The following is a 132,998-nucleotide window of genomic DNA, read 5'->3' on the forward strand; positions in this document are numbered from 1 at the left end:
AAGACGGACTTTCAAGGGGAGCGAGGGCTCCCGCGCTTTGCTCAACTTTGGGATCGGAATCGACGTCAACTCGGGAGTCAGCCGAGTCACCGAGGACCCGACCGGTGACCGCCGCCTCGTGCTTTTGGAGGATCGTCGGGCTTCCCTTTTTCAGCGGACGCCCAAGCGCTTCCATCCCGGCTTATCGACAATAAGACGGCGTCGACTTGATTCGTTATTGGACGAGCGGACATGTCGGGATGGTTCCGTTTCCATTTGGATCGGACTTTCTCAGCTCCCACGAGCCACCCGGCCGCGGGCTTCGGCTCTTGGACAACCTCCGCAGGACCGACCGTTTGGCGCTCGGAAAAGTGCTGACCCAAAACTTTGCTCGTGAATGGGCGCCGGGGTTTTGAGGCCAACAAGAATCCGAGAGTCAAATTGCTCTCATGGTTGGGAAGTTGGAGAACTCACAAACCCGAAGAAAAACCGGGCCGGGTGGCTCCCAAGCTCGCGAGTTCCTCTGGGTTTCGGATCCGTCAGAAGCGCGCGCGACGCCTCGGGCCTCAGTCGTCGTCGTGGCCGTCAGGCCGGCGCAGATGGGTACCGCCCCCCCCCCCCGGGTGGCGCGGCTAAACGGCCGTCATTAATCACCGCATCAAGTCTCCCCGGCGGGAGGTGCCCCGGGTTACGGCGCGTCAAGAAAGAAATTGGCTGAAAAATGGCTGCGGACCAACGCGCCGTCCCCCGGGAGGGGCTGCGGGCAAGAAGGGGTGGGGGCCGGCGCTCTGTCGGCCGCTTAAGTGACGATGTCGCTCTCGCCTGCCTTGACAATCGCCGACGTTTGCTTTCGGATTCGAGCGCATTCGTCTTCTTCATTTGGCCACGCCCACACCGTGAGTGTGGGCGTGGCCAAGAGCAAAGAAACAACTTAACAATTCACGGATGACATGGACCTGACGCGCCGCCCTCCCCAAATTTCACAAGCAAGCGACGTGACTCGCCACGACAGCAGCACTTGGCCCCCCCCAAGCAACGGCTGAAGCGGTGGCAACGGAGGAGACTTTCCCCACAGCCTCGTCTGGCCACCATTGTCAGGAATGCCTCTTGCCTCTCATTTCTACTGGCCATCAAAGCTGCAGACGAAGGCGACCGCCGCTTGCTGAGCCCCGCGAGCAAATCTGCAGTCGGCCTGCATTTAAAAAACTAACCATAAACGTCCGGCAGTTATTTGGAGATGGCCTGACGAAAAGAACATGGCCGTCGCATAGTCCCCAATCCGCAGCCCAACGTCGACTACGTCTCCGCATCAATGCGACGCGCCGGCAAAAGGCCAACCATGTCAGCAGGTTAAGCGCCTCCATTCTTCTTCTTCTAACACAGGCGGAATGTCGGGGGGGGGGGGGGGGCACAATGGAGGCCCTCTCTCTGATCTTTTGTGCCGGCCGCCGTTATTAATGTTGGTCTCGGAGAGGAGCCGCGAGCTGCGCCTGTGTGTCATTTTAGCCCCGGCCGGACCTCTCCCGCCTCAGACCGCCTGCGGCGCTGCTCTCGTGGCCGTCCGGCCCGCGGCGACGTCCTCGGCCCTCTTTTCGAGGGAGGCAGTTGGCTTGAGGTGCCGGCTGCAATTGGCCGTCGCCGGTAGCTCGCTTTGAAACGATGCACCCGCCGAGAACGGCGAGCGAGTGTCAGCGTTCCAGGCGCTCCTTCTGTTGATTTCACACCTTTTTGACGGGCCGCCAATAAATCCGAGCGCGGCCGCGAGCCCGAAGTTCAGGCCCCGGCCAGCCCGGCGCCCCGTCGGCCCCCCCCATGTCAGTTGGGGCCGCCGCATCAAGATGTACTTGTTGAGTGCGGCAACGCTTGAACCGTATTCAAAGCCTCGCCGCCGCCGGCATAAATTAGCTCTTCTCGGAGGTGCCGCCGGCTTTTATGGAGAGAACGTCCTTATCCGCAATTTCCCAGGAAAGAAGGCGGCTCCCCCCCCCCCCCCCCCCCCCTCCGCACCCCCCAGCTGACTTCACACAGGCGGGAGTGGTAGTGGTGGGGGCTACATATAGATACAGCATCTATCTATCTATATATTGGCCACTCTGGAATGGCAGCAGCTGCGGAGTCTCTCGAAAGCAGCGCTTCACTTCCTTTTACATTTGAATGACGGTTCAAGAGCGATTGTCCTCCCGAAGAAATCAAGTCCATTCCAGGCCACTATGAGCAGCCGGCTCAACCCGGAGCTGCTTGCCTGCGCTTCTAGAAAAATCCAAGCTCTCGCCGTCGCTTCTGGCTCATCCGGGTGATGACCATCGGCCAAAGTCCAACGCCGCCGCTTTTCAAAGGACGTCTTTTCACAAAAGCGCTCCGTCAGTCAGCGGCCAGCTTTGCGCCGGGACCGAAATCTGGAGAAAGTGCGTAGGGGGGCTGCCTACGAAAACACGTTGGACCGGTAAGGGGGGCGAGCGGCCGTCTCCGCTGCTCCTTCAAGAACCGGAGCCAAATTTTGATGGAGGGATTATGATGAGACATTTTTTTCTTATGGGAGCGGTCCTTGATGGCGGCCTCTTTTCCATCCCCGAAGTTGAGCTGCAGCAGGAGGAGCCTCCTTAAATGAAAAAGGAGGAGCCTTCATTCCGTTGCCCTTTCCCAACTTTGGCAGATTGCGGCCAGCGGCCATCAGAACGCCGCTGCCCTCCTCCCGAAAAGCGGCTCGTCCGTCAAGCCGCTCGTCACGCCCCTGCCGCCGGCGTGCAGGAATGGCATCGGATTTGTCCCGCGCCGCAGAGGAGAGTCGGCGCAACGAGGGGCGGGGCGAGCGGCCTTTTTCGGGCCCGGCGCTTTGTTGTCCTTTCTGCTAATGAAGCTGTTAGGGAGAGGGGCTGCTCCGACAGGGTCCCGCTTGGCGGGGAGGCAAAGAGTCAATGGGCCCCCGAACATTTACCAGCGTCCCCCGGAGACACCGCCCCCACCCCACCCCCGCCGAGGAGCTTTTGACGCCGTCCCCCAATGAGAAGAATGCGCGGCCCGGTGACACGCACAAAGAGGCCGTCCCGGAGCGCCGGGATTTCACGCCGCCGAGATTGCAGGGATGGGCCTGCACCTTGTCCGCATCTCTCGTCGCTTCCAAAAGCAAGACCAGCTCAATTCCCCCGCGTGCCAGACGGGGGCCGGAGGCGGTCTGCGAGCGGCCACTCGGCTGCGGCCGACCTCACCTGGGCTTCTCGCGGTTCCTCGTCGACATAGTTGGCACATGGACTCCGGCCCGACCGCTCCGCGCCTCTTCCGCCTTGAATTTGAAGGGAACGCTTCCGCCGCTTGGAGAAACCGGACACCGAGTCGGCCGCGTTCAATGACGGCGACGATCCTTGAGAGAAAGAAAAGGCCACGCGTGCGCCGATGGGCTGCACTTGCGCTGGGCACCGAAAGGGGGCCCCCGTCTCTTCAAAGACCCAAACACGGTCATTTTCGCTCAACCAAAGTCGGCCCCCTTCCCGGAAACGCCCATCCATCTGCCCGCGATGGCCGAACGGCAATTAGCATCCACGTTGTGCTCCGAGCAACAGTTCAAGCCAGTGCTACTTGCTACTCCCCCCCCCCGAAAAAAGGCGGCGCCGCACGACACGGCACAAGCGTCCCATTTTCGGCAGACCTCCGTTGCGCCTGCCGTGTTGCGGCACAACGTTACGATGCTACAATGATGACCGAAGGAAGGCAACTCTGCCTTCAGGCTTGCTTCGACGGCCCCCCACGCAACCCCTCCCCCAAAATAAAGGGCATTTTGGCCGCTCCGGTATAGAGCCGAAACTGAAGGAATCTTGGGGACGCTGCAAAAAGCCCCCATGCGTGCACGCGTGTTGTCTGCTGCGTGTGGTGGTCGTCCAAGCATCTCGGCGTGTCTTCCTTGATCGCTCCCTTCGCTCTTGCTGCCAAAAGGAATTTGTCACCCGCCGTGAGATTTTCCTTCTCCCCCCCCCGAGCCGGAATCGCCACCTGTTCGTCTCTCCTTGTTGTCACGTAAAGCGTCGACACCGTTCGAGAGCCGTTTCCGTGTTTGTCGGAGGCTTCAAACGGTCGCCGCGCAGTCGGGGCGGCCATATTGGCGAGGTCAGGCGCAACATCTGATCGGGCGTCTTTACGACGCGGCGGGGCCGTCCGTCCCTCGCTCGGATGAGGCAAGAAAGCGGCGAACCGGAGGAGGAGGGAAAAAAAAAAAGCAAGCCAAAAAAGGAGGAGGGCGGGAGGAATAATAAAACGAGGATGACAACTTTGTTCTCGCTAACGGTTTGGCCGGGCCGCCGAGGCCGGCTGCTCGGCGCGGCGCGGCAGCATGTGTTTCAGGGATTGTTCTGGAAGGGGGAGTGCGGAAACAGCAGGGAGCAGAAGACAAACGGGCAATTCGTGACTCATTAAATGCGGCGACGGCGGCCAGCGGCGGGGAGGGGCGCGAGGACCCCCGTTCCAACTGGCCGATAAAACTCCGCCCCCCCTTCCGTACCAGCTGGAGCGGGCATCTGTCGGCCGCGCGCCGCGCCGCAACAAGGCCGACCCGTGCGGACGGCGCTTTTCAATGTCGTACACCCGAGTAACGAGATGCGGGGCGTGCCGGGTCGGAGGGCTTCCGATTGCCGCTTTTGACGAGTCGGCTGAAATGGAGCCTTGGGAAGCCCGACTGTCTTTCGGGAAAGGGACCTTCGGTTGAGTTCTTGTGCCGCCGTCAGCCGCTCCGATTTTGTGTTGATGGATGCGGCTGGCACATCTTGCGCTCGCATTGAAAAGGGTGACGAGGATTGACCCCAAACGTCTTCCTGCGCGTCCTCTTCGGACCGTAAAGGGCCAGCCCATCTTGCGCTAGGTAGCGTTAGCGTGCACACCATAGACGCTAACGCTGCCGTACGTTGCCGAGAAACAACCTTGACCGGTGCCCCCCCTCCTGTGGAGGCTTTTGGTCTGTTTGGAGGCAGGAAAAGGATACCGTATCAAGGCCCAGGGAGGGGTGGGGGGGCGAGTCCTCAAGCGTCCAAAGCGTGGGCCGCGGCCGACCTAAAGTCTCTGCCCGTCTCTCGGAAAAGCTCCGCATCAGCACAAGAAGTTTTGTAACGACAGCAAAGTTTGCTCTGGGCGGACTTTAACGACAAGCTCGCGGCCTAATTAAGGGGGCGGGAGCGGACCCCGGCATGAAATATGAATAAGCCGGCGCCGCGCGGCCTCTTGCCCGTGAATGTTTAATAAGAGCGCCGCGCTCCACGCGTGAAAAACAAAGACGCGCTCCTGCCAACGGGGGTCGCGGCATCCCGGGCGAGGCGAGGCGAGGCGAGGAGCTCCTCTCCCCCCCCCCCCCCCCCCTCTTGTAATTCTGACTGGAGCCGTCGCAAAGGGCTCCCCGCGCGCGCATCCGCCGAATACGAAAACATCGGCATATGGCTGCCGACAGCACCGAGGCTAAAGATTCAATTTCCCTCAAGCAACATTGGGACGGGGTGACATTCGCAGAGTCGCAAAAGAAGCGCAGATGGCGAGCCACGCGCGGGGAATGGAAGCCGACGGGGCGCCCCCTTTCTTCTGGCGCCGGCGGGTCACGGTGTGGACGGCGAAGCCTTTCGTGCGGCGAGCGGGAAGGCAAAATCTGTCCGCCAAAAGCTTGCCGGTCCTGGGAGCGCTCTTGGCCGCCGCCGTTGTGGCGCGCCGCGCCCATGAATGGCAGCGTTTACGGCCTCGCTGAAAAGGAGCACTTTCTGGCGCGCGCGGCAGATGGGAGGCAATATGGCGCACCTCCGCCCGCACAGATGTGGCACGGCACATAACGGGAGCCGGGAGAGGACGGGGAAGCTCGCCGACATCTGGGCCCGCGCCAACCTTCTCGGCGAGCCGAGCCCGCCTTCTTCACTTCCTGCGGGGACAAGCCTTAAGGCTGACGGGAAAGTCACTTTTTCGTCAGGGACTTTCGCCTCACGGGCCGGAGCTTCGGGCTTCCCCCGCGGCCTTTCGGCGCGCACTGGGCAAGATGGACGGCCTCCCCGCCGGAAAAAAAAAATCGATCACGATATAAAGAAAAGGTTGCAAGAGTAATTGCGCCCCCCCTCAGGCGCCGCTCGGTCAATGAAAACTCCAATCCGGCGGGAGCCAAGCCATCGCCGGCCCCTTTGATGGGAGATCCCGCGGGCACTCGCTCCCTTCGCGCCGCCCCCGGCCAGACCCGTCAATCACTGGCCGGGGCCCCCGTCACGGCCGGCCGCGCGGGGGAGCCTTCCCGCCGCCCCGGCCTCGCTGTGAGAAAAGGCGGAGGTGGAGACGGGACGGCCGACTCGCAGCCTTCCGGAACGCAAAAGCTGATGTGAGCGTTGCAAACGGGAAGTCAAACGGCCCCTCCCCCTGGAAGGCTCCAAAGTCACACTTGGCGCCAGCTCAGTGACCGCAAAGAAGAGACCTTTGAGATGTGAGGGCAAAGCAAAAAAAGGATTCCATCATGGATGAAATGAGCCCACTTTTGGATTTGCGCGGCGACATTTCTGAGCGCCACTTTCAACGCAACAAGTCGTCGGCGGGGGAAGAAGAAGCGACGGCGGGTCGCCGGCGGGTGCCGATCGACCGCCGCCCACGCGCTCTTCCGACCGTCAGTGGGGGTCACGTGGGCCTTTTTGGCGGGGGGGCGGGGCAAATGGAAACTCCAGCGGCATCCCACGCTCGCGTCGGCATATCCGAGCCGCGGGGGGGGGAGTCCCCGACTCGGCGCCGGAGCCCCTTTGAATAATTTGCGATGCGTGTCAATATTGCGGGCCCGCAGTAAGCATATGGTGGGTGCGGGCAGACGGGCCATTGTCGGCAGCCGTGAAATATTGCGCGGCCCCGCCGGGGCTGGAGCCGGCGGAGGCGGGAAGCGTTGTCGGGACTGACAGCGACATTGTGCGCCTGAATGAGCCGACCCTCGGCGGCGGGCGGCGCCGCCGACCCAGACAGAAAGTCTTGACCCTGCCGAGAAAGGGCCGATTAGGCACGCTGCCGCGCGGGAGGGCGCGGCCGCGGGGGGCGCCTTGGCCTTCATCTAGCCCCGCTCACCGGCGCGCAACAAGGCCCGCTGAACTGGGCCTTTTGACGGCGCACATAAAAGCCCTCCTCATATATTCACGTCAGACGGCGCGCTTGGCGATGGGAACCGCCGCGCTCGGGAGAGGTAGCCGAGCGCAACCGCTTTGTTCCCGTCCTGAAGGGAACGGCTAGCGCTCCCCGTCTTTTTCATTTTTGCCCGCCGCCGTTTTACTCACAACTCCCGCCCGTTCGTCTTTGACGTGGAAAGCCGCAAGTCGACCGAGGGGGCCCTCCTTGCCGTTTGCTCTTCCGACCGACCCGCGTGCGGAGGAATCTCCACGCCAGGCGTCACCAGACTCGGTGGAACGGCAACGCGTGTGGCCAATATGACATCTGCGCAGGTCGGAAGGTGGCGGTGGCTAACCAGAGCGCTGAGCCTCACTTTGGCCAGTGAAAAACGGTGTCAAAGAAGAGACGTGTGGAAAAAACAGGAATGATTGCCCTCGGGCCAACACAAATACTCGACTGTATTCTGCACTTGTATCAACGTATGGAGAGGGAGTCGGCGCACTTCCCACCTCTGCGGTTGGCATGGAGCAAAGTAGATATTCCTCCCTCGCCCCGACGAGCTTGATCAAAGCTAAACGCGCTCATTAAAAGTGTGTGTCCAGCACAGATTGGAAACGAGGCTCTAACGACTCGCCGCATAATCGGACGCGCAGCCATCAGTTCAGAGGTAACGGAGGCCGGCCAACATTAGCAAGCTGCGCCGCGCCGACGATCGCCGACTCGGCAAACCTTTCCGTCCTACAGAACTCTTAAAACGCTAACTGCCGTGTTTGCGCACACTAAAAGAAAAGTTACCCGCCGTACTTCTGCGCATTGCAGCCGTTTATTTACTCAACTGCAGATGGGAGGTGGTTCTCGCTCCATTTTTTTTGCATGTTAATAAACAATAGTACCAAATATGGCCGGCCGCCCGAACCGACGGTGACTGTTCTTGCGCTAAATACTTGGACCGTTAGCGCTTAGCTTGCTTTGGGTCCTCTCCCGCCATCACAAACCAGCGGCCAATTACCTCCCCGTCAGTCTGTCACGCTTTGTAGCACAATAAAGGCGCGCTCACGCCTTGCTCCCCTTGATAAAGCGCAACGATTAAGGCTCATGGCGCACAAAAAAGGGGAGGCCAAAAGGGACGCCGGGGACGCTCGCGTTCGACGGAGAGTAGAGGACGGCCAGAAAATCGGGCAGAAATAATGACAATTGTTGATTGCGCATACGCATCACATTGCCGACGGGATGGCCAAAACGAAGAGCTGCTCAGCCGTCGTGCTGAAAAAAAAAAAGGAAAAAAAAGCAAGAGCGAGAGAAAGGGAGACAAAAAAAAGACAAGGTTGGAGTCGATTGAATTTCTTGAGACGTTGAGAGTAAGCATTGAGGTGCTAAATGCCGCTTGACCGCGTTCAATCAAAACTTTGTGTTAGCGTTGTCCCGCTTTCAGCGGACAGCGGCAAGAGGTCGCAATGTGATGAATGAAATGGACAAGCTCCAGAAAAGCCGCCGCCTCGTCCAGTCTGAGGACTTTGTCGAAAGGAGGTGTCAGGAGGGGTAGGGGGGGTGAGTGATTTTTTTTTTGTTCAACTCTGACCTCAGCTCGCAAACAAACACGCCCCTTCGTTTTGGCCGCTCATTCACAAGCCGTCCGGCCTCGATTGATGGACGGCCGTCGCCACGGCAACGGCGCGAGAGGGCGGACTCGCCGGCCAAAGCAGAAACGGAAGGTTGCGGCCTTGCGAAGAGCCGCCGGCCCGCGCGCGGGCGGCGACCAAAGCCTCCATCTGGGGAGGGAAAGCCTCCGTTTGAACAGACAAACAAGAGTCGGTCGGCGGGAGAAACGGCGACGGGAAAAGTGATTAAAATCTCGCGGCTAATTAGGCAGCAAAAGACAAAAAGAAGATGTAAAAATCCCAGCGGGACGCCGGCGACACCATGCGACGCTCTCGCTCGGCGAGATGCTTCAGCCGCGTGCCGTAAAGCGCAGAAAAGCCAACGCCTGCCATTTAGCAAACACCTGCGCCATCTAATGAGATGGGCGACAACCGCCAGATGCTCCAAACCACGTTTGCTCGTCGTCTTCAAATCAATCGGGCCAGTTGTTTTTACGCCCACGTGATATACGACGTGCGTGCCTTGACTAAAAGGTGGCGCTACCAAGACGTCAGTCACGGTTGGCTTTGATAGGTCGCCTATAGCTTCCCATATTGACAAAAAAAACAACATTTTCATGAAGAAAACAGCAGCAGACGAGCCCTCCTCGCGGCTGCGCTCCAGATGAATCCAGGGGTGAGCGCCGGTGTGTGGCATATGCAGATACCCGCGCTTCCCGGTATGCTCCGATCGCGGTCGAGACCATGAAAGACGGATCCACGCGACGGCGTCTAAGTCGAGCCTCCACAGCATCAAGAACACGGCAGAGTGGAAGTCTAGACTTTTTACACACAAACTCCACGTGTCGTGATTGGCTTTGGGACCAACACCACCGTAGGGCTCCCCCTGCAGCCGCACACCTGTTGGTCATTAGCTAATGGGTGCTTTCAAAAGACTCCCAGCCCGACCGCTCAGTGTCGGCTAATTGTTTGCTCTTCGCTACCGTCATGTTTGTTTGTTTGCTGTTCCTTTGCTGCTGTCATGTTTCTGTTCCTGTTAGTTTTTTGCCACAGTCATGGTTTTGTTTTGCTACTTTGGATTAGATTTGGTTGTTAGCACTTTGTTGGTTTTGGATTCCGTTTTCTCTGTTTTATGAAATATAATTCGTCAAGTTGACCCTGCTCCTCCTTCCCGCCTGCTTTTTGGGGTCCACCGCCACCTAGCTACGTGACACCAAGAGACTCTCTCGGTCCTTGAGTAAGTGCTGCTGTTTTGGTTAGCCGCGGTGACGATGGCGCACGGTATTTCACCCTCCGTCGGCATCCCCGTGCGTGGTCCCGCTCGCCGGGAGTGTTCAGCTACGTCGCCGCGGACGAGAAGCGCCGACGGCAGCCGTGCGGGGAGAGTATTGAGACCCGGCCCGCGAAAAGATTCAAAAGAACGAGCTGTGGTGTGTTTGCGCGATACGTAAAACGTGCGCGGCGCCATTTTTCTTCGCTGAAGTGAATGCCAACTTTATTGTCAAATACAGCACAGAGGGCATTTCTTCCCTCTCAAAATGATGCAGGTTGACTGTGAATGGGATTTTTGTTTGTATGCATTTAGTTTTTGTCAAAGATCTATTTTGAAAATACCTTATTGCGACTCTTTTAACTCTTCGAAAGAGCCAAGCTGTTGATTTGGTGACGCCGACAACTGATGAAAACATCAAATCACATGACCCGACCGCATTCATTTTGCATTTGAGCCGAGCAGGCTCAATTCCTCGCCTGTGCTGCCACCGCGCGGTCGCGTTGAAACATTGCTTGCCAGACGCTGATTTGAATGTCATCAAATCTTGGGCCGCTAGAGGGAGCCCCGCCCCCAGATGAAAATTAAGTGAAGAGATCGCAATGGGGCAATTTTCTATTCCGGGCAAAGATGCCTGCAAAAATATTGCTTTGGCTAATGTGCTCGGGCGCTTCACTTAACTTCCACTGTCCCCAAAGCCACATTTAAAAAAAAAAGCCAATGGAAAAGCATCAAACTGACTTCATCCCTGGGCAGTTGCGCTGGATGATTGTTTGTTGCGCGTTTGTCCACCTCTCGTCACGTCTTGCTCGTCTTTGCGGTGTCAATACGCCACGTTGATTTGCGTGCGCGTGCACATCTTGTGAGCATGTCTGTCAAGTGAAAATGGAGTTTGAGAATGGAAAAGGCACTGTGGCGTCCAAGGTACCGCCAGCGATTTTTTTTCTATTTATTTGATAGCGTTTTATTCGTAATAAAAAATTAACGTATCACTCAAGCGCAGAACAGGAACTTGGGGACAAAAGCCCCAGGTTTGGCATAAGGACCTATCAGGGGTTACTTCCCCCCCTCACGGACGTTGGGCCTCCGCAACCAAGGGGAACTTGTCAAAGGATTAGCAGTCCTCCGAGACATGCCGCCCTCCTATTTCTGCTCCGAGCAGATTGTCTTTCCAGGATGTCGGGAAACAGCTGAGCAAACACTTGAGGACGCACTTATTTGATCGCTTGCGCTGAAGAGCAAGTTTGATGGCTTGCTTTGGCTCGGTGTTTGGCCTCGCTGCAAGCAGGTTCGATGCCATCAAAGCCAAATGAGCGTTCAAACGGGAGTTTCTCTTCAGACTGGGCCGGTGTGTTGGGCTTCCCATCACCCCGACCCATAGCGATGGCCATTTGTATGGCCAGTCCACACCGCGCCCAGTCACCATCACACTGGTGGAGTTAGGTGTGTGTGTGAAATATATATATATATATTTTTTTAAATGGGAGGTTATGTCCCCGATTCCAGAAGTTGGGGGTTCAATTCCCGGCCATTGTGACCTTGATCAAGACACTGCACTCCCGGTGTAAAGGTAGAAAAAACGCCCAAGTCAAGTACAACTTTATTGTCAAACAACGCTTGTTTGAGAGAGCCTTGGTCACCCCATTACCCCCCCCCCCCCCCTCCCCAAACTCAGGACTCGATGCTCAGCCTGCCAAATAATTTTGAAAGCAGCAAAGCCTGTCATGGGGTTACTCGATATGAGGCGCGGCATAATAAATACAGCAATGGTGTTTCGATTGAAAGAAACGACCTCGGACTGAAGTGGATGCACGCTAGACGCTACTCTCGCCTGCCTGCCTGCCCGCGACCACCGCTCGCAGATACGCGCAGAAAGGTCTCGACATCGACGGGCCAACATTTAAGCATGGAAACAGGCGGCGCACGCCACCCTGCTGTGACGTCAGCGAGGCTGACGAGAGCTCAGACCCAAGATGGCGGAGGTGAGCGGGTTGAGGAGCAGAGCTCACTTCGAGCCCAACTATAAAAGCCCGCGAGCCGAGCAAGGTAAGGGCCTTTGTACAACGACGTGGTCGCCGCGAGCGAGTGGCCGGAAAAAATAAGAAGAAACGCGTTTGCGGCTCCTTCGGCGTTGCCTTTTATTGTCCCCTTTAGCCCGCTCGCCTGTTAGCTTCGGAAGCCGCGCGGCGTCCGCGTTTGGGCTTGTTTGGCTACGACAAATAAAACAAAACAGCCGCCCCCTAGAACCTGCCCTCGAGCGGAAATACTCTAATACGAGTCGGAACCGGACAGCCAAGCGTCTCGCGCGGGACACCTGTCACCCCCCCCCCCGGACACTGACGAGGCGAACGGCCCGGTCCCCGGTCCCCGAGCCTCCGGTCCGCACCGCCGCGCTTCCCCCGAGAAGCGGCGCCGAATTTGGTGATGACGGACGGGGTCGACGCCGTCCCTCCACCGCGAAGACGGATCGGTTTACGCGGCCTAATATTAGTCACGTTTTGTCGCTTTGCAACCGTCCGTGCCGACCCAAGGCGCTGACGGTTCTTTATCGGAGGACGCACCCGCACCGCTTGCCTTTGGCATCCAAAATGGCTAGACGGGGAGATCTATTCTGCCATCCAGCCAAAGAGCGTTTGTTTCATGGTTTGGACCGTCACCGCACACCGGCTGGCACGGAGGGCAAAACGAGCTGTCTTTAGACGTTGTGTTGTCAAATCAAAGTCATTATTGGCCCGGTCCAAGCGACGGCCCGGAGTGCTCTTCCACACCGGACGACGCCATCTAACAATATAGGAGTGCGTTGTTTTATTTTGGGCCCGGTTGCTTGAAGTGCTTGCTGTGCACTCGCTTGAATACACCACGAGCCGGCGTCACTTCATATGGCCCAAAAGCAAATCGCCGCCTTCACGTTCCGTGCTGAAATCGGGCCCAAGTGGCCGATTGCGTTTGAGGGGGCCCCATCTGACCGAGCTGGTTGAAATGACGAGCATCCCCTTATCGGGCTTCCGCCGGTGAGCTGACCGTCGGAATGGGGCGCGTTGGAGGAGGCAAACGTGTCAAACGGGCTCTCCGGGACCGGACCTCCCCGCGCCGTGTCTGTTGGCAAAAGGAGCCAAACGGCCGCACGTGCGCTCCAATGCCGATTGTGCACTTTGTCCTCCTGGTCTCTCCACAGTTGGACGTTTGCCCCGCGCGCACCCAGAGAGGCGCCACGGGTGGGGGTGTGGGGAGGGCGGGCTGACGCTTTGCCGGAAAGCCGCCGGCCGAGTCGTCCCAAAGTAGCCGAATCCGGCTTTGGCCTTCACGTAGCCATTCGGTGGCCGGCGGAAAAGGCCAGCTGGAGCGGCACCTTTTTGGGGGGGTTTGGACATGGCGGCGACTTTGAACGCCACAGCTCCTCGGTGTGGCCAGAGCACTTGACGCGAGCCCCCCACCCCGCCCCCACATGAGAGATGACAAACTTTCCGCTCGCAACTGGCCATATTGGGGGCGCGGGGAAGGAAGCGGGGGGGGGAGATTAAAGAAGCTCACCTCGGCACGGCGCGTTCTCGCCCGTTACGGTCAAATCAAGTGAGCCGTGACTCAAGCCTCATCCCCGTCCCGACGGGGTGGCCTTTTTTAGGAAAGCGGGCCCGTTCGCATGTGCTCTGGTTTTCGATGGCCCTCGCGCGCGGCGGCTCGGCTCGCCGGCGGGGAGACGGAAGCCTGGCGCATGGCTGCGGGATTTCAAATATTTAGCCAGTTGGGATGAGCGCTCTCGGTGAGCGGATGGGCCGCCGCCGCGACCTCATTTGCCGTGCCGAAGCGGGTCGAACTGGGTCGTCTGCTGCACTCGGCTCTGTTCCTTTGTTCGGGGGGGGGGGACTTTTTGTCGCGTATGCGTTTTGGATGTACCTGGCCCTGCGCGGGGCCCCCGGGAGCGCAGAGGAAAAATGGCGGCCCTCCCTTCTACTTTGTGCTCTTTCAGCGCGCGGCTATTTTGGATCCGGACCCAGATGGCCGCCTGAGACGCGTCCTGATTAATGGCGCAGATCTCACCACTTTTTTCTTTCTGCCTCCCCCCGCACCCCCGCAGAAGGCTCGAGCAGAGTCCAAGACGTGCCCGTCGTTCGACGCGGTCCCAGGCCCGCCCCGGCCAGACCGGAGGACCCAGATCACGACTCGCCTCCGGGCAAGATGAGCCGGGACGGGGCGACGGCGGGCGGGCTCGGCCCTTCGCCCGACGAAGGCCTTCCGGAATGGCAGGTCAGGCCTCGCCGTCCGCCATCCCGACCTCGCGGGCCGTATCAGGACGGCGGCGTGCGCTCTGGCCAGGACGAGGGGGAGGAGGAGGCCCGGCCGGTGCAGATCCTGCGGGCCCGGGAGGAGGGCGCCGGCTTTGAGCTGGACGCCGACGCGCTGGAGAAGATCCTGCTGCGGGAGGGCGTGCGCGACCTGGACGTGGTGGTGGTGTCGGTGGCCGGCGCCTTCCGCAAGGGCAAGTCCTTCCTGCTGGACTTTATGCTGCGCTACATGTACGATGGGGTGAGGCACCGTTGCGCTTTCCAGTCTCGGCTCCGGGCTTTTCGTCGGCTTTGCCCGCCGGCCGTTCACCCGCGGCCCCCGGCCCCCCCTCCCCCCACGCAGCAAAAGGAGCGCTGGATGGGCGGGGACGACGAGCCGCTGACCGGCTTCACCTGGCGGGGAGGCTGCGAGCGGGAGACCACGGGCATCCAAGTGTGGAGCCACGTCTTTGTGGTGGACAAGCCGGACGGCGGCCAGGTGGGAGGCGCCAGGAGGCGGGGGGAGGCGCGGCGCGCCGGCGGCGTTTGACGCTGTCCCCGTTTCAGGTGGCCGTCCTCCTGGCGGACACGCAGGGAGCCTTTGACAGCCAGTCCACCATCAAGGACTGCGCCACCGTCTTCGCCCTGAGCACCATGACCAGCTCGGTGCAGGTTGGCTTGGCAAAAACGCAAAGGGCGAGGAGCCGCCACGCTTGGCAATCACGCTTTGTGGCCTTCCTTCTCAGGTGTACAACCTCTCGCAGAACATTCAGGAAGACGACCTGCAGCACCTTCAGGTGGGTCCCGTTTTCTCGAGGCGCCGGTGTGCCCGGGCTTTGCCTGACCCCTCCCCGCTTCCGCAGCTCTTCACCGAGTACGGCCGCCTCGCCTTGGAAGAGGTCTACTTGAAGCCCTTTCAGGTGCCCCGCCCCCGCCCCGCCCTCTCATTGGCTTTGCGCGCGACAAAGCTGCACTGCTCTTGTCGTCTTCTCGTTAGTCGCTCATGTTCCTCATCCGGGATTGGAGTTTCCCCTACGAGCACGACTACGGCCCGGAGGGAGGCCGCGCTTTCCTGACCAAGCGGCTTCAGGTGAGGCTGGCTCGCCCCGTACGACTCGTGTCCAACGCGCTCCACCCTTTGAACCCATTTGTGATTTGGAGCCGAGCCCCACGCGATGCGCGTCCTTGCCGCTCAAATAGGCCGCGGGCAACTTTACTCCCACCCCCGACGATGACGAGCCGTCTTGCTTGATGGCGAGCGTGAGCGCTGAGAGAGGTGCCGCTAAATCCCCCGGAGCGAAAGGAGACGCCGTGGACCAGACTACGAGAGTAGTTGAAAAATCGATACAGCTCGATCGATTGATATTTGGACAGAGAAAGGAAAACCACACCCATGACCAGGGAGAACACGTCCGTCCGACCTCGAGCGTCGCGTCGTCTTTCCTAACTCGGCTAGGCTAGCTCAGTCCTAGATCAAAGCTCTTTGATGCGGAAGGCGCCAATTGGTCGAAGCCTAAAGACGCGCCCGGTGCGAGCGGCGGACCGTCGACGGCCGAGTCGCGCTCGGCTCGAGTGGCGTCGCTACAAGCGTGAGCGGCGAGACAGGCGGCATCCGGACCGCACGGAGCAGAAGCGTTAGCCCGTCCATCGGCCGCGTCTTGCCGGTTTTCTAACGGCGACTGACCTGTAAGACACGAGCGTCGTCGCGGCGTTTCGCTCGGCCCGCCGCGACTCGCCGTTCTCGTCCTCCCCCGACATGGCGCGATCGCCCGCCCGCCCGCCATCTCCCGGTCGAGACGAGCGAGGCTCTGCCGCCCGGGATGGCGAAATGTTCCCGACGTGACGGGCGTGCGGCCGCAGGTGAAGCAGAACCAGCACGAGGAGCTGCAGAACGTCCGCAAGCACATCCACTCGTGCTTCTCCAACATCGGCTGCTTCCTGCTGCCCCACCCGGGCCTGCGGGTGTCCACCGACCCTCACTTTGACGGACGGCTAAGAGGTAACGCGGGTCAAATGCGTCGTGCGCCGGAAAGACTCCAGCGGCAGGTTTTTGTTTTTTGGGGTGGTTTTTTTTTGCCTTTCAGACATCGACGGGGACTTTAAGCGGGAGCTGTCGCGGCTGGTGCCTCTCCTCCTGGCCCCCGAACGACTGGTGGTGAAAGAGATCGGCGGCAACAGAGTCACCTGTCGAGATCTCGTGGAGTACTTCAAGGTAGCCCAAAAGCGGAGATCCGGGCCCTCGGCCCGCTTGGACTAACGTTGAACCGTGACATCCCCAAGGCGTACATCAAGATCTACCAAGGCGAAGAGCTGCCTCACCCAAAGTCCATGTTGCAGGTGGGCCGCGCGTGGAGTTTTTTGTTTTCTTCAGCTGCCGCCCCGGAGAGATTCCCTAGCGCGCCGTTTGTTTGTTGACCGCTTCGCAGGCCACGGCGGAGGCAAACAACCTGACGGCCGTAGCCGGAGCCAAAGACATGTACAGCAAGAACATGGAGCAGGTCAGCGCCGCCACCCCGTCGGCCGGGCCGACGAGTCCTTTCCAAACGGCGGCCTTCGCCGTGCCCTTGATTTGGGGTCCGTTCCTCACTCCCTCCCCCTCCTCGGCCGTGGGATTTCAGGTGTGCGGCGGCGACAAGCCCTACATGGCCCCCGCCGACCTGGAGCGGCGCCACGACGAGTTCCGCCAGCACTCGGTGCGCTACTTCCGCTCGGTGAAGAAGATGGGCGGCGCCGAGTTCTGCCAGCGCTACCAGAGCCAGCTGGAGGCGGAGCTGGACGAGGCCTTCGGCAACTTCTGCAAGCACAACGACGGCAAGAACATCTTCTACGCCGCGCGCACGCCCGCCACGCTCTTCGCCGTCATGTTCGCCGCCTACGTGGCGTCGGGCGTGACGGGCCTGGTGGGCCTGAGCGCGCTGGCGGCGCTGGCCGACCTGCTGATGGGCCTGGCGCTCCTGGCGCTCTGCGCGTGGGCCTACGTCAAGTACTCGGGCGAGTTCCGCGAGGTGGGCGCCGTCATCGACCTGCTGGCCGAGACGCTGTGGGAACAGGTCAGTCCGCGGACGCGGGGGGGCCTTTCCCTCCCCCCGTACGCCGTCGTGCATGCGGACGCCGGCGTTGTTGTCGACGTTGGTTTCTGTCGCCATTTGGCTCGGGGCGTGCTCCCCCTAAAAAAAAGAGGAAAATGGCCACACGTGCGCTTGCGATGTGTGAAATAATGACTGCACTCCCTCCCGCGTCGCCATTCAGTCATCACGGGCCGACACGCATTTCTTGTGCAAGTCGCAATGTCGTGTCGGAGTCAAGTCGAGACCACTTCATTGTCAACCGCGGATGAAATGTGCCCCCTCAACATAAAACGAGCCGTCAAAACAACAGTTGATGCCCAAATAATCCAAGGCGACGCGTAAAAAAACGCAGACAGTCGTGCGATCGCAAGCGCTTTTCCCGCATGCGCCTTGTTTGATGCGCTTCTCCATGAAACGGGAGCGAATCACAAAACGCAACAGTCGGTCGGTGTTCACTGTGAACAATGATGAGAAACAATCGGCGTTAAAAAAGGGGTTGGGAGTACGCCCCAGAGAAGCACTTTTTAATTTGCCCCCCCCCCCCACCCCCCTTTCTGTTGCCTGTGACTTGCCATTTTCTTCCTCTTTCATTTCGTCTGATCCTTTTGGATCTCTCTTGCGCTTCTGGCGGGTAACTGCTGCTCTTCCTGCCCGCTGTGCTCCTCAGGTTTTTTCCAAACTTTGCGACCACGTGACCGGGGGCGCGGCGTGGCCCGCCGCTCTTCTGCCGTTGGCGGCGCTCTCGCCCCCCAACAACAACAACAACAACAACTACCGGCAAAGGAAGAGCCGCTAAGACCGCGCGTTGTCGCCTCCGCACTTTTAGCCGTTTGTTGACACGCTGGACTCTGTGGCCACGCCCACGACAGATCTCACGGTTGCTATTGGTCGTCGTCTTACCATGTCTTTTTTGTCAAATGCTTTATTTCTTTATTTTCTTCAGTTGGCTTCACTTTTATACTTTGGAGGTGTTTTGATGTTGTGCGTGCTCAACAACCCTTCCTTTTACTCTTCTCTTTCTAATTTTACATTTCAGCCTTTTTCCTCTTTCCCAAACCCCAATTTGACACCATATATAAATTGTGTGTGTGTGTGTGTGTGTGTGTGTGTGTGTATGTGTATGTATATATATACATATATATATGAATAGGTAAAACTGTGTCTTGGAAAAAAACAAGATGGTATAAATTAAACATAACATCTAGGTACATTCGTATTAAAAAAATCTCAATGTATTTTTTCAAATTCTATAGACATTTCAATGTTTTCGAAAATACAACAAAGGGGTGAAATTTGTATTTAAAATAGATGTTTTTCTTTAGTATGTAGTATATCATTTAAAATATCGCTTGTCCTTCACATTGTCCTTTTTAAAAGTGGATCTCAATCAGTTTTCAAGCACACCGTGTTGGCGGCAATGTTCTAAAGGTCAAATTCAATAAGCGCCACGCTGGCCGACGGGTTAGCGCATCCGTCTTAAGTGCACGTCACTTTTATATGTCGGTACAAAGTTCAAGTCTACAGCCATTCACGGCATTGAGAAGGTTTCATGATATTGGGGTCCCGCTCGCTTGCTTGATGTCGATACTTTTTCTTTGTCTGCGGACATCGCGTCTCTCCGTTTGCCCGCAAGTGTTGCTCACTGTGGGCGCTTTGGCTGTGCTTGCAGGTTCTCAAGCCGCTCAGTGAACATTACATGGAAGACGACGTGCGGCAGACGGTGGTCAACTCGCTCAGAGCCAGCCTGACCGAACCCGGCGGCGGCGGCGGCGGCGGCGGCAGCAGTGGCGGCGGCGGCGGCTCCTCTTCGCTGGCCTCCGCCTCCACCTTCCCCTCCTCGTCATCTTCGCAGCAGCAGCAGCAACAAAACGCCAAGTTAAAGAGGCACTGATGCACTTCCCTCATCACCATCACTCTTCCTCGTGTGCTTACAACTGCGAGGAGTAGATCAACACCAAAGCTTGCAGTGGCCTTTTGCCAAAAAACTAAAGAAAACAACTAATCCTGGAAAATGGACGCCAACTCATTGCCTTGAAAGCACAACTATTCCAATCAGGTCTTTTAGAAACAACATGGAAGGCAAATGCAAGCGTTGTGAGAAGCTGCTGACTACGTTAAGATGCGTCTGTAACCTCGTGCCATTGTCATCGATAGAAACTGTAAGTAAGGGCCAGTCGGCCATTGAGTTGGGTGGAGTTGAGAGCAGCCGGGCACTTTCACGTGCTTTGTGCTCCTCTTCTGCGTGGCGCTCACATGAGCCAGGGTCCAACCAAGCATCTGGACTTGTTCATGGAAACACTTTGTTTGTTCCCTGACTGACATTTTGACAATTAAGTGACATTAAGCTAGCTGAAATTGAGCAAGTTTAAGGCTTTAGATTGCAGGCTAAGTTGTATTTTTCCCCTGGCTTGAATCTGCTTACTTCCTCGTACTTTTGGTCCCTCACATATTTCACAACACAAAGCCCATAGGATCTCACGCTGACGTTTCGACGAGTTAAAGCCGTGGGCACATCAAGAGAGTTTCACGATTTCGCTTCACGGGCTTAAAAAATGCTCCAGCAAATTTGCCTTACTTTTTTTCACGGCAAACTCGAGGTTGAACATATTCACACAAATTCATGTCAAAACGATTCCAAACTTAACTACACCCTCGTTCGTTTTTTCACAAGGACTTAATTTGACACGGACGAAAAAAAAATCAAACAAAAAACGGTAAGACGCAGAAAGCAAGTGGCAAGATGTTGGTATAGCTTGCTACTCGTCTGCTTTTCGAAAGGCATGCGCCGCTCCCTCGAGAGAAAACCGCAGATGACTTGGTCAATTTTCTCCAACGATGGTTCAAACTAGAGTAGGACTCAAATGTGACCTCTGCCCTTTGACGGTCGCAATCCTTCGATTCTCAGGAGCCAACAAGCGAGTAGCAGCATCATTGAATCACCTCAAGCGCCGGGGTTTTGTTACGCTGAGATTGCATGTTAGAAATGTCATTTAAATCAACTTTGAATACGTTTTGTAGCGAATTAAGATTGTTTTGGTTTGGCTTAATTTACCGGTCCGGTGTCGTCGTTTTGCTGCTCTTCAAGTGTTTAGACGAGGACGCCGTAAAATGTGATTGATTGAAAGAGGTGGAAGTGTGATTCCTGTCCACATGAAAAACAAGACAAATCAAAGGTAATTTATTTTTGAATAAAGTGTTTACCTTGGGAAATAACCACAAGACCCGTTTCGCTTTTTTTTTTTTTTTAAATAGGGGTGCCGACTTGACGAGTTCAGCTGCGGTACCGGAAATTACCGTGTAGGGGAGCCAAAGGTTTAAAAACCTTGAATCGGCTAACGCGTGGACTCCCTTCCACCACACCGGTGCCTCCAATCTTTTTCCTTTTTATCCATGTTCTGCAACCACTGCAAAAAGGTTCTAAATGTCCTACTACTAGTAGTAGTAACAACAAGAATACGATAATAATAATGGGTGAAAATGTGAGTGTCTCAAGTCAAGAGTATTTGTGGAGCACTTTCAAACAGCCATCGCTGCGTACAAAGTGCTGTACATGGAGCAATTGAACATGCACAATAAACAGTAAGACGAATCGGTCATAAAGACGGTCGAAAGCACCAAACAGTAAAACCAAGAACAAATCTAAGTCATGCTGAGTCGAATGCCAAAGTGAGTTTTGAGGAGGGTTTTGAAGATGGGCTGCGAGGAGGCTTGCCCAATGTTCAGTGGGAGGTCATTCCAGAGAGGGGCAGCGGCAACAGAAAAGGCTCGATCCTTGACCGTGACAAATTCAAATGCCACATTGAAACAACGGAATTTTTAGTCGGCGCTCAAGAGCCCGACCTATGAGTGTTTCGCCCATTGTTCAGAGGAAGAAGCAGAAGAAGAAGTAGCAGCAGAAGAAGAAGCAATAGAAGAAGAAGAAGAAGAAAAAGAAGAAGAAGCGACAGCGGGCAACACACCGACCACTTTGTCCAGCAAGTCTCATTTTTCGTCACGCTGGTTCTTTCTCATATTTTGCATTTCAAACGAACGAGGCAACTGGAAAAAAGAAGATCAACCAGAAACATTTCTCCCACCGAGGTCGAGTTCCGGGCGTAAGGTTTGACGTCCTCGTGACGTTCGGCTCCTAGCTTAGCTCACTAGCACAAGACAGCGACGCGATGGGTCGAGGACGAAAGCCCGACCGAGACGGAGCGCCACTTCCGGGTTATTGGCAGCCGCCACACGGAGAATGGGGCCCTCCTCCTCCTCATCCAGGAGAATGGGGGCCGCCCCCGCCCGGTGGCTGGGGCCCTCCTGCCGGAGGATGGAGCCCACCGCCGCCAGGGGGCTGGGGGCCCCATCCTCCCGGAGGCTGGGGCCCTCCCCCTCCCGAGGGCTGGGGCCCACCACCACCCGAGGGCTGGGGCCCACCACCACCGGAGGGCTGGGACCCCGGCCGACCGCCGTCACCGGGCTATGGGCCTCATCCCGAATGGATGCCTCCCCCGCACTGGGACCCCGACGTGCCTCCTCCTCCTACTGGCTGGGAATATCCTGGCTGGGGCCCGTGCGGTCCGGCGCCCCCTCCCTGCCTTCCTCCACCTCCAGATGCGGGTGCGGCGGTCCCCCCTCCGGGTTGCGCGCCCCCCTTTGGCTTCCCGGGATACCCGTGCCCAGAATGGGTGAGACGCACTCGCAAACACATTTTTCTCTGTCTCAAAAATGCTGCGAGAAGTTGATCCGTAAGAGCCAGCTCTAATTTGGGGCGGCAAAATGCCACGGGACCACACGTGTGCATAAGATGCCCTCTCCGATGCCCTCGAGCAAAGCGTTCCACCCCACGGGTCACTCTGAATCTGTCCCGGCGTGCCCGTGAGCCGGCTGTCCCGCATCGGATGCCGGAGTGCGAGTGAAACTCGCCATTGGGGCAGATAGGAAAGTTAGTCGTCGCTGAACTGAAGAAGTCGTCAGGAAGTGAAACGCCGTTGCCGCTTGGCGCACGCCAATGCCGTTCACGTAAATCAAGCTGCCGTTTTGTCACCATTTCAGACACCCGCGCAGGAAGCCACTACCGATCCGCCGCCGGAGCAGCCCCAGTGGGTGAGTGGGCGGGCCAGTGCGACTTAGTCGCCGGTCGTCGGCGGCGTTGACGTCTTCCCATTTCATCCGTCAGATCAAAGCGTTGATTTCGACCACGGACAGCGCCGCGGCCGAAAGTAAGCCGGCGGCCGTCGATCCGGCGGCCCGACCGCAAACGGCGGCCGCCCCTAAAACGGCGGCGGAGCCGGCGGACCCCGCCCCCGCGGCGGAAGCCGGCGGCTCGGCCAAGGTCTTCGGACTGCTGGGAAAGCGATCGTTTGACAAGTAGGCCTACGCCGCCCTCGTCTAATCGCCGCCACCTGCGATCGGTCGCTCCATGACTCGCGTGCCGTCTTGTCGCCAGGCCGCCGGCGGGCAGATCAACGGGCATCATCTCCTTCATCGGGGTACGTTCCGCTGGTGACACATTTTGGCCCCGCGTTCACCGTGAGCGCGAATGAAGTCGCCGGCGTACGAGACGCTTTGCGTGCTCTTTTGCCTCTCCAGCCCACGTTCGGCCACATCGAGCGGGAAGATTTGGAAAAGTTCACCTTTGACTTTGGGGTCTTCTTCGGGAACCCCAAAGCCATGAAGCCCGGCGTGCGAGTGCACTTCACCGCCTGCCTCTTGAAGGTGCCACGTCGCGTTCACCCTCGCCGCCTTTGGCGACGGCCGGCCGCGGCCTCACGGAGCGTGTGGTTCGCCGACAGAACGCCCAGATCGCGACGGACGTGAAGGTGGCGCCGGGCGGCACGGAGAACGTGGAGCCGGACATCTACGAAGGCGTGGTGGGCCAGCCCATCGCGGAGGCCCAGGTGAGCCCCGTCGGGCGCCGGCCAAAGCCGAAGAGGGCGCGGCCCACGAGCTGCCGTCCGTCTTCCCGCAGGCCGGCGAGCGGCAGTTGCCCGGTCAGGTGCGCGTGGACATCGCGCCGGTGAGGACCAACCTGCCGTTCGAAAGCAGGGACAGCGCCGTCACCCTGCTCAAGAACGACCAGGTTCTGGTCAACCTGCTGCGCGACATCGTCACCGACAAGAGGCGCGCCACCAACATCCGCCCCAAGCTCCCCGAAACCTTCCAGTTTACCAAGGAGACCCGCCAGACGGTGAGGGCGCCCGTTTGACTCGGGCACGTGGGACGCGACATCCCTCGGTGTCGGCCGGCGGCGACGCGTGCCTCCTCCCGCTCACGGTCTCCCGTCCGGCCCCCTGGCAGGGCACCATCCTCAGCTTGGGCGACAGCGAAGGCGTCATCAGGTCAGACGCGCACGGCGAGCTTCCCTTCCACGTCAAAGAGAACTTGAGTGACGTGGACTTCACCCCCGAGGACGTCAACGAAGAAGTGGAGTTCACCCTCCACAAGGTAAGAGCTCGCCACCGACCCGCCGAGCGACCGTTGGACCGACCGCCGTCTGTCCCTGCCATCAGCTGCGAGCGGGCGAGCGGGCCATTCGCCTCCGACGGGTGAAGGAGTCTCTCCTGCTCACCCTCTGCAGCTCCGTCTCAAAGGCGGAGCCCGCGCCGCCGGCCGAGGTCCCCGAGCTGTACGAGGGCGTGGTCAGCCAGCCCGTCGTCGAGGCCGCGGTGAGCGTCGGGCCGCGCCGCGTCCCGAGCCGGCGCGCCGGCCTCTGACTTTGTTTGGCCCGCAGGCCCTTAAGCCGGGCTACCCGGGGCAGATCTTCGCCAACATCGGGCCGCTGCACACCAACGTGACCTTTGATCGGGGAGACTGCGGCGTCACGCTGCTGAAGGACGACCGCGTGCTCCTCAGCCTGCTGGTGGACGCCAAGACGCAGAAGAAGCGCGCCGCCAACGTTCGCCCCAAGATCCCCTTCACCTTCGTCCATACGAAGGAGAAGCGAGAACTGGTAGGAGGGCCCGCCGACGCCGCGTCTGCCGTTCGCTCCTCGTTTGGTTTTTTCAAGGGCGACGGGAGGCGCTTCTTTTCTTTCCCTTTTCCAGCTGTAAATATGCTGGACACGGCGAGGCGCAAATCGGAGAGCCGTACGGAGACGCGTTCTAACCCGGATGATCATTTTGAAAAACCGCGCCCTGTCCACGTTGCGAACGGTCACGGAATGCATTTTGCAGAAATGAAAGGTGTCCAAATCGATCCGCTCGCTGGAGGAAAACGGGCGGCGCATCCAAATGCGTTTTGGTCCGAGCCAACTCGTGATTGCCGCCTTTCTGTCAGCCGTCACGCGCAAGACGTCCTTGCGTCCTCTTCGGCCCGCCGGAAGCACGCTGGCGAGCCATTTCTTTCTTTCTTTCTTCTTTTGAACGGCGCTTGCACGTTGAGATGCTCGCGCCGATGGCACTTTGGAGCCGCTCCTCCGACGTCGTCCGGGCGACTTCAGAGCGCAATCGCCGTTTTGTGACGCCGGCGCGTCGGCTTCCAGGGCGTCATCAGGAGCCTGACGCGGTCCGAGGGCGTCCTGGCCTCCGAGGAGCACGGGGATCTGCCCTTCCGCCTCTGCGAGAACTTCAGCGACACGGAGTTTGACGCCCAGGACGTCAACAAGGAGGTGGAATTCACCCTGTCCCAGGTGAGCGCCCCCCCCGGCCTCAACTCCACTGTACCGTATTTCCAGAGCGCTTTAAAACAACCGCCGGTGTACACGCAGCAAATAGGATCCTCGCGACAACAAACGACCGGCAGAAAGAGTCCAACTAAAAATCAAAAGCCAAAGGACACAATGTTGTCTTTAAAGCTGGGCAGCGAGGGGCGCCGGTTCCAAAAAAGAGAGGGAGCGGTGACCAGTCTGGCCCTTGTCCTCGGCGCCTCTCATCGATTGAGCTTCCGGAAAGGTTGCGAGCTGACCTCCGCGGCTTTGTGCCCTCCAAGGTGGCGGACGAGAAGAGAGCCATCAGACTTCGTCGGACCAAGATGGTGGAGGACCGAATTCTGACGGAGAAGAAGCGACGGCAAGAGCAGGAGAAGGAGGAGGACGTGAAGAAGGAGGACGAGGAGGAGCAAAAAGATAAGAAGCGCAAGGAGGCGGCGTCTGCGGCGCTCGCCGCCGCCAAGGACAAGGTGAGTTTTGCAAACGGCCCTGGCGCCAGTCTGCCGCCTTGCGCTTGTTGACTGGGCGTGGGCGCGCTCCCCACAGTGGACTCCGCTGGGCTTCAGCGTGCCCCTTCCCGACAGCCGGCTGGAAATCAGCAAGGAACGCTTCGACGGCACCGTCCTTAAAGCGGTCGCAAGACGGCGCGGCAAAAAGGAGCCCCCGGACCAACAGGCGCGAACACTTTTTTTTTACCACGGCGGCGCGGGCGGGCGTGCGGGATGCGCCGGCGCATCGTCCTGACGACGGCGCGTGTTGTTGTCTTGCAGGTGAAAACCGAGGCGGAGGAATTGAAGATCAAGCAGGAAGAGCAGGCACGTGCTCTTCTCTTCCTCACGTCGTCTTTTGAATGGCTTTTATTTTTTTTGCATGTGCGGCATCACACTCGCGTTGCCAAAGTCGCAGCGCACATTTGGCCGCATAGTGGAAAGCTTGAAAGCTGGTAAAATGCTTTCAAACACCCGCATTTTGCCCATGTCGCTGTTTAAACAAAAAGCTTGGGGGCGGGGGGCGCTGTCACGGGACCGGCCCCGAACGCGAGCTCGTCGTTGTCACGGCTGAAGCTCACCCGCCCAAAGGTAACGGGCGGCGCCACCTGGTCTTGTAGGGGACGACTGCGGAGGAGGACGTGAAGGTCAAGGAGGAGCAAGCCAACGGCCAGGCAAAGACGGAAGAGATCGAAGGCGGCCCCGAAGAGGCGGGGCTTCTGGTGATGACCGTCGACGGTCGCCAGAAGCAACTTCCTTTCGGCCCCGCCGACCTGCTCTCCGCCGCCACCATGTTGACCGGCGACAAGGTGAGCCCCCCCGACGCCGGTGAGCGAGCGCAAGCCCACGCCGAGCGAGGCTTCTCACGGAGGCGCGCGGGCGGCCTTTCCAGGTGCGCTTCAACGTGGCGACCCATCGGGAGAGCAAAGAAGAGCGGGCCGCTTTTGTGGAGATCCTTTCCGCCACCTTCGAAGAGTCCACGGAGCAACGGCGCCACGTAAGACGCCCGAAGCCGTTTTCCTCCGCCGGCGGCGAGCTCGCTCGGCGCCTCACGCCTGCGCCGGCGCCCCTTCGCAGGGCATCGTCATCGAGTTCTCCGAGGATCACGGCCTGATCAAGTGCGCGCAGAACCCTCAGCTCTTCTTCCGCCTGTCGGAAGTGATTGGAAAAAAGAAGCTGCAGCTGAACGAGAAGGTGGAGTTCAGCGTGGTCCCGGTAAGCGCAAGGAAGGGCTCCCGCGGCCGTCGCCGCCTCCCCGCTCACGTGCGCTTCCCGTTCCAGCACGACCGAGCGGCGGGCGGCCACCAGGCCATCAGGATCAGACATTGCGCCGAGAGCGTTTTCCTACCGGCCAGAAAACTCAACCCTGTCGCCGCTGGCAAAGGGAAGGTGAGCGTTTCCAAAGTCCTCCTTCGCTCCGCGGTGTAGCCCCGTCTTTTTTTTTCCACCCGGATTTTACATTCGAGGCGGGCCACTGAACAAAAAGAGGTTTTGCTCCATCGCTCGAGGGCTTTGTTTTGTTGCGCGAGGAAGCTACAAATACGCCGCCTCCCGCCGGGTGGAGTGGAGTAGGGAGGGAAAAAAAAATAGATGGCCGCCGGGGAAGCGCTATGGCCTCCTGGCTTCAGAATCACGTTGATGGGCCAAGCGCGTAAAAACACAAGAGGGAATCGCTTTCCGCTCGTTTGAGCCCCGCTCGTATGACGCCGACTTTGAGGAGTCACGCGTGCCTCCCGTTCGTATCGGAGGAACAAACGAGGAAAGTCGAGCCGGCTCGAGTGCGGTCGCGACTCGACGACGGAGCGAGATGAAGATGCTCCGTTTCACCGGTGTCCAAGTCTTAAGAGCGCCGTTAAGGCTTTCTTCTCCCTCCTCAGATGACCATCAAGCTCGCCAAAGCTTCAGAAGACTCCGAGTAAGTCATTTCCTTCCGCCCTGAAAGCTTTGTTGAACCATTAGCAACGATGTCCTCTCCCTATAAAGGCGGAAGGTGCCCAACGCGGAGCGGCTGAAGACGGTGGTGAAACAGTTGCGAGCCCCGGTCAAGCCGAGCGCCGGCGCGGGCCGCGGCCGGAGCCGCAGTCCGCCCACGGACAAATTTGGAAGGGAAATCAAAAGGAGGCGCAGCTCCAGTCGAGAACGTCGGCGCAGCTCCAGTCGAGAACGTCGGCGCAAAAGCAGCCGGCGGAGACGAAGCGCCAGTCGGGAAAGGTCCCGCCGACGTAGCCCGAGTCGCAGTCGCAGCAGGAGCCCGAGCAGAGAAAGCTCCGCAAAGAGAAGAAGCAAAGCGGGCGGAGACCGAGGAGGGGGGCACAAGAGGAGGAGGGAGCGCAGCCCCCCTCCCAGGGCTCGCGGCGCCGCCGTGGACGACGAGCTGGCCAGGAAGAAGCGAGAATTGGAGGAGCTCAACGAGATGATCGCCTTCAAGAAGTCGCTGATGGACGCCCGGGGCCCCGAGCCCGCGCAGCCGACGTGCATCGACTACGACCACGGCCGCATCGCAAAGCCTTTGGCCGAGTTCACGCCGGCGCGTTCCATTTTGAAGAAACGAGCCGAGGACCCCGACTACGCCCGCCATCTTCCCCCGACGTACGACGAGCCTTACTACGACGGGCCGCGCCCGCGCTCGGGCGAGCGCTACTCCGACGGCTACGCTGGCGCCTTTGCCGGCCGGCCGTACGGCGAGCGAGCGTACGACGGCGGGCCGGCGTACGATGGCGTGACCGCGTACGAAAGCTCCTCCTCCTCCGCCGGCCGGCGCTACGCCAACCGCTACGACGTTTACGAGCAGCTCTGTGACGATCCGCGCAGCGAGCCCTCGTATGCGGGCGGCCCCCCTCGCGGCCGCTACGCTCCGGAAGCGTCGCCGCCGCCGTCGTTGGCCTCCGTCCCTTCGTCTTTGGCCACGACCTTTGGGCCGCCCTCTCCCTCTCCGCCGCCGTCCAAAAGCCCCTCGCCGGGCCGTGCGGCCGCGACGCCGCCCGCGGTCCCGAAGCCCCCGCTGGATCGCTTCCTCGATATGCTTCAAAAGAAGGCGATTCCGGAAGCGGTTGCCGCCAACGACGAACTTCTGCCGCACGAGCGGGCGCTGGAAGACGGCAAAGGCTTCTCTCGGATTGTGGGTCTAGCCGGAGACTCGACGGGCGGCCGCTTCGGCGCGGAGGATCGGAACCAATCGAGCGAGTCCGCCTCTTACAGCCAGATCCAGACTTTGTTGCGGAGCATCGGCCTGAAGCTGACGGCGGCGGACGTGGCGCAGCTGGCCAACGGTGCCTCCGAGGCCTCGTCCGGCGCCGGAGACGGGCGGGAGCGACCCCTTAGACTTCGGGCAGACCCCATGCCTTCCCCCTCCCCCGCCCGATGGTGCGACGCGGGGGCCCCCGCGCGCGTCTCCGAGTATGAAGAATTCCTCGATCAACAAGAGTTGGAGATGCTGGAAAAGGCCCGAGAGCTGCAGGATCTGACCAAGACCATGGCGAGCGCGTCGTCTACACCCGGGCCCCCTCCAGGACCTCCGCCCGAACGCTACCGCCACCCGTCCCCTCCGGTCAACTGGCCCCTGGATATTTCCCCCAAAGCTTCTCCCCTGGCCGCCGTCGGCCGCCTTCCGCCGGGGCCTCCTCCCGGACCGCCTCCCCGACGCCCACCCGGACGGCCGCCTTTCGCGGCGGCGCCCTCCCAGGACGCAGAGCTGCCAGCGGCCGGGGCCCTCCGCTCCCTCGGAGCCGGCGCCCGAGGGGCGTCGCCGTCGGTGACTGCCGGCGAGGAGCGGCCCGACATCTCCGCGACGGTGGCCAAATGCCTGAAGGTCATTGAAAGCGTCAAGTCTTTGACTGCGACGGCAGCGGCGAAAGCGCTCAAATCGGTGCAGTTCAGTTTGCCGCCGGGGTCGGCGATGACCCCCGGTCCCGCCGGCTCTCCGGAGCGAGTCGGCGACGTGAAAAGCGGGCGGACGGAGAAGGTAGAGTCTGCGGCGGCGGCGGCGTTGGCCTGCCGGAACTTTCCCAGCCTTGCCCACGTGTCTTTGGTTGTGTTGCAGCCGGATTTGTACAAGCAGAAGATGGCGGAGCCGCAGGAACAGCGCCCCGGGGACGCTCGAGCGCACAAAAGACAAGGCGACGGCGCCGCCATTGCCCCAGGTATCCCAGACATTTTCACTGCACTGATGATGACCCGCCAGAACGTGAGTCTCAAAACGTTTCCTCGCTCCCCGATTTGCGCACGAGCGTCGATATCGCTCGCGGTGCCGAGGAACTCTGTCCGTACGGCAGGTTTCAACAACATGCTTCCACCGCGAAAGAAAGAGCTAAGCTAAGAGCTAAGCGCAGTCGTGTCGCTCACCGGCGACGGGCGGGGTTCTCTGCCAAAGTTGAGTGGAGGCAACCGGGCTCTCGTTGAAAGCGTTTCGCCTTGAATGTCATTTGAAGCGGATGCGAGTCATCCGCTCATCCCCAAAGATCGTCTCACTCGGTGGCAAAAGTTGATTTGCCCCAAGGCCGGCGGCGTACGACCGGAGCCGACCGCCTTCCACCTTAAATAACGACACACCGTCGCATCGCTAGAGAGCCACGATCCGAGCGGCTCATCCTCGGGAGCTTTTGGTACTTTGGAGAGTTAAGACCCCTAACGCGCTCGCACTCTCGATGGCAACAAGAGTGGAATTGGGGCCATCCCGATATTTGCGTTCGCACGCTTTAGCTCGCGCCTCGTTTCCCCGCTGCCGACTGTGAGCGGCGCTCGCTAAAGGGCCCCGAACTTATTGGCGGAGATCCACCTACCAGCGGACGTTTACGACGTCGTATCATAGCTTAAGTGGTGGCTCGGGTAGCTAGCTAGCTCGACATGTCCCTTATTGCTTCCAAACAGAGTCCTGCTTTCCAGGTGAGTCCAACGTAGTTTTTTCTTTTTTTTTTGGGGTCACAGTCTGCTGGATCTTCATGTGCAGGAACTTTGACTAGCAAGCGTCTTCATGCTAAACTCCCCTTTTGTGTGTGTGTGTGTTTTGAACGACGAAGCCCCACGAGCGCCGGTGGTTTGCTACAAAACGGCTTTCCGGGACATAGCTTGACGTGACTCGGGGAGCGCGAATGTGCAAAATGTTTTTATCTCTGCTAAAGTTGACTCGCTGTTATTTTAGTCCACGCTTAGTCACGGTTTCAAGAATGAATGTTCTTTCCCGGCCGTTAGCATCTCGGCTCGCTCGGCGGGAGCGTTGCCGTAGAATCAAACGCGTAGACGTTAGCTCTGGAGATCCGGCCAATGTCGAGTGTGACTACGCGAATCCTGGGGTTTGACCGGAGCCGCTGACGTTAAGCAATGTTCCGAAAGCTTTCGCGCACGAAAACCGTTCTGCATCAAGACGTCACTTGGGACGGACCGCCGCGCACGTTGAGACAAGATGTTAGCCGTAGTTGGTTGTCAAAGGCTGCTTTTTTGGTTGTTGTTTTTTTACGGCTGTGGTAAGTCTCGGTTGACGGTCAGGGTAAGTAAAGTCAACACCTTTTTGGTATTCTGACATTTTCAACTTTGACAGCGGGCGATTGACCGCAGCGTTATGTTAAGGCTTCCCAGCTAAAAGTAGCGACGTCGTGTCCAATGAGTTTTGAGCCATTTCCTCCAAATGGTTCTAGAAGTTGCCGAAACATCACATCTGTGTGGCTGTAAGCAATCCGACGTGCACTAGAGAGCAGAATGTTTAGCTTATGAACAGCAGTTAGCGCTTTAGGGATGCGGACTCCGGGACCAAGCTAGCCACCATAGCTAGAGATGTCGGAATGTTTGACAGTAAGCCTGCCGCCACGTTAGCCCCTCCTCTTGGGAATTGAGCATCTTCTTGCTAGCTAGCCCTAACAACGTGGCACTTTGCCGTCGGTCTTTGTCGGTCGCTTCTTGTCCACCCAACGGGAGTCCGCCACGCAGCAAGAACGCAAGTCCGATATGAGCGCAACTTCATTTCTGACGGTGGCCGACATCTGCTCGTAAGACGTTTTGAAAGGCTGCGGAAGCTAAGCTCATGAACGACCACGATCCTGTGATTGCCAACCTTTACTCGGCCAAGCTCACTTTTACAATACGGCGAATCGAATGCGCGCGTTCTCAATGTGACGTTGTTTGATTGCAGTTTCTTTGCGGTCACAATTGGTGACTGCGTGCACGGTTGGCGAGTAGACGACCGGGATCTCGCTGGAACTGACGCATTTTATTTATAGCTAATTGGTAGTGCTCTTAAATAGCATAGCGTGAACAGTTTTTTTTCACTCACTGTCTTTCTTTACAGGTGTACGTGGGGCAAAACTAATATGAACAAATGATAAAATACAGGAGGAACCCCCCCCCCCCCCTCCTACCTTCAATTGCCAGATAGACGCATAGCAAACAACGGTACGCTCTACAAGACGTAACAGCTTGAATTGAAGCATTCTGGCACTTTCAACATTCCCGTCTGAGGCACACGCAGACAAACAACCGTCTGCGCTCACGCTCGCACCTTTTTCACAATTTGGAGTGTTCAGTAAGCCTGCCAAGGCTAAAGACTCATTTTTCACAGAAAAGTAATGACGTAATTTCCTATGGACAACCCGCACCCGATTAAAAGCCGCAAGAACTCCATGTCCTCATAAAAGCTGACCCGCGCCTACATTCGCCGAGCCCACGGCTTGACGCTCTCCCAAAAACAACAACATACGATTCATGAAAAAGTTTGAGCGTTTTCAACAGCGCTTTGTTCCAGCTGCAGCTGTTGTGACGGCGCCATATAAGTCAGCCATACAACACTCCCCACGCCACGCCACGCCACCAAAAGAAACGGCCCCCAACCGCACGCGTTTGCCGTCCCAAGTCGGCCCCAAATGGACTTTGGTGTGAAAGCCGAGCCTATTAAGACGTACATATTCTCCTGCTGTCGGGTGGGAGAGGGGGGCGGGCGGCTTTTATGATGATGATATTATTCTTATTTTTTTGCTCGTCACGACACGTCCCTGGCAAAGCGGGATCGATCGGGTGAATCCAATCGTTTACCGGGGCGCACCTTCGGACCTTCGCTCGCGGCACAGTGTTTGGGAATCGATCGCCGGTCCGATTGTTGGAGCTTTTGCTCATTCGCTGCGGAATGAATGCAAACGGCCAAGGTAAGCAGGCGACCCTTGTGGTTTTTCAATCACCATGAGCCGCGGACGCCGGCGAGCGAACCTCGGATGCCGACGCCAGCCGCCGAGAGGAACTTGCCAAACAGCTTGTCGGTTTTTCCTCATGTCCGCAGGAAAGCCACTGGGCGGCGGCGGGCCCCGCAACGTTTGGATTTGCGGCCACTCGCTGGTGTACTGGGCGGAGTCGCGGGCCAAGTCTGCGCAGGTCGGCGCCCAGCTGGGCGTGGACCCCGACAAGCTGATCCTGTGGTGGAAGGGGGTCCGGGGCATGACCTGGCCCCAGCTGCTGCCCCTGCTCCGGCAGCTCCGGGTCAGCTGGCCCCATCCTCAGGCGCTTATCATCCACCTGGGCGGCAACGACTTGAACACGGAAACGCCCAGCGACCTGCTGGCGTCGGTCAGGAAAGACGTGACTTCCCTGAGGGCCGCCTTCCCCCGCTGCGTCCTGGTTTGGTCCCACATCCTCCCCCGCCGGGCGTGGCTCCACTCGCCGGACGCCCACGAAGTGGATCTGGTCCGAAGCACGGTCAATCGGCGAATCCGCAACATTTTCGCCGAGCTGGGTGGCGTCTCGCTGACCCACGACAACATCCGCTGCGGGACCAACACGGGCCTGTACCAAGCCGACGGAGTCCATTTGTCACCCAAAGGAATGGACGTGTTCAACGGGAACCTGCGCGACTTTCTGGAGAAGTGGGCCGAGGAAGTCGCCGCCGCCGCCCCGCAGTGACGCCGCGCGCTGACAAACGCAGCCTTTACTCCCGATCGTCTTTTGTTCGTTTGAATAAATGCCATTTGACCGGCGCCGCTGACGTTTGCGCTTTATTGCGATGGACGTCGACGCGACGCCGAGGCGTGAAGGCACGGATCCATTTTCAACAAGCCTGGCATCCTAACCCGCGTCAGGTGAGTGAACCGCTCTCCCGTTGGCTTCGACGCAAACGGTCACCGCGAAGGTCCACGGGAGAGATCTAGAACATCGTATCTCCGGGGAGGGATGTGGGCTGGCCCGCACGGTTGTGCTGCGCTTCTCTTGGCCAACGGTAAGCGAGCTCAAGGCTTTGCCATGTTTAAAATGACAACGTTTCATTCGGTCCGCCCCGTACGTTTCGTGGCGCTGTATTTCTGCCGTCAAGCGCCGAATGGCAGTCTCGCTTTTAGTGAAATGCCTCATCGATAGATTTTTTTTGTCAGAAAGCACCGTGAAAATATGACGCGGGCTACAACAACTCACTCCGTCTGTCGTCACGTGTCGTGGCCATCGTATATTTCATTTGCAACTCTCCCGAACATTGCAGCATGACATCTTTGATTCGCTCCTCTTTTATCGATAATTGCTTCAGACAATAAAGCGTTATGCAGGAAAGTGGTTAAGAGTGCACGATTGTCTGCGTCTCATATGTTGTCTTGTATTTGTTGGTTAACTTTTCTTTTGATGGCGGCGCGGACACCCGCAGCGGCTCCTCTTGTTTTATGTTGACAGGGAAGACATTTCATCTGTGCTGTATCACATTTGACAATAAAGTTGTATTCAATTCAATGAATTGACTTCATTCGGATCGTGGGGCGAACAGGCAAGCGGATTTTGCGCTACATTAGTTAACACGAGTTCACCACGAGTCCGTCCGCACTTCTTGTGTAATTAGACGAATAACGACAGTTTGCGGCCACTGCGACAACTTCACGCGCGTCAGTGGTGGTCCGTGACGGTACGCCGTCCAATCAGAGTTGAGCTAAAAATGAGGTTCATCACCAACATGGCAGCCGCCGCGAGTCGGCGAATGATCAAAGAGCGAACATGATAGCAAAGGAAATGATGAAGTGGAAGAAATGGGAGTTATTTTTGAAGGGCAGCAGTGGGCTGCATCAATCATCTGTTCCAAATGACTTCGTTCATGATGTTGTTGACTTATATCCGTGGTTAAAATATCAAGTTGAATTCATCGGTGAGAAAAAAAACGTTTTTTGCTTATTTTTTAACTTCACACTTTCTCGTAAAGTTAAAAACTAAAGGACACAGTACAGTTCAGCAATAAATGGCTGTACCTGTCATTTCAATTCATACCTGTATCGAGTACAGGTCTTGACTGCGCACCACTAACGTGTACTATACTTTTATTTGAAAACTGGGAGAATCTCTCAGGTAAGCGAAGTCATGAAAATTGATTTTTGTTTTCTTTCTTTGTCCGATTTGCTCCTGGATGAGGAGTCGCGCTGCCTTGTAATTCCTATGCCGTCCTCTAGGTGGCGGTAACGCACCTCAATGCTGAGGCCAACCTCCGTTCGAACGGAAAAAAAGAAGAAGGAGCCAAGCAGCCACTGCGTAAACGAAGCTTGAGCTTTAGCTTTTTAGCTTTAGCTCCCGGCCGCGTTTCAGTTCAATACGACGCCGCGCGCAAGCACCGGCGCCGTCTGTCGCTTTCATCTCGATCGTTGTTCGGTCTCGGCGAAACATGTTCCGCGGTCGGCCTCCGCCGCGGGGCTCTTACCGGCCGCCTTTCGACGGCCGCGGCCCGCCGCCGCCGCCGCGGCCGTACCATCACCAAAGAGCGGACGACAGGAACCGGGCCAGATCACCGTACCACTCGGATTATCACCGCCACGGACACCCCGACTACCATCACTTCCCGCCGCACCGCGGCTACTATCCTCCACCCTCAGCGGGACACCGAGGCGGCCAGCACCGGTTCGGTACTCCGCCCCGTGAGGTCAGACCGTCCGAACGCCCACGCGCGCAACTTTCGGCCTTTTGCACACGAGTGGCTCGCTCCGGATTTGTGCTTGATGGCGGGAGGGGGCCGGGACATCAAAGTAGTCTTGAAATTGCCGGATGTGAGAGCAGCGCTTGTTTGTTTGTTTGTTTGTTTTCAGAGATCGCCCTCTCCTCGCCGTCGTCTTCCCATCGACCACAAACTCGTCATCACGGTGGGCAACGAGTTGACCGGCTCCGCAAGTCCGCGTCGGCACAGCAGGTCAAAACTTGTTCAAAACGCTCACCGTCGCGGCACGCTGAACACTTTTCATAAAAGGCAGGCAGGAACGGCCACTTGCACTTGGTAGTTCCCATTCCAAATCCCCCTCAGTGACGGGGGGGGGGGGGGAGAGGGATAAGGAGCGAGTGGGAACGCACGGCACCATCAATCGGATCCGATTCTGAGCATTTGGACTGATGCTCAGAATTGGATCGGATTGGATACAACTTTCTTGTCAAATGTACTGTGTGTGTAACATGTAACATTCAGCACAGATGAAATGTCTTCCCTCTCAACATAAAACGGGAGGAGCCGCTGCGTGCGTGGCCTCACTCTTCCGCGTTCATTCCAAGCCTAGATCGGTGCTTGCCAACCTTTTTGGAGCTGATGACGACATTTTGATTTGTGCAAAGGGCTGCCGGGTTGATGCGCACTTCTGAAATAACACGTTTGCTCAAATGATCTTTAGTCTTGCTGTTCTTGTTGTTAGTTAAGCCATGTTTACCAGGTACGTCGTGTCGCAGAGGCTTCGCTCGTGATGCTATTCAAGTGGCAATAACCAGACTAGTGTCGGTAGATGCCGGGCCACTTTTGTTAGCTGTCCGGTTTTGTTGCTATCGGATGGACGGATGTGAAATGTTGCCACAATATGTCTGCTATTTGGAGTGCATGTCTACCAAACGGCACAAATGGAGCAACAGTAGAATAACTCGTCAGTCTTTGGTCTTTTTGTTCTGGAGCACGTGTGTCAAGCCGCGGTCCTGGAGGGCCAATAATTGCGCATCGTTTCCAGAGAGCTTGTTGATGAGCTACGGTGGGGAGAGATGGCAAAACGGGCCGGGCGTGCCTCTTCAGGAGGATTTGGAAGGCATTTCGAGTGCTCATTTCCTGTTTTTAAGGAAATTCCATGGCGATGCCAGACGCTCGTCACGTTGCTACTCGGTCCGCTCGGTAACTGCGGGAATGCAGGACGTCAACGTTGGCTATGTGTGTCGCCACAGAGACCGAAGCACGGACATTGGTCGCGGCCGCAGCAGAAGTCGGGCGAGGAGCAAGAGCAAGAGCCGTCATTGCAGCCGGGGTCGCAGCAGGTCCGGGTCCAGGTCCAGGTCCAGGTCCAGGTCCAGGTCCAGGGGGCGGAATCGAGGGCGGGCTTCCAGTAGAGCGCCAAGCAGGAGGCGCAGCAGCTCCAGCAGCAGCAGCAGCAGCAGCATCAACGAGCGCTACCGCTACACGAAGGCGTTTCCCGAACTGGAAGAGGCTCGTCGCAGGAAGGAGCTGGAGGACTTGTTGTGTCTGCCCACCAAGTCCATCCTCAAGAAACGCTCCGATTACAACTGCTCGCCTACGGTCAGGGTGCGTTTGCCCGCCCGCCGCCCCTCACGCACGCGCGCACAAATGCATCCAATGTCTTTTATGAAGGACCCCAAAGTCAGACTCGGGTCCGAGTACAAGTCACCGTGACGCCAGGCAAATTGGCTTGGAGCTGGTCGCTCGCCTCGTGGTCCAAATCTTCAAACTATGTGACGTCAAATGGACTCCCGTTCAAATATGCTTGCGTTTAAATGTACTCGAGTAAGAGGCCTGCCTGAAAGCGGGAGCGCTTCCCCTTTTGATTGCGATCATGTTCATTGTCGTCGACTTGGGCGCTCCGTTTCAAGACCAGCGTGTCGGAACCTGAGCGGCCATAGCGAGCAAGAACATTTGGAATCGGCCAAATCGGAATTGGGAGGGGGGGGGTTGTAATGACGCTCACAGCTGCGGGAGGCGCTTGAGAAAGAGGTTTCCAGATAAGAATGCCAGAGGCGGCTTTTTGTTTTTGTGGCCTCGGGTCAGTCGGCGAGTGAACTTCAATGGCGCTTGTTGTCGCTCGAGCCGCCCTGGTCCCCGGCCGAGGTGACGTTCCGCGTGCCTCTGTGTCCTTCAGAGCTCCGACTCGGCCCTCTCCGACGTGGCGCAGGAGCTGCTGCGGGCCGTCAAAGGGATGGAGCCGGCCGCCATGGCGTCCGTGTTGAGCGAGCTGCGGTCCGACCCGCAGACGTGGCGGCGGGCCGATCGCGACCCAGAAATCAAGGAGATCCTCCATTTGCTGGACCCGGTGGCGGCCCAAGGAGCAAAGAGTCCGGCGGACGACATGGACGACGAGGAGAAGTTCCTGTACGGAGACTCGGAGGACCCCGAGATAGTCGTCCCGTCGCAGCCGCTCCAGACCCACGCGTTCGATCCGTACGGGGACGTGACGGAGGACGTCCTCTATGAAGACTTGCCCCGTGCCGCCGTCCTTCCGGCGGTCTCGCCCGTAGCCAGCGGAGAGGCCTTTACGGAGCGGCCCCCCTCAGTTTCCCACGCCGCCGTGCGGGCGTCCATTCCCGGACCGCCGCCGGAAGAGGAGAACCATCAGCAGGCGCAGGCGCAGGAAGACTACCGGAAGCTCCAGGACCTGCTGAAGACGATCGGCTTGGATCTGGGTGTGACGGAGCTCAGCAAACTGGCCGCCAGGACCAAGGAGCGCCTGCATGGGAATAAAGCCGCAAAAGCTCCCAAGACGCCAAAGCGACGCCCGCGTTACTCGTCTGACAGCTCGGACGACGGCCGCAGCCGGCGCAGCCTCAGCCGGCGCAGCCTCAGCCGCAGTTCAAGCGACGACGACAAAGCGGGCCCCGGCGCCGGGCGGGCCCGCGGCCGGAACGCGGACGTCAAACGATCGGACGGCCGCGGTGTCGACGCGGCTCCCGATGAGGCGCCGGGGCAAACGGTGTCGCTTGACGCCGCGCCGCCCATCCCGTCGGCCGTGCCCGTCCCCCCCTCCTACCGAGCCTCTCCTGCGTCCGGCGCCGTGGCGCCCAGCTACCCTCCGCCGGCCTACGCTCAGTACGGCGGCTTTCTGCCTTACGCGCACCCGCAGTGGCCGCCGCCCATGTACCCGCCCCCGAGCTTGCAGGCGCCCGCTGCCAACAGCTTTCCAACAGCAAGCGCTCTGCCGTACCACCAGCCCGACACCCAGCGGCTGCCGGAGCCTCAGGTCAAAGGTCAGTGGCTTATCCGAGGGCCGACTCGTCATCCGTTTAATTGGGAGAAAAGAAAATCCAACAGGAAAAAAAGGCAAAGAGCGATTTTTTTTCCTTCTGGAAGCGAAGGGACGTGTGGTTGGGGGATATGGGCGGGTGGGGGGGCAGGCTTTGGGCATCCGATTTTTGCAGAGATGCGATTTCATCCGGGGCCGAATATTGTAGGTCGAGCTCGGCCCGTGACCTTTGAAGCGATGACCTGAGTTTGTCGTTCAGGGGTCGTCAAGTCTCCTTGGGTGGCCGGGACGGGCCCGAGTCAGGTGTCGGAGCAGGAGAACAACGAAAGCCAGAAGCAGAAGGTCAGCGCCGCTCGTTCCTCTTTTTGGCGCAAAGAGGCTTCCCGGTGACCTTTGACCCGACGGCTGACCCCTGTTCAGGTTCTGGAGGAGCGGGAGAACTTGAGACAGGAGCGAGAGCAGCGCATGAAGAAGAAGGAGTACCTCATGAAGGAACTGGAGCGGCTCCGGAAGCAGCAAGGTATCGCGCGCCGACGCCAGCGCTCTGCTTTCTGGCCGGACCAAAGCGCTCCGTAAATGCAGACGTGTTGGATGGTGGTGATGGGATCTTCCTCCTCCCCCTTTTTGGGGCGGGTGGCAAATTGCAAATCGGTGCATTCCCATCCCCCTTTGTGAAATGCAGCGTGTGCGGCGATATTCAACAATTTGTCGGGTGAGCGTGTGGCGTTGGCCCTCCGCCGTCATCCACGAGAACGTCCCGCGCTGGCTACGCCAGCGGCCGCCTCGTTCAGCCGCTTCTTCCTCGCTCCGGCTCGCGCATCGCGGGACCGGCGTATCCGTCGTGACCGTGCTCGGGCTTCCGAAGCATTGTCACTTTGGATTCCTTCGGCAAATAGACGGAATACAGAAAGGTTTGCGCGCTTGAAACCAGGGAGCTAACCAGTTATTTGGCCAATTCAATCGTTTCACCCAAACCGTTTTTGAGCGTTTCTCAAAGGGCTACTTTTAACTTGAACCCGTCGGCTCAACCTTGGCCCCTTTTCCCGCTCTACTGAACCGATTTTGACCGGTGAGGGATCGGACCTCGAGTGAGGCGGCCCGGGATTTTCTTCACCTATCCAGTGTGCAGGAAAATAGCTACTAATAACCACTTCGAGTGGGATGTTACATTTGAACATTTTTGTCTGATTTTGTTCAAAAACGGCCGCCGAAGAAAAAGCAAATCGCAGGGCCACATAGGGATCGGCCATTTGGGACTTGGCCCAAATTTCACCGCGGCCACCGCGCCTCTGCGGTGTGACAATCCATCGCAGTCGATGGCAACCCGTCCTCCGCGGTTGACCTTCACCCCCCCCCCCTCCGCCCCACCTGTGCTGACAGTGCGGCGGCCTTGTTTTTTGTGCTTTCAGGCGAGCTGCTGAGGAAGAAACGTCGCGAGAAGGACGGCCACAAAGACCCGCTCCTGCAGGAGATCAGCCTCCTGCAGGAGGACATCATGATGCAGATCTCCGACCTGCGCAGGGAGCACGAGGGCGCCGAGAAGAAGCGCAGCGAGATCGATAAGGTGGCGCTCATCCTGGGGCTCGGACCCTCCGACCGCCCCCGCCCGACGCCCCGTGCGACGCAGGCGGCTCACGCGGTCAACAGCCCTGGCAAAAGTAGGCCGTGCACGGAGCACGGTCAGGAGGGCCAACGCGATGGCGGCGGCGGCGGCGGCGCGTCCCCCAAGGTACAAACAAACCAACGAAAAACGTTTGCGCTCGGCGTCGTCTCGGCTCAACTCAACTTTACGGGGCACTTCAAAAACAAGCGTCCACGCGTACAAAGTGGTGGACGCCGAGTCGAAAATAACCCAATTCATAGAACGTAACGGCAATGAAATAAGAAAAATATGCCGAGTAGAAAAGCCAAAGAATAAAAATGTGTTTGAAGATGGGGGGGGGGCTTGCCTCGCGCATGGCAGGAGGTTGTTCCAAAGAGAGGCAGCGGCGTTGGAGAAAGCTCCGTCCGTCCCTTCTGAGGCTTGGCTATGTCCGAGGAGCGGCGCCCTGCCCCGCCTGAACGAGGCTTACGATTGCCTGTCGCTGCCACACGATGGCAGCAAAAGCACAGCTAGTTTTTGGGGGGGGTCCTCCGCCCCCCCTCTCTCGAAATGAAACCCCCCCAACTCGCTTCCTTGGCGTCAACGCCAAAGTGTTGCTATCGTGGTCCAAAAACAAATGGCTAGGTTTGCCGGCAAATAACGGAAGAGAGTTTGCCCCCGGCCCCCCTCGCCAAAATCGGCCAAAGTTTGCCAATGCTGAAGCGGGAGCGTTGCGGGCTCGACTGCGCGCTGCTGTTGGTTCCTGGTTTTGCTCAAAGCGCATCCTGAGGAGATCGAGTTGCCAGTGTTGAAAGAGCCGCTGCCCTAAACTTGCACCGGTGAGCCGAAAGGCCAAAAATGCGAAGCGCATCCAAGGCCCCCCCACCCCCCACCCCGAGCTGTCCACATGCGGGTAAAGAAAGCGCCGCCTGCGACCAATGGGAAATGCTTAGCGTGCCCATTTGGTGGTCTGGTCGCGTCTGGCGGTAGCGCTCGGCCCCTCGAAGTGGCCAGAGTGGAGACGTTGTTGCGGCAAGCCGTTGCTTGATTTTGTCACGCCGCCACTGAACTAAAACTCGCAGTGAGGAGTAGCGATTGGTTTTGGCGTTGGAAAAGAAGGAGAAAAAAAAACCTTGACATGGGTAAGCGCGGCCTAAACTTTGTCAACCAACTTGCTCGGGTCTCATCGATGCTAACCCCCTTGCCATCTTTTTTTTTTTTCCCTAGCAGAACACGTCGGAAGCGAGCCCCCTCCCGGAGCCCTTTGAATACTACGACGCCGGAAACCATTGGTGCAAAAGCTGCAACCTCACCTCGGGCTCCATGTTTGATTTTTTTAATCACTTGCACAGCAAAACCCACCGAAAGGTTTGTCCTCTTTTTTTTTTTTTCCTTTTTCTTTCCTTGGGTGAACTCGGCCGGATGTCAGACATGTCGACGTGCCAATTCGTTCTGTCCGATCTGCGGATGTCGTTGGTCGGCCCCGTTTTTGAAGGCCTGGTTTTACGCCGCGCTTGGTGTCGTTGCGTTTGCCGCTTTGCATCTCTGCGCGCCCTCAACGTCTTGCGGATGGACTGGCTCCTTTCGGCCGCTCGGGAGGCGTTTGCTGATGACGTCTCCCGCTCCCTTGCAGACTCTGGACCCTTACGAGCGTCCGTGGGCCGCGCCGCCCACCCAAATGGGGAAAAAAGCGCAGACGGAAGACAAGCAAATGAAACCGGCCAAAGGTACCTCCAGCTTGTCCTCGGCTCTCTGGTGCGTCCGTGTCCGTTTGGGCCGTCTTGCGCTTCGCATGATGGAAACCTTGCGTCTCCTCTCTCCTTTGCGGGCCAAAGGTCACGCGCTCTCCGAACGGCGCGCGGGCGCCGCTCGGGTTTGCCGACCGGTTCGAAAGCCGTCGCCGACGCGCCGCCTCCCGCCTTCTTGTGGATTTAAAATGTGCGGCGTGTGTTGCAGGCTCAGAGTTCTTACTTCCCGTGCGAGGATTTTTCTGCGTGCTGTGCGAAAAGTTCTTCGGAGACGCAATCTGCGCCGAGGAGCACGTCACCTCTCATTGCCACAACGACAAGTACAAGGTAGCGCACGCCCGCCGTCGCCTCCCGTGGCGCGGCGCTCGTTGGCTCGCGCGGATTAGCCAGGGAATGACATGGCCAGTTAGCTTAAAGCAGAAGCGCGGGCGTCCAGTCTTTCGTCCTCTCTCGCGACACGCTTTCCAAAGCGCCACGTAAGCGCCGCAAATCCAACCGGGAGTCCCAGCGGGACCGTTTGTCTTTCTCACTGTCGCGATTCCTCTCTTGCGTGCGTTGAATTCATAACGTTGCAATTGCAAATATTCGACAGTCCCGGCGAGAGGCGCTAGACATCTGTGTTCTGCCATTTTTTTGTCTTTTCTCACTCTCCTCCCTCTCACTTCTGCAGAAAAGAATGTACAAGAATCCGCTCTATGAGCAGAGAAGGAATCTGGAGCGCCAAGCCGGGCTGGACTCCAACTCGACGGGGAAAAAACGTAAACCGGAAGAAGGCGTGGCCGACAAAAGCAAAAGCAAAAAGGAGAGAAAAGGCGAAAAGGAGTTTGGGACGGAGGACGCCCCGTCGATGGCCGTCGAGGAGGAGAAGAAGCCCAAAGTGCCGAAGAAAGAAGAGGAGCTTAAAACTCCCAAGACCAAGACTTTTTATGACGGGAAGGAAGAGGACGAGGACGAGGTGAAATCCAGGAAGAAAAGCGACAAGTACCATTGGAGCGCGGAGGAAGACGAGAGGGCCGGCTGGAGGAGAGACGAGGACGAGGACGAGGAAGAGCCCCGCAAAGCGAGCCGAGGAGGACGTCATTATCGGCACCGCGGACGCCAAGAGGACCCGTACGAGCGCCGGCCGCCGCCGCCGCGCGAGGACCCGCGCCAACGGGAAGACGCGGACGCAGGCAAAGAGAAGAAGGCGCCGGCCGCGGTCAAGCCCCACTACGAGCCGCCCAAAATCATCTGCGGACCCAGTCCGGCCATGCGGGCCAAGCTCCTCAAACAGTGCCCGGACGCCGCCAAGCTGCCGCCCACCTTCGGGAGGTTCACCTGGAGGAAACGGGAGAACCAGCTGGCCAAAGATGCCCAGAAGGCAGCCGCCGAGTTCATCAAGGATGACGAACGAGCCGCCAAAGAGGCCCGCGTCCCCGACGACGACTCCTTCGCAAAGTCCGTGGCCTTTGCCAAAGAGATTGCTCAGAAGCTGTTGGCCGCCGGCGGCTCCCCCGCGCCGCCGCCGTCCATCCCCGGCGCGGCGCGGGGGAGAAACCACAGCGGGGGAAAACCCCCGCCTCCGAACGCCGTCCCCTCCGTAGCCCCTCGGGGCCCGGGTGCACCGCTGCCGCCGGCCCAAGACGGACCCATTTTTCCTCCTCTCGAGAGACTCCCGGAAACCAAGCGGGACCATACTAAGCCGACGTCTCGCGAGTCCGAGATCCGACCCGCGTCTCTGTCCGCTCCTCCCCCGTCGGTCCCCAAATTACCGGTGTCGAGTGTCAGGCCAGCTCCACCGATCTTCCGTTCTGTCCCGTCGGGCCCCGAACCCGCATCGACTCCGACGCCGCCGAGGTCAAGTCCCGCCGTGACCGCCGTGACCGCGGTCGGACCGGCTCACCCGACGGTCCGCTCCGGATCGACTTCACCCGCGTCAAGCGCCGCCTCGTCGGTTAGTAGTGCGACTGCTCCGCCGCCTCCCTTGCCGTCGGGTCGCGCTCCAGGGCCTTCAAGGCTCCAGGTGAACGCCCCCGCCCCGCCGTCCAGGCCGGAGCTTAACCCGACCGCTCCGACGCCATCGAGGCTGGAGATTAACCCGGCTCCGGAAGTGTCGCCGCCCGTCCGGTCCGAGCTGGAAACGGAAACGGCGGACACGGAGCCGGACGTGGCGGCTCCCGGGGTTCCGGAGAGCGAGCAGACTCACGCCGTGTTTGTGAAGCCTCCCCCGCTCTTCTGCACGCTGGATGGAGGCCAGAGGTCCGACAAACCCAAAAGTAACCTGGCTGCCGCTAAAGCCCAGGATTTATTTGGCATCTTCTACAGCTCCGAGGACAAGACGGGGCCATTATCCTTGATCAGGTCGAGCGCGGCGGACGTAAGCGGGACCCTGAAAAGTCCCCTTGCCGCTCAAACCGTACCGCACGCCGCGGCCCGACCTTCAAACCCATCGCCGCGGACGGATCCCGGCCCGTCGTGGAACGCCGGGTCGGAGCTCCGCATTGAATCCATTTGGTCTCTGCAGACCGACCCCGAGCGAGCGCCCCCGGGAGTTCTCCTCGACGGTTTGGTTGCTGAAAGTGCACAGGCAGAGCATCCGGAAAGCACGCCGGCGCAAACTCTGCGGCAGGTCAAAACCGGTGAGCCCGAACCAGATGCCGAAAAGCCTCCGTTGACGCTTCCCGAACCGCTCCCAGAAACGCCTCCGTCCCCCAAAGCCAAATCCGCTCCGGGTGCGAGGGCGCGAGGGAAAAATGCAAAAAAGAGAACGACTCCCTCCTCCGGCGTTCCCGTCCGACAAACCCGATCCCAAACCCGATCCCAGACCGGGCTGCGGTCAGAGCAGACCGTAGGAGATGCTGACCAGAAGCCCTCGGAGTCTCCAGGAGACGCCGATCCAAAGCTCTCAGAGTCTGCGGGAGACCTTGACCAGGAGCACTCGGAGTCTACGGCAGACGCTGACCAGGAGCTCCCAGAGTCGTCGGATTGCCGCTCTGGGACTCGACATGATGGATCGACATCATTAACACCTGACAATGTCCACTCTTCTGCAATCATGGCTGATTTGAATTTAGCGTAGCAGGAGACGCCAGGAAGACGCCCGTTTGAAGGTTATACAACTCGTATCAATGGCAGATTTGGCTTTGTTCTTCAACATTTAGTTTTTCATCTGAGATTCCATGAAAGACTTGAATAACATGTTCTTCTCTGTTGCACAGGGATCGGCCCAGCACCCGCAGAGACCCCAATCGCAGTTTCCTCCACATAAAAAAAAAAAGTCATTCCAAGATGACAAGCAAAAGGATTGTTTTCTCATTTGTTTTCCCGGCTGAACATTGGTGAGGTAATGTACGCTTGAATTTTTATTTTTTCTACGGCACTCGCTGGGTTCCTTTGTCATGCTGCAAGCAGCTTTGCCGAGACTAGATTCCTCCCGGTGGTCTTCCTCTTTGGAGAATGGCGAGCGACGGACTGGCCCTGGCACACTTTGTCCAGTAAATCCAATTGGGAGTTTGTTTCCCTCTGCTTGTCTTGTGCACCACATTTTAATAAAATGTACTTTGAGACCAACGCTTTTTCTCCTGTCTTTTTTAAAAACCGCTGACAGTTAAGCCATAGGCCATATCATCCACTTTTTTTAAAATGAACGCATCCTTTTTGCTGTATGTCGTCGTCATTGTATCTCCCGCACGGAAGATGACGAACGTTGTCCGTCATTTCTTATTTTTTGACTCGACGTCGGCGCAATGACGTCAGTTGAGTTGTCCGGAATCCGGTGCTGACGTCATGGCCGCGTCGTTTCCTCGGTTGAGTTTGCGCCGCTGCCAATCTTCAGGTGGAAGCCGCGTCGCCGGGAGGAGGCCTCGTCGTCGCCCAGAGGTGGACGTCGACGGCCGATGACGGGACGGCGCCGAGCGGAGCGCGAGCGAGTGACGTCGACGCGGCGCCCGTCGGAAGAGCCGGCAAAACGAGCAGAATGCCCGACAAAATGGACAAAGACGAGGTGAGCCTCTTCAGCGCCGCGCTGAATATTTTGTGTTTGGCAGCAGTAACGATCCGGCCCGGCCCGGCCGCCCGTCCCTTGGTCGTCGCTGTCCTTCAGACAGTTTCCTGATCCGCTTTATCCTCACGAGGGTGGCGGGGCGCGCCGCAGCCCACGCCGGCCGTCTCGGGGCCGTCGGCGGGGTCGAGCCGCACCGCCTGCCACATTTGGTTGGTTGACTCCATTTTGAAGGTATTTTTGGACGGCGTTTTCTCGAGGCCACAATGTGTCGTCCAGTTTTCAAAATTCTTTTGGACGGGCTGCCTCTCATCACCTTATGGATTGGAGTGATTGGGAACTCGGGAAGGAGCGATGTCACGCGGTTGGCATTCCTGACTCCCAAATCGCTCCAAAGGGATTTGGAGCCCACATTTTTGCGTTCAACGTTTTGCGGCAAGTCTTGTCATGTCGCACGACTTGAGGGAAATTGACGGCATTGCTCGTGCTGCTGCCTTTTCATCGTGTGTGTGTGTGTGTGTGTGTCCAGTGTGCTGGAGAACGAAACAACAGTGTTGAAAGAACCCGTCTCTCCTGGAAATCTGTTTGGGAAGACGGTGCGGTCCCGGAGCGAGTCTGTGTCACAATCGCTCCACATCGCTGAGACGTCCTCGGTGTCCTTGACGGTCACAACCGCAGCCGCCCTCATTATTGACATCGATACACATTTGAACATCTTTGTCATTTTGTAAGCTCGCATAGCACCACTCTTGTCTTCACCTCCTTTGTCTTGTTCACAACGTCTTTGGCATTAGACTCAGCTTTGTTCTTGGTTTTGCTGTTCGGTGCTTTCTACCACGCCCGATTCAAACCGTCGGCTCATCACATCTTCGAGCTCCAGAAAAACCCAATCGCGATTCTGATTTGGTTGGAATCAGCTGTGTTACAAGAGGTCACTTGTAAAACAAGCAGGACCGGAGTCGCCTAACCCTGGTTTAGTGGAAGTTGCCTGACTTTTTTTTCCCTTGCTGTCGTTTTTGGAATTGAGGCGAGCAATAACTGCAGCAATTCTTGCGTTTGTATCTGCAATTATTTCTCCTCCCCCCCCCCCCCCCCCGTGCCTCATTCCTCTGTTTGCAGCGTTAGGCCCTTTGCGGCATTTCTGACATGTTTGTTTTTGAAACTCTGCCGTGTATCTTTTCCCTTTTTTATGTACTCAACACGAGGCCGTCGTCTTCGGCCCCGCCGCAGCGGACGATAAAAGGAAATGTTCAACATTGAGCGTCTCTGGAAGTTGACTCGCTGTCATTTTGGACTTTGAGCACCTGCCCCCTCAGTCCAAAGCGCTCTCCGCGTGCCCGGTTTCCGTGGTGAATGAAGTCACTCGATGATTAGGACCAACCAACAAATTCGGGTTTTCTTTCGCCCGTTCGGGCAGGGGGTTCGGATTGTGAACGATACAAAGAAGAAGATTTGAAGCTTCTTTCCCAACGTATCGTCGGCGATGTGTGTGTATGACGTCACAAGAAAGAGCACGCCGGGAGGGGGCGCGCGCGCGCGCGCGCGGGGGATCCCGGGGAGGATTACCCGTCATGCCCCGCGGGCGAAGATGGCGACAGCTCAAGCTAAGAGCCGCTCAACTTTGTCCGAGTGATTTTCCGCACTCTGCTCGAAGGCCGCCGGGCGGCTCTTTGTCCTCGCGCCGAGGCCGCTCGACGCGACCGCATGCGAGGCGGAGGAAGGACGCTCGCTCCAGGCTCGGGATAGCTCCGGAGCCCGCCGCGCCGGAGAACGCGGCTTCGGCTCAACTTTCCGCCCCTCGCCGCCGAGCGGCGGGCCGACTGATCCGACGCCGAGGAGGTGAGTCGCGTCGCGTCGCGTCGCGTCGCGTGTAGACGCCACTCGCTCGATCGCTCGCTCGGACCCGGCGCGGCCGCTTGATCCGCTTTGGCGTCGCGCTCGCCGTTAGGCCGTGTCGCACGTCCGCGGCGCCGCCTGCTTCCGCTGGCTTCGTCCCCTGCGTGGCGTGCGAGCAAGGGAGAACGACTGAAGGTGGCGCTCAAACTTTCAAGATGAACAAACAATCCAGGACTGTACCGTCGTTACCTTTCTGTTGTCCTGGCACAGTGTGACGCTCCACGCACACCGCAGTCTTCCCCTCTGCGCTTTGTGAATGTCGGCTTGAGGCTCGTCCCAAAAAGTGGACCTGAATTGTCGGACTTTGCCGCCCACGGCTTACTCGCACGCGGCAACCGCGCTGCGTCCTGTGAGAATCCAGCAACGTCTTTCTGGCGTTCTTCTTGTTCTTCCTCTCCCGCTTCAACGTCTTCCGAGCACACCGCGTATGCTCGGGTCAAGTTGGATTTGTCTCATGGTCAAGAACGCTTTGGACCGAGCGACTAATGATTCCAATCAACTCCCCGTCCGCGTTTCCGCCGTTGATTTCCCAATGAAAAAGTCTTGTTGGAAAGGCAATCCCGCAACAATTGCAATCATTTCCATATTTCCCAAATGTTAGATTCTGTTCCTGAACGTGACCTTGTGACCTTTCAATTTTCTCCAAAACTGATGAGAGCTTGGCAGTTGTCACGCTTTGCGAGGACTCGAGGTATCGCTCCACATTCACCAAATCGCGCGTGAATCGTCAACTCATCGCGAGTAGTCACTGAACATCTGCGGCTCTGCGAGATGTGAACCGGGCGGTCCGCGCGCAGTCCCATCATCGTCATCGTTGCCGCCTGACGGGGCGCTCGATGGCATCCCGGGTCGTTACTCGATAGAAACGGACGGCGCGCTCCAACGAGCAGAGGACAAAAGCTCCACGTTGACGCGATGGTCAAGCCCGCGGTGGGTGAGGACCGACGGCGCGCCGGTTGGCCACCCGATTGCTTCGGCGCTCCGGGAGCAGATGGAAAAGAGCCGCGGGGGCTTTTCGCGGGCCTCCGCTTTTTGCGCTTCTTCTAAGCAAAGGACACAAAAGGCTCCCAACTGTCGCGCTCGTCCTTTAGTTCAAATAAGAAAGATGGCATTTGACCTCATGCGTGTCCATCGGCGTCCGTTGACCAGCGCGTGCGCCGTCGCTCTCTGTCCGATCGATGCGGCCCCGCTCGCTGTTCCGGGAACATGCCCGGATCAATGCGCAGGCACACGTTGGACACTGATGAGCCGTGACGGCCTTCGACCTGCAGCGAGCGAGCGAGCGAGCCGGCCGCACTGGCGTTCGACGCGGCCTTTCTGACTTTCTCACGACCGGTTTTGTGCGACGGCGCCGGCAGGAAGGACGGACGGCGAGCGGCCCAAGATGAGCAGCGCGGCGCCGTCCGGGAAGCCCTACCGTAAAGCCCCGCCGCAGCATCGGGAAGCGCGTCGCGGCCCCGCCGCCGCGCCTGCGCCGACGTCGCCCCCTCGGACGCCGGATGACGGTCAGGTAAAGCGGCCAGCGTTCAACGCGCCTCCCCTTCTGCCGCTTTCCGTCGGCCGTAAAAGGCGGCGCCGCGTCCCCCGCGCGCCGGACGCCTCCGGCCCGTCCTTCGTGGAATTTGGCGCCGCCGCCCCCCGCCCGCTAAGAGATCCTTCGGGCCGGCGCAGTGCCGCCGTACGTCACGCGGAGACGTGGGACCAAAGAAGGGCCGTCCCCCTCCCCGAGAGCATCCTGAAGAAAGCCGCGGCGGCGTCCCCGGCCCCGGGGCCCTTTGAGGTCGTGGGGAAGTCCGGCTCCACGGAGCCGTCGGGCGGCGCCTCTTACTTAGCCCCGCCCTCTTTCGAGCGGGAGCCGTCCGCAGGCCGCGAGAGCGCCGCGCGGACGCGGCTCCCGCGGGAAAAAGTCCGCTTCTCCGATTTTCTGGATGAAATGGCCCGCCGCGTCCTAAGCCCCGCCCACCCCGTGCTCCTGGGCGGGGAGGCCTCCCGCCGAAGCCCCGCCCCTCGCCATCCCGGGAAGCGGACGCCGGACGGCGAGCGCGCTGAGCGCAGGCGCCGTTGGGACGCGCGGGTGGCGGCGCTGCGGCGCTCCCAGATGGCTGGGGGGGCCGCTCTTGTCGAGGAAGCCTTGAGGGTAAACGCAGGAGGCAAATGGCGCCCGACTAAACGGGACGTTGTGTCGCACGTCAAGGTAGGTTTGATATTTGGCCCCCCCCCCCACGACGCAAATGCGTTTGCGCTTTCGGCCTATCCGAATCGACCTGTTAGGCGTGCCGCAGCTTCACGCTCACGTCGCCCCGGGGGCTAACTTGTACCCGCCGCCACCCTTTTTCTCTCCAGGGCCAATGCATGTTAAAAGAGCAAAAAAAAAAAAAAAAGCATCCCGGTTTTCCCGAATCTTCTTTAGATTAGAGTATGCGGAAGACGCAAGGACTTTGTCTCCGGTAGAAGACGCCGCATTAGGAGAGCTCATTGGGGGGGGGGGGGGGGTGCCGCCGTTGGTCAAGTTTTTCCAAAGCACGCCTCCAACTGCTAACTGGCCCGTGGCCAGTTGACACTCAATTCAGCCGGCAGCCATCCCATTTTGGCTCCCGCAACCGGCGGACGCTCGCTCGCTCCCCAAAGACTTTGCACGGGCCACTCGAGACTCGATTTGCCGCAACGCGCCGACCAAGGCCACGCGTGACGCATTTGGCCCGCAAAGAAGATTGGCTCGTTTGTTTGCACGTTGCCGATGCCATCGTCTCTGAATTGTCTTTTTGGTCTTCCAGGAGGTTTTGTCCGACTCGGAGCGGATCAGGTAAGACGAGGCGTTACAAAGCGGGCCGGAAAAGAACGACGACAGTCGCCGGCTCGCCCAAACGGAGGATTCCTGCTTCCCCAGAATCCTTCGGCAGCAGAATGAGGATCTGCGAGGACGCCTGACCTTGTCCACCCGCAAGATGGAGGCGGCGGAGGCGGAGTTTGACGGGAGCCGCCATTACATGGAGGCGGAGCTGAGCCGCACCAGAGACGACCTTGAGAAGATGAGGGACAAGTTTCGCCGGTGAGCCCTTTGCGTGTTCTTTCCGTCACGGCGAAAGGCGAGCGGGCCCAGTCGAAGCTTCCGCGGTTGGCCGTCGCGCAGACCTGCAAAGGAATTCGGCTTTTTGGGGGGCAATTGTCCAATTTGAAAAAAGCTGACTTGACCTTCTTGAAAGCATACGCGTCTCGATAGCGGACGATCGGTGGAACGATCCGGTTGGACGTTCCACGAAGGGGCGCGGCTTCGGTCGCGGCGATGAATGCGTCCGAAGAAGCCCCATTGGAGTCCATTCAATTCCGAGAAACGATGGACGGAAGCCACGTCATTGCCGGCACGCGTCTCTCGCCAAAGCCGCCGGGAGGCGCCTCCCCGCACGTGGCCGCCGTGCCATTCCAGGATTTTCCAATTGACGTAACGAGAGCGCGGCCTTTCCCTCCGCAGACTCCAGAACAGCTACACGGCATCTCAGAGGGCCAACCAGGACTTGGAAGAGAAGCTTCACGCTCTGGTAACCGCCTTTGAACCTTTCGGGAGGGAGGGAGGGAGGGCGGGCGGGCGGGGGCGTTGAAAGATTTGAAAACAAATACAGTACGCGTCTCTGCGAATGGGAGGGGGGGGGGGGGGGTTGCGTGCTCCCGCTTAGGAGCTCCGGTTAGCCATTATCTGGTTGGAATTGCAAGGGGAAAAAAACCAACCCCCTAATCACGTGTTTCCTGCCGGCGCTCCCCCCCGCCCCTTCCGTCTTCTTTCCCGCTGCGCTGTCATGGAATCTGCATCTTCATCATCATCATCGTCGTCGCCGTCATCGTCAGGCTGCCGTCAGTCAGACCTGGGTCCACGCAGTAGGGTTTCATCTTCATCCCGCTCCTCCATAAGACTGGCCCTCGTGTTTGTCGCCCTCCTCTTCCTCGTCTCTCCTTCCTCGTCCGACCGGTCCGAAGGGCTTTCTCCCGACGGGCCTCCGCCTAACTCGCCGTCCTTGCCGTTCCCTCAGCTGCGGACGGTGGAGCGAGACAAGAAGACCGTGGACCAGGAGATGGTGAAGCTGACCGACAAGCTCCTGGAGGCCAAGAATACCATCGACCGCCTGGAGGAGCTGAACGTGAGCCTTCCCTGGCGCGCCTCGCGCCCCCCCCATGTATCGCTCGCGTCCGACTCGAGTAAGCCAAGGGGCGGCGAGGTGCTCGTTTCCGCACAAGACATTTTTCAGTTGAGCGGGCGCACGTAGTAAAGCGCCGCCCCCTGCCGGCTGCCGCCCCCTGCCGGCTGCCGCCCCCTGCCGGCTGCCGCCCCCTGCCGGCTGCCGCCCGTTAGCTCGGCGCTAGCGTAGCGACCGTCCGACAAGGTTGGCTTACGCCGTGTGTGCGTGTGTGTCTCAGGAGCGGTATCGGCTGGACTGCAACCTGGCCGTGCAGCTGCTCAAATGCAACAAGTCGCATTTCAGGAACCACAAGTTTGCTGACGTGAGTACAATGCCGCCGCGCCCCCGCCCCGCCCATTGTTTTGCCGTCTACGGCGGTCCCTTTCCTTTCCTTTGCTCTCCCACCGGAAGTAGTCGCAAGGAAGGTCGCCGGTGTTTGGCGAAGGCGCCCGCGTGCACTCGGCTTTCGGCCGCTCGTCCTTTCCCAAAGGAAAGACGAGATTTTACCCGCCATCCTCGAGGGCGGCCGTCTTGCAAGCGGCGTAGCGCCGACAACGGCCACTCGAGAGTCTCGCGCCAGACTTTGAAAAGAAGCGTGAAATAAAATACACAACGGTATTTGGCAGCGTCAACAATTGCCACTCGTAAAACGCAGCCAAGGAATGACGAGCTGGGGAAATGAGAGTTTTTGCCCCCCCCCCCCCCCCCCCCCCCAACCCCCCACTGAGCCCGCTTTGCCGTCTTGCAGCTGCCGTGCGAACTTCAGGACATGTTGAAGAAGCACATGAAGAGCAGCAGCCTGCCCGAGCCCAGCCCCGCCCCCCGCAGCCGGGACCCGGACACGCTGAGTCTGACGCCGTCCGACGTGGTCCCGACCTCGGTGATCGCTCGGGTCCTGGAGAAACCCGAACCGCTGCTCCTCAACTCGGCGCAGTCCAGCAGCCGCGGCTGGCCGGCCGCCGAGGACGTCTTTGTGCGCGTGGACATGACGGCCGGGGGGCGGGAGGACGAGGCGCCGCCCGCCGGCGCGCGCCGCAGCCCCGGCGGGCCCGAGGCCGGCGAGGAGGCGGGCGCCGCGCCCTCCTTCGACAAGTTGAATCCGTACCCGCCGCCGCCGCCCGCTCTGCTGTGCCCCGGCCGAAAGGTCATCGAGTTTTCCTCGGACGACAAAGTGAAGATTCCCAAGAAGGGTCCGCTTCCCAACTGCACGTACGCCACGCGACAGGCCATCTCGCTGGGCCTGCACGGCGAGCAGCGGCCGCCCAGCCCCGCCCCCTGCCGTGACGCCGCCGACACGCCCTCCAGCCAGTCCAGCCCCTTCAGCAGCCCGCCGCAGGTGAGCGCGTGCCAAACGCGTGCCGTTAGCGCCGATACGATACGGACGCGCTGACCGCCCCGTTTGCGCAGGGGCCCAGCGCGGGGGCCAGTTCCGCCAGCTCTTCCGAGGACCTCCTGGCCAACTGGCAGCGGGCGTTTGTCGACGAGGTGACGCCCTCCGCGGTGGGCGGGGCCCCGCCCAGGGCCGAGTACTCGGACGGCGAGGAGGGCTCCACCCCGAGCCGCGCCTCCAGCCCGGACGCCGGGGGCCCCTACGGCGGCGGGGAGCGCCTCCTGATCGACCCGGACCGAGACGGCGGGAGCGGCCGCGCGGCGCTCCATCTGATGACGCTGCCGCGCCGCCACGACGACGACGAGGAGGAGGCCGCGGAGCCGGGTCACCTCGTCCGGGACTTGCCCGTCATTTCGCCCCGGCTGGTGGACTCGGACCCCGCCTTTGCGGCAGCCGCGCTGCCGCGACCTCGCAGGAGCCCCAAGAGAATGGGGGTGCACCACCTGCACAGACAACAACAATAACACACGAGACCAATGCCCCCGCCCCCACCCCCCAGCAGGATACAGCCATCATCTTGTGTATTTGGACGTGCGCGTGCCGTCTTTTTGGAAGAAAAGCAAAATGCCATCGGGAACACGCGAGGGGACTTTGATGTCCGAGGAAGTGGCCTGGTCTTTGCTTGGGCGTCGCCACCATGGCCACGCTGACCAACGCGCGTTCCACATGCGCCCCAAAGCGCGGCGTGTCGGCAAATCGCCGAGGAGCGTTCCTTTGCTTTACGCCTTGTCATGATTGTGTTTGTGACCAGCAGGTGGCACCGTAGGGCTGCCCCTGCAGCCGCACACCTGTTGGTCGTTAGCTAATGAGTGCTTTAAAGGGACTCCCGGCCCGAGCGCTCGTTGTCGGCTCAGCGTTTGCTCTTTGCTACCGTCGCGGTCGTTTGTTTGCCGTCCCTTTGCCGCTGTCGGCTTTTTGTTTCGGTCACGGTTCCGTTGTAGCTTTAGTCATGATTTTTCTTTGCTATTTTGGACTAGCATTGTTTTTGGAGTTCTTCAAGTCCACTGTGCTCCTCCCTGCTTTTCGGGCTCCACCAGCACCACACGCAACGTGACGCACGTAAGCCACGCCGAGCCCTTCGAATGTCGGCGCCGACTGTTTTCTTCAAGACCGCAGATTGTCGCTCGTGTCCCAACACCTTTTTGTTTTGCGCTTTCTTTTTTGGAGACGTCGCCGATTGTGACCGGTGTAGTCAAAGGTTTTGCTCACTCTTCAATTTGTGAAATAAAAAGAGGAGAAACTCGCTTTGAGCTTACCTGAGACGCAAGGGACACTCGTCGCCCTTTTGTTCCCTTCCGACGACTCGTCACCGTCGGTGAATCGTTTCCGCGCTCGTCGGGACGACTTTGAGTTGGACGAAATGTCAGCGGCTCGCCTCCTCGTCAACTGCTTCTCGCGGTCTGACCTTTGACGACGCTCAAGTACTTCAAGGCTCCCCCAACACTTTGATTTGTAAACGGATGCATATTTTCAAGTTACAGATGAAAGAGGAGACGATCAAAGTGGCTCAGAGACGTCGTGCTGAAAACGTGCAAAGTTTTGAAAGCAAGCGCGAAGCCGTAGCGTCCGTTGACGAAAAGGGATGAGTTTGTTTCCGCTTGTGTGTTTGCGGCAGGTTGCGCACTCCAAAGCCCCCAGATTCCTTGTGGACGGATCACGTGCAGAACGCCAAGCGCGACGAGAATATTCACCGTTGCCTGGATGACCAAATATTTGGTAAGTTCTCCCCCCCCCCCCCCCCCCGTCCCCAAGTGTTTCCATGGGCTCTGCACAACCTACGTATTATTGTCAATGCCGCGGTTTTGGAAGGCTTGGCTGGAAGTAAACGTGACACAAACGCGCACACGCGGCTTTGCCTGGAGGAACGTGGCGGCGTCCGCTTTTAATGCGAGTGACAATTCAGTGAGGCTTTGCCAGGAAGAAGCGCTCCAGGATGGCGTCCACATCGTCCCGGCCGGCGTAGTCCGTCACCAACATCCGCTCGCCGTCCGCCGCCCCTCGGATCATGGCCGACAACTCTGCGACGGAAGGAAGGGAGCCGTGCCTCGTGGTTCTTATTCTCGCTCGCGAACGGACATTGAGAAAAGTCGAGCGCTCACCGCGTCCGGATGACGGTCGAAAAAGGCACAAGGTCCTCTTCTTCATCAGGTAGGCGTGGCCCAGCTCATAGCCCACGCCCAGCGACGGTTGCGTCACCTCGGCGACGACGGCTGCGGCGGGCAAGCGTGTTGACGTCAAGTCGGCGATCGCGCGACGTCGAAAGACGGCCGCTTCTCACCGTCGGCTTGCCGCAGCCAGTCCAAGTCCCGGTCGTGAATGGCTCCGTCGCCCGACTCCTCTCCTGGAAACGGGAACGGCGCCGAGGTCACGCTTGGTCGGCGACTCGTTTGTTCAGAGACCTTTTGGATTTTCAAAGTCCTCCAATGGAGAATATTTTTCCAGCCTTCCATCTGAGCCGATGGATACGGTATTTATTGTCTTTGTGTTGAATCGAGATGAGGCATTTGCAGACATGTGCTTTCGTTGGGGAAGCATTTGAATTATTTTTTAGCGCTACCGTACAGAGAATGAACGGATCCGAATCCCAATCCTCTTTATTGGCCAACTAAGTCATGGAACGCGCTGCATTGGTCTCATCATAAACAAGGACGTGACAAATAACCAGCCAGCGACAACTGGGAGACAACGTGCACAGTCTCAAGCAGCGCTAGAATACGAGACTGGAACAGTCGGACACCAGTCGCAGTATTTGTGGTACAGGAAGTGTGCAATTGTCCTTGAGCGCTGGCTGGCTGTTTGTTGCATCCACTAGCAACCGGGTCCAAGCTGGCTAGCTAACAAACAAAGCCAAAGAAGGAATTGTTTTCACTTGTCCCGATAGGTGACCGAGCCCGTCTTCTGCTTAGCGGCCTTCCGATTGGACTTGGAAGTTCGACGCGATCGTGAGGGCGCGTGGCTAAAACGAGCCGTCGAGCGGTGCTCCGAAAGGACCGAATTTCAAGTGAAACGGTACTGTCGAGGTCGTTCGGGGCTTTTCCTCAATTCCGTCCATCCCGCGTCCAAGATGGCAGCCGCCCGTTCGCGTGAACTCTGACCTGTATGGCTGAGCCGACTGTCGCCCACGTGCTCCGTCAGAACCTTCCCGAACTTTCCGAGCGTCTTGACGATGTGCTCGTACAGGTGCGCGTCGGCCCTGCCGCCGCGAATACTTGCGCAGAAATAAATCTTCATCTTTCATCGACAGGAAGCGCACAGGCGACGCGTCACAGGCACAGCCTTCGGCCACGGGGGGGGGGGTCTGGTGTGTCGTCACATCCGGCGTGACGCTGGAGGTAAGAGCTTTGTCCAAATGTACACGCTGGCTCCTCTTTTCTTTTCGTTAAATACACGAATGTGTGTTTACAGCGCTTACATCTGATCCGACTGGAAGTGCGCTTTCCCGTGTGCGGCTTTTCTCCGGGCGCCCCGTTTTCATCCCGCATTCCAAAAACACGCATGGCGGGCGGCTAAACGGAACACTCCAAATTGTCCGGAAGTGTGAGCGCGTTCTGTTGGTTCGTTTCCCCTCACACGCCCGCTGCCCTCCGCAGGAGCAGGCGGTTCACATGATGAGCGGATGAATTGAGCAAACGAGGCCATCTTCTGCTGTTCGTCGTAACTGCACGTACGACGCTCGCAAAGGATTGTGGGAATGAATGCCCATCGCCGTGGCGGATTCGTCGATTCAAGTGGAGCCAGCCTCGCTGAGTCGTCTTGTGAGTGTTGTCGAGTAAAGTCGCTGCCTTTTTAATAAGTCCAATGAATGTTTTATGCCTCCCGTTTCCGCGTTGCCGTCTTTTTCCAGAGAAAGAACGCCATTTGCTCACGTAGATGAAGCAACTGCTGTCACTATCGCCTTGGGCAGCTCCTGCGATTTGATTTCTTTGAAGACATCGCCGAGGTCACGCGCGGCAGGTTCATGGACCACTCCCAAGCGTCCCTCAGTCCGAGGGCCAGTGTTTGTCTGTGCCCTGGGGATTGGAGGGCAACCAGTTCGGGGTGGCAAGATGGCTGGGATGGGCCCCCGCGCCCCCCATGAGGAGAAAGCGCTTTGGATAATGGATGGTAGAATACGCTCTTCTTGTTAGGCACAAGTCTGTTTATGTGTGCCGTTTGATTTTATTTTTTGAATGAATAAGTGCTTTTTGTATTACTATTAGAAGGTGTATGGGGGGGGGGGCAGTAATTGGGTTGCTATTATCTCAAATGCATTTGGCACACTGAAACAGTTTTTGCTATTTTATATTGCAAAGTACCGACTTTTCCGTTTTCAGTTTTGCTGTACTGTCCCACAGATAATGTGCTTCAAATCCAGTGTGGGTGAATCATGGTCATCATTTTGCGGTGTTGGGAGCAGTCACAAGACCCCCCCCCCCTTACCCTAACACACGCGCACACAAGTGTCGGGGGGCAAAATGATATATTTTGGTCCCAAGGAGAGCACCAACTAGCCTATTTCCAACGCACAAAGACAAGCGTAACCACAAAGAAAAGAGGAGCCGACGGGTGGGTGACGTGCGCGGGTCACAGGGCGAGGGCAGCGGTGGCGTTGATGCTCACTCGCTCCACGTCTCTGGCCACCCGCGGCATGGCGGCGAGCTCGGATCCTTCCAGGGAGTCCAGAAGGCCTGAACGTGGACACATGGGACGGCGTTACGGTGGGTGAGAGATTTGGCGTTTGCATCAGAAGATCTACAAGTATCCCAATCTGTGAATTTTGGTCCTCCCCCCCGTCTGACACCATGTTGACCTTCCCCGCGTGAGCGAGCGCCTTCACTTTGGTCAATTTTTGCCTCGAAGGTTTGACGCGCGAAAGCCTACCTTCCACCATCTTGTGGTAAGCAAAGTGAAGGTAGAGCAGGAAGAGCATGTGCAGCGCCGACACGGTCGTGCACAGCAGCAGGCGAGGAGTCGCGCCCACCGTGCGAGACAGCAGAGCCGACACCTGAAAGACAAAAAGGCGCTCAGGCCGCGGCGGCCGATGGAGACGCGGAAGCCGGCTCACCATGCGCAGGGTGGACAGTCCTCCCAGCGCCAGCCACAGGGTGTAGAAGAGCAGGTGGACGTGCACGTTGTAGCTCACCAGGAGAACCGCGCAGTGGCCGAACAAGCCGTAGCCCTGAGGGGACCGAAGCGGGCAAAGGCTCGACGGGGTATCGCCAGCGCGCGTGAAGAGGACGAGGCAAAAGTCGACGTACCAGCAGGGAGAGGCTTTGCAACAAGGTGATCTGAGCATTGAGCAGATACGCCAGGAAGTAGATCAAAGACGACACTCCCAGCCAGTAGCCGAAACACGTTCCGATAGCCGTTCCCATCAGAGTGCCCTCCCTCTGGAACGGGCAGGTGCGCGCGCACCCATCGTCATTATGCTGTCATTACTTTGTGTGTGTGTGCGTGTGCGTGTGCGTGTCCTCTCACGATGACGGTCCCCGATGTCTTCATGCCGTGCAACAAGATGGCAACCAGTGTGAACACCAGCATGAGCGGCCCATACAGCTCACCTGCAATCTTCTACACACGACGCGCGAGACGTGTGAGGGCCCCGAGTGCTGAAAGCCAGACGCGAAACGGGCGTACCTGAGGGAAGTTGATCACGCGGCCGGGAATCATGGACTCCATCAACCTGAAGGCACGCCACAATGGACTTGGATCGAACGGGAAGCGGCGTCGGCAGACGGGAAGCGGCGGCGGCGGCGCTTACCTGGCGCGCACCTGCGCGGGCTCCACGTCGAAGTAGGGCCTGAGGATGTCGATGTTGGCGTACAGGTTGAAGGCTCGAGACGCCTGGCGCTTTCCCACCTGCCACACCTGATGAGCACACAAGCGACGCTGCCACTCGGATCCGCTCGCGGGAGTCCCAGAAGGCGCAAAGAAGAAAAGGGCGACGTCGACTCACTTCGTCCGCCACCTGCCTGCCCAGCTGGCCCTTGAAGCCCTTCATGCCCAAAAAGTCTCCGTCTTGGTCATCGGCGTCCGCCGCCTCCGCCGCCACTTCCTCCTCTTCTTTCATCCGCTGATGCATCTCTCCCATGTCCTCGAAACTGGAGCCTGACGTGTCGTCCATGTTTTCCATGTCGATGACCGCCGAACCTCCGCCGCCGCCCTGCGTTCAATGCCGCGTACGTGTCACTCCGCGCGCGCGACGACGGAGAGAGCGAAGGCGACCTTTCCGTCCGGCGGCTAACGACGCTGGCCCCGAAGCTTACCTGGACGACGGGCTCGTCGAAGCTCCCCCACGGTTCGGCGCTGGCGCGCCGGGGGCCCGCAGACATGTTGTGCCGAGGCCGTCTCGGACTTCTCGAGCGACTCGTGTCCGAGTGGCCGCCGGCGCCGTCTCGAGGGCTCCTCGGCGCTCGGGATCTAACGGAAAGCCCTCAAACGTTCCCCGATCGGGCTCTGATTATTGGCCCAGAAGTGCGCACCGTAAAACATCCGCTCGGGTTTTCCACACGGCAGAAGGAAGGAAACGAGCGCCCGACTCCGCCCACGCGGAGGCGTGAGCGATCGACGTCATGACGTCGCGCGTCCATCAAGAGGGGCGACTGCGTTTATGGCGTTTTGCGTCTTCTCTCTTTGGTGGAGCACCGCGAGCCCTGGCCTCGCGCAAGCCCCCTTCCAAATCCATCCCGATGGCAACTTATTCCCAGTCAGCCTTCTGAAAAGTGACGCCATCTCCCGTCTTTCTTCGGTCTCCGGGGGGAGACCGCCTGCGGGATTCTGCTGAAAAACATTGCAATTTCCTCAGAATGGACGGATGATGCACGAGTGGTTGAAAGTGGCAGCGAATGATCCAAGTCGGGTGTCGGTCGTTTTTCTCTCCTGATTATTGTGGGAAATGATATGATCGGTGACTAGTTTTTTAATGACGACATCAGAGTGACCTTTCCATCCCTTGTGGTTTGTTTCTGACTTCCGGGTTGAGTGAACGCTGGCGCGCTTTGGCTGCCGCTGCTCAACCCGTATTGTTTTGTATTTTTTGTTATTGTAAAGTGTCCTTGGGTGTCTTGAAAGGCGATTATAAATAAAATGTATTATTATTATTAATCATCATTCGGAAATGTCGTATAAATAAAGGGAGTGGTTTCAAAGATGTGTGTTGCCTGTTCCAGATTCCTCGTTCACGCCCCCCCCCCCCCTTATCAATTTCAGCGTTGGCTTCCATCCCGTGCCCCAACCTTGACACCTCGCTAATATCGTTTCCTCTACCCAAAACCCCAAGTCTCAAACAACCCTTGGCTCCCCGTGTCAGCTCCCCCACCAGGTTAGGCAGCGATTTCATTTTGACAAACGCACTCCCCTATCGTATTGGATCTGGTTTCTTTTTCATTTCTTTTTTCGTTCATGCGCGAGTCCATGATGCGCGTCGTGAGTCTCATCAAGGGGTCGAACGTTGGCTGCTTGAAAAGCGGATCTCGGGGAGCCCCGTACCGTGACCCACCCACTTGAGCACAGTAGAGGGCGGCAATGCGCGCGAAGCCCTCGCTGCGACCCGAGGGAAAAGAAGAAGAAGAAGAAGCGGCGGCCCAGCCCACTAACACAGCTGCCGAAGGACCTCCCTCGGTCCCTCTTCCTCGTCGTCATCCTCGCACAAGCTGGCGATTCGGCCGAGGGCCAAGCTAAACGGCGAGCTCCGGAGCGATCCCCACCTGACGGAAAATAGTCATCCCGGCAGTTTGGCGCATTTGAGACACCGAGGTCGAGCGTCCACAGCAGAATCGTCAGGTGAGTCGGGCTGTGTCGCGAATGGCAATTGCTTCTAAAACGGTGCCCTCGTCGACCTCCTCCGCCCCTTTGAGCTTCCACGACGCCGACCTCAGTCCTCGCGTGGACGTTCGGGGGTGACGGCGCTCGGAACCGCTCGCCTAGATCTTCTCTCGGGACCGCAACGACTCAAATGTTCGTGGGCCGGGTGACGTCACGTCAAGGCCGCGCGGACGTGCGGGCCCGCACGCGCTGATGGCGGCGGATCGATGTCGTCGATGCGGATGTTATGTTCGATCCGCGCCGACGCGTTACTCGCCGAAAGAAGGCCTCGTAATCAACGACGTGCACGAACGACACTCGATGTCCTCGGCGGGGTAATGGCCCCTCATCGAGCGACGCGTTGTCGGCCCACAGGAAACGCGCCGCCATGGATCGAAGCGGAAGGTCGTCCGTGTGGAAAAACAACAACAAAGCACCAATCACGTGTACATTGGCCAAGGCCATGCTTGTAAACACGAAGGTGAAAGTCGCGAGGGTGTTTTGAGCGAAGAGCCTTATCAGCTGTGTGTGAGCAGATGATAAGAAATGGCCGTCGCCCTCTGGGCCACGCTCGACTCAAACGCCCGCAATGGCTTCTTGTCGCCTACTCGGACAAGACAAGCCCATAGCCTCGCTCGCTTATCAAATTGACGGACAGCTATCTGGAGCTTCCGTTTATATTTCATCGATGAGGCGCTTTTTCCACTGGCAATTCTCCCAACTACTGGTAACAATGGTTAAAAAAAAGGTCGCATTTCTCCAGGCTTTCCTACAGGCGCTTCGTGAGTGAGATCACTCGCCGATTTCGACAGCGATTAGCTACACATTTCTCCTTTTCCGACCTGCTCGCCAATTATTATTTGAATACTTGATCAATCGGGAATTATTTTTGGATTACAGTAAGTAGTGAATCAGATGAAAAAGAACATCCGATCCAAACGCCCTTCCCTTTGTTCTCCAAAACTGGACATTATTTAAAAATGACGCAAACATATTGCACCTCGTTCACTGCTCTGCTCCGTAAAGATGTGCGCGTCCAACTTTGGTTAGCTTCCGTGTTGAATTCATGTAGAAATTTGAAAGAACTGGTCGAAGAGGAATGGAAAGAAGCAAGCGGCGCTCGCTCGATGCCCATTTGGTCCGGCCGTGAAGTGAGCGAGCGCCTTGTTTTTCTGCTTGCCGACCAGGATGCCGGCGGCGGGCAGCAAGCTTAAGCAGTGCCGGCTGGCTCAGGATCAGCTCGGGAAGGCGATCGATGGCGTGCTGAAGACGCAGCGGCTGCTGGGGGACAACGCCAGAGAGGTAAGACGTCACCTTTCGGATGGCCCCGGCAAGATAACGAACGGCGTCGCCAAAATCCAATATGAAGAAGAAACAAAAAGCTCGTTTGCCTGTTTGCGTTGCGATAAAGGCCAACCTTAGCGGTCTTCGGCCTCGGCTTTTGCTGACGTTTGGGGTTTCTGACATTTGCTTTACATCTGGGCATACCAAACGCTTGTTTTTTTTTTTGTTTGTTGGGGCGAGTGGCGCGGCTCCCAAAAGGAACGACGTGGAGTCGGCGAACCACAAATGACAGCACGTGACAGTCCAACCAGCAAACTTGGCCAAGCGATGACTTGACAAAAGTTGCCGCTGCCTTTGCGTCCTGCAGGTGCGCTGGCAGCTGCAGAGCTGCGTGAGTCGCCAGCAGGAGGCGCTGCGCTGCAGGGAGTTGTGGCTCCTGGGCCAGATCGAGCTGCTGGAACACGTCAAGGCGGAAACGCTCCAGCAGCAGCTACATCAACTCCATCGGGTGGGTGCCCCCCCCCCCCCACCCCCTCTTCTTGAAAACCCGCCTCTAAACTTTGGGGCCTCGTCGGGATAGCGTTGGGCCGCAATTTGAGATTTGACCAAAACGTTTCCATTTGGCTCCCTTTGGGCCGCGCTTTGGTCTTTGATGCTTGGCACGTGGCAATGTGCTCTTGTCTCTCGAACGTCTTTCAGATGCACGGGCAGTTGGACGCCATCTCGCAGCAGCTGCAGAGCGCCAACGACGGCGGCGGCTGCAGCGATCTCAGCAACCAACTGACCAGCTGCATGGACAAGTAAGAAAGTTAGGCCTCGACACCTTGCGGCCTTCATTTCGCCGGGGGTAACTGGCCCGCTTTCTTGCCTCGTCTCCGTCTCCCCAGGTTGGCCTCCCTGAGCCTGCTGCCGGAGGAAACGCCCGAAATGACTTTCAGTGCCGACGCGCGCTCCCTGAGGGAAGCCATCACCTCGTTTGGCAGCATCGGCGCTCAGGTCTCGCACGCGGACGGCCGGTCTAACCAGTCCGGACGGCTCTCGGTGGTTTGTAAAGCCCGCCCTCCCAAATTCCCCGCGCGTTATCGCCGCTCGTCGCTAACAAGAACCCCAAAAGTAAATGGAGCCGCGCCCACCCGTGGTGAAAATCACCTCAAGACCACCGGTGCGGAAGAACCCGAGGAAGCCGACGCCTGTCGCCGTGACTTTTTGCGCTGGTGTGTGTGCAGGAAGTCCAGAGCGGGGCTCCGGTGGAGCGGCTGCCGGAAGGCGCTCCGAGAATTGAAAACAAAGTAGGGCAGACCGTGACGCGTTTTGATCCTTGTCGCCGGTGCAACTCTTGAATGTCCCGGCGCCGCCCTCGCGCAGGCTTCCCGTCCCGCCCCGGCGTCGGTGGATTTTCTCAAGGCCTGGGGTCAGCTGCGAGACCTGGAGGCGTGGCTGCTCCATGACCAGAAGGCCGCCGCCGGCGAGCGGCGCGGCCAAAGCCAGGCTTCGTGCGCCTCCTCCGTCGAAAAGATGGACGAGTCCCACCTGCGCGCCGGCCCGCGGGACGACGACCTGAGCAAATGGCTGGCGCCCCCGCCCGCCGCCCTCCCCGCCGCCAACGGAGAGCGTCGGGGCTTGCTCTTGGAGCCCTTTTCCGAGCGCCGGCCTTGGGAAGACTGGCTGGCGGGCCCCGCCTGTTCCTCCTGCCGTCGCCAGAGCACCCGAGCGCTGGAGATCGAAAACCTGGGCCAGCTCAAGTGCCTCAAGACCCCGCCGGCTCGGACCGCGCCTCCCGCCGCGTCCGGCCTGGAGGCGTGGCTTCAACGGGCGCTGCCGCTGCCGCAGACGTGTCGCGCCAACGAACCGTGCTCCAGCTACTCTGAGTGCGTCTGCGACGAGAACTGCGGCAGAGAAGCTCTCGACGCTTGGCTGCTGCAGCACAGCGCCCGAGACAAGAACGGCGTCCCCGTTTCCCCCGCCGGCGGCGGCGACGTCGTCGTCCTGGCTGCTGCAAAGAATTTCCCCCCTCCTCTGCAGCACAGACAGCAAGAACAGAAGGTAATGAACTTACTAAGGACTCGCTTCTCTTTGCCTACGCCTCCAATTTGGGACATTTTCTGTGGTGCAGCTGCTGCTGCTGCAAAAAAAAAAGGGGGGGTGGGGACTCTCCCATCAGTGGCTGTTGAGCAAGCCCGCCATACCGACGAAGCTCATCGTGGCGATTGCTCGTGCATTTCGGGTTTCAACTACGAACGGAGCCGATGAAAAGCATCCGACCTTGAGGTGTCAAAGCGAACGTCTCCGTGGCTTTGAGACCTTGTTTGAGGGTCTTTCCATCCCGAATCACCCCCCCAAAAAGTTAACCCGGGCGGGTTTTGATTGGAATGAAACTTTCTCTACTTGTTGACTGGCAAAAGCACTAAACCTTCACTTTTGGGTGAATCGGAGCGCTCCGGCGTGCCCAATTTGAATTTGTTGGGGCTGACGGTGCTAGTGGGTGTGGTCCGCACAGGTTCAGGCCATCCTGGAGGCGTGGCTTCACCCTTGCAACCCTCCGTCGTCGGCCCGCGGCGGCCCCTCAAACTCCTTGTTCCGGAGGCCTTTCGATGCGCAGTCGTGGACGCTTCCGGAAAAGTGGACGGCTCCTCGGCAGGATGACAAAGGGCCGCTGCGGAAGACGTGTCAGGTAGCGGAAATCGCCACTCGCGCCGGCCAACTTGGGCGATGTGACGTCATCACGCGTGTGTCGATTCGCCGCAGGAACGCGTGACCTTGCCCTCGGCCCGCGACTCGTTCTCCAGCACAAAAGTGGGCGGTGACCCAGAGAAATGGCTTCACAAGCCGCCTCCTGTTCGGGTGAGTTTCATCAAATGCGACGACATCATCGGAGATCGCCACTTGGGCGCCCGTTCCAAACGGGCCCTTTGTCCCCAAATCACGCGCAGCTCGCTAGTGTGACCTGTTCGCATTGATCCTAAGCTCGCCGTTGCTTCGTTTCCTCGCAGGCTTGAGGAGGAGGATGTTGGCGGCCATCTTCGCCGTAAATCCTGTGACGCCCTTTTGATTGCAAACAGGAAGTCAATTGAATGCATCTATGGAGCTCCCAGTCGACAAGTAGCAACTCTGCCAGGCTGATGTATCCGAGCTGAAATATTTTTGATGAAACATTTATTTTTGCATTTGAGCGTTTGTTCAAATACTCCGCACCCAGGATCAGTTTGACACCATGAAATTGATTTTTTGGCTAACAAATATTTTATTGTAAATTCAACACCTAATTTTAAACTCACCCGGGATGACCTAGGCTTATTTTATTAGTGTGTGTGCACGTGCTTGTGTGATTGTCCCTACGCAAATAAAACACGCAGAAGCCCTTTGGATGGAGATCCTTGGTCACGTGCTTCTTGTTTGCCTTTGTCGTTCATGAAAGTAGCCCCGCTCGCTTTGAACGTGTGAAATTTGAGGCAGGCGATCGGCAACGTTCACAAAAACGTGCTTTTGTGAATTTGCGTTTTTGACCCTCTCAAAAGACCCCGATGTAAACGCGAACTTTGTGCGTCTGTTCGTGTCGCTGAAATTTCCATTCGGCAACTTCCAAATTTGCGTGGCTCGCCACGTGCTTGTCTCGTCACGAGACGACGGATGTTGTCCTGGGGTATTTCCTCCCGGAACTGGAGCCGGGGCATCACTGAGCTCCTGGGGGGGGGGGTCAGAGGTGCAATTTGGCAGCGGCGGAGGATGGACCGGAACCACGTACCCCACAGGTGGTCCGCGTGATTAAGGTCAGGTGACCTTGGGGCCCGGTCATTAGTACCAGTTCCCTTTCTCCCGCAGGTACCACCTGCACAACCCTGCCACGTGAGGTGTGTAGGCTTCCGGCAATGCTTATCCTGCTGCTCCTCCCGTCCTCAAGCCACTTCTGTAGGGTCCAGCTAGCGCCTCATGATATCAGCGGAAACGGTGACCCGAGCCGAATACAAAACTACAGTAGTGGAAAAGTTGAAGGGAAAAAGCGTCGGTGGCCTCGACCTGTAAACATCTTCCCGTTTCGGAGGTCATGTTGTTGCCTCTCGGGCACACCTACTTGTCTGTCTGCTTCACGGGACGCTTCGAACTGGAGCAGAATGGCAGCCGCTCCGCTGTTCTCTAAAAAGTCAAGCATTGCCATTGGCAACGCGATTGCGCCCGCCAACATGGCCGCCACGTCGCTTCGCGGGTTGCTTTAGCTCAGCAAGCTGGCCCCCAATCAAATGTGCACGATGGGTGGGGCGGGCATATCTCGCGGTGCTTCTTCCTGGTCAGCAGCCAATCATGTTGGAGCAGCTTCAGAGGCGGCGCACGCACCGTAACGGTCCGTCCGGTCCTGCCGCCCGCCCGCACTCGCAACACTTGACCGTCCATTACCGATGGAGCGCGACGCCGCTGTTCCTCCCAGATGAACCGCGAGGTTTGACGGCTGTCAAATGGAAGCCATGGACGACAGTTGCCCAAAAGTCATGTTCCTCATCGTCCCGCGATTGGTTGGAAAGCGGCGTATGTGACGTATTTACGTCGACCACGTGAGGTGGACGCGAGTGCCATCCGCTTCTCAACCAACACGAAAAAGTCCGAGCTGTTTCTCGGTTGCTGTCAGTCGACTTTGGTTTGAGGTGGGCCATTTTCAGCCAATCGGAGAGCGCGTTCCATCGTTAGTGCGGAGCCGATGATCATATGTCGTCCACTTCCGGTCACGCCAATGTTCGCTTGGCGCTCTCAGTCTGCGACCGGTCACAACGTGAACGAGTTTCTAGTCGCCTCCGCGCGTCTGTCTTATTTTCACGCATTGGTTGCGTGCGTTCTAGCTACGATGTGCACGCTTCCGACTCGAGGTGGCGCTTTTACTATGAAGGAGCGCTTCCGTTGCCGGGAACCATTTAATCGTTTCCCACAATGCTTTGTGTCCACGTCCGCTTCTTCCTGTTTATTGTGAGCGTCTCCGCCGGCAACCTCGGGCTTCTCATTTGACGTATTCCTACTCGGTGAGTTCCCAAAACGCCAAAGTTCGTCGCGGTGAACCGGCGCGCCGCTCCGGTCGTCTTTTGACGAGCCACCACGAACCAGAAATGGTGGCGGCGGCGGCGGCGGTGGTGGTGGTGGTGGTGGTGGTGGGGAGGCGGGGAGGCGGGGGGGATCCTTCCGCCGTTTTCCTCGTCGCTGCCGCCGAGCCCGGCCGAGCCCTGGAACTTCATTGAGAAAGGGGAGCATTTGCGCGCGCCTTTCGCGACGGTGACACCGCCGACGTTTGCGACGCCCGCGAACTCTCGGTAGGAATTCGAGCGCGTTTCCCGAATGTTCGGCGCTCGAGCTCGCCGCGAATAAGTTGGCAATGAGAGCAATTTGAATAATGGATGCGCCGCTCTCGCAGCCTGCCTGCTTTATGGTGACGTCACGGCGAGCAGCGATCACTTCGTCCTCGAATGCTTCTCGACGCAACTTGATGACACGCGATGTCGTTTGGCCTCCGTTTGGCCTTCACTCGCCTCGTCCGAGCGCGAAGAGCGTGACAAAGGTCTCGGGCCGGAAAGCTTTTAGAAGCCGGCGGCCCTAGAAACGAGAGCCGATTTCACGCGAAGCTCGCGAACGCCGAGGGAATGCAAACGCGATAGGGCAACCGTCGTTCGCGGGGCTGCGGCGACCACCGTCTGCTCATCGTCGGTCCGATGCGTCCGCCTTCCTTGAAATTGTGCCGTCTGGCTTGCAGCCGCTGGGATCGCCGGGATCGCCGCCTGACGATGGACGACTCCGAGGCGCAGCTGACCGTGTCGGAGGCGGACGCCCTGGGCGCCGACTTCATCACGGTGGAGTTGGACACGCAGCCCATCGAGTACGTGGTCAAGTGGGCCGAGGTGGGCTCCAAGTTCACCATCTCGTGCGTCAAGAAGGACTCGGACGACCCGTCGGAGCTGAGCGGCGAGCAGCTCAAGATTGAGACGGACGAGGCCTTCTTCGCGCCCTACGAGGAGGTGTACCCTTGCGAGGTGACCGAGCAGAGCGTGGAGATCAAGATGGAGTCGGATGACGACGACGACGACGACGACGACGACGAGCGCCACCAGATCCTGGTGGAGGTGGGCGGCCAGCCGGACGGCGAGGCCGACTCGGACCGCGGCGATCCCGAGCCCGACGAGCGGCGCTATCGCTGCGGCTACTGCGGGAAATGCTACAGCCACGCCTCCAGCCTGTACCGCCACCAGCAAACGCACGCCGCCAAGATGGCGGCCGCCCCCGCCTCGGCCGCCGCCAAACGCGCCCTGGAGCCCGCGCAGCAGGACGCGCGCTACGCCTGCCAGCACTGCGGCATGACCTTCAAGGGCAGCAGGTCGGTCGTCGCCGCTCGCCGAGTCGTCAATTCGCAATTCCTTTGGCGTCGCAGTCGATTTGCCGTTGTTTCTTTCCCGTCGATTCACGAGGAGAGTAAAGCAAAGCGACGGCGATTGAGGAGATGACGTCGCACTCTGCGACCTTTCTCAAGTTGAGCGACCGCGGAAGCGACTCATTTGACACAATTGGCCTTTTCCCTTTCTTGTGTCGAGACGAAGGCTTCGGACGCGTCGAAGAAGTTCTCCGCGGCCCGGGTTTTTCAAATCTTCCCATATTTTGATCAGTGACTAAGATTCGAAAAAAAAAACACTGCATGATGCGCTCCGACGATTTGAACAGGGAGAGCTTTCCCCCTCCCAGGCACGTCGCCGCCCGTAATCTCCGAAAGAACGATGAAGAGCAGCCCCTTCCGCACGTGCGCCGATGTTGCCCCTCCTGAGGAGGAGCGCCTCCAATTACGTATGGAGGAAAAAACAATTGAGAAGGACCGATATCGCCCGGTCGGAACGACTCGGATTGGCCGCCATTTTTTTTTCAGACCCGAGAAGGACGTTTATTGCATCTTCATTTTCCGTGGTTGCGATGGCCTCTTCTTCAAGGATCGCGATTGGACGTTAAAAGAAAAGGATCTTTGGCTTCTGCCGCTCCTCATTTGCAAAAGTTCCAAGAAATAGTTGGGGTAGATGCGTCAACACCGACACGAAGCGATGATGAAATCCGACGCCAAGCGCGTCCGTCCGTCCGTCTGTCCGTTTCAACGCCGCTTATCCTTGCGGGGGGCGGGGCTTATCCCGGCTGACTCCAGGCGAAAGGCGGATTCCGCCCCCGAAGACCGACGAGCGTTCACACCCGCGCGCTCACCGGCTGCCGGATTTGAGTGTCGTCCTCCGCAGAAGCGGTCGGCTCACGCAAAAGATGCGGCACTTTTTACTCTGGGAAAACTCCCGCTCCCCGTCCGCTCGAGACCAAACCGGGAGCTGAATGCTCATCGCTCGATTTGAGAAAACGTCCCGCTTGGGAAAGACTCGCCTGACCCCCCCCCCCACCCCGACTGGTTTGTGCTGCAGGATGCTGGGGAGTCACCTGCGGCTGCACGGCAAGAGGCGCATCCACCCGTGCAACATCTGCGGGAAGGAGTTCAACCACAGCTCCAGCCTGTCGCGACACCGCCTCATTCACAAGAAGGCCAAGGACGGCGCGCCGGGCCACGGCCACGCCCCGGCCGCGCCCGCCCGCTCGGCCCACCGCCCCTCGCTCAAGGGCAAGAAGGCCAAGCGGCGGAGGCAGCCGGGGGGCCCGCCCCACGCCGCCGATGACAAGTTCTACGCCTGCCCGCAGTGCGAGATGAGCTTCCGCACCTCCGCGGCGCTCTCCAAGCATCAGGTGAGACGCCCCCCCCGGCCTCGCGCCGTCTCTGCCGCTGGGAAACTTTCCACGGGACTCCGTGCCGCCGCATTATGCTCCGTGCCCACTTATATTTAAATGTTTAAAAAAGGCTTTTTTTCGGCTACTTCGAAATCAAAGTTGGCTCCGTTGAAGAGCAGCACCTCTTTCCCCCGAATGGCGTTAAATGACGTTTGCAAAAAAAAAAAAAAAAAAATGGAGTTCGGAGGAGAGCATTTCAAAAGAAACAAAAGTTGCAAGCGCCGGCCGGCCTTTTTGAGAGGCGGCGGCAGGAAGCTAATCTCAATCCTTCTGTACTTGCTCAAGTGCCTCCATTTGTCATTGCGACCAGTCGGACGTTTCGATGCCACTGTTCAATCTTCTTGGGAAGAAGAAGGGGATTTGCGTTGAAAGCGGCGATAATGGGGGCCCTAGAAGACGCTCCTCATCAGTTAGCGAGGGCTATTGAAGTAAGAAAGTCGAGGCCCGAGACGTCCGAAGCAAACCTTTGACGCGATGGACTTGCAGCACAAATACTTTTAGAATTGAGATTTTTTTTAGTTCGGCGGGGGCGGAGGGGGGTTCGTCACCTCCAAAACGGTCTTGGCGATAACGCGTCCGATGCGGCCCCGCTCGTCTCAACGTTTGAGGAATGACTGAACTCCAAAAGCAGCCGTCGCCGCCGTCACGCCCTTTTCATTGGACGGCGAGCGGCGAGCCGGCCGGCCCTCAAATGGACCAAAGTAGCTGCGCGTGTTCGGCGACATCCCCCGTTGAGGCCGGCGGGGCCGCAGAACAAATGAATTTTGTGTCGGAGGGGGTGAACGTCGACAGACGCACCTCACCTTTGCGTCGGTGCAAAAAGCGAGGCCGGAGCCCCGCTCGAACCTCGGAAAGAAAAGGCGGGCGCTCGCTCGAGGTGGCGCCGTACGCCACCGACTCCCCCCCCTCCGTCCCTTTTCCCGTGGAAAGTTTCCCCGGTGGCCGTCGGGCTCGGGGCCCGCCGAAGAATGGCCGTAAGTGTCGGGCGACTTTGCGACCGCGCAGGTGACGCACGTGAAGGAGCTCCTGGACAGCTACGCGCAACCCGGCAAGGAGAACATGGCCGAGAGCTCGTCGGACCTGAAGATCCGCCTCAAGCTGTGCTCGCGCGACAAGCCCAACTTCTACACGCTGTGCAAAAAGAACCGGCGCCGCCGCCGCCACGGCCGCGCCAAGCCCGTCGCCGTCGAGGACGAGGACGAAGACGAGGAGGACGCCGGCGCCCCGCGGGCCCACGGCTGCGGTCTTTGCGGAAAACGTTTCAGCCACACCTCCGGCCTGCTGCGCCATCAGCTGAGCCACCAGGCGGCGGCGGCGGACGGCGGCAAGCGAGCCAAGGCCAAGAGCAAGACCTTCACCTGCGCCGCCTGCAACAAGACCTTCATGCACTCGTCCAGTTTCTCGCGCCACAAGAAGGCGCACCTGGGCGCCGCCAAGAGGGCCGTCCTCGACGAGACGGCCCCCATCGAGTCGGACTCCGACTGAGTCCGCTCGGGCGCGACGGCAAGTGTACATAGCGGACGTGGTCAGAAGGCCGTCCGCCCGCCCGCCCGCCCGCCCGCGCCCCCTTTCCCGTCCCGGGAAGAACAGGACCTTCCGCCGGAACCTTTTTGTCTCTGCGAGATGAGCGAATTCGGGGCCGGGGAACTCGGGTTCCTCCTTTTCGCTCCCTCCCGACTCCGACGCGGCCCCCAAACCGTGGAAGCGGGCGCGTCGGGGTCGGCGGGGAGCGAAAGCGGGCGGGAGACGGCTCTCGAGGAGCCCCGCTTCCCGAGCCCCGATCTCATCGGACGGAGAACGCGACGGCTGCGGCCGCCTTTCCTCATCCGCCCGCCCGCCCGCCGCCTCCTCCTCGCTTGTTGCGTTTGTCCAGTCCCACGTCGTGGTATGCATGCAGCCGCTCGGCCGTCTTTGTAGTTTTGAACGTGGGGGCAGCGCGGGGCGGCTGGCCGGCGTCTTTGTTGACGTCAAAGCGATTTCAATGTCATTGGAGCAAGTTGAGAGCCTTCCCTTGTTGTTGCCGCAGCGGCGGCGGCAAAGGGCAAAGCTCCGCTTGCATTTCATCCTCGCGTTTGCGGAAAAGCTTTGGCTTTTTGTCGGTCCGGGGCGCGGCGTCTTGATGACATTGACAATTCCGCCGGACGTCCCGACTGAGTTTGTTTGGAAAAGAGAAAAAAACGAAATGCTTGTCATTCACCTTTAGCCTCCATGTTGTATTGCATCGGTGTCGTGTTTGCTAATTAGCACAAAGCCTTGACGTGTTCATTTTGTAATAAATCTGGAAAATGAGGCCTTACTCTTCTTAAGTATGCGTGCGTGCGTCTGCGTGTCTGTCTACGAATGATTGACGTGCGCTTCGGGCCCCAGATACAAGCGCGACAGCCTCCGATTGGCTTTCGCTGTGGCAAGTTGCAGAATCATTCCAAACCCAATAGGAGGCAGAAGATGGGGTCAGTTTAAGAGTCTTTGACTCGCGCAGTGGTAACGTGCATGGCAAAAAGTGTTGGTTTTACTCTCCCTTTAAAGTGGTTTGGGAGTAAAGTGTGTGTTCCGTGTTTGGCGTGAATTGTAAATAAAGGCAATTGGAATGACAATGCCCAGGCCCGTGCTGTACCGCCTTTCAAAAGGGATTTGAACACGAGGGCAAATATCCCAAAATTTCAAGCCACCTTTGTTTGCTAATCGCAAAGCTAGTAGCTGATAGACAAATGTGGTGACATGCAAACAATTTCTACCTCCGGTTCTTTTTGTAGAACTCTGTCCATACTCTCCCTCTCTCTCCCATATATATATATATATATATAATATATAAAATTATTTTGCTTGGTTGCCTTTTTTTTTTTTTGGTTGCCTTTTGTGGACATCGAAACAACGCACCTGCAACATCACGCCTCCGTCGACATGACTGACAGCTGCTTGTCCCGCCTCCCCGACAAACCCGCGCGGCTCGCCCGAACCTTGACGGAAGCGCGCGCCGATTGGCCAGGGTCCTGCCGGTGACGGATTGGTCGCGTGACGTCTCGCCCGGTCCAAGACCCGGAACGGTGTTCATCCGGCTTTTGCGACAGCGCGAACGACTACTCGGCGCGTCGTTTGCCGAGGCCGCGACTGGACGTGGCGCGCCAGCAGACAAAGCAAAGGTGGCCGAGGCATTTGCGTGTCAATCGTAATCTCTTTATATCTTGGGGGACTAAAATCTCTGGGAGGCAACACAACACCACAAATGTTAGAAGGAACAAAGAACCAATTGAAACTTGAAAACGTCTACACGTGAACTTGCTCGTGTGGGTATGTGTGCTGCGGAAGTTTGGAAAGGTTCCATGTCAACTGCAAGAACAACCGAGTGTAACCCAGCCTTGATAAGACTGTTATTTTATTGTTAGTTTCTGTAGGGTGATATTTGTTTTTGATACTGCTGTTTCCGAGGGACGACGAACGCAGCGCTCGGAGCGAGGACTCGTTAGCGAGAGAGACGGAACATTCTCGCACTTTCCCAGGCGGGTCGAACGAAAGAACGATAAATGAAAACTTGTCCTTGAACCTCTACCTGTGCAAGATAGTAGAGTTGTATCCTGTGGAAATCTTTCTCTTTTTTCTTTCCAAGGCAAGAGAAGGGTTTAGAAGAGATAACCTTCCTGGTGAGTGTTTTTTTGTTGAATATGTCCGATTAGCATTTCTAGCATTCAATTTGTAACATAAAAAACTGTCAGGAATGGAGTTTGTGAAAATGGAGATTGTTGTTCTGTTGATATAACTGCCGTTATAAAAGAAAGAAAAAAAGGAATACATCATTGTACCGACTGTGCGCTCCGCAGCAAGTGTATTAGCATCGAGCAAAGCTAACGTGCTCACGGCGAATAGCGCTGTGGCCTTCGTTCGGGCCAATTTGAGAAAATCGTCATTTTCCCTAGCCGATTATTGCCACGTTCAGTGAATGCCTTGCGCATTTTGTGCAGGCTGTTTTTTGGGGGGACTCCTAGACCATCAAAAGATGGGACTACGTAGTCTGGAGACTGGATGCCACGTGGGACGTTGGTGAAGGACATCTCGGACTTCAAAGCCACCCGTCCCCTTGGAGGGTGGCAGGACAGTTGAAAGGATTTCCCTCTTTTTTTTCTGACGAAACCAGCATTTTTTTGTTGAATCTGAGATCTCAGTGGTTTTTTTCATGGGTCAGATCTGATACCAAAAACGACTGATAAGAACTGCTAACAATCTAACTTCTGTTTTCTTCCTTGTTCATCTTTATGCATTCTGGTTCAGTTTCCCATCTACTCCTATTGTAAATATTTATTCAATATATATATATTTTTATAAAAAACTCAGTGTGTCTTCTTCCTGTTGGAGGTTTCCCCTTGACTCTAACGAGAGTCTGTTGTTGCCAATCTCACTGTGACCTTAAGTAGTGCACCCTAACTCGAATAGATTTGATAAATTGACACCCTTTCCCTTGACTGACAACTTCATAGAAGGGTGCCACTAGTAGCTGCACCTAGGGTGGCTACACGAACATGATTTTATGTTCGTCTATTACGTTTGTGAAGTGGTTATTTACAGAGCGTGTCTGAGAGTGAGGGGGGGGTGTATGTAGAGTGCGAGCATGTACATCTGCACGTGTGTGTGTCACTACAAAAGTAAAAATAAAAAACATGATTCTGTGTTTTATAAGAAGTGAAGATGATGTTGGGTGGCACCATGTTTGTGGTGCGTTTCTTTGCGGTGTGCGTTAGTGAGCGAGGGCGCTCGCTGCGTCTCAGGCTTGGGCTTCCTGGTCGCCCTCCTGGACGTGGTTGGACTTGCCCAGCGTCTTGATTTTGCCCAGCGTCTCCACCAGCGTCTCTTTGACACTCTTCTCCAGCAGCCAGCCTTCGCTCTCACATTCAGGATTCTCGGGGTCGCTCATGGTCTCCAGAGCGGTGCTCAGGTACTTCAGGCCCGCCATGTCTGCACACTGCATCACGTGCACACACACGGAGGGAAAGGGGAATGAAGCGTCGAGAGAACGGCACCGTATCGGACATCGGATGGGCTATGCGGTCACTGAAGGGGAGGCTTTTGTTTGCGGTGCATCCAGGCCATCGGGAAAGCTGATCTGGACACGGGAAATGGGATTAAAGCCGCCAGAATAGTCGCTGATCCTCAGCGGGGGGCCTTTTGATCCACTCGAACGTTTCCCGAACGACTTAACGACTCGGGCGCTCCGCTCGTTCGGACCGAGGCGGGCTCACCTGCAGCAGGACGGTGGCGGCGACGAGCGCGCCGGCGCCGCTCATCAGGCCGCTGAAGTAGGAGAAGAGGGCCTCGCGGCAGCCCCGCGTCCAAATGTTGAGATCCTCGGTGCGGTGGTCGTAGTCGTAGTGGGCCGAGTTGTTGGTCAGGTGGTGCTGGATGCAAGGCCGAGGCGATCCCGGATTACAGCAGCTGAACGGCACGCTGTCCATCAGGAACTTGCCTTCCACGTTGCTCAGCACGCGACTGCAACAGAAAGGCCGGCGCACGTCATCGCTCGGCGGCGTCGCCCATGCCGCCCGTTTGCTGCGCCGTGCGCGCGTGTCACTTTGGGCTTTCCCGTTCCATTTGAGGAACTTCATTTCCACCAAAATGTCCACGCCTCGGGCATCCTTCAACAAAGGCGCTCTTGGTTTCGTGACGCGCGTGCCGACCTTTGCTGGAGACGCTAAATCCGTTCTGGCGGTGGTGTGACACCGGCTCGTGTACAAGGCGGCCCTCGGCAGGTGCCGGGTGGTTGCCAATTACGCCCCCCCCCCCCCCCTCAGAGTGCCAATGTGAAACTCAAATATGGGAAAAGCTGGAGACGTGCGCGCCTCGCTACGACGCGAGCGGACATTTCCGTTTTTGGTCCGGGGGCCGCCCGACGGCGGAGCCGCGTCGACGCGAGAGCGGACGCCGGGCCCGAAGCGTGCGAGAGCGCGGCGGGACGTCATTGACCTTGCCGTGTCGGAAAAGATCGGGCAGCGGCTTAGCGAGGAACTCTCTCTCGCCCGCTAATCCGCCTTCATCCTCGGCCGACCCGCTTCTCATTAGCTCCCGGACGTCCCGCACGCGATTCGCCGGCCGACGGCGAAAGAGGAAACGGCGACGCGACGTTTGCTTTTCCGGCACTCACTCACTCTTTGACTCGGCCGTCGCTCATGTCCAGGTAGCGGTTGCTGATCCACTGGACCTCGAACCAGTCCCGAAAGTTGACGTTCCCGCAGCAGCGGAACTCGATCTGCGTCAAGTCCAGCGTGCGCTTCATGTAGCAGCGGCCCGGCGTGTCGGTGTCCTTGTAGAAGCGGATGCTGTCGTCCAGGCCCCGCGACAGCGTCAGGTAGACGGCGAACTGCAGGAGGAAGCAGAGCAGCGCCAGCAGCAGCAGCAGCGCGTTGAAGGCGCAGCACAGCAGCAGGAACCTCCTCAGGCCGGGCTTCCACTTGGAGTACTTGAGCGGGTCCAGCGAGTCGTGGCACACCTTGCCGCCGAAGGCGTTGAGCGCGCAGGCCAGCAGGCCCGCCGGGATCAGCAGGTTGGGCAGCAGGTGGCTCTCGCGCCGCTCCATCAGCTCGCTGCGCTTGCGCAGCTCCACCTTGAAGAAGACGCCCAGGCCCAGGAGCAGCGCGCCGGCCAGGACCGACAGCCAGTAGAGGATCCACAGGCCCTGGGCCAGCTTGACCCGCTTCCGCAGGTCGAACTTGACGGGCATGAAGGGCATCTTGAGCCCGGTGCTGGCGAACCCGGCTCGCTACTCGCCGCTCGCAATTTGCCGCCTGCGTCAGGCCGGGCCACGGGGGGCCGGGGGGGCTCCCATCGCGCGCCGCCGCAGCTCACGGGTCCTTGGCCGCAAAGTCTTTGGCGCGGCTGCGATCCAGGCGCAAAGTGCCCCGCGCCGGCCCCTAAGCCCCCAAGCCAATTAGCTGAGCCCATCAACGGGCTTACGCTAATTGGGGCCGGGCCGGGGCGGGGCGGGGCGTCATCACGCGCGGGAAAGCCGCCTGCCGCGGCTCTCTCCCGTCCTTCCGTCACGCTCAGCGATTGAGAGATCAATGGGGGAGGCGCGGCAAAGGATCCGATTTCACTCCGTTTGGCCGAGAAAAAGCTTTTTTTTTGTTTTCCTCCAGGCAAACGTCCCTTTGTGGGATGCAAACAAAAGCGCCCCAACAGAGGTCGGAGCAAGTTTGAAGCGTCGAGTTCCAAAGCGAGTCGCGAGTTCCTTTGGCAAAGTCCGGTCACGACTCGGTTCGGCCCCCTTCCGAGCGGGACGGATCACGCGGGTTTTGTCCCAGAGCGCTCCGCCAAAACCTGCGGAATTCCAAATCGACAACGTTCCCAAAAGCACGAGATCAAATGCTCCGTCCGCATCGATGCATTGCTTGTTTCTCTCTTTTTAACACCGTAGCATTTCCAATCGTCCTTTTGATGAACGACCTTTTTGGTCCACTTTGAGTCGTCCAAATCGGACTTCATTTACGAAGAAGGGCTCGCTCGCTTTGACGCCGACATTCGCCAACTTCCCCAAAGACTCGCGAGGCTCCGGCGCTCGGTGCCTCGCGAGCTTGCAAGAAGCCCTCCTTGTCGGGATTGATTTTTGGGGGGCCTTCGTAACTACAAAAAGGCAAATCAAGTACTTTCACGTTAATTCCTTCTTTGCTCCGCGCCGTGTTTTGCGTGCAAATGTGAGTGGCGAATTGCTTCGGTGATTTGAATGCAATCCATGTGTTGATTTGTTTTCTTTCATTGGAATACGCTGCCCACAATATTTGTTTTTTACTTCCTAGTCCCTTGAACATAATAACTGTGTTGAATGATGACTGATTTCTCTTTCCTTTTTACTTTTTACAGCATTTTCTGTCAAATTATTACAGTATATGTTTTATGTACAATAAACAAACCAAATCAAACGATACATCTTTCTCTCCATCACCCTCCGTGAGTGTGTGAAATTGTCGGCGTTGCGCGTAAACGGCGGCAGACGGTTGAGGCCTTTCCATCCATCCATCCACGCGGGGGCGCTAGTTGGCACCAAATGCCAACCGCCTTGCCTGAACCTCCAGCAAGAGCAAGAAGCCACTCGCTGCCAATTTGTTTTTTTTTTTATCCCTCTAGTTTTTGTTGAGGATGTGATCGAGAGATTTCTCGTTTGTTAACCGCCATAAGCTCGAAGAAGAAGAAGATTGATCGGGAGCGCCCGTTTGTCGCTCTCCTCGCGACTGGTGCTCGTCAAGCGCCGCTTTTCTGTTGAGCTTCTTTCGGCAACACTTCCTGCCGACGAGTTCCTCAAACTTTTCAGGAGGCGGAGGAAACTTAAAAACAATAAGTCCCCCCCCTCCAAAAAACCCCCCAAACAAACCCAGAAGACTTTCTCGCCGTCGTCTTGACAGCAGAAGCCAAAAGTCTGCACAGTTGTTACTCGGAACCGGAGGTGAGTTGGACCACCTTTTGTGCCTTTTCCTTGACGTACTTGTTCGGAGCTAGCTTGCTAAGGTTAGCTGCTTCCGGTGAGCTGCAAACAAAGTCGGCTTGATCAGAATAATTGTCGACTCATCATCATCATCATCATAAGTTGGATTTATGGTGATCGCTACACAATAGACGAGCCGCGTTTCTTCTTCATTTGAAATGGCAGTTTACGTTTTATTTCCGTTTGGTTTGGACAAATGTCACGACGACAAAACTCGTGGCCAAAAGTTGTCATCACAGAAAGAAAGAAAGAAAGAAAGAAAGAAAGGAGAGAGAGAGAGAGCGAGAGAGAACACGAGGTGACCGGCGCATTCTTGCCGCGGTTGTGTTTCGCATCTTGACACCGAGTCAAGTCAATTCGGGGCCAGACTTTGGAATCAGCAAGGTCGATGCGTCATCAAATTGAAATCCAGTTTCGTGATCTTCAAGTGTTCTCTTTCATTCTTGTTGAATAGTTACAAGCCAGGACAGAATTTGGAGAAGGTTTCCTGGTAAAGAGCAAATACTATCCACGCATTTTCTCAAGCGCTTTCTCTCCTCGCGAGGGTCGCGCTGGATGGAGCCTATCCCAGCTGGATCCTCTTCGGGGAGTTTTCCCCCAAACATTGTCATGTTCAAATGCACAACAACACCCCCCCCCCCCCCAACGCCCCCGCGTACTGTTTTCAAAATACAATCCAAAAATTCGATTTAAAAAAAGTCCCCCTTCATTGCATTCCTTTTCTGGATTTTAAACTTCAACGAGATGTTCGCTCCGCAACAAATATTCTTCAGCGCAAGCACTTCTTTGTCTCTCGCAAGATGTGTTCAGGGAATACAACGCAAAAAGAAAAGCAATTCTCCCCTTCGGTGCGCTTCTTTTCCGGTGTTAACTGAAAAATGAAGGGGGCGGGGGGCTGTGAGGGAGGTGCCATTTGCAGTTTCCGGTGAGATGGGGGGGCGGGGGGATTCAAGTCCGCTTCTGCACCAAATCTTCACCGGCAATCTTTGTCAACACTGAGTTTCTACCTTCACCAAACCTTTGGGCTCCGAATCCTTTTTTGCCGCTAAATGTTGCTCTTCACGCGCATCTTTGTATTGCAGATGTATTATTATCGCTATGACAACGCCGAGGTCAGCTGCTGCTACAAGTACCTCATGTTTACATACAACGTCACCTTTTGGGTGAGTTTCTCCTTCCTCTTCTCATGGGCGCCGCGAGTGTGGTCACGCGCATCCTGTTGGGCTTCAAGCGGTCCTGCCCACAGACATCCGTGAAAGCGCCGCACGCCAACGCCACCGCTCAAGCTAAGCGAAGCTCGCGCTGTGCGCGCGTGCGTGTGTGTGTTGCAGCTGGCCGGCGTGGTCTTCATCGCGGTGGCTTTTTGGGCGTGGAGCGAAAAGGTGAAAGGCAAAAGCCGAGCCGGCCGCCGGCCGGCCGAGCGGCGGGCGTCGCTCAGCCTTTTGTCTTTGTTCCTCAGGGGGTCCTGCTGGACCTGGCGCAGGTGACCCGTCTGCGAGGTTTGGACCCGGTGTGGTTGCTGCTGCTGGTGGGCGCCGTCACCTTCGTCCTGGGCTTCGCCGGATGCGTGGGAGCGCTCCGAGAAAACATCTGCCTGCTCAAGTTTGTACGTGCAAACGGAGTCGCGGGAAGGCCGACGCCACGTAGAACGTAGCCGCCGCCACCTTTGCGCCCTCGCGAGCGCCGGCGGCCGAACCGGGCCGACGGTGCCGGATGGGCAAATGGGCCCCCCCTCCCGGCGCCAAAGGACCGTTCGCGGCCCGGCCGCGCGTGTCGTAGTCGCTCGAGGCCGATTCCCCCCCCCCCCCCCAACGATTGATGGCGTTGTGTTTTGGGTGCCCGGCGGCCAGTTTTGCGGCGCCATCGGCGTGATCTTCCTGGCGGAGCTGGCGGTGGCCGCGCTGGCCCTGCTTTTTCAGAGCCAGGTGCGAGAATGGATCAACGGCTTCTTCCTGGCCAACGTCAAAGCGTACCGAGACGACATCGACCTGCAGAACCTGATCGACTCGCTGCAGAGGACGGTGAGCCAGCCGCCGCGCGCCGGCGACCTTCCGCCGTGCGTAAACCGCCGTCTTTGCAGAACCATTGCTGCGGCGCGCAGCGTCCCGAGGACTGGGACGTCAACGTTTACTTCAGCTGCAACGGAACGCATCGCAGCAGGGAGAAATGCGGCGTTCCGTTCTCCTGCTGCGTGGCCGACCCCGCCGTGAGTGGGCCCGCCCGCCGCCCGCCGCCCGCCGCCCGTCGCGCGGGCTCGCCTTTGACTCAAACGTGCGCGCCCGTGTGCTCTCCAGGACTCGGTGTTGAATACGCAGTGCGGCTACGACGTGAGAACGAAAGCCAAGGTGAGGCCCGCCGCGCTTCTCGCCGTCCGGAAAATCGCTTCCCGTTTTGTTGACCTTTGTGGTCGCTCTGTCAAATGTCGTGGTGGATTTCAGGCCGAGTGGCCGGATCACATTTATGTGAAAGGCTGCATTGCGGCGCTGGAAGACTGGTTACCCGCAAATCTTTACACGCTGGCCGTCGTCTTTGTCGTCATCTCGCTGCTGCAGGTGCGAGCGTCGCAAAGTCAACCTTTTGTCTGTCTGTCTGTCTGTGTTAAAACGCGCACACACACACACACACACACACACACACACACACACACACACACACACACACACACAGTGTTCGCCGCCCCCCCCCCTTTGAAAATGCACATTTTTTTCTCCATTCTTGAAGCTCATCAAACACAATCTGTCCACGCCCCCAAATCCTGTCAATAGAAGCCCCCTCTGACAAAAGGAAGAAAGAATTTGGCTCCATTTTCTCGAGATTGACCAGACCAAAGTTGGAACTTTCTGCAAGTGTCTTCTCCGAGCTGGCCTAGACGTAACACAGCGTGTCAGAAATGCCAAAGCGTGCAAATTGATGTTCACTTGAGCTGTGTGTGCATGTGTGCGTGTGGACAAAAGATTCTGAAAGTCAAAGACTCGGCCGTCACAAGAAACAAGTGAAAAATGTCTCCAAAAGTCGTCTTGAGTACGCTAAGGTGTAACGTCCGTGTGCTGTCCGTCAGATGGTGGGCATCTACCTGGCCAGGTCGCTCATCTCCGACATTCAAAAGGTGCGATCCTCTTACTGATTGAGGAGGCGGCGGCGGCGGCGGCGGCTCGTTGATGGCGATGGACGGCGATGACCGCTCGAGCCTTTTAGCGCCTTCTCGCCGCAGCCGTCGCGCTCCGCGGCGAAAGGCTGAAGTCACGTTCCCAAAAAAGCCGAGCGAGATCACTCGGCTGTGCGGCGCCCTTCCGAGCGAGGCGAAGGGCCGGCGTGACCTGACGTGACCCGTCGGTTTGACACACTGGATTCCCCAAGCTCCGCCCTGTGGCTCAATGTGAACCATTTGCGCCGATTAAAGCCACTTTTCCATGCGCTTCCTGCTTCCGAGTGAAGTCTCGTTGCCCGCAAAGCGTTGCGCCGTGATGATACGTGCGCCTCAATCGTAGAACATCTCCGTAACGGGAGTGACAAAGAAACGGGCTCGGCCAATCGTTTTATTGTCGCGCGTTTGGCGTCGTGCCGTGTTGGACGGAAGTGGGCGCCGAGTCACGTTTTGCTTTGAATGCTGAAATCTGAAGACATCGCGGCAGTTATTTCACAATTCCGTTTTGGTTCCATTCCTCGCTGCGGGAGGAGGCGGGGTTATGATCTCTTTTCCTGACGAGCGGTATTCCCCCAAATGAAAAGAGAGGGACGATTCTTCCAAAGAAATGGGATGCTCGTTCCAAGCCAGCGAGGGCAAGGATTTCTACGCCAACGGACCGCTCGAGCCAGCGGCTTTGGCGTTTTGCATGACTTTGTCCGGACAGTGGAAATCCCTCATTGTTCGTGACGTACAGTTGTTTCTCGCACCCCGCCCCCTTAAACAAACAAATAAATACAAATTCACATTCGTATTTGCCCCAATTTCACCTCCCTGGCCGGTATCACGAGGGACATTCATTCCTGGGGGAACACAACTGTCAATTTCCTTGTACAAAACGCATACGAGCTTGTCAAATGTTCCTCAACACAGTCGAATGCTTCGAACTGAATCGGAAGCTTGTGATTGATTACCGGTCACTGAACTGTCACTCAAACATTAACGACGGATTCCTCCGGAGGCCCGCCCACCCGCGAGGCTCGAATTGAACTGAATGGAATACAACTTTCTTGTCAAATGGCAAATGTACGGTATTACATAGAGCACCGATGACATTTCTTCCCTCTCGCTTGTGCCAAAAGGCTGGAAGCACAAACTCGTCGTGACACATTTCTCTCAACTTCATGACGTCTTTCTTGATCGATTGTTTGTACTGTACTTAGAACAAGCTTTTGCTCGATCCCCCCCCCCCTTTTTTGTTCGATTCTTGTTTGGCACAAATCGGATTCCGTAGCCCAGCTCCGAGAGTTTGACGGCCTGAAAAGGAGACTGTCATTTGAATTCAACCAACAGGGGGCGCCGCCGCCGAACGAGCCACGTCCGTTTTGAGGCGGAACCTCCCCCCGCCCCCCAACCTCCCTCGAAGTGCGCGGGCAGAAACGGAAGGGAGCGCGCTTTGCAGCCGTCCCTCGGTTCCGCCACTTTGGCTTGGTCGCTTCCTTGACTAACTGCCTCGCTTCTTTCCCGTCTCGGCGTCCTCAGCGGCCGTAGCGCGCGCGAGACTCCGGGAGAGACTCGTCGTGCCCCGCGTCGCGGAGAACGCAGAGGAGCGCGGCCCGCCCGCCCTGGAAACGCGAGCGGAAAGAGCCAAGCGGAAAGCGGAAGGCATCGGCGTTCGCTTTTCCCGGTCGGAACGCAGGTCCGCCGGGCCAGGCTGGGTCAGGCCGGGCCTCCCTCGGGCCTCCGACGTCGCCTGAGCGGAGATGGACGCGTTCGGCGGCGGCGGCAGTTTGGGTGAGTCCGCGGGTCAAAGGTCGCTCTCGCGTCTGGGAGTCGACGGGCCTGAGCGCGTGCGTCTTTCCACGTGTCACCGAGACTCCGCGCGGGCCTTCCCCCCCCCCTCTCGCCGCTGCCGCTGAACAAAACGAGCGCGTCTTCCGGTCGCGGGTCCTAAACGCCGTGGGTGATGACGTCACGATTAGCCTCAGCACAAACGACCTTTTGGTCGGTCGTCCGTCCGTCGAAAGCCGATGTGATGTGTACACTTGACGTCTCGTATCCAGTGGATCCGGTCGGGCGTCCCGGCGGCTCTGACGGCGGCCCCGCGAGATCTGCTAGCGTCCTCGCGTAGTCCCGTCCTTCGCGACTGTTCTGACATAAGCCGACGATACGACTGCCGTACCGTGTGTTTTTGCACGTCGCCGCCACGATTTGATTTTGTGCGGCGGGTAGCAAAAGTCTCGGTTCAAAAGGCCCGACCACCGCACAACCCAAGTGGAAAGACAAGTGGTCGTTCTTGAGAGGGGGAAGAAAAATGAACATTGCAACTCCTCTTGGCAGGTGCCTTCGATAAACACCAAGTCAAACGTCTCCGTAGTTGTATTGTCGGCGCATTCCTGACATTTAGTTTTTCGCCCCGAAGGCTGCCTACCGCTTGGAACCGCTTATCATTTCCTCCGCCCGGAGCGTGCGGTCTTGGCGCTAGATGGTGTCAGGGCAACTTTTTCAGACATTTGAATTCTGTCCGGTCCGATTCAGGCAAGATGAGAAGAGATTTGCCATCGTTTTGACGGTACTCGGGATCGATCTTGTTTCCATTCTGGCCTGACCTCACGTTGATCCTGAAATTGGACTTTCGTTTTAACAAAATATTCAAGCGCGTAAGACAAGAAGCCGACCGGAGAGCGTGTCCTCTCAAATCGGCGCTCCTTCTCATCCAATTCGTGACGCCCGGTCCCTCCACGAATCTCGTTTCATCCGTCGGGTCTCTCCACGTGCTGCAAGTCTTCAGCCATCTTTCTCTATGGTTGCACTGTCGGCGCATCGCCCTTCGGACATTTTTTTTCCTTCCTGACAGCAGGAGCGACTCGGTCAAGTCAAGCTTCCTTGTCAAATATGTCAAATATGTCAAATACGGCACAAATGAAATGACTTCCATCCGTGCCGCAGGAGGTGGCCCAAATACGGAGAGGGCTTCATAAATACGCGCGTGACTTGAAAACGTGGACTGAAATCCGACAGATGGAACTTGTAAATGATGTCATATCTCAATATTTGTACTTGAGACATCTTAATGTTTTATTTTGTTTTATTCAGCAGGGGCAGGCCAGTTCCGCCCGTTTCGACGGTTTGCCGCTCTTTTGGTCAAATATGCCGCGAATTGCGGGTGGAAGCGCAACCGAATGCCGGCATTTCGAGTAGCAGAAAGTGCGCAAACAAATGGAGCCGCTCACTTGCTGGTTTAGCCCGTAACGCCGAATAACCAGATGTGAAGTGAAAGTCAACAAATGACACGCGTGGGCTTTGGGGCTTGATTTCCAAAATCTGCCGTCGACGTCGAAGGCTTTCTTTTGACGGTCGTGCGGCCGTGCGGGGAAGGCGCGACGCGCTTCGGCCGGCTTTTTCTCGCTCTCCCGACTCATTCGGCATTTCAGCAAAGGGCGCGGCGTCTTTGTGCCGTTGGCAGACGACAGCGTGTCGGGCGCCAGTGCGTCGGACGTCAACGAGCGCCTTTGCGCGCTGGAGCTTCGCGTGCAGCAGCAAGAAGACGAAGTGACGGTGATGAAAGCGGCGCTGGCCGACGTTCTTCGACGTTTGGCGTCTTCGGAGGACGGCAAGAAACCGCGGGGAGGAAAAGGTACTTTGGCCGCCGCGCCCGCCCCAAATGGCGCGCCTTTACTTTGCCGCTTGAGCGAAGAGTTGAAGTTGTCCGCGGTGACGCTTGGCTCGCACCTCCGCTGAGCAAAGCGGAGGCAGACGAGCGAGGTTCCAGCTGAGGTGGTTGCATGTTGTTGGCTCGCCACGGGATGGCGCCAAATTCCACACAAGCTACCTCGACTTGCTCCGGGAAGAGCGCGAAAACGTTTTTGTACATTGAGGGGGGGAGGGCGGGTGGAAACCCCACAGCATTTCCGAGCATGAAGGTTGCGCTTTTGACCGCCATTTGAAGGGCGCGAATGTCACCGCGGCGGTTCCGCGCGTCTTCTTTTGCTCCCGTCCTTCAGGCGGAGCCTCTTCCAACTCGTGCATCAGCAACGGAGCGACATCTGCTCGAAAGAGAGACTCCGCCGCCATCACCAGGAAGGAAACCGTCTCCTCGGCCATGAAGAGGTAAGCCGCCGATGACCGTTGAGCGGGCTGCTCGTCGCGGAGAAGCGGCCGTCGACTCTCGCCTCCGTCGTTGGGCCGTGACTCGCTTTCATGGCCGGGATCTCTTTTGCACTCGAACCGCCGTTGGCTTGCGCCAACTCGGTTCGGGGGGGGTTGAATTGTGGGAAAGCGCGAGTCCACAATGAAGCCGCGTGCGTGTTCGCAGCGGAGCGGCGGCGGATCCCAGAAAGGAGGCGCCGGCCGTCCGTCGATGTCCCTCGGAGGAGATCCACCAACGGGAGGAAGCCGCCCCCTCCCCCGCGCACCCCCACAATCCCCCGGGTCCGCAGAGAGCCCAGCCTGGCGACGCCAGTAAAAGCCAGGCGGCCCCCAACAGGTGTGCCCCCCCCCCCCTTTTTGTCTGAGCTCAGCTGTCGCTCGGCCGGCCCGGCCCGAGAAGACCGCGCCTCTCCTAACCTTCCCGACTCCTCCCCCTCTCACCTCCTTCCCCCTGTGGCTCCTCCCCTTCCGCGCCGCCCGGGCTCCTTGCCGTCGGAGCGTAACCTCGGCCTGCTTGGGGCTCACTGACCGCATGTCCCCCCCTCCCCTCTGCCACGCTGTCTCTCCCGCTGGCTTGTGTGCGGGCACTCGTCGGTCAGTCGCTCGAGGACCCGAGTTCTCGCCGTTTTTTGCGAGTAAATCTCGCACTACGAGCGCCCATTTGATTGGCTCAGGCCAGTCAGAGGTTGCGCTTCAGCCAGCTCCGCCTTGACCCGCCGGCCAGGCCGGGGGCGCTTGCTCTCGAACCCTGACCCCGTTCTTTGTCGCCGGCGCGCTCTGCGCTTCGGCAGGCCCGGTCTGCACCTCGGGATCGAGCGCTCCTCTCGCCCCTCACCGAAAGTGCGTGTGCGTGTGTGTCAGGGCTCCGAGGCGCTCCGCCGGCGTGGAGCGTTCCCACAGCAGCACCTGGGACACGTCCGACGACAACCGCGGCAAGTTGGTCAAAGCGGCGTCGACCTCCAAACTCCTCGCCAAAGTGGCGAAAAATGCAGACAGGTACGTGCGCCGCGAGGCCGGCCGACGCTTTGTGTTTCCCCGCCCCCGACGGTCGGACGGGCGGAAAAAGAAGCGCTCGCTCTTGGAAAACGAAAACGACCGCAGGCCGGGCGTTTTGGGCGTCGGCTCCGACCGTACGCCGCTCAAGTGTCCTCGGGAACGACGCGGCGGGCCTTTGAATTGCCTCCGGGGCGCGTTTGAAATGGAGAAATGGGCGTCGGCTTGCTTGTGGGGATGTAGAGCTGTTGGGAGAGGGGGGGGGGTCCTCTTTTCGTTTGACTCAACAGCACTTTCAGGGCCATTTTCAGGTGCGAGAAGTGCTCTGGAAATGAAGTTTGAGCGATGGATTGAAAACGCCGGCCGCTTGTCCCGTTGCTCCCGCACGCACACTTTGATGCTCTTTGTTTGTTTGGCTTGCAGGCACAAAGAGGCTGCGCTGGCGAGTCAAGGTAACGGCTTGATTTTGTCCAATCCAAGTACGTACGTCGTCATCCTCGCGCTTCTCACGTCGCGTTTTGTTGGCCGTGCACGCTCGCGGCGGCGTGTCGCTCTCGGTTGCTTGTTCAGTGACGATGTCGTTGTCTCGCAGCGGCCAAAATGTCGACTCGGGAGAAAAACAGCCAGGCGGGTAAGTGCCGAGCAGCGGCGCGGCCGGCTAGCGGGCTAACCGGCCGAGCCTCCGGCATGCTAATGTTTTGCGAGGGGGGGGGGGGCAATCTGCGTCTTTGTCTCTCTGGCACTCTCTCGCCCGTCCCTCTCTGCATCCGCGCTGGGCGTCTCGCCGCCGCCACGCCCGCTCTGTGTGATGTGCCGCCGTTGTTGTGGCCGGGGCGGGCGGGCCGGCTTGAGCGAGCGCTCGCATTCCCTCCCTCTCGTCGGTTGGCACGCGCGAGCGGGTGTTTCTGCGGCTGCCTCGTCCTCACTTGGATTTGCTTGGCCTCGCTTGTCTGTCGCATTGGCGTGCAACCCGCTGATTGAAATTCATCCCATCCTTGGTTGAGTTTTGGCAGTGATGTTGCAAGGTTTGGGGGAGATTTGCGCCTCAATCTTTGACGCTCAAGCTGTCTCTGTGTGTGTGTGCTGGCGCAGAGGGAAACCACATCAAGATGTTCATGCGGGGACGCCCCATCACCATGTTTGTGCCCTCAAACGTGGAAAACTACGAGGACGTCCGCACAGAACTTCCTTCTGAGAAGCTGAAGCTGGAATGGGTGTATCCTTTGCGCGCTCGGCCACACCTGCCCGTTTCCCGAGTGCCCTCACAATCGCGCGCTGCTGACAATGTCCGCGGTTGCCGCTCCGGGTCTAGAGAAACATTTGAATCCTTGCACTTCCATTTTCAGCTTTAAAACTACCCCCCCCCCCAAAAAAAAAATGTAGTCCTTGGTATTTAGACGCGATGGCAAGCGCAAGGTCACGACGCGAGGTGCTAGCGGCCGGCGGCTCTTCCTTGACCGGCGAGCCTTCAGCTACGGGTACCGCGGGCGGGACTGCCGCGCCAACGTGTGCCTGCTTCCCACCGGAGAGATGGCGTACTTTGTCGCCTGCGTGGTGGTCCTGTTCAACTCGGCCGAACGAACCCAGAGGCACTACCTGGGACACACGGACTGCGTCAAGTGGTGAGGTGCCCGGCGCTCGTCCGGCGCTCGCCCGGCGCTCGGCCCGCTTTCATCTCAACCGTCTCCCCCCTCTCTTTGGCTCCCCGCGTCTCTCCCGCAAGTCTGGCCGTTCATCCCGACAGGATCCGCATCGCCACGGGGCAAATCGCCGGCGTGGACAAAGACGGGCGGGTGAGCCGACTCGTCGCTTCGACAACGAAAAGAGCGCCGGCCGGCCGTGTCTTCTCGCCAGAACGTCGCGCCGCCAAATGCCGCCAGCGAGAGAGTCGCACCTTAGCGAGGCGCTCCGCAATGTCCAAAGTGCCAAAAGGAAGGCGGGCCAAATCCATCTTTGTCCCACCCGGATGATTTCCTTTCCATCCAAATCTGAGTCGCGTTTTCCGAAAATCAGGAAAAGCGCCTTGGGGGGCCTTTTTGGGGGGGGAAATGCAACCTTGACTTGAGTTGGTGACAGTGAGTTGAAAGTGACACACGCTGAGCACGTTATTTTGGCATGTGCGCGTTTGTCTTCTTTTTGTCAGCTCTTGGGCGAGGTTGCAAAAGATCGGAAAGTTTTTTTTTTTTTCTTTCCTTGTCACAAAGACAAATTGGGAAGACTTTGTGACCTCGAAGGAAAAGGTCCATATCGCGCGTGGCTTGCGCCGCTGTTCGCAGCCCCGAAATGTTTTTGGGGGCCGGGCCGCGTTCTCTGGCAGAAGACGATCCCGGCCGTGGCGTTGTGTCGCCGCGGTTCTCTTCACCGAACGAATGCTTTCGCCGGGCAGGCGGTGGCGCCGCACGTGCGCGTCTGGGACAGCGTCAGCCTGGCCACGCTGCAGATCGTCGGCTTGGGGACCTTCGAGCGCGGCGTGGGCTCCTTGGCCTTCTCCAAAGCCGTGAGTGGCGAGCGCGGGACGCGGCGCCGAGCGCGGCTTCTCAGCCCTCTCTTGTCGCCTCAGGACTCGGGCCAGCATCTGAGCGTGGTGGACGACTGCAACGACCACATGTTGACCGTCTGGGACTGGCAGAAGAAGACCAAGATGGCCGAGATCAAGGTGCCCGGAGGCCGCCCCCCCCCCCCCCCCCCCCCTCCCCTGAGGCTCTTTTGCGTCCTTCCTCACCTTTGTCTCCCGCGGCGGCGCTTTGCAGACGACCACCGACGTGGTCCTGGTGGTGGACTTCCACCCCGCCGACCCCAACACCATCATCACCTGCGGGAAGTCTCACATCTTCTTCTGGGCCTGGAGCGGCACCTCGCTGGCTCGGAAGCAGGGCATCTTCGGGGTAGCTTCCTCCTCCTCCGCCGTCGAAAATTGAGCGGAAGAAACGCGGTCCTCTGCGACGCTTGCCGTTTTTGGCCCATGTGGTTGGACAGAAATATGACAAGCCCAAGTTCGTCCAGTGTCTGGCCTTCCTGAACAACGGAGACATTCTGACCGGAGACTCGGGAGGTGTCCTGCTGGTGTGGACCAGGAGCGCCGCCGAGACTTCTGGGAAAGGACCGAGAGGTGAGGGCCGAGTGCCGCCTGGCCCCGAGCTCCCGACCGGATGCCTTTTTGCTCACTTTCTTTTTACAACATGTCGAGAAGAAAAGTTGCGCCGCGCCGTTTTGCTTTTCATTTTCTTGTTTTGCGGCGCAGCCTTTCAGATCAGCCGTCAGGTGAAAGCTCACGAGGGCAGCGTCTTCTGCCTGTGCCAGATGAGAAGCGGCACCCTGCTGAGCGGAGGAGGAAAAGACCGCAAGATCATCCTGTGGGACCACCACGTCCGAGCCGAGCGAGACGTCGAGGTGGAGCGAGCGAGCGCGCGCGCACGCACGCATCGTTGTCACTCGTGACATTTCACGCCGCGTTGACGTCTGAAGGTTCCAGAGCAATACGGAAGCATCCGGGCCGTGTCCGAAGGGGAGGGGGATGAGTTTCTGGTGGGCACGTCACGCAACTTTATCCTCCGAGGGACCTTCCACGACGGCTTCACGGTGGAAGTGCAGGTAAGGGCCGCCGCCGTCGCCGCTTCCAGCGATACGGCGGAAATGCTCAAAAGCGGCGGCGAGGCACCCGGGCCATCTTTCCGCTTCCGCGCGTGACGGCCGCGGCTGTCTTCAGGGTCACACGGACGAGCTGTGGGGCTTGGCGGCGCACCCGTCCAAAGATTTGTTCCTGACGTGCGCCCAGGACCGTCTGGTGTGCCTGTGGAATTCCACCGATCACAAGCTGCGCTGGAGTCGCAGCGTGGAGGTCAGCCAGCCACCGCGCGGCGCTCTCCCCGTGACGCCGCGTCCGGCCCGGCGTCTTTGTTGTCCACTGACGGTTGCGCCCCTCCCGCAGGAACACGGCCACTGCGCCGACTTCCACCCCGCCGGACGAGTGGTGGCCATAGGAACGCATTCGGGAAAGTGAGTGTCGCGGGCGGGGGCCTGGCCGGCCCCGCGGGCGCGGCTGACGTCTGTGTCTGTGCGCCCGCGTCTCAGGTGGTTCGTGCTGGACGCCGAGACCACAGACCTGGTCGCCATCCACACGGACGGCAACGAGCAGCTGTCCGTCATGCGCTTCTCCGTAGGTGGGTGGAGTCAATTTGCTGAAATGGCCCGGTGACAACATCCGGGGGGCGGGGTCGCTGACGACCCCACTCGTTGATGGAATCGCGAATCGGGCGATAGGTTCTCTTGGCCGCGGCTGATCTGAAAGCGATACAAATGCATTGCATTCTATCGGCTCACGACATTGTTGAATCGAGATGGATTTTAGCGGCCGACTGTGATTGGCCAAGGCGCCAAGATTTGGAACTTGCATTTCAAAAGAAAAGCGCAAATGCCAGAATGGGGCGCAGGACCACCGCCGCGCCGTGAGGCGAGGCGTGCCGGCCCATGTGGGAAACGCCGCGCCTTGCGCTCGAAGTGCAGAATATGACGGCCGCGGCGTGTCCACCTGTGTGTGTGTGTGTGCACGCGCAGACGGCACTCTGCTGGCGGTGGGATCCCACGACAACTTCATTTACGTGTACAGCGTGGCCGACCAAGGACGAAAGTACAGCCGATACGGAAAGTGCTCGGTAAGTCGCGAGGCCGCCTCGCCGGGTAGCCTCGGCCACCCGCGGCTCCCAAAGCGTCTCCTGCGGCCGTTTGAAGGAACAAAGTCGCGACGCGTACTGATGAGTCGTCCTCCTTCTTTCCAGGGTCACTCCAGTTACATCACACACTTGGATTGGTCGCCCGACAACAACTTCATCATGTCCAACTCCGGCGACTACGAGATTCTCTACTGTCAGTGTGCACATGTTGCCGCGCGCGCGTCACACTTGACCACTTTTTCCTCACTGGCTTCCTCTCCTTCTCCTTCTCCTCATTCAGGGGACGTTCCGAACGGCTGCAAATACATCCGAAATCGCTCCGAGTGCAAAGACATCGACTGGGCCACGTACACGTGCGTGCTGGGATACCACGTCTTCGGTTCGTGCGCCGGGGTCCCCCGCGCGTCCCAGCGAGCCGCAGGCTTTGCGCTGAAGCTTTTTGTGCGTCAGGCGTGTGGCCGGAGGGCTCGGACGGGACCGACATCAACGCCGTGATCCGCTCGCACAACAGGAAGGTGCTGGCGCTGGCCGACGACTTCTGCAAAGTTCACCTCTTCTCGTACCCGTGCGCCACCGCCAAGGTAAGCCCCGGCGACCGCGCCCGGCCCGCCGCCGCCGTCCCGCTGACGCCGTTCTCCCCGCGCGTCGGACCGCAGGCTCCCAGCCACAAGTACAGCGCTCACAGCAGTCACGTGACCAACGTCAGCTTCCTGCACGACGACCGTCACCTGATCTCCACGGGCGGGAAGGACACCAGCATCCTACAATGGCGCCTGGTCGACAAGGCCAATCCGCCGCCGGGCGACGGGCCGCCGGATTCTTCGCCCCCGCCTCTTCTCGAGTCCGCTTCGCAAAGTCCCCGAGACGCTTTGGAGCCCGGCGACGCGGCCGCACGCGGCGACGACAACAGGGTCGCGGCCGATGACGACGGACCGCTCGCGCCCGATGCCGCGGCGGCTCCCCCTGATGACGACGCGGCGGCGCGCGGCGACCGCAACCTAGTCGATGGCGACGCGGCCGCCCCTGATGACGACGGGCCGCCGGCGTCGGATGACGGTGCGGCCGCGCCGCCGCTCACGCCTCCTTCGTAAGCCACCCGCGAGGCAAACGTCGGCGACCGTCGGGCGTCCCTGCCTCATTTCAACCGTTTTGGAACCATCCTCGGGCTCGGCTCGCCGATCAAACGCGGCCGACTCGGTGCCGGTCGAGCGGGACTGTGTCAATGGCGTTTTGCAGGCTTGCGGTTGCAAACGTCTCTCGTGCGCTTCCGTGTGGAGTTTTCACGTAGTTGGCATTAGGCGAGCAAGTTGTCATTGCGCTTCCACATTCCAAAAACCTTTGCGGCCGTCGGGCCCGGTCGACGCATAAACATTCTTTCAACCTTCCGAGATTGTCGATCTGTGACGCGGCGCGCGCGCCAAGACGGAAAGTTAAGCCGGTTTGGTGCCGCTCAATGCGGTCGCCGCGGAACACCGAAGATTCCGTTTCGGCGCCAACCTCGTCCTTTGAGGCTAAAATGACCAAGAAGAAGACCCCAACCTTGAACAGGACATACTTTGCTTTCGTTTCTGGGCGCTTCCCTGATTGGCTGCATTCCGTTAGCGTCACACTTGACCGAGTCAAATGACTTGAGGGGCTTTGGCGCGTAAATGTATTTTCGATGATTCAAGGTTGTCGGGACAAATCCACTCTGAACACACACACACACACACGCACACCTTGGACAGATTGTGCGTTCATCCCGAAGCTGAAATGTTGCGTGGGTTTGACGGCGGCATCCGAAAGGCGGCTGCTTCCGTCACGCTACGACGGGAATTGAAATGGAGGAACACTGCCAGTCACCGGACTCGGGTGGCCGGCGCTTGTGCTAAAACGTTGTCTTCTTGCTATCATGTTGAACGCCCGTGAGCCGATCCATCTGCCAATTTCCTGCCCTTCACAGACCGCAAAGGTGATTTTGCCCTAGCTTGTTCATCTGCCTCGAGGGCGCCTACCCTTTTTTTTTTTTTTGTTGGGTGGACGGTGTGCGCTGGGTTCTACAATTGCACCTTTTTGTTATTGGGCCACCACGAGCCATGTTTCGGTGGAAGTGACAAAATGTCACTTGCCCCGTTTCCCCATTTAATATGATCAGTTTTTGTTGAGTCCTTCCTTTTATTTGCATGGTATTTTTTTTTTTCTCTCAGTATAAAATCTAACTTTGACATTTTCTGGTCTTGATATATTGTTGACGCCTTTCCATACGGAAGGATTGAAGCCGACGTGCCCAATGATGGTGCCGACGTCATGCTTACCAGTGTTCAAATAGCCCGTTCAACGGTTCGCTTCAAAAAGGAGGGGCTAGGGCCGTTCATTTCAGCCCAAACCATGGAGAGGGGTGGGGGGGAGAACACACTCGAGTTGAGCAGGTTCATTCGTGTCACTCCTCTAACACAGAATAATAAGGAGCGTGACGCTTTATTGGATTGAATGGTCGATTCGTGTGTCATTTCATCGCGATGCTTTTGCCTCCACACGTTTTTGAACGACGTCGACGAGCCGGAAGAAGCTCTTACGCGTCGATCAAGAAGTGAGACGAGCGGGCGGCCTGTCGCGCTCGTTTATTGGCCGACGGGCTCACGCGTTGCACAGGGAGCCGTGGCAACACGTCCATCCGGGACGGGAGCACTTGTCCAACGTCACGCAGCCCTTCTCGCCGTTGTCTGCGCGGCAAAGCGCCAAAAGAAGCACAAAGTCAAAACGTCTGATGCGCCTTACTTTGTCGCCGGTGTGCGATGACTTCGAACCTCTGGTGTAGCACGCCTGCTGTACTTCACCCCGACACGTCAGGACGGGCGGCTGCATATTCAGCGGGTCCAAACTGAAACAGTCGATGCTAAATTCCGCTGCGGGGACGCACACAAGCGGTGGAACTCTTTGAACGGGACACGCGATAACACGTCCGAGTCCGAGAAGCGCAAAAGAAACCTGAACAGAGGGGCAGCAGCAGTAGCAGCAGCGGGAACAGGAACGGCTTCATGCTGGGTCGCTGTACACGAGCGGGAAGCTGCAAAATGGCTCAAAGGAGGCAAAGTGGAACTATTTATTCTCTGTCCCGACGCACGCGCTCACACACTCGCATCGTATAGGCTGCTCGCGGGTCAGTTACTTTATTTAACCTTTGCTCTGTTTGGTCAGTTTGATACGGTAGCCCTTCGGGGCAAATCGACACGCACACAAATTGCAAACAAGAACTCATTACGAAACACGCATGAAAATAAAAAAAAATCACAAACAAGAAAAAAAGAACGGCAAAATAAACAAGCACACAAGAAAAAGGACTCCCAAGCGCTCTCGTACGCTGCCTCCATTTCTACGACGCGCGCACTTAACCAAGGAGCGTAGGATGGAGTGTCGGAATTGGAAGTTGGTCTAAATCGGTAGTGCGGACTACAAGAACGCGTCTCATTTTGATGACGTTTAGGCCATGTCGACTCTTGGTAACCAAATAATTCTAGATAAATAAATATTGACAGCGTGTTGTGCGGGAGTTTATTTTTGTCGCCGAAAAAGAGAAAACCTTGCACTATTGAACAGCAATGAACCGCCGTTCCTGTGAAATCGTTCACCAAGCAAAAAAATAAAAATACAGGACGTTCACTTTACGCAACGAGTTCTTCAACTTTCGTTCATTGAACTCGTTCAGGCACAACACTGCCCTAACCCTATCTTCAAACTCTACTTTGAAACCCTAACACTAATTTAAAACCATCTGCTTTTCATTCCCGTCTCTGTTTACAGGACCCATTTGAAAGGCCGGCTGTGCGGATGGAAGTCTTCCCGAGCCTTTGCCTCTTTCCGTGGTTGATGGCCCGAAATCTAGTCTCGTCGACCAACAAGACCATGAAAAATGCGGTGGACGGGTGCAGTGCCGGGCACGGGTAATTCACGCGCACTCCAAATGTTGTTCGACGTCGACAAACACTGTTTTGTTTGAATGAATATTACTTTGGCAAAGGGTTGAGAGATTTTTTTTCTTCATTGCAGCAGTTCGTCGCCGTTGAGCTTTGTGACGCCGTACTCGGGCAAAGGCGGTACGGGCGCGTTGCGATGACGTAGGGGCGGGCGTCTACGTCAAAACAGTCCACGACTCCGCGCCAGTAACGCGTCTTGGCAGCTCCTCGCCCACCGACGGGACGTTTGGCAAACACGACAGGTGAGTCGAGCAAAGTTCCATTTTGCAGTCGTGTCGGCGTCACCCGGGCTACGTCGCGCGGCATGAACATCGCGGAGTCCAGGCGCCGGTTAGCACTTAGCTTCGGTGGCGCCATGCAAACAAGCAAGCTAAAGTGCACTCGTTTGGACTCCGAGGCTCTCTTCGGATTCTCCTTTCGGCTTCCCAACTTTTCTTTCGTGCGACTAGACGCGCAAATACTCGGAACATAGGTCGTTGCAACCGTACAAATGCACGTTTCGCCAAGTTCACTTCGAACATGGTCGACAAGGGGGGAAGACGCGTTACCCACACGTCTCAACGGCAAGCAATAGACCCCCGATGAACTCCACAGACGTCGCGAAGAGATTTGAGAGTTCGGCGCCAGATGCGGAGGCCTCACCGACGCGGTGTCGTCGTCGTCGCCCCCCCCCCCCTCCCCGTAGACCGCTGGCCACGCGTCGTGAACATGATCAGTGAATTCACGTGAATGATGAACCGAGGCGATGAATAATAATGACACGATTCAAGGTCATTTGAGCAGCTGCCTCCCCACAGCGGTGGCCCTCCCGCCATGGGACCAGAGCGAGTTTTCCCACCTTGCGAGGATGACGACAAGAGCCCGCATGATGGAGACGCAGTCGGAGCGGCGGCGTGGAGCGGCGGCGAGGAGGATCAGGAGGGCGAGGGACCGGCCCAAGAGGTGCCCGCAGATGAGGACGGGGGGGCGGGCTACTCCTACCAGCCCCTGAGTCAGGACGGGGACGACGCCGCGCGGGACGGGAATCTCCAGCGGAGGATGGAGGTCGGAGCCGGCCCGGAGCCGACTTTGACTTGCGAGTCTTGGTGTCATGGCATGTTTTTGTGGCGCAGGTGATGGGTTTGCACCTCCCCGAGGCCCCGTCCTCCGACAGCGACGAAGACGACCCCGACGGCACGGCCGCCGAGAGGAGCCGCGCCTCCATCCCCATGGATGCCGGTCAGTCCGCCTTTTTTATCATCGCGAGGAAGGAGGAGACGCTCTCACCCAGGCGGGAAAAGCCGCAGCCGCAAAAAAAATCGAGTTCCCCCAAATCTCCTTGCGATGATTTGGGACCGTGTGAATGAACGAATGCACTCATCCGGCGCTCTGGAGTCACTGCGCGGAAATGGCGATTTTTAGTGATTTCTAAATCGGCCGAAGCGGCTGGTGAATCTGGGCGGTTCCCCCGCCCAAAGACCCGTCGTCCCGACCGGGCCTGCGATCGGAAACGGCGCTTTGTCGGCTTGTCCCGAGGCGATCGCGTCTGCGGATTCCATCGTTGCATTTTTCTTCCTTGCTCGAGTCTCTCGGGGCCGACGACGAACGCAACCGTTCCCTCAAAGCCGACTCCGCAATGGCTACGACGCCATCCGGCTTGGCGGTGGAGATGCCAACGTGTCTTGTGTTGTTCTCCCGCAGCCCACGTGGAGCTGGTGAAGAAGACCATGGCGGCGGTGGCTCTGCCCTCGCCGGGCGTGCCGGCGTGGGCGCGGGAGATCTCCGACGACCAGTGGGAGGACGTCGTTCGGCGCACGCTGAGCGACCGTCGGGCCGCCGCCGGCCTGCGGCGCGCCGGCCTCGACGCCACCTGAGGAAGAGCCTGCCTTGTGCTCTTTGATGTTCCACCTGGCTAACGCGCACGTGACAAACATCAAGATTGACTGAGCTTCCTTTGATGAGTTAGTGTGTTTCATCCACTTGATTTTCTCTTGTCTCTGTTTGCATTTGATGCTAACATGTTGCGGCCAAACAACACACACACACACACACACACACAAAATGAACACGTGGTAAATGTCATGCGTTAACATGCTAAGATTGACTTCTGGGTCAGGTGACCGGCAGATTGCATCTTCCAAATCAAAGTTAACAGGTACACACACACACATATACATCTATAGATAGATTAGATTCGAAAACAGGCCAGAGACTCTGCCAGTGAGCGACCAGCGGAAGGAATTGCTCAATTTTGCCGGGCCACATGTGCCACAATCAAACTTGTCACATTCAAATGAGAAACTCGGCACGTTACGATGTGATGCTTAATACGTTCCGATCACGTTCTGTGATGTCACTTTTTTTCCCCCTGCTCTGGCAGCAGTATGCTTGTGTCGCTTTTCACACGGCCGAAGAAAGTGCCATTAAAAACTTGATTTCCCCTCTGCTCGTTGACACCCTCTTGGGAGCCTTTTTGCAGCAGCGAAAACAACAATGGCATTCGCAACGAATTCTTTGCTGTCATACGACTAGCTGTTGGATGATTTAGGTATTCATTCCAAATTCGTCCACGTATCAACTCATGTTGAATGATCTACCTCAAAGCCACTCTCTCCGAAGGCCTGTGTGTGTCTCCCTCCGGTGGACACACCGCGCCATCGCACCCTTCCAAACCGTTTGAAATGTCGGAAGGTGCGCTTTGTGGTCGTCGAACCGGTTTGGGGAGCCTTTAGCAGCCACAAAACTAATGAGGGCATGAGAAACAATTCTGCCCTGTCGTCTCACCTGCTTCGCTTTCGATGAAAGCACAAAGAGACGAACTCTTTGTGCTTTCATCGATCAACTCGTTTAATTGAATTGTCTTCCAAAAAAACAAAGCCACAATCTCCGAAGGTCTGAATATGTCTCCCTCCGGTGGACACGCCGCGCCAGCTCACCCATCCTGTCTGAACTTCCAGTTCCATCACGGTACCACATTAAAAACCAAATTTATGAAGGCAAACTGAAATCAATCTGAGCTGATTATAAAAAGGGAGATAAAACGACTGAATATAAAATGTATCCAAAACAAATAAGAAGGTGATGTCACAAAACATGCATTTAAACACGATTTTTAGTGACAAAGCATGGTGGGAGCTCCTGCTAAAAAAAAACAACTGAAATCTAAACCAAGTGCCTCAGCTTTGAGGGGTTGATCCTGTTTCTCCTCTCTGTTACTATTTGCCCTGTTGTGGAGAAGATTCTCTCTGAGGGGACACAGCCGGTATGATTTGTCTTGATTAGCCAGCCGCAGGGGAAGGGAATCAAGTTGATTGACTCCAGTCGGACTTAAGTGAACAACTTTGGGGGCATTTTAAATTTGTTACCACAGCTCCCGGAACCAAAGTGCTGTGACTAACATTGTGACTAGATTGGACAGGATTTGCTTGGTTTTTATTTTTTAATACGGATTGATTTGGGTCATGCTCGTTCCTTGAATCGGAGGACTTCTTTATGACCAGCAAATGACTCAAATTGGGGTTGCTCTCTGAGGCGCTTTCGTGTCACTATTCCTGTGTTCGAGTCTGACACTTGAGGAGTGAAAATGCTTGGCATGGAAACTTGCTCACGCTGTGGATTTCGCTGCATTTCGGCGTCTCGAGCAGCTTTCAACTTTGAGCTCTTCGGTAAGTTGAACCAAACCAACACAAACGCCATCAATGCTCGTGTGTTGCAGCTGAAACGTGACGGTGGGTGAATTGATCCAAAATTAGTGATTACAATGAAGGCATTGCCGAATATCAACATAAGGGACGTGAATAATATTAATTGGACTCGAACAAAATACAGCTCAGCTTGAATTGATGATAAACACGTCAGTGTTGACTGCGAAAGGGATGCTTGTATTATACATTCGCGAGTTAAAAACAAGATCTATGGTCAATATGTATTATTACTATTAAAATAGAAAATATGTATTATGTACTATTAAAACTGCCCCAATCTTTGACTGTTTTTTTTAATTGGAAGTAATCCAAAGGCTAAAAGTAAAGCCGGCATCTCCGAGCCCTGAATATGGCTCCCTCCGGTGGACACACAGCGACATCGCACCTCTCCAATCCGAATTTCCAGTGCAATGACAGTGCCACTTTTTAACATTTATGAAAGCAAACTGAAATTAATCTGAGCTCATGATGAAAAGAACAACCGACAGAATAAATGATGTATCCAAAACAAATAAGAAAATGTCACAAAACCTGCATTTAAACTCGATTCTTAGTGCCGCAAAGCATGCTGGGAGCTATTCCGTCGCCATTACATTAAATATAAAATGGCTTCCGCTCTTGCTCCATTTTACTGATTTAATGACGTTCTGGAAAAAAAAAAATTAAATGACATTCTGACACTTTTTACATTCTTCACGATGTATTTTGAGAAGTTTTTGAAGCATTTCTATATTTGGTCTGTGTATTACAGCATACGCTTGAGGAATGCTGAGCGGGGAAATTGTTTATCTTCCCAGCATTCAATGCGGCACACGCAGAATGTAAATTGTGTTTAAATGTCTGTTCTAGGGACATTATTTCTTTTGCCATTGCTTTTATTCTGTCATTTTTAGTCATTGGTTTTACTGTCACTTTTTTACCCGTACTTTATTCAGTTTGCTATTACCGAATGTGATAATTAAGAATTGGTTGTGACACCTTGACTAAATGGTATGACCATAAATCAAGTACCAATTCCTTTTACATTGTTTTCAGTTGCTGTCTCACCTTAGCAATCATGCTTGGTTTGCTTGCTTGGCTTGCTTGGCTTGCTTGGCTTGCTTCGGTTGCTTTGCTTGCGACGCTTGCTTTGCTTGCTTTGCTTACTTTGATTGCTTGGATTGCTTGGCGCAGCCAATAGACAAAATGCGTGATTATGCCTGGTCCACCACTCTGGAGTAGCTTGAATTGATAGTTTCATTTCAAGCCGAAGGGCTTTTCTCCATGTCATGTCCTCCATCTCACGCTGGGCCTTTCTCCATTTCTTGGAATGCTCTCAATCTCAGGCTCGGCCTTCCTCCGTGACAAGACATGTCTTCCATTTCACGCTGGGGTGCGCTGTCCCCTCACACGGAATATAATTGTCGGAAAACAATTGTCAGAACACACATACTTGAACACCGCTAAGTATGATGGGAACTATAGCAAAAAAAAAAACGAACTAAAATCTATCTTAGCTGATTATGAAAACGAAAAATCGACTGAATAATTAATGTATCCAAACAAATATGAAAATAATTGTCAAAAAACGCATTTAAATGCAATTCTTAGTGACGCAAAGCACGATGGGAAATATTCGGCAAAAAATAAGCCACAATCTCGAAGGCATGAAAGTGTCTCCCTCGGTTGGACACTCCACGCCATCGCACCCTCCAATCCAAATTTCCAGTACAATCACGGTCCCACATAAACTAAATTTATGAAAGCAAACTGAAATCAATCTGAGCTGATGATGAAGAGAGAAAAAACGACTGAATAAATGATGTGTCCAAAACAAATAAAATAAGTGTCACAAACATGCATTTAAACTCGATTCTTAGTGCTACAAAACATTGTGGCTCATTTCCAAACATTATAGAGCTCTCCAATCCGACCTTCTAGTTAACTCACGGTGCCACTTTTAAACACATTTATGAAAGCAAACTGAAATCACTCTGAGCTGATGATGAAGAGAGAAAAAACGACTGAATAAATGATGTGTCCAAAACAAATAAAATAAGTGTCACAAAACATGCATTTAAACTCGATGGTTGGTGCCGCAAAGCATTCTTGGAGCTATTCCGTCGCCATTACATTAAATATAAAATGGCTTCCGCTCTTGCTCCATTTTACTGATTTAATGACGTTCTGGAAAAAAAAAATTAAATGACATTCTGACACTTTTTACATTCTTCACGATGTATTTTGAGAAGTTTTTGAAGCATTTCTATATTTGGTCTGTGTATTACAGCATACGCTTGAGGAATGCTGAGCGGGGAAATTGTTTATCTTCCCAGCATTCAATGCGGCACACGCAGAATGTAAATTGTGTTTAAATGTCTGTTCTAGGGACATTATTTCTTTTGCCATTGCTTTTATTCTGTCATTTTTAGTCATTGGTTTTACTGTCACTTTTTTACCCGTACTTTATTCAGTTTGCTATTACCGAATGTGATAATTAAGAATTGGTTGTGACACCTTGACTGTAAATGGTATGACCATAAATCAAGTACCAATTCCTTTTACATTGTTTTCAGTTGCTGTCTCACCTTAGCAATCATGCTTGTTTTGCTTGCTTGGCTTGCTTTGCTTGCTTGGCTTGCTTTGCTTGCTTGGCTTGCTTTGCTTGCTTGGCTTGCTTGGCGTGCTTGGCGTGCTTTGCTTGCTTGGCGTGCTTGGCGTGCTTTGCTTGCTTGGCTTGCTTGGCTTGCTTTGCTTGCTTTGCTTGCTTGGCTTGCTTTGCTTGCTTGGCTTGCTTGGCTTGCTTTGCTTGCTTGGCGCAGCCAATAGACAAAATGCGTGATTATGCCCGGTCCACCACTCTGGAGTAGCTTGAATTGATAGTTTCATTTCAAGCCGAAGGGCTTTTCTCCATGTCATGTCCTCCATCTCACGCTGGGCCTTTCTCCATTTCTTGGAATGCTCTCAATCTCAGGCTCGGCCTTCCTCCGTGACAAGACATGTCTTCCATTTCACGCTGGGGTCCGCTGTCCCCTCACACGGAATATAATTGTCGGAAAACAATTGTCAGAACACACATACTTGAACACCGCTAAGTATGATGGGAACTATAGCAAAAAAAAAAACGAACTAAAATCTATCTTAGCTGATTATGAAAACGAAAAATCGACTGAATAATTAATGTATCCAAACAAATATGAAAATAATTGTCAAAAAACGCATTTAAATGCAATTCTTAGTGACGCAAAGCACGATGGGAAATATTCGGCAAAAAATAAGCCACAATCTCGAAGGCATGAAAGTGTCTCCCTCGGTTGGACACTCCACGCCATCGCACCCTCCAATCCAAATTTCCAGTACAATCACGGTCCCACATAAACTAAATTTATGAAAGCAAACTGAAATCAATCTGAGCTGATGATGAAGAGAGAAAAAACGACTGAATAAATGATGTGTCCAAAACAAATAAAATAAGTGTCACAAAACATGCATTTAAACTCGATTCTTAGTGCTACAAAACATTGTGGCTCATTTCCAAACATTATAGAGCTCTCCAATCCGACCTTCTAGTTAACTCACGGTGCCACTTTTAAACACATTTATGAAAGCAAACTGAAATCACTCTGAGCTGATGATGAAGAGAGAAAAAACGACTGAATAAATGATGTGTCCAAAACAAATAAAATAAGTGTCACAAAACATGCATTTAAACTCGATGGTTGGTGCCGCAAAGCATTCTTGGAGCTATTCCGTCGCCATTACATTAAATATAAAATGGCTTCCGCTCTTGCTCCATTTTACTGATTTAATGACGTTCTGGAAAAAAAAAATTAAATGACATTCTGACACTTTTTACATTCTTCACGATGTATTTTGAGAAGTTTTTGAAGCATTTCTATATTTGGTCTGTGTATTACAGCATACGCTTGAGGAATGCTGAGCGGGGAAATTGTTTATCTTCCCAGCATTCAATGCGGCACACGCAGAATGTAAATTGTGTTTAAATGTCTGTTCTAGGGACATTATTTCTTTTGCCATTGCTTTTATTCTGTCATTTTTAGTCATTGGTTTTACTGTCACTTTTTTACCCGTACTTTATTCAGTTTGCTATTACCGAATGTGATAATTAAGAATTGGTTGTGACACCTTGACTGTAAATGGTATGACCATAAATCAAGTACCAATTCCTTTTACATTGTTTTCAGTTGCTGTCTCACCTTAGCAATCATGCTTGTTTTGCTTGCTTGGCTTGCTTTGCTTGCTTGGCTTGCTTTGCTTGCTTGGCTTGCTTGGCTTGTTTGGCTTGCTTGACTTGCTTTGCTTGCTTGGCGCAGCCAATAGACAAAATGCGTGATTATGCCCGGTCCACCACTCTGGAGTAGCTTGAATTGATAGTTTCATTTCAAGCCGAAGGGCTTTTCTCCATGTCATGTCCTCCATCTCACGCTGGGCCTTTCTCCATTTCTTGGAATGCTCTCAATCTCAGGCTCGGCCTTCCTCCGTGACAAGACATGTCTTCCATTTCACGCTGGGGTCCGCTGTCCCCTCACACGGAATATAATTGTCGGAAAACAATTGTCAGAACACACATACTTGAACACCGCTAAGTATGATGGGAACTATAGCAAAAAAAAAAACGAACTAAAATCTATCTTAGCTGATTATGAAAACGAAAAATCGACTGAATAATTAATGTATCCAAACAAATATGAAAATAATTGTCAAAAAACGCATTTAAATGCAATTCTTAGTGACGCAAAGCACGATGGGAAATATTCGGCAAAAAATAAGCCACAATCTCGAAGGCATGAAAGTGTCTCCCTCGGTTGGACACTCCACGCCATCGCACCCTCCAATCCAAATTTCCAGTACAATCACGGTCCCACATAAACTAAATTTATGAAAGCAAACTGAAATCAATCTGAGCTGATGATGAAGAGAGAAAAAACGACTGAATAAATGATGTGTCCAAAACAAATAAAATAAGTGTCACAAAACATGCATTTAAACTCGATTCTTAGTGCTACAAAACATTGTGGCTCATTTCCAAACATTATAGAGCTCTCCAATCCGACCTTCTAGTTAACTCACGGTGCCACTTTTAAACACATTTATGAAAGCAAACTGAAATCACTCTGAGCTGATGATGAAGAGAGAAAAAACGACTGAATAAATGATGTGTCCAAAACAAATAAAATAAGTGTCACAAAACATGCATTTAAACTCGATGGTTGGTGCCGCAAAGCATTCTTGGAGCTATTCCGTCGCCATTACATTAAATATAAAATGGCTTCCGCTCTTGCTCCATTTTACTGATTTAATGACGTTCTGGAAAAAAAAAATTAAATGACATTCTGACACTTTTTACATTCTTCACGATGTATTTTGAGAAGTTTTTGAAGCATTTCTATATTTGGTCTGTGTATTACAGCATACGCTTGAGGAATGCTGAGCGGGGAAATTGTTTATCTTCCCAGCATTCAATGCGGCACACGCAGAATGTAAATTGTGTTTAAATGTCTGTTCTAGGGACATTATTTCTTTTGCCATTGCTTTTATTCTGTCATTTTTAGTCATTGGTTTTACTGTCACTTTTTTACCCGTACTTTATTCAGTTTGCTATTACCGAATGTGATAATTAAGAATTGGTTGTGACACCTTGACTGTAAATGGTATGACCATAAATCAAGTACCAATTCCTTTTACATTGTTTTCAGTTGCTGTCTCACCTTAGCAATCATGCTTGTTTTGCTTGCTTGCTTGGCTTGCTTTGCTTGGCTTGCTTTGCTTGCTTGGCTTGCTTGGCTTGCTTTGCTTGCTTGGCGTGCTTGGCGTGCTTTGCTTGCTTGGCGTGCTTGGCGTGCTTTGCTTGCTTGGCTTGCTTGGCTTGCTTTGCTTGCTTGGCTTGCTTGGCTTGCTTTGCTTGCTTGGCGCAGCCAATAGACAAAATGCGTGATTATGCCCGGTCCACCACTCTGGAGTAGCTTGAATTGATAGTTTCATTTCAAGCCGAAGGGCTTTTCTCCATGTCATGTCCTCCATCTCACGCTGGGCCTTTCTCCATTTCTTGGAATGCTCTCAATCTCAGGCTCGGCCTTCCTCCGTGACAAGACATGTCTTCCATTTCACGCTGGGGTGCGCTGTCCCCTCACACGGAATATAATTGTCGGAAAACAATTGTCAGAACACACATACTTGAACACCGCTAAGTATGATGGGAACTATAGCAAAAAAAAAAACGAACTAAAATCTATCTTAGCTGATTATGAAAACGAAAAATCGACTGAATAATTAATGTATCCAAACAAATATGAAAATAATTGTCAAAAAACGCATTTAAATGCAATTCTTAGTGACGCAAAGCACGATGGGAAATATTCGGCAAAAAATAAGCCACAATCTCGAAGGCATGAAAGTGTCTCCCTCGGTTGGACACTCCACGCCATCGCACCCTCCAATCCAAATTTCCAGTACAATCACGGTCCCACATAAACTAAATTTATGAAAGCAAACTGAAATCAATCTGAGCTGATGATGAAGAGAGAAAAAACGACTGAATAAATGATGTGTCCAAAACAAATAAAATAAGTGTCACAAAACATGCATTTAAACTCGATTCTTAGTGCTACAAAACATTGTGGCTCATTTCCAAATATTATAGAGCTCTCCAATCCGACCTTCTAGTTAACTCACGGTGCCACTTTTAAACACATTTATGAAAGCAAACTGAAATCACTCTGAGCTGATGATGAGGAGAGAAAAAACGACTGAATAAATGATGTGTCCAAAACAAATAAAATAAGTGTCACAAAACATGCATTTAAACTCGATGGTTGGTGCCGCAAAGCATTCTTGGAGCTATTCCGTCGCCATTACATTAAAGGAAATGGCTTCCGCTCGTGATCCTTTTCCTGATTTAATGATATTCTGGGAAAACAAAAATTAAATGACATTGACACTTTTCCAATCTTCACGATGTATTTTAGAAGTTTTCGAGGTGTACGCATTTCTATTTTCGAATGGTCTGCGTGGATTTACAACATACGGTCACGGAATACTGGGCTGGAAACTATACCTTCCCAGCATTCGTTGCGGCACTCAGGAAGTATGTAAATTTGGTTTAAATGTATATTTTTATATACGTTATTTCTTTACTTATTAGATTTATTGCAGCATTTTAAGTCATTGTCTTTATTGTGTCATTCTCAATCATATTTTATTCAGTTTGTGATGACTGAATGTGATAATTTCGAATTTGATGTGACACCTTGACTGTAAGGGGTGGCGTGATTGTATATATGCCAATGCATTTTGCTTTGCAAATAAGGCTTACAGGGCGCCTTTTTGAAGGCGATACAAGCTCCCTGGTTTATAAACGGCGCTGTTTGACATTGGAGCTGCAGGCACCTGTCCTTCTGCCTACAGTGGGGTTCTGCAAGATCATCTTCAAGTGATTCATCCTAGACCACCATCTACAAGGTAAGACTAATTTTTGTCTTGAGGCGAGTGCCCCTCCCCGGAGGCTAGGGGAACTCGCCTCCCCGGAGGCGAGTGCCCCTCCCCGGAGACGAGTGCCCCTCCGCGGAGGCGAGTGCCCCTCCCCGGAGGCGAGTGCCCCTCGAGTATTTTGAAAATGGCGGAATGCTCCTATTTGTGGTTGGAGTTCAGTGGGTTATGGGTAGGAGCGGGGTTCCAACCTAGGGTTAGTTAGTAATCAGAGACAGGGGTGTTGTGGGTTTGGACGGATGCAGTGCCGGGCACGGGTAATTCACGCGCACTCCAAATGTTGTTCGACGTCGACAAACACTGTTTGGTTTGAATGAATATTACTTTGGCAAAGGGTTGAGAGATTTTTTTTCTTCATTGCAGCAGTTCGTCGCCGTTGAGCTTTGTGACGCCGTTGAGCTTTGTGACGCCGTACTCGGGCAAAGGCGGTACGGGCCCCTACGTCAAAACAGTCCACGACTCCGCGCCAGTAACGCGTCTTGGCAGCTCCTCGCCCACCGACGGGACGTTTGGGACGTTTGGCAAACACGACAGGTGAGTCGAGCAAAGTTCCATTTTGCAGTCGTGTCGGCATCACCCGGGCTACGTCGCGCGGCATGAACATCGCGGAGTCCAGGCGCCGGTTAGCACTTAGCTTCGGTGGCGCCATGCAAACAAGCAAGCTAAAGTGCACTCGTTTGGACTCCGAGGCTCTCTTTGGATTCTCCTTTCGGCTTCCCAACTTTTCTTTCGTGCGACTAGACGCGCAAATACTCGGAACATAGGTCGTTGCAACCGTACAAATGCACGTTTCGCCAAGTTCACTTCAAACATGGTCGACAAGGGGGGAAGACGCGTTACCCACACGTCTCAACGGCAAGCAATAGACCCCCGATGAACTCCACAGACGTCGCGAAGAGATTTGAGAGTTCGGCGCCAGATGCGGAGGCCTCACCGACGCGGTGTCGTCGTCGTCGCCCCCCCCCCCCCTCCCCGTAGACCGCTGGCCACGCGTCGTGAACATGATCAGTGAATTCACGTGAATGATGAACCGAGGTGATGAATAATAATGACACGATTCAAGGTCATTTGAGCAGCTGCCTCCCCACAGCGGTGGCCCTCCCGCCATGGGACAAGAGCGAGTTTTCCCACCTTGCGAGGATGACGACAAGAGCCCGCATGATGGAGACGAAGTCGGAGCGGCGGCGTGGAGCGGCGGCGAGGAGGATCAGGAGGGCGAGGGACCGGCCCAAGAGGTGCCAGCAGATGAGGACGGGGGGGCGGGCTACTCCTACCAGCCCCTGAGTCAGGACGGGGACGCCGCGCGGGACGGGAATCTCCAGCGGAGGATGGAGGTCGGAGCCGGCCCGGAGCCGACTTTGACTTGCGAGTCTTGGTGTCATGGCATGTTTTTGCTTGCTTTGCTTGCTTTGCTTGCTTGGCTTGCTTGGCTTGCTTGGCTTGCTTGGCTTGCTTGGCTTGCTTGGCTTGCTTTGCTTGCTTTGCTTGCTTTGCTTGCTTTGCTTGCTTTGCTTGCTTTGCGCAGCCAATAGACAAAATGCGTGATTATGCCTGGTCCACCACTCTGGAGTAGCTTGAATTGATAGTTTCATTTCAAGCCGAAGGGCTTTTCTCCATGTCATGTCCTCCATCTCACGCTGGGCCTTTCTCCATTTCTTGGAATGCTCTCAATCTCAGGCTCGGCCTTCCTCCGTGACAAGACAAGATAAGATAAGATAAGATATCCTTTATTTGTCCCACAATGGGGAAATTTACAGCCTCCAGCAGCAAGAATGTATGTAGAAAGAAGAGGAAAAAAAAAAAACAACAACAAACATCTTTCAATTAAATACAATATGAACACAAATGGATAAATCGCAGTACTATTTACAATTTACCTTCACATCGTTTAATTATTATTATGATTGTTATTTTTTATTCATCAGCCTGACAGCAGTCGGTAGGAACGAGCGTCGGTATCTCTCCTTCTTGCAGCGCGGGTGTAACAGTCTCTGGCTGAAGGAGCTACCAAGTGCTGTCAGGGCGGGCTGGAGGGGGTGGGAGGGACTGGCCATCATAGCTTTTAGCTTAGTTAGCATCCTTCTGTTGCCCACCTCCTCCAGAGTGTCGAGGGAGCAACCCAGGACAGAACTGGCCTTCCTGACCAGTCGCTCCAGTCTCTTTCTGTCCCGGGCCGAGATGCTGCCTGACCAGCAGACAATGCCATAATAGATGGCCGAGGCCACCACCGAGTTATAGAACGTCTTAAGGAGTGACCCCTGAACCCCAAAAGACCTCAGTTTCCTGAGTAGGAAGAGTCGGCTCTGTCCTTTCCTAATCAGGGTGTCCGTGTTTGTGGACCAGTCCAGTTTGTCGTTGAGAAGAACACCAAGGTACTTGTAGGAGGTTACCCTCTCTATGTCCATACCCTGGATGTTCATCGGTGCTGGTGAGGACTTTTTCCTGCAGAAATCCACAACCAACTCCTTAGTTTTCCTCGGGTTGATCTGGAGGAGATTCTGCTGGCACCAGTCCACAAAGTCCTTTGTCAGTCCCCTGTACTCCCGATCATCCCCTTCTGTAATGAGGCCAACAATCGCAGAGTCATCGGAGAACTTCTGAAGGTGGCAGTTTGGAGTGTCATGTCTGAAGTCCGAGGTGTAGAGGATGAACAGGAATGGAGCCAGAACAGTCCCCTGCGGCGCTCCAGTGCTGCAGAGAAGCCGGTCCGACTCACAGCTCTGCAATCTCACGTACTGCGGCCGATTTGTGAGGTAATCTATGATCCATGCTGTGAGATGGTGGTCCACTCCGGCGTTCTGCAGTTTGCCTCCCAGCAAATTGGGCTGGATGGTGTTGAAGGCACTGGAGAAATCAAAGAACATGATTCTCACAGTGCTCCCAGCCTTCTCCAAGTGTGACAGCACTGAGTGGAGGAGGTAGATAATGGCGTCTTCCACGCCGATGCCAGGCTGATAGGCAAACTGCAGCGGGTCCAGTGACGGGCTCACCAGCGGTCGAAGGTGGGCGAGGATGAGTCTCTCCAGCGTCTTCATCAGGTGAGACGTCAGCGCCACCGGTCTGTAGCTGTTCAGCTCCTTAGGGTGGGGGGTCTTGGGCACTGGGACCAGGCACGAAGTTTTCCACAGCTGTGGAGCTCTGCCCAGCTTCAGGCTCAGGTTGAAGATGTGCTGGACAATGTTACACAGCTGGTCAGAGCAGGTCCTGAGGAGCCGGGAACTGATCTTGTCCGGACCTGCCGCCTTCCTCACATTCATCTTCCTCAGTTGGTTCCTTACCTGCTCTGTTGTGACGGACAGGCAGGAACCAGGTGACATACTGGGTTGATGAGAGCTGGTCGAAAGAGGAGGGGGAGGAGAAGAAGTCCTCAGTGAGAGACATGTCTTCCATTTCACGCTGGGGTGCGCTGTCCCCTCACACGGAATATAATTGTCGGAAAACAATTGTCAGAACACACATACTTGAACACCGCTAAGTATGATGGGAACTATAGCAAAAAAAAAAACGAACTAAAATCTATCTTAGCTGATTATGAAAACGAAAAATCGACTGAATAATTAATGTATCCAAACAAATATGAAAATAATTGTCAAAAAACGCATTTAAATGCAATTCTTAGTGACGCAAAGCACGATGGGAAATATTCGGCAAAAAATAAGCCACAATCTCGAAGGCATGAAAGTGTCTCCCTCGGTTGGACACTCCACGCCATCGCACCCTCCAATCCAAATTTCCAGTACAATCACGGTCCCACATAAACTAAATTTATGAAAGCAAACTGAAATCAATCTGAGCTGATGATGAAGAGAGAAAAAACGACTGAATAAATGATGTGTCCAAAACAAATAAAATAAGTGTCACAAAACATGCATTTAAACTCGATTCTTAGTGCTACAAAACATTGTGGCTCATTTCCAAACATTATAGAGCTCTCCAATCCGACCTTCTAGTTAACTCACGGTGCCACTTTTAAACACATTTATGAAAGCAAACTGAAATCACTCTGAGCTGATGATGAAGAGAGAAAAAACGACTGAATAAATGATGTGTCCAAAACAAATAAAATAAGTGTCACAAAACATGCATTTAAACTCGATGGTTGGTGCCGCAAAGCATTCTTGGAGCTATTCCGTCGCCATTACATTAAATATAAAATGGCTTCCGCTCTTGCTCCATTTTACTGATTTAATGACGTTCTGGAAAAAAAAAATTAAATGACATTCTGACACTTTTTACATTCTTCACGATGTATTTTGAGAAGTTTTTGAAGCATTTCTATATTTGGTCTGTGTATTACAGCATACGCTTGAGGAATGCTGAGCGGGGAAATTGTTTATCTTCCCAGCATTCAATGCGGCACACGCAGAATGTAAATTGTGTTTAAATGTCTGTTCTAGGGACATTATTTCTTTTGCCATTGCTTTTATTCTGTCATTTTTAGTCATTGGTTTTACTGTCACTTTTTTACCCGTACTTTATTCAGTTTGCTATTACCGAATGTGATAATTAAGAATTGGTTGTGACACCTTGACTGTAAATGGTATGACCATAAATCAAGTACCAATTCCTTTTACATTGTTTTCAGTTGCTGTCTCACCTTAGCAATCATGCTTGTTTTGCTTGCTTGGCTTGCTTTGCTTGCTTGGCTTGCTTTGCTTGCTTGGCTTGTTTGGCTTGCTTGACTTGCTTTGCTTGCTTGGCGCAGCCAATAGACAAAATGCGTGATTATGCCCGGTCCACCACTCTGGAGTAGCTTGAATTGATAGTTTCATTTCAAGCCGAAGGGCTTTTCTCCATGTCATGTCCTCCATCTCACGCTGGGCCTTTCTCCATTTCTTGGAATGCTCTCAATCTCAGGCTCGGCCTTCCTCCGTGACAAGACATGTCTTCCATTTCACGCTGGGGTCCGCTGTCCCCTCACACGGAATATAATTGTCGGAAAACAATTGTCAGAACACACATACTTGAACACCGCTAAGTATGATGGGAACTATAGCAAAAAAAAAACGAACTAAAATCTATCTTAGCTGATTATGAAAACGAAAAATCGACTGAATAATTAATGTATCCAAACAAATATGAAAATAATTGTCAAAAAACGCATTTAAATGCAATTCTTAGTGACGCAAAGCACGATGGGAAATATTCGGCAAAAAATAAGCCACAATCTCGAAGGCATGAAAGTGTCTCCCTCGGTTGGACACTCCACGCCATCGCACCCTCCAATCCAAATTTCCAGTACAATCACGGTCCCACATAAACTAAATTTATGAAAGCAAACTGAAATCAATCTGAGCTGATGATGAAGAGAGAAAAAACGACTGAATAAATGATGTGTCCAAAACAAATAAAATAAGTGTCACAAAACATGCATTTAAACTCGATTCTTAGTGCTACAAAACATTGTGGCTCATTTCCAAACATTATAGAGCTCTCCAATCCGACCTTCTAGTTAACTCACGGTGCCACTTTTAAACACATTTATGAAAGCAAACTGAAATCACTCTGAGCTGATGATGAAGAGAGAAAAAACGACTGAATAAATGATGTGTCCAAAACAAATAAAATAAGTGTCACAAAACATGCATTTAAACTCGATGGTTGGTGCCGCAAAGCATTCTTGGAGCTATTCCGTCGCCATTACATTAAATATAAAATGGCTTCCGCTCTTGCTCCATTTTACTGATTTAATGACGTTCTGGAAAAAAAAAATTAAATGACATTCTGACACTTTTTACATTCTTCACGATGTATTTTGAGAAGTTTTTGAAGCATTTCTATATTTGGTCTGTGTATTACAGCATACGCTTGAGGAATGCTGAGCGGGGAAATTGTTTATCTTCCCAGCATTCAATGCGGCACACGCAGAATGTAAATTGTGTTTAAATGTCTGTTCTAGGGACATTATTTCTTTTGCCATTGCTTTTATTCTGTCATTTTTAGTCATTGGTTTTACTGTCACTTTTTTACCCGTACTTTATTCAGTTTGCTATTACCGAATGTGATAATTAAGAATTGGTTGTGACACCTTGACTGTAAATGGTATGACCATAAATCAAGTACCAATTCCTTTTACATTGTTTTCAGTTGCTGTCTCACCTTAGCAATCATGCTTGTTTTGCTTGCTTGCTTGGCTTGCTTTGCTTGGCTTGCTTTGCTTGCTTGGCTTGCTTGGCTTGCTTTGCTTGCTTGGCGTGCTTGGCGTGCTTTGCTTGCTTGGCGTGCTTGGCGTGCTTTGCTTGCTTGGCTTGCTTGGCTTGCTTTGCTTGCTTTGCTTGCTTGGCTTGCTTTGCTTGCTTGGCGCAGCCAATAGACAAAATGCGTGATTATGCCCGGTCCACCACTCTGGAGTAGCTTGAATTGATAGTTTCATTTCAAGCCGAAGGGCTTTTCTCCATGTCATGTCCTCCATCTCACGCTGGGCCTTTCTCCATTTCTTGGAATGCTCTCAATCTCAGGCTCGGCCTTCCTCCGTGACAAGACATGTCTTCCATTTCACGCTGGGGTGCGCTGTCCCCTCACACGGAATATAATTGTCGGAAAACAATTGTCAGAACACACATACTTGAACACCGCTAAGTATGATGGGAACTATAGCAAAAAAAAAAAACGAACTAAAATCTATCTTAGCTGATTATGAAAACGAAAAATCGACTGAATAATTAATGTATCCAAACAAATATGAAAATAATTGTCAAAAAACGCATTTAAATGCAATTCTTAGTGACGCAAAGCACGATGGGAAATATTCGGCAAAAAATAAGCCACAATCTCGAAGGCATGAAAGTGTCTCCCTCGGTTGGACACTCCACGCCATCGCACCCTCCAATCCAAATTTCCAGTACAATCACGGTCCCACATAAACTAAATTTATGAAAGCAAACTGAAATCAATCTGAGCTGATGATGAAGAGAGAAAAAACGACTGAATAAATGATGTGTCCAAAACAAATAAAATAAGTGTCACAAAACATGCATTTAAACTCGATTCTTAGTGCTACAAAACATTGTGGCTCATTTCCAAACATTATAGAGCTCTCCAATCCGACCTTCTAGTTAACTCACGGTGCCACTTTTAAACACATTTATGAAAGCAAACTGAAATCACTCTGAGCTGATGATGAAGAGAGAAAAAACGACTGAATAAATGATGTGTCCAAAACAAATAAAATAAGTGTCACAAAACATGCATTTAAACTCGATGGTTGGTGCCGCAAAGCATTCTTGGAGCTATTCCGTCGCCATTACATTAAATATAAAATGGCTTCCGCTCTTGCTCCATTTTACTGATTTAATGACGTTCTGGAAAAAAAAAATTAAATGACATTCTGACACTTTTTACATTCTTCACGATGTATTTTGAGAAGTTTTTGAAGCATTTCTATATTTGGTCTGTGTATTACAGCATACGCTTGAGGAATGCTGAGCGGGGAAATTGTTTATCTTCCCAGCATTCAATGCGGCACACGCAGAATGTAAATTGTGTTTAAATGTCTGTTCTAGGGACATTATTTCTTTTGCCATTGCTTTTATTCTGTCATTTTTAGTCATTGGTTTTACTGTCACTTTTTTACCGGTACTTTATTCAGTTTGCTATTACCGAATGTGATAATTAAGAATTGGTTGTGACACCTTGACTGTAAATGGTATGACCATAAATCAAGTACCAATTCCTTTTACATTGTTTTCAGTTGCTGTCTCACCTTAGCAATCATGCTTGTTTTGCTTGCTTGGCTTGCTTGGCTTGCTTGGCTTGTTTGGCTTGCTTGACTTGCTTTGCTTGCTTGGCGCAGCCAATAGACAAAATGCGTGATTATGCCCGGTCCACCACTCTGGAGTAGCTTGAATTGATAGTTTCATTTCAAGCCGAAGGGCTTTTCTCCATGTCATGTCCTCCATCTCACGCTGGGCCTTTCTCCATTTCTTGGAATGCTCTCAATCTCAGGCTCGGCCTTCCTCCGTGACAAGACATGTCTTCCATTTCACGCTGGGGTGCGCTGTCCCCTCACACGGAATATAATTGTCGGAAAACAATTGTCAGAACACACATACTTGAACACCGCTAAGTATGATGGGAACTATAGCAAAAAAAAAAACGAACTAAAATCTATCTTAGCTGATTATGAAAACGAAAAATCGACTGAATAATTAATGTATCCAAACAAATATGAAAATACTTGTCAAAAAACGCATTTAAATGCAATTCTTAGTGACGCAAAGCACGATGGGAAATATTCGGCAAAAAATAAGCCACAATCTCGAAGGCATGAAAGTGTCTCCCTCGGTTGGACACTCCACGCCATCGCACCCTCCAATCCAAATTTCCAGTACAATCACGGTCCCACATAAACTAAATTTATGAAAGCAAACTGAAATCAATCTGAGCTGATGATGAAGAGAGAAAAAACGACTGAATAAATGATGTGTCCAAAACAAATAAAATAAGTGTCACAAAACATGCATTTAAACTCGATTCTTAGTGCTACAAAACATTGTGGCTCATTTCCAAACATTATAGAGCTCTCCAATCCGACCTTCTAGTTAACTCACGGTGCCACTTTTAAACACATTTATGAAAGCAAACTGAAATCACTCTGAGCTGATGATGAGGAGAGAAAAAACGACTGAATAAATGATGTGTCCAAAACAAATAAAATAAGTGTCACAAAACATGCATTTAAACTCGATGGTTGGTGCCGCAAAGCATTCTTGGAGCTATTCCGTCGCCATTACATTAAAGGAAATGGCTTCCGCTCGTGATCCTTTTCCTGATTTAATGATATTCTGGGAAAACAAAAATTAAATGACATTGACACTTTTCCAATCTTCACGATGTATTTTAGAAGTTTTCGAGGTGTACGCATTTCTATTTTCGAATGGTCTGCGTGGATTTACAACATACGGTCACGGAATACTGGGCTGGAAACTATACCTTCCCAGCATTCGTTGCGGCACTCAGGAAGTATGTAAATTTGGTTTAAATGTATATTTTTATATACGTTATTTCTTTACTTATTAGATTTATTGCAGCATTTTAAGTCATTGTCTTTATTGTGTCATTCTCAATCATATTTTATTCAGTTTGTGATGACTGAATGTGATAATTTCGAATTTGATGTGACACCTTGACTGTAAGGGGTGGCGTGATTGTATATATGCCAATGCATTTTGCTTTGCAAATAAGGCTTACAGGGCGCCTTTTTGAAGGCGATACAAGCTCCCTGGTTTATAAACGGCGCTGTTTGACATTGGAGCTGCAGGCACCTGTCCTTCTGCCTACAGTGGGGTTCTGCAAGATCATCTTCAAGTGATTCATCCTAGACCACCATCTACAAGGTAAGACTAATTTTTGTCTTGAGGCGAGTGCCCCTCCCCGGAGGCTAGGGGAACTCGCCTCCCCGGAGGCGAGTGCCCCTCCCCGGAGACGAGTGCCCCTCCGCGGAGGCGAGTGCCCCTCCCCGGAGGCGAGTGCCCCTCGAGTATTTTGAAAATGGCGGAATGCTCCTATTTGTGGTTGGAGTTCAGTGGGTTATGGGTAGGAGCGGGGTTCCAACCTAGGGTTAGTTAGTAATCAGAGACAGGGGTGTTGTGGGTTTGGACGGATGCAGTGCCGGGCACGGGTAATTCACGCGCACTCCAAATGTTGTTCGACGTCGACAAACACTGTTTGGTTTGAATGAATATTACTTTGGCAAAGGGTTGAGAGATTTTTTTTCTTCATTGCAGCAGTTCGTCGCCGTTGAGCTTTGTGACGCCGTTGAGCTTTGTGACGCCGTACTCGGGCAAAGGCGGTACGGGCCCCTACGTCAAAACAGTCCACGACTCCGCGCCAGTAACGCGTCTTGGCAGCTCCTCGCCCACCGACGGGACGTTTGGGACGTTTGGCAAACACGACAGGTGAGTCGAGCAAAGTTCCATTTTGCAGTCGTGTCGGCATCACCCGGGCTACGTCGCGCGGCATGAACATCGCGGAGTCCAGGCGCCGGTTAGCACTTAGCTTCGGTGGCGCCATGCAAACAAGCAAGCTAAAGTGCACTCGTTTGGACTCCGAGGCTCTCTTTGGATTCTCCTTTCGGCTTCCCAACTTTTCTTTCGTGCGACTAGACGCGCAAATACTCGGAACATAGGTCGTTGCAACCGTACAAATGCACGTTTCGCCAAGTTCACTTCAAACATGGTCGACAAGGGGGGAAGACGCGTTACCCACACGTCTCAACGGCAAGCAATAGACCCCCGATGAACTCCACAGACGTCGCGAAGAGATTTGAGAGTTCGGCGCCAGATGCGGAGGCCTCACCGACGCGGTGTCGTCGTCGTCGCCCCCCCCCCCCCTCCCCGTAGACCGCTGGCCACGCGTCGTGAACATGATCAGTGAATTCACGTGAATGATGAACCGAGGTGATGAATAATAATGACACGATTCAAGGTCATTTGAGCAGCTGCCTCCCCACAGCGGTGGCCCTCCCGCCATGGGACAAGAGCGAGTTTTCCCACCTTGCGAGGATGACGACAAGAGCCCGCATGATGGAGACGAAGTCGGAGCGGCGGCGTGGAGCGGCGGCGAGGAGGATCAGGAGGGCGAGGGACCGGCCCAAGAGGTGCCAGCAGATGAGGACGGGGGGGCGGGCTACTCCTACCAGCCCCTGAGTCAGGACGGGGACGCCGCGCGGGACGGGAATCTCCAGCGGAGGATGGAGGTCGGAGCCGGCCCGGAGCCGACTTTGACTTGCGAGTCTTGGTGTCATGGCATGTTTTTGCTTGCTTTGCTTGCTTTGCTTGCTTGGCTTGCTTGGCTTGCTTGGCTTGCTTGGCTTGCTTGGCTTGCTTGGCTTGCTTTGCTTGCTTTGCTTGCTTTGCTTGCTTTGCTTGCTTTGCTTGCTTTGCGCAGCCAATAGACAAAATGCGTGATTATGCCTGGTCCACCACTCTGGAGTAGCTTGAATTGATAGTTTCATTTCAAGCCGAAGGGCTTTTCTCCATGTCATGTCCTCCATCTCACGCTGGGCCTTTCTCCATTTCTTGGAATGCTCTCAATCTCAGGCTCGGCCTTCCTCCGTGACAAGACAAGATAAGATAAGATAAGATATCCTTTATTTGTCCCACAATGGGGAAATTTACAGCCTCCAGCAGCAAGAATGTATGTAGAAAGAAGAGGAAAAAAAAAAAACAACAACAAACATCTTTCAATTAAATACAATATGAACACAAATGGATAAATCGCAGTACTATTTACAATTTACCTTCACATCGTTTAATTATTATTATGATTGTTATTTTTTATTCATCAGCCTGACAGCAGTCGGTAGGAACGAGCGTCGGTATCTCTCCTTCTTGCAGCGCGGGTGTAACAGTCTCTGGCTGAAGGAGCTACCAAGTGCTGTCAGGGCGGGCTGGAGGGGGTGGGAGGGACTGGCCATCATAGCTTTTAGCTTAGTTAGCATCCTTCTGTTGCCCACCTCCTCCAGAGTGTCGAGGGAGCAACCCAGGACAGAACTGGCCTTCCTGACCAGTCGCTCCAGTCTCTTTCTGTCCCGGGCCGAGATGCTGCCTGACCAGCAGACAATGCCATAATAGATGGCCGAGGCCACCACCGAGTTATAGAACGTCTTAAGGAGTGACCCCTGAACCCCAAAAGACCTCAGTTTCCTGAGTAGGAAGAGTCGGCTCTGTCCTTTCCTAATCAGGGTGTCCGTGTTTGTGGACCAGTCCAGTTTGTCGTTGAGAAGAACACCAAGGTACTTGTAGGAGGTTACCCTCTCTATGTCCATACCCTGGATGTTCATCGGTGCTGGTGAGGACTTTTTCCTGCAGAAATCCACAACCAACTCCTTAGTTTTCCTCGGGTTGATCTGGAGGAGATTCTGCTGGCACCAGTCCACAAAGTCCTTTGTCAGTCCCCTGTACTCCCGATCATCCCCTTCTGTAATGAGGCCAACAATCGCAGAGTCATCGGAGAACTTCTGAAGGTGGCAGTTTGGAGTGTCATGTCTGAAGTCCGAGGTGTAGAGGATGAACAGGAATGGAGCCAGAACAGTCCCCTGCGGCGCTCCAGTGCTGCAGAGAAGCCGGTCCGACTCACAGCTCTGCAATCTCACGTACTGCGGCCGATTTGTGAGGTAATCTATGATCCATGCTGTGAGATGGTGGTCCACTCCGGCGTTCTGCAGTTTGCCTCCCAGCAAATTGGGCTGGATGGTGTTGAAGGCACTGGAGAAATCAAAGAACATGATTCTCACAGTGCTCCCAGCCTTCTCCAAGTGTGACAGCACTGAGTGGAGGAGGTAGATAATGGCGTCTTCCACGCCGATGCCAGGCTGATAGGCAAACTGCAGCGGGTCCAGTGACGGGCTCACCAGCGGTCGAAGGTGGGCGAGGATGAGTCTCTCCAGCGTCTTCATCAGGTGAGACGTCAGCGCCACCGGTCTGTAGCTGTTCAGCTCCTTAGGGTGGGGGGTCTTGGGCACTGGGACCAGGCACGAAGTTTTCCACAGCTGTGGAGCTCTGCCCAGCTTCAGGCTCAGGTTGAAGATGTGCTGGACAATGTTACACAGCTGGTCAGAGCAGGTCCTGAGGAGCCGGGAACTGATCTTGTCCGGACCTGCCGCCTTCCTCACATTCATCTTCCTCAGTTGGTTCCTTACCTGCTCTGTTGTGACGGACAGGCAGGAACCAGGTGACATACTGGGTTGATGAGAGCTGGTCGAAAGAGGAGGGGGAGGAGAAGAAGTCCTCAGTGAGAGACATGTCTTCCATTTCACGCTGGGGTGCGCTGTCCCCTCACACGGAATATAATTGTCGGAAAACAATTGTCAGAACACACATACTTGAACACCGCTAAGTATGATGGGAACTATAGCAAAAAAAAAAACGAACTAAAATCTATCTTAGCTGATTATGAAAACGAAAAATCGACTGAATAATTAATGTATCCAAACAAATATGAAAATAATTGTCAAAAAACGCATTTAAATGCAATTCTTAGTGACGCAAAGCACGATGGGAAATATTCGGCAAAAAATAAGCCACAATCTCGAAGGCATGAAAGTGTCTCCCTCGGTTGGACACTCCACGCCATCGCACCCTCCAATCCAAATTTCCAGTACAATCACGGTCCCACATAAACTAAATTTATGAAAGCAAACTGAAATCAATCTGAGCTGATGATGAAGAGAGAAAAAACGACTGAATAAATGATGTGTCCAAAACAAATAAAATAAGTGTCACAAAACATGCATTTAAACTCGATTCTTAGTGCTACAAAACATTGTGGCTCATTTCCAAACATTATAGAGCTCTCCAATCCGACCTTCTAGTTAACTCACGGTGCCACTTTTAAACACATTTATGAAAGCAAACTGAAATCACTCTGAGCTGATGATGAAGAGAGAAAAAACGACTGAATAAATGATGTGTCCAAAACAAATAAAATAAGTGTCACAAAACATGCATTTAAACTCGATGGTTGGTGCCGCAAAGCATTCTTGGAGCTATTCCGTCGCCATTACATTAAATATAAAATGGCTTCCGCTCTTGCTCCATTTTACTGATTTAATGACGTTCTGGAAAAAAAAAATTAAATGACATTCTGACACTTTTTACATTCTTCACGATGTATTTTGAGAAGTTTTTGAAGCATTTCTATATTTGGTCTGTGTATTACAGCATACGCTTGAGGAATGCTGAGCGGGGAAATTGTTTATCTTCCCAGCATTCAATGCGGCACACGCAGAATGTAAATTGTGTTTAAATGTCTGTTCTAGGGACATTATTTCTTTTGCCATTGCTTTTATTCTGTCATTTTTAGTCATTGGTTTTACTGTCACTTTTTTACCCGTACTTTATTCAGTTTGCTATTACCGAATGTGATAATTAAGAATTGGTTGTGACACCTTGACTGTAAATGGTATGACCATAAATCAAGTACCAATTCCTTTTACATTGTTTTCAGTTGCTGTCTCACCTTAGCAATCATGCTTGTTTTGCTTGCTTGGCTTGCTTTGCTTGCTTGGCTTGCTTTGCTTGCTTGGCTTGCTTGGCTTGTTTGGCTTGCTTGACTTGCTTTGCTTGCTTGGCGCAGCCAATAGACAAAATGCGTGATTATGCCCGGTCCACCACTCTGGAGTAGCTTGAATTGATAGTTTCATTTCAAGCCGAAGGGCTTTTCTCCATGTCATGTCCTCCATCTCACGCTGGGCCTTTCTCCATTTCTTGGAATGCTCTCAATCTCAGGCTCGGCCTTCCTCCGTGACAAGACATGTCTTCCATTTCACGCTGGGGTGCGCTGTCCCCTCACACGGAATATAATTGTCGGAAAACAATTGTCAGAACACACATACTTGAACACCGCTAAGTATGATGGGAACTATAGCAAAAAAAAAAACGAACTAAAATCTATCTTAGCTGATTATGAAAACGAAAAATCGACTGAATAATTAATGTATCCAAACAAATATGAAAATAATTGTCAAAAAACGCATTTAAATGCAATTCTTAGTGACGCAAAGCACGATGGGAAATATTCGGCAAAAAATAAGCCACAATCTCGAAGGCATGAAAGTGTCTCCCTCGGTTGGACACTCCACGCCATCGCACCCTCCAATCCAAATTTCCAGTACAATCACGGTCCCACATAAACTAAATTTATGAAAGCAAACTGAAATCAATCTGAGCTGATGATGAAGAGAGAAAAAACGACTGAATAAATGATGTGTCCAAAACAAATAAAATAAGTGTCACAAAACATGCATTTAAACTCGATTCTTAGTGCTACAAAACATTGTGGCTCATTTCCAAACATTATAGAGCTCTCCAATCCGACCTTCTAGTTAACTCACGGTGCCACTTTTAAACACATTTATGAAAGCAAACTGAAATCACTCTGAGCTGATGATGAAGAGAGAAAAAACGACTGAATAAATGATGTGTCCAAAACAAATAAAATAAGTGTCACAAAACATGCATTTAAACTCGATGGTTGGTGCCGCAAAGCATTCTTGGAGCTATTCCGTCGCCATTACATTAAAGGAAATGGCTTCCGCTCGTGATCCTTTTCCTGATTTAATGATATTCTGGGAAAACAAAAATTAAATGACATTGACACTTTTCCAATCTTCACGATGTATTTTAGAAGTTTTCGAGGTGTACGCATTTCTATTTTCGAATGGTCTGCGTGGATTTACAACATACGGTCACGGAATACTGGGCTGGAAACTATACCTTCCCAGCATTCGTTGCGGCACTCAGGAAGTATGTAAATTTGGTTTAAATGTATATTTTTATATACGTTATTTCTTTACTTATTAGATTTATTGCAGCATTTTAAGTGATTGTCTTTATTGTGTCATTCTCAATCATATTTTATTCAGTTTGTGATGACTGAATGTGATAATTTCGAATTTGATGTGACACCTTGACTGTAAGGGGTGGCGTGATTGTATATATGCCAATGCATTTTGCTTTGCAAATAAGGCTTACATTCCTGACAGGGCGCCTTTTTGAAGGCGATACAAGCTCCCTGGTTTATAAACGGCGCTGTTTGACATTGGAGCTGCAGGCACCTGTCCTTCTGCCTACAGTGGGGTTCTGCAAGATCATCTTCAAGTGATTCGTCCTAGACCACCATCTACAAGGTAAGACTAATTTTTGTCTTGAGGCGAGTGCCCCTCCCCGGAGGCTAGGGGAACTCGCCTCCCCGGAGACGAGTGCCCCTCCCCGGAGACGAGTGCCCCTCCCCGGGGGCGAGTGCCCCTCCCCGGGGGCGAGTGCCCCTCCCCGGGGGCGAGTGCCCCTCCCCGGGGGCGAGTGCCCCTCCCCGGGGGCGAGTGCCCCTCCCCGGAGGCGAGTGCCCCTCCCCGGAGGCGAGTGCCCCTTGAGTATTTTGAAAGTGGCGAAATGCTCCCATTTGTGGTTGGAGTTCCTTAAGTGGGTTATGGGTAGTAGCCGGGTTCCGACCTAGGGTTAGTTAGTAATCGGAGACGGGTGTTGTGGGTTTGGGTTGTAGTTGCGGTATGCGTTGATCTGCCATCCGCCAAAATGCCTAAAACTCCAACGGACTAGGGCTTACTGCCGAATACTAACACTACTCAAAACCCCTAACCCTGATTCTCCCGCCAACTAACTCTCACACCCCCCCCCAAACCCCAAGAAACTGGTGTCCAAACTTGGTCTTCAAAGCCTGCCGTCATGCCTGTTTTTCCATCTCTCCCAGGAGCAACATGCCCGATTCAAATAATCAGGATTGTTCAAAATGCTGGCTGATGAGCTGATTATCTGAATCTGGTGTGTTGCACCCGACGGCGCTTGAAAACGGGCAGAAAAGTGGCCCTCAAGCCCCGGAGTTGGGCATGCCTACCCCTCCCCACCCCAATCCTCATGCTCAACCAACACCGAACCTCGAGCCTCATCTCCCCTCCCCCACAACAACAAGGCAGATGCAGACTTGGTTGTTGTGATTGCAGGATGCTCCATGTCTTGCGTGTCGTGCTATATGACTAATTTTTACCCACTGTTCTGTAGAGCACTTTGTTTTAGATGCATGTTGTGAAAGCTCGGTGTAAATGACGATGCATCACATCCAGTCCTCACCCTACTCCTAAACCACTAATCCTACTCCAAACACGAACCCCACCCAACTTCGACCACCCTTAACCTGTATTCTCTCAGGTTGCAGTGACAAGGTTTGACCAGCAGAGGGCGGCTATTTGCTGTGCAGGGCCAAAGGGGCTCTCACATTTTACAGTGAAGAACTCGAACTTCGCCGCCTTAATTCTGTAACCCGAACCCCAATCGACAGACTCCCCAACACTCGCACGCCACCTTCAACATTGACGTGAGTGGTAGATTGATAATTGCTCGATTTTCTTCCAAGTTTTCCTTGAACATGGTTTCACCATAAAGAACGAATTCTCAGCAGCACAAGGTAAGTTGATGTTCACTTGATCTGAGTTACTTTGCAAAAAACAAACACGATTTTTGTTGTGCTAGGTCCAAAGAGAACATGATAGCTGATCTCTGGAGGATGATTTGGGAGCGGGTGGTTCATTCTGGCGCACCTGAAGGAAGTGAGTGGTTGTCATGCAGCAAAACGGCGGCATAAGGGGGACTTCTGACCCCCTATCCTCCCAAAAATTTAATTTGGGTCTCACCCTCATTTTCTTCAGTTAATCTAAAATTCCTTGCCATTGCAAGTGGCAAGAGAAAAATGGAGGAATAGCGATGGTGGAGAATGAACTTTCCAAGGGCTCTGAAGTTGCAATTTGAAACAAAATGAAAGATGTCCATTGCCATGTAGGACGTGTGTGACGGTTGCTGTCACTGGCTGGATCGGGGCTGCTGGACCTACGGGCACGTGGCAGTGGAGGACTCGGACGTGCTGGTGGATTACACCATACGCAAGTTCTACGTCCAACACATCAGAAGCATGGAATGGCTCGTTCTGGGCAACGATTTTCACTTAACACTTTGTTCATCTCGTAGCAATCGAATGATGCCGCGTGTGTTCACGCCGCTCCATTTCACCAACTGGCCCAACTTCGGCGTGTCCTTCTCTCCCATCGGCATGCTCAAGTTCCAAGAAAGTCAAAGGCGCTCAAGCCGCCCGTCGCGCCCATCGTGGTCCACTGCAGGTACATTACAGGCACCGCGCTTCAAAATATTTCTCTGGCTAATGTTAAGAATGTAACTGCATGATTAAGTCCGTACAAATCAATAATAGTTACATTCATAATGGAGACCAATAAACCAAAGCCTGATGTTTACACCTCCCCCAGCGCTGACGTTGTTCAGACGGGCAGGTTCATCGTGATTGATCGTATGATGGACAAGATTTACGCCGGACACAAAGCGGTAGTTTGGAAATCCCAGAGCAGCGTCCGCAGCTCTTCCAGTCGAATGTGAGTCGGGGCGCAGCCCCAAAACCTTTTTTTTTCCTTGTAGATGCAGTATGCGTTGATTTACCAGGCACCAAAATGCCTAACTCGAACAGACTAACGCTTGCTGCCGAATCCTAACTTTAATCAAAACCCCTAACCCTGATTTCTCCCGCCAACTCACCCCCAAGCCCCAAGAAACGGGTGTCCAAACTTGGTCTTCAAGGACCACTGTCCTGCCCGTTTTTCAGCTCTCCCAGGAGCAACGCGCCTGATTCAAATAATCAGGATCGTTCAAATGCTGGCTGATGAGCTGATCATCTGAATCCGGTGTGTTGCACCCGTCGGAGCTGGAAAACGGGCAGAAAAGTGGCCCTCAAGCCCCGGAGTTGGACACGCCTACCCTCACACCCCAATCCTCATGCTCAACCAACACCTAACCTCGAACCTCATCTCCACTCCCCCCATAAGAGGATGCCGCAGTTTCTTGTATACTTACTTGTACCACGAACCCCACACCAACTTCAAACACCCTTGATCTGTATTCCTCAGTTTGCAGTGACAAGGTTTGACCAGCAGAGGGCAGCTATCGCTGCTTGCTGTGCAGGGCCGAAGGGGCTCACATTTTACAGTGAATAACTCAAACTTTGACGCCTAAATTCTGTAACACGAAGCCCTGACTCTATTCTTAAACCTAACCCCAATCGCCAGACTCCCCAACACTCGCACGCCACCTTCAACATTGACGTGAGTGGTAGATTGATAATTGCTCGGTTTTCTTCCAAGTTTTCCTTGAACAGGGTTTCACCATAAAGAACAAATTCTCAGCAGCACAAGGTAAGTTGATTTTCACTCGATCCGAGTTACTTTGCAAAAAACAAACACGATTTTTGTTGTGCCAGGTCCAAAGAGGACACGATAGCTGATCTCTGGAGGATGATTTTGGAGCGCGAGGTTGTCATTCTGGCGCACCTGAAGGAAGTGAGTGGTTGTCATGCAGCAAAACGGCGGCATAAAAGGGACTTCTGACCCCCCCCCCCCCAATCCTCCCCAAAATTTAATTCGGGTCGCACCCTAATTTTCTTCAGTTAATCTAAAATTCCTTGCCATTGCAAGTGGCAAGAGAAAAATTGAGGAATAGTCAAAGCGATGGTGGAGAATGAACTTTCCAAGGGCTCTGAAATTGCAATTTGAAACAAAATGAAATATGTCCATTGCCATGTAGGACGTGTGTGACGGTTGCTGTCACTGGCTGGATCGGGGCTGCTGGACCTACGGGCACGTGGCAGTGGAGGGCTCGGACGTGCTGGTGGATTACACCATACGCAAGTTCTACGTCCAACACATCAGAAGCATGGAATGGCTCGTTCTGGGCAACGATTTTCACTTAACACTTTGTTCATCTCGTAGCAATTGAATGATGCCGCGTGTGGTCACGCCGCTCCATTTCACCAACTGGCCCAACTTCGGCGTGTCCTTCTCTCCCATCGGCATGCTCAAGTTCCAAGAAAGTCAAAGGCGCTCAAGCCGCCCGTCGCGCCCATCGTGGTCCACTGCAGGTACATTACAGGCACCGCGCTTCAAAATATTTCTCTGGCTAATGTTAAGAATGTAACTGCATGATTAAGTCCGTACAAATCAATAATGGTTACATTCATAATGGAGACCAATAAACCAAAGCCTGATGTTTACACCTCCCCCAGCGCTGACGTTGTTCAGACGGGCAGGTTCATCGTGATTGATGGTATGATGGACAAGATGCACGCTGGACACAAAGCGGTAGTTTGGAAATCCGAGAGCAGCGTCTGCAGCTCTTCCAGACCGTGGTGAGTCGGAACTGCCCCAAAACCTCGTTTTGTACATGAGGTGTGGTAAATTCACACAAACGGTCCTGGCTCGTTTCTGTCTTGCAGATGCAGTATTCATCTACCAGGCGCCAAAATGCGTAACTCTCCCCGCCTTAACTGTATTTGTGATTTAATGTGAACTGTTCTGTAATCCCGAATGCATTATCGCCTCACCCCATCACCTGCCTATCCTCTTGAACAAAATCCCTTGAACCCTTACTCTGAAGGCCTAACCTCTAATGCCTATACAGATAATTACCTAACCTAAGAGGCCGATCTGCTTTACCCTAATTTCTAACTGCAATCTCAAACCTCGAGCGCCAACCCTGAACATCGTGCCCTCAACCATAAAACCCTAACACTGTCAACCCCATCTTTTAATCCCTAATCCTACCCCTCACCACTTTAACCATATTCCAAATGCAAACTCTAAACCTCAACCTGAATCCTAAATTCCCTTGCACCCTCAGACCCAGGGGTGTCCGAACTCTGTCCTTGGGCGGCTGTCCTGCCCGTTTCCCAGCTCCCCCAAGAGCAACACGCCTGATTCAAATAATCAGGATCGTTGTAATGCTGCTTCAGAGATGCCTGATGAGCTGATCATCTGAATCAAGTGTGTTGCAGCCGGGAGAGATGCAAAACGGCCGGGACAGCAGCCCTTGACGACAGTTTGGACACCACTGGTTTAAGGGTAAAGGGAAATTAGGATGAAGGTTAGTTTAGAGTGAGTTTTTGGGATATGGTTAAAGTGGAGAGGGGTAGGATTAGGGATTAAAAGATGGAGGGTTGAAAGTGTTATGGGTTGAGGTGAAGGCACCATGTTAAGGGTTAACACTTGAGGGTTGAGATGGGGGTTAGAATTGGGGTGAGGAAGAAAGGCATCTTTGGTTAGGTGGTTGGATGTATGGGCGTTAAGGATTAAGCATTCAGAGGGAAGGGTTTGAAGGATTTTGTTTGAGGATACTCGGGTGTTGGGTTTATGGGATGATGCATTTGGACTGTTCGGGTTTGGCTTGCAGACGGTTTGTTTCCACGCTTTTAGAAGGATACGGGTTTAGTGTTTAAAGTTGGGTTATGGTTGAGGTTAGAGGAAGGGTGAGAGGGTTTTTTGGTCATTCTGAAATGTGATCAGTTGGTCACTGCAACCCTAAAGAATACACGTTTGGGGTGTTATAGGTTGGGGTAAAGGGTAAGATTGAGGTGTTAAGCCTAAATCATAACGGTAAGCCCAAAACCTGCTCAAGCCAACCCGTAACGCTGACTTTCTCACACCTAACCCTCTCACCCTATCCCCCAACTACCTAACGGTTAACCCTCTCCTCCAAAAACCCTTTCTCTAATCCCCTCACCCAATTCCAAACCCAGACGCTTGTTCCTTGCACCTGTCATGAGCTTTTTTCAGTTAGTGGAGATGACAGCGCTGTTGGACGGTCTACGCTGGTGTGGCCTAGGATAAGGAGAGGAACGCCAGTGCTGACTTGTCGATGAAACGAATTTAAGGTACAGAAGTGAACCAATCCTTTTTTTTTTCGTTAAATGGACACTGTCTTGTTTACTTTGGAACTTGGCTTTTTGCAGACGTGTTCACATAATGAGCATAACTTTGATCACTGAAATGACACTATTCTCTCCTCTGTCATCTAGAACTGCTTCAGTCGTGTATGCGGGAGAAGTGGCTCAGATTGCATCACTGTCGTCATTTGGAAGTATGGTGCATTTCTGCTGTTTATTCTTGTTGATGAGTGTGCACCGTTCTAATAAAACAAGATGCCTATCTGCGTCACCTCAACCATAAACCCTTAACACTGTCAACCTTCTAACTTTTAACCCCTAATCCTACTCCTAACCACTTTAACCATATTCCAAGTGCTAACTCTAAACCTCAGCCTTAATCCTAATTTCCCTTAAACCCTCAAACCCAGGGGTGTCCAAACTCTGTCCTTAAGGGCTGCTGTCCTGCCCGTTTCCCAGCTCCTCCAAGAGCAACACACCTGATTCAAATAATCAGGATCGTTGTAATGCTGCTTCAGAGATGCCTGATGAGCTGATCGTCTGAATCGGGTGTGTTGCAGCCAGGAGAGATGCAAAGCAGACAGGACAGCGGCCCTTTGAGACCAAGTTTGGACACCCCTGAGTTTCAGGGTAAAGGGAAATTAGGGTTACGGTTGAAGTTTAGAGTAAGCATTTGGGGTATGGTTAAAGTGGTGAGGGGTAGAATTGGGGGATAAAGTTGGAGGGTTGACAGTTAGGGGTTTATGGTTGAGGTAAGGGCACAATGTTCAGGGTTAACCCTCGGTTTGAGTTTGGGGTTAGGAATTGGAGTAAGGCAGATAGAATTTTTGGGTTCAGTGGTTAGATGTATAGGCATTAAGGGTTAGGTGTTCAGAGTCAGGGTACAAGGATTTTGTTTGAGTATAGTCGGGTGTTAAGGTTATGCGATGACGCATTCAGGCTGTTCGGTTCGTCATACAGGCGATTTGGGTTTGGTGTGTCGACGCTTTTAGGATACGGGGGTTTGGTGTAAGTGTTTACTACCTAACGCTTAATCCTCTAATCCAAACCCATGTGCTTGTTCGTTGCACCTGTAATGAGCTTTTTCACAGGCCTGGTCTATTTAGTGGAGATGACGGCGCTGTTGGACGGTATGCGCTGGTGCGGCTGGATGGGTTGTGGAGCCGAGGATTAGGAGAGAGGAACGTCGGTGTTGACTGTCGAAACAAATTTAAGGTACAGAAGTGAACCTTTAATTTTTTTTGGTCAATGGACACTCGGACCTCTTGTTTACTTTCAAACTTGGCTTGTTGCAGACGTGTCCACATATTGAGCTTTTTTTCACAGGCCTGGTCTATTTAGTGGAGATGACAGCGCTGTTGGACGGTCTGTGCTGGTGTGGCTGGTTGGCTTGTGGAGCAGAGGTCAATGAGGAGAGGAACGTCAGTGCTGACTGTCGATGAAACAAATTTAAGGTACAGAAGTGAACCAATTTTTTTTTTTCTTCAGTCAATGGACACTGTCTTTACTTTCAAACTTGGCTTGTTGCAAACATGTGCACATATTCAGCATAACATCTCTGGTCACTGAAATGACACGCTTCTCTTTCATCTAGAACTGCTTCAAATGTGTATGTGGGAAAAGTGGCTCAGATTGCATCACTGTCCGTGTTTTATGTGTTGTGTGCTACATCAAACCAGCATTTGGAAATGTGGCGCATTTCCGCTGTTTATTCTTGTGTTGATGAATGTGCACTGCTCCAATAAAATCTTCACACTCGGTATGCTAACCTCCTCACCAACCCTTAACAGTAAACTATAACCCTAACCCTGTACCCTCACTCCTAACCAAAACCCTCAAATCACCTACCCTGAACGCTAACCTCCATAATCCTTAAGCTAATGTTAAATCTTAACCTTTAATTCTCCCCTTAACCTGACATATTGTGTACCTTAACCCAATTCATCCGTAAGACTCTAAATCCGCAACCCCTAAATCCTAAAATTAAACTTGAACCCTAACCCTCATCCATACTGCAGGCATGTCCAGCCCTAGGCCTGGAGGGCCACTGTCCTGCCAGTTGTCCATTCCCGGCTGCAACACACCTGATTCAGATGATCAGCTCATCAGCCATCTCTGAAGCAGCATTGGAACGATCCTGATTATTTGAATCGGGTGTGTTGCTCCTGGCGAAGTTGGAAAACAGGACAAGCATCCCTTGAGGACTGAGTTTGGAGACCCCTGCCTTTTACCCTAATCTCCCTCACTCAAACCCTAATTCCCTAATGCAAACACCTGTCCATGTACTGTAGCTGCTAAACAATGATCCCCACACCTCTTAACCTAACTATAAACACTAACCCTCTAATCCTAACTAAACTAACATTAACCCCAAACCTTGACCCACAAAATGCTAGCCCCTAATTCTAACCCGATTTGACAATGCAACCCCCACATCAGAGCCCCGGGCCTGGAGGTCCACTGTCCGGCCTGTTGTCCAACTCTCCTGGCTACAACACACTTGATTCAGATGATCAGCTCATCAGCAATCTCTGAAGCAGCATTAGAACGATCCTGATTGTTTTGAATCAGACGTGTTGCTCCTGGCAAAGTTGGAAAAGGGTCAGGACAAGCGTCCCTTGAGGACAGAGTTTGGACACCCCTGCCTTTTACCTTAATCCCCCTCACCCAAACCCTAATTCCCTAATGCCAACACCTGTCCATGTACTCTAACCTCTAAACCATGATCCCTACACCCCTTAACCTAACTATAAACACGAATCCTAACTAAACTAACATTAACCCTAAACCTAGACCCACAAAATGCTAGCCCCCAATTCTAACCCGATTTTGACAATGCAACCCCCACATCAGAGCCCCGGGCCTGGAGGTCCACTGTCCGGCCCGTTGTCCACCTCTCCTGGCTGCAACACACTTGATTCAGATGATCAGCTCATCAGCAATCTCTGAAGCAGCATTAGAACGATCCTGATTTTTTTGAATCAGGCGTGTTGCTCCTGGCAAAGTTGGAAAAGGGTCAGGACAAGCGTCCCTTGAGGACCGAGTTTGGACACCCCTGCCATTCTCCCTAATCCCCTCACACAAACCCTAATTCCCCAACCTTCAATGTTAATACCTGTCCTTGTACTCTAACCTATAAACCATGACCCCCTCCCCTACACCCCCTAACTACACTTGTGGTAATCCTAAACCTTGACCCAGAAAATGCTAGCCCCTTAATCCTAACCCGATTTGACAATGCAACCCCCAAATCCGAGCACCAGCCTTCATCCATACTCCAGGAATGTCTGGGCCTGGAGGGCCAATGTCCTGCTTTTTTTCCACCTCTTTCATGTGTAACACACCTGATTCAGATGATCAGCTCATCAGCCAGCTCAGTCATTAGAATGATCCTGGTTATTTGAATAAAGGTGTGTTTCTCCCGGCAGAGCTGGAGAAACAGACAGACCAAGTTGGGACACCCCTGCCCTATCCTGAACCTTCTAACTCTAAACGCTAGCCCTGTACCCTCACCCCTATCCTAAACCATAACTCTTGAATCCCCTACTCTAAACCCCTAACACTTTAAACCCCCAAGGCCAATTTTAAATCCTACCTCTTAAGCCCAACTCCCGAACCAGACCGTTAACGCTAACCTCGCATAACCCTAATCCCCTGTAACCTCTTCACCATCAATGCTGAAACACCAAAATGCCGAACCCGAACTGCCTAAACACCTAACGGTCTCACTCCTAACATCAAATCTTAACCCTGATCGTCTTAATCCTATCCCTAACTTGAAACCCAGATTCTCCAGCCCTAACCTAATACTAACTCTGGCCCTACACCTTGTCTGAACCTAAACCATACTCCAAACCCGAACTTTCATCAACTGCCTAAACACCTAACCTAAAATGCCTAATTCTAACACTAAAAGCAAAATGTCCTCTCCTTAACTTCTACCTAACCCACAACCATGACTCGGAGCTTCTCAAACCTAACCCACCCGTTATCACCGAAAATGCTGGCCTCTTACCCCAGCTTCAACCGCAGCCCCCCCCCCCCACCTCCCCCCAAAATCGTAAAACTAAACTTAAACTCTTCCATACTCCAGGCATGTTGTGCTCTGGGCATTGGCGGGCCACTGTCCTGTCTGCTTTGCATCTCTCCTGGCTGCAACACACCTAATTTAGATAATCAGCTCATCAGCCAGCTCTGAAGCAGCATTAAAACGATCCTGATTATTTGAATTGTGTGCTGCCCCTGGAAGAACTGGAAAAGGGCCGGACGGAGACTCTTAATGACAGTTTAGACACCCCTGCCCTACCCTGAACGCTAATCCCAACCTAAACCATTACCCCCTACCCGAAACTAACAACCCCGAACCACCCAATCTCTATAATCCTAAAACCAGATTAAGACGTAACTTCTTATTGCCAGTGAATTAAGTGACACTAATGCCTAACTGCTTTCAGTTTATGCAATTTGGTTTTATTTCATTGGGACAGTGCACATAAATCAACAAATTGAGGAATAAGCGGTGAAACTGGGTAATCTTTTATAACTGAACCCAGTCTGCAAAACCTGCAAACGAAATTTTCCAATGTAAAATATGGACAAATGGAAGCTGTACCACCCCAAGTGACACATTCAGCAGGAGTCATTTGAATGCTGATGGAATTACACGAAGACTCAAGTGTTCAACCATTGGAGAAGTGAGGATGACAGATGTGGAAAAGGAAGGTAAAATTGTACTCCCAAGTTGTGCTTATTCTCGTCACATTCATTATGATTTATGGACATTAATCATTAAATTCTATGATGACTAGGTAATTTATTTGTGAACGTGTTTATGTAAACAAAATGTTGTCTCATTTCTTCCAGATCAAGACCCTCATCCAGGCCAAAACTGGACTTAACTGAATAAAGCCAAAGTTGTCTCTCACAAACGATACATACGAGTTGTCTTTTTTTTTTTTTCACTTCCAAGTGTGCCAAATTGTTTACATTAAAAAGACATTGATGGAAATTGCTTTTGTAGTTTGATCTTGATTGCTTTTGTAAGTTGATCTTCTCAAGCCGTGAGCACACAGTGGTCATCGGTGTGCTCAGGGTCTGTTTGCCCAGACGTGAAAAATTAGAAGGAACATTGCACCCAAGGT

General features: G+C 54.6%; 11 protein-coding genes and 4 long non-coding RNA genes across 26 annotated transcripts; 12 read left to right on the forward strand and 3 right to left on the reverse strand.

Annotated features, from left to right (window-relative positions):
* The first annotated feature begins 11,828 nt into the window (after window positions 1-11,828).
* On the forward strand, window positions 11,829-20,482 carry atl2 (atlastin GTPase 2). 3 transcript variants are annotated; one of them, XR_007964852.1, is made up of 15 exons: window positions 11,829-11,979; window positions 14,009-14,178; window positions 14,248-14,457; window positions 14,560-14,694; window positions 14,763-14,867; window positions 14,942-14,992; window positions 15,059-15,115; window positions 15,193-15,285; window positions 16,056-16,194; window positions 16,280-16,407; window positions 16,476-16,532; window positions 16,622-16,693; window positions 16,814-17,245; window positions 17,931-18,140; window positions 18,933-19,085. XR_007964852.1 is itself a non-coding variant. In XM_052080632.1 (14 exons), the coding sequence occupies exons 1-14, from the start codon at window positions 11,907-11,909 to the stop codon at window positions 19,152-19,154; spliced, it is 1,944 nt and encodes a 647-aa protein (XP_051936592.1). In that variant the 5' UTR covers window positions 11,829-11,906; the 3' UTR covers window positions 19,155-20,482. The 3 variants fall into 3 exon arrangements, 2 of the variants coding, with proteins under 2 accessions (XP_051936592.1, XP_051936593.1); XM_052080632.1 differs by lacking the exon at window positions 17,931-18,140 and having other exon boundaries at window positions 18,933-20,482; XM_052080633.1 differs by lacking the exon at window positions 17,931-18,140 and having other exon boundaries at window positions 14,012-14,178; window positions 18,933-20,482.
* A 659-nt stretch (window positions 20,483-21,141) lies between these two features.
* si:dkeyp-121d4.3 (serine/arginine repetitive matrix protein 1) lies at window positions 21,142-33,324 on the forward strand. Of its 3 annotated transcripts, XM_052080606.1 has the most exons (14): window positions 21,145-21,927; window positions 22,295-22,345; window positions 22,419-22,609; window positions 22,689-22,731; window positions 22,832-22,957; window positions 23,035-23,139; window positions 23,211-23,429; window positions 23,540-23,686; window positions 23,752-23,907; window positions 23,973-24,191; window positions 24,723-24,869; window positions 25,169-25,357; window positions 25,434-25,702; window positions 25,996-26,135. In XM_052080606.1, the coding sequence occupies exons 1-13, from the start codon at window positions 21,424-21,426 to the stop codon at window positions 25,629-25,631; spliced, it is 2,295 nt and encodes a 764-aa protein (XP_051936566.1). In that variant the 5' UTR covers window positions 21,145-21,423; the 3' UTR covers window positions 25,632-25,702; window positions 25,996-26,135. The 3 variants fall into 3 exon arrangements, with proteins under 3 accessions (XP_051936567.1, XP_051936566.1, XP_051936565.1); XM_052080607.1 differs by lacking the exon at window positions 24,723-24,869 and having other exon boundaries at window positions 21,142-21,927; XM_052080605.1 differs by lacking the exons at window positions 21,145-21,927; window positions 22,295-22,345; window positions 22,419-22,609; ... (7 more) ...; window positions 24,723-24,869; window positions 25,169-25,357 and adding exons at window positions 26,268-26,372; window positions 26,453-26,590; window positions 26,657-26,764; ... (2 more) ...; window positions 29,415-29,514; window positions 32,634-33,324 and having other exon boundaries at window positions 25,581-25,702; window positions 25,996-26,184.
* Window positions 33,325-34,568: 1,244 nt separating this feature from the next.
* On the forward strand, window positions 34,569-45,396 carry znf318 (zinc finger protein 318). 2 transcript variants are annotated; one of them, XM_052080602.1, is made up of 12 exons: window positions 34,569-35,228; window positions 35,392-35,492; window positions 36,494-36,848; window positions 37,420-38,521; window positions 38,777-38,859; window positions 38,938-39,037; window positions 39,927-40,246; window positions 41,327-41,467; window positions 41,733-41,826; window positions 42,056-42,174; window positions 42,518-44,936; window positions 45,045-45,396. In XM_052080602.1, the coding sequence occupies exons 1-11, from the start codon at window positions 34,974-34,976 to the stop codon at window positions 44,903-44,905; spliced, it is 5,058 nt and encodes a 1,685-aa protein (XP_051936562.1). In that variant the 5' UTR covers window positions 34,569-34,973; the 3' UTR covers window positions 44,906-44,936; window positions 45,045-45,396. The 2 variants fall into 2 exon arrangements, with proteins under 2 accessions (XP_051936562.1, XP_051936563.1); XM_052080603.1 differs by having other exon boundaries at window positions 41,330-41,467.
* Window positions 45,397-47,373: 1,977 nt separating this feature from the next.
* Window positions 47,374-54,541, forward strand: tjap1 (tight junction associated protein 1 (peripheral)). Of its 2 annotated transcripts, none has more exons than XM_052080635.1 (9): window positions 47,374-47,665; window positions 49,081-49,232; window positions 50,497-50,525; window positions 50,610-50,771; window positions 51,192-51,258; window positions 51,745-51,852; window positions 52,130-52,213; window positions 52,640-53,227; window positions 53,299-54,541. In XM_052080635.1, the coding sequence occupies exons 1-9, from the start codon at window positions 47,398-47,400 to the stop codon at window positions 53,743-53,745; spliced, it is 1,905 nt and encodes a 634-aa protein (XP_051936595.1). In that variant the 5' UTR covers window positions 47,374-47,397; the 3' UTR covers window positions 53,746-54,541. The 2 variants fall into 2 exon arrangements, with proteins under 2 accessions (XP_051936595.1, XP_051936596.1); XM_052080636.1 differs by having other exon boundaries at window positions 47,524-47,665; window positions 49,085-49,232.
* Window positions 54,542-55,132: 591 nt separating this feature from the next.
* On the reverse strand, window positions 55,133-56,589 carry dnph1 (2'-deoxynucleoside 5'-phosphate N-hydrolase 1). Its single transcript, XM_052080676.1, has 4 exons — window positions 56,377-56,589; window positions 55,560-55,622; window positions 55,381-55,491; window positions 55,133-55,299 (listed from the first exon to the last, which is right to left on the reverse strand). The coding sequence occupies exons 1-4, from the start codon at window positions 56,510-56,512 to the stop codon at window positions 55,181-55,183; spliced, it is 429 nt and encodes a 142-aa protein (XP_051936636.1). The 5' UTR covers window positions 56,513-56,589; the 3' UTR covers window positions 55,133-55,180.
* On the forward strand, window positions 56,581-59,729 carry LOC127610490 (uncharacterized). The gene is made up of 2 exons (XR_007964872.1): window positions 56,581-56,613; window positions 56,687-59,729. It is a non-coding gene; the product is annotated as an uncharacterized LOC127610490 (long non-coding RNA).
* A 1,118-nt stretch (window positions 59,730-60,847) lies between these two features.
* On the forward strand, window positions 60,848-65,712 carry ncoa4 (nuclear receptor coactivator 4). 2 transcript variants are annotated; one of them, XM_052080646.1, is made up of 10 exons: window positions 60,848-61,042; window positions 62,251-62,365; window positions 62,715-62,855; window positions 63,047-63,147; window positions 63,235-63,391; window positions 63,574-63,636; window positions 63,713-64,390; window positions 64,845-65,018; window positions 65,093-65,188; window positions 65,338-65,712. In XM_052080646.1, the coding sequence occupies exons 2-10, from the start codon at window positions 62,252-62,254 to the stop codon at window positions 65,341-65,343; spliced, it is 1,530 nt and encodes a 509-aa protein (XP_051936606.1). In that variant the 5' UTR covers window positions 60,848-61,042; window position 62,251; the 3' UTR covers window positions 65,344-65,712. The 2 variants fall into 2 exon arrangements, with proteins under 2 accessions (XP_051936606.1, XP_051936607.1); XM_052080647.1 differs by having other exon boundaries at window positions 63,235-63,343.
* Window positions 65,713-67,471: 1,759 nt separating this feature from the next.
* On the forward strand, window positions 67,472-72,406 carry LOC127610461 (zinc finger protein 771). Its single transcript, XM_052080652.1, has 4 exons — window positions 67,472-67,635; window positions 68,073-68,690; window positions 69,760-70,075; window positions 71,123-72,406. Exons 2-4 carry the CDS (start codon window positions 68,104-68,106, stop codon window positions 71,600-71,602), a joined length of 1,383 nt encoding a protein of 460 aa, XP_051936612.1. The 5' UTR covers window positions 67,472-67,635; window positions 68,073-68,103; the 3' UTR covers window positions 71,603-72,406.
* Window positions 72,407-72,927: 521 nt separating this feature from the next.
* LOC127610489 (uncharacterized) lies at window positions 72,928-74,309 on the forward strand. Its single transcript, XR_007964871.1, has 2 exons — window positions 72,928-73,755; window positions 74,074-74,309. It is a non-coding gene; the product is annotated as an uncharacterized LOC127610489 (long non-coding RNA).
* A 130-nt stretch (window positions 74,310-74,439) lies between these two features.
* Window positions 74,440-77,095, reverse strand: prph2b (peripherin 2b (retinal degeneration, slow)). Its single transcript, XM_052080664.1, has 3 exons — window positions 76,249-77,095; window positions 75,346-75,592; window positions 74,440-75,068 (listed from the first exon to the last, which is right to left on the reverse strand). The coding sequence occupies exons 1-3, from the start codon at window positions 76,827-76,829 to the stop codon at window positions 74,871-74,873; spliced, it is 1,026 nt and encodes a 341-aa protein (XP_051936624.1). The 5' UTR covers window positions 76,830-77,095; the 3' UTR covers window positions 74,440-74,870.
* A 1,060-nt stretch (window positions 77,096-78,155) lies between these two features.
* On the forward strand, window positions 78,156-81,991 carry tspan14 (tetraspanin 14). 2 transcript variants are annotated; one of them, XM_052080671.1, is made up of 9 exons: window positions 78,158-78,536; window positions 79,658-79,738; window positions 79,907-79,957; window positions 80,035-80,181; window positions 80,426-80,596; window positions 80,656-80,781; window positions 80,870-80,920; window positions 81,014-81,127; window positions 81,634-81,991. In XM_052080671.1, the coding sequence occupies exons 2-9, from the start codon at window positions 79,658-79,660 to the stop codon at window positions 81,697-81,699; spliced, it is 807 nt and encodes a 268-aa protein (XP_051936631.1). In that variant the 5' UTR covers window positions 78,158-78,536; the 3' UTR covers window positions 81,700-81,991. The 2 variants fall into 2 exon arrangements, with proteins under 2 accessions (XP_051936632.1, XP_051936631.1); XM_052080672.1 differs by lacking the exon at window positions 79,907-79,957 and having other exon boundaries at window positions 78,156-78,536.
* A 970-nt stretch (window positions 81,992-82,961) lies between these two features.
* LOC127610439 (echinoderm microtubule-associated protein-like 4) lies at window positions 82,962-93,720 on the forward strand. 3 transcript variants are annotated; one of them, XM_052080610.1, is made up of 24 exons: window positions 82,962-83,493; window positions 85,166-85,336; window positions 85,704-85,809; window positions 86,015-86,185; window positions 86,710-86,844; window positions 87,265-87,320; window positions 87,434-87,472; window positions 87,934-88,057; window positions 88,314-88,463; window positions 88,565-88,634; window positions 89,228-89,338; window positions 89,402-89,497; window positions 89,592-89,726; window positions 89,818-89,950; window positions 90,083-90,231; window positions 90,307-90,432; window positions 90,548-90,679; window positions 90,770-90,837; window positions 90,913-91,001; window positions 91,396-91,493; window positions 91,617-91,704; window positions 91,792-91,890; window positions 91,962-92,092; window positions 92,168-93,720. In XM_052080610.1, exons 1-24 carry the CDS (start codon window positions 83,463-83,465, stop codon window positions 92,600-92,602), a joined length of 2,943 nt encoding a protein of 980 aa, XP_051936570.1. In that variant the 5' UTR covers window positions 82,962-83,462; the 3' UTR covers window positions 92,603-93,720. The 3 variants fall into 3 exon arrangements, with proteins under 3 accessions (XP_051936570.1, XP_051936571.1, XP_051936572.1); XM_052080611.1 differs by having other exon boundaries at window positions 82,963-83,493; window positions 87,265-87,293; XM_052080612.1 differs by lacking the exon at window positions 86,015-86,185 and having other exon boundaries at window positions 82,963-83,493.
* A 200-nt stretch (window positions 93,721-93,920) lies between these two features.
* Window positions 93,921-94,995, reverse strand: LOC127610484 (uncharacterized). The gene is made up of 2 exons (XR_007964859.1): window positions 94,298-94,995; window positions 93,921-94,213 (listed from the first exon to the last, which is right to left on the reverse strand). It is a non-coding gene; the product is annotated as an uncharacterized LOC127610484 (long non-coding RNA).
* A 546-nt stretch (window positions 94,996-95,541) lies between these two features.
* mea1 (male-enhanced antigen 1) lies at window positions 95,542-97,789 on the forward strand. Its single transcript, XM_052080674.1, has 4 exons — window positions 95,542-95,706; window positions 96,262-96,508; window positions 96,577-96,682; window positions 97,145-97,789. Exons 2-4 carry the CDS (start codon window positions 96,278-96,280, stop codon window positions 97,315-97,317), a joined length of 510 nt encoding a protein of 169 aa, XP_051936634.1. The 5' UTR covers window positions 95,542-95,706; window positions 96,262-96,277; the 3' UTR covers window positions 97,318-97,789.
* A 30,852-nt stretch (window positions 97,790-128,641) lies between these two features.
* LOC127610488 (uncharacterized) lies at window positions 128,642-132,830 on the forward strand. Of its 2 annotated transcripts, XR_007964870.1 has the most exons (5): window positions 128,642-129,072; window positions 129,184-129,311; window positions 129,452-130,312; window positions 130,727-132,579; window positions 132,721-132,830. It is a non-coding gene; the product is annotated as an uncharacterized LOC127610488 (long non-coding RNA). The 2 variants fall into 2 exon arrangements; XR_007964869.1 differs by having other exon boundaries at window positions 129,452-132,579.
* The last annotated feature ends 168 nt before the right edge of the window (window positions 132,831-132,998 follow it).

The sequence above is a fragment of the Hippocampus zosterae genome, chromosome 11, assembly GCF_025434085.1.
Source record: "Hippocampus zosterae strain Florida chromosome 11, ASM2543408v3, whole genome shotgun sequence".
Lineage (NCBI taxonomy): Eukaryota > Metazoa > Chordata > Actinopteri > Syngnathiformes > Syngnathidae > Hippocampus > Hippocampus zosterae.

Coding starts and splice junctions, on each gene's coding strand:
- znf318 (XM_052080602.1), top strand. CDS start 34,974: ATGTTCCGCGGTCGGCCTCCGCCGCGGGGCTCTTACCGGCCGCCTTTC. Junction 39,038..39,926: donor GCGGCTCCGGAAGCAGCAAG/GTATCGCGCGCC, acceptor TTGTGCTTTCAG/GCGAGCTGCTGAGGAAGAAA. Junction 42,175..42,517: donor GCCACAACGACAAGTACAAG/GTAGCGCACGCC, acceptor TCACTTCTGCAG/AAAAGAATGTACAAGAATCC.
- tspan14 (XM_052080671.1), top strand. CDS start 79,658: ATGTATTATTATCGCTATGACAACGCCGAGGTCAGCTGCTGCTACAAG. Junction 79,958..80,034: donor TTTGGGCGTGGAGCGAAAAG/GTGAAAGGCAAA, acceptor TTTGTTCCTCAG/GGGGTCCTGCTGGACCTGGC. Junction 80,597..80,655: donor TCGACTCGCTGCAGAGGACG/GTGAGCCAGCCG, acceptor CCGTCTTTGCAG/AACCATTGCTGCGGCGCGCA.
- atl2 (XM_052080632.1), top strand. CDS start 11,907: ATGGCGGAGGTGAGCGGGTTGAGGAGCAGAGCTCACTTCGAGCCCAAC. Junction 14,179..14,247: donor AAGGCCTTCCGGAATGGCAG/GTCAGGCCTCGC, acceptor CGCTCTGGCCAG/GACGAGGGGGAGGAGGAGGC. Junction 14,458..14,559: donor TGCGCTACATGTACGATGGG/GTGAGGCACCGT, acceptor CCCCCCACGCAG/CAAAAGGAGCGCTGGATGGG.
- dnph1 (XM_052080676.1), bottom strand. CDS start 56,512: ATGAAGATTTATTTCTGCGCAAGTATTCGCGGCGGCAGGGCCGACGCG. Junction 55,623..56,376: donor CAGTCGGCTCAGCCATACAG/GTCAGAGTTCAC, acceptor TCCCGTTTCCAG/GAGAGGAGTCGGGCGACGGA. Junction 55,300..55,380: donor TCGACCGTCATCCGGACGCG/GTGAGCGCTCGA, acceptor CTTCCGTCGCAG/AGTTGTCGGCCATGATCCGA.
- si:dkeyp-121d4.3 (XM_052080605.1), top strand. CDS start 25,610: ATGCGCCGGCGCATCGTCCTGACGACGGCGCGTGTTGTTGTCTTGCAG. Junction 26,373..26,452: donor CCACGGAGCAACGGCGCCAC/GTAAGACGCCCG, acceptor GCCCCTTCGCAG/GGCATCGTCATCGAGTTCTC. Junction 26,591..26,656: donor TGGAGTTCAGCGTGGTCCCG/GTAAGCGCAAGG, acceptor TTCCCGTTCCAG/CACGACCGAGCGGCGGGCGG.
- ncoa4 (XM_052080646.1), top strand. CDS start 62,252: ATGCCGGCGGCGGGCAGCAAGCTTAAGCAGTGCCGGCTGGCTCAGGAT. Junction 62,366..62,714: donor TGGGGGACAACGCCAGAGAG/GTAAGACGTCAC, acceptor TGCGTCCTGCAG/GTGCGCTGGCAGCTGCAGAG. Junction 64,391..64,844: donor ACAGACAGCAAGAACAGAAG/GTAATGAACTTA, acceptor TGGTCCGCACAG/GTTCAGGCCATCCTGGAGGC.
- mea1 (XM_052080674.1), top strand. CDS start 96,278: ATGGGACCAGAGCGAGTTTTCCCACCTTGCGAGGATGACGACAAGAGC. Junction 96,509..96,576: donor ATCTCCAGCGGAGGATGGAG/GTCGGAGCCGGC, acceptor TTTGTGGCGCAG/GTGATGGGTTTGCACCTCCC. Junction 96,683..97,144: donor CTCCATCCCCATGGATGCCG/GTCAGTCCGCCT, acceptor GTTCTCCCGCAG/CCCACGTGGAGCTGGTGAAG.
- LOC127610461 (XM_052080652.1), top strand. CDS start 68,104: ATGGACGACTCCGAGGCGCAGCTGACCGTGTCGGAGGCGGACGCCCTG. Junction 68,691..69,759: donor ATGACCTTCAAGGGCAGCAG/GTCGGTCGTCGC, acceptor TTTGTGCTGCAG/GATGCTGGGGAGTCACCTGC. Junction 70,076..71,122: donor CGGCGCTCTCCAAGCATCAG/GTGAGACGCCCC, acceptor GCGACCGCGCAG/GTGACGCACGTGAAGGAGCT.
- tjap1 (XM_052080635.1), top strand. CDS start 47,398: ATGCCCCGCGGGCGAAGATGGCGACAGCTCAAGCTAAGAGCCGCTCAA. Junction 51,853..52,129: donor ACCGCCTGGAGGAGCTGAAC/GTGAGCCTTCCC, acceptor TGTGTGTCTCAG/GAGCGGTATCGGCTGGACTG. Junction 52,214..52,639: donor GGAACCACAAGTTTGCTGAC/GTGAGTACAATG, acceptor GCCGTCTTGCAG/CTGCCGTGCGAACTTCAGGA.
- prph2b (XM_052080664.1), bottom strand. CDS start 76,829: ATGCCCTTCATGCCCGTCAAGTTCGACCTGCGGAAGCGGGTCAAGCTG. Junction 75,593..76,248: donor AGCGACGGCCGAGTCAAAGA/GTGAGTGAGTGC, acceptor TTTCTGTTGCAG/TCGCGTGCTGAGCAACGTGG. Junction 75,069..75,345: donor CCGCCACCGTCCTGCTGCAG/GTGAGCCCGCCT, acceptor CACGTGATGCAG/TGTGCAGACATGGCGGGCCT.
- LOC127610439 (XM_052080610.1), top strand. CDS start 83,463: ATGGACGCGTTCGGCGGCGGCGGCAGTTTGG. Junction 86,845..87,264: donor GTGGCGAAAAATGCAGACAG/GTACGTGCGCCG, acceptor TTTGGCTTGCAG/GCACAAAGAGGCTGCGCTGG. Junction 89,727..89,817: donor GGAAGCAGGGCATCTTCGGG/GTAGCTTCCTCC, acceptor GTGGTTGGACAG/AAATATGACAAGCCCAAGTT.